Source organism: Manis javanica, chromosome 3 (genome assembly GCF_040802235.1).
Source record: "Manis javanica isolate MJ-LG chromosome 3, MJ_LKY, whole genome shotgun sequence".
Taxonomy (NCBI): Eukaryota; Metazoa; Chordata; class Mammalia; order Pholidota; family Manidae; genus Manis; species Manis javanica.
Window position 1 is genome coordinate 41795446 of NC_133158.1, and position 121407 is coordinate 41916852.

The following is a 121407-nucleotide window of genomic DNA, read 5'->3' on the forward strand; positions in this document are numbered from 1 at the left end:
TGTCTAGACAGGTTAGCTGCTCAGGAAAGGTTGTTAAAAGGGATGCTAGAAACACAGAGTCCAGTATAAGAATGGATGCACCCGAGGTGCCAGGTCTCGCAACAAGTCCACTCGTTGGTTCACCAGGACTATGCCATTCTTTAGGTGTGTGTTAATGAGGTTCTGCTGAGTCAGGGCTGAGGCAGTGTCTTTTGACAGGCTATTCAATGTCTCAGCAGTTGGGATAGAGATGGTCAGGGCTGCTGTTGCTGCTGCGGCGGTGGCACTGAAGCTGAGCGATGGCTGCTGAAACTCCAAAGTCTCTCCGGTACCGGGATGTTTGCATTCGCTCTGGTCACACTGGAGTTTTCCATCCGTGGTGCTCGCGTTGGTAACATTCCCCATAATTCCCTCGTCTCCGCCATGGTTTGTGATGTGATTCCCGCCAGGATCAGGATCAGCGCGGCTCCGTTCTCTGACTTCATGGCTCTCGAGCTTGCGTGTCAGCCGTTCAGGTACCCAGATGGGGTTTTTCTGGTCCTGTGGAAAAACACAAACAGAGCCTCGGGTCCAGATTAGTACTGGATCTGGGCCTTTCCATTTCCCTTCTAATACATCTTTCCATAGGATTTTTGGTAAATCTTTTAGCTGATTCTGCTGTGTATGGCGTTCGGCGGCATTGCGGCCGTTTTTGTCCAATATTAAGAAATTTTTTATGAATAAAATAAGATTCAGTTTGTCTTTTGCAGATCTGAAGTCTTCCCCTATTCCCCCTTTTTGTTTATATAATGCATTCTTGAGGGTGAGGTGTGTGGGTTCCACCATACCCTGTCCTTGAGGGTTGTAGGAGATTCCTGTGGTGTGGGTGATATTCAGTGTTTTTAAGAAGTTGAGGAATGGTTTCGATGTATATGCTGGCCCATTGTCAGTTTTTAATTGTTTGGGTTTTCCCCAGGCTGAGAATGCCTGGAGGCAGTGAGAGATGACATCTCTAGATTTTTCTCCTGTATGGCAAGAGGCAAAAATGATGCCTGAACAGGTGTCTACAGACACATGGACATATTTCATCTTTCCAAATTCTGGGATATGAATGACATCCATTTGCCAAATGTGGTTGGGGAGTAATCCCTTTGGATTAACTCCTTCTGTGACGGGGGGTAGAAGTGTTACACACCATTTGCAACTGACTACTATGGCTCTTGCTTGGTCTCTAGTGATGTGATATTTCAAGTGAAGAGTATTTGCGTTGACATGGAACTGTTTGTGAAATTGAGTAGCTTGTTCTAGAGGGTCAATTATAGTCAAGATGTTAGATTCACGGGTCAGGACGTCTGCTTGCCTGTTTCCCTCGGTAAGGGGTCTTGGGAGTGAGGTGTGAGCTCTTATGTGTCCAATAAAGAAAGGTTCTGATCGATCCCATATTATTTGTTGTAGACTTCTAAGAATGTTGGCAATGGGGGAAGACTGGCTAATACAGCATTCACTATGTATTGGCTATCTGATAAAAGGTTGAAAGGTTCACGTGGGAAGAGTTTGAATGTCTGTACTACGGCCAACAATTCTGTCTGTTGGGCTGAGGTGGTTGGGAATTTGAATGTCCACGATTGGTCCTCAGTGACAACGGTCCCGGTGCCACTCTTCGACCCATCAGTGAATATTACTTTTACCTTGGGTATGGGCTTGCATCTTGTGTTTTTAGGGAAAATAATGGGATTAGATAGGCAGAATTGTAACCAAGGATGTTTTGGGTAATGGTTATCAAAAGAAGCATTGGATATGGTGTAGGCAATGGCCCATGTATCGCAGCATGCAGTAAGGCACTCAATCTGGCTAGCAGTGTAAGGTGTAATGATGATGTCTGGGGGAATCCCGAATGTCCTTATGGCCGTTTTGATTCCCTTGAGAATTAAATCTGCTATGCTTTGAGGATACCAACTTAATGTTTTTCCCGGAGAGTGGGCTAGGTACACCCAAAGTATGGGTCCTTCCTGCCAGAGTACTCCTGTTGGGCTATGATTACTGGGAAGTACTATGAATGTTAGCGGTTTATGATAGTCTATTCTGTCTACTTGGGCAAGTTGCAAGCGGGATTGGACGAGGTCTAAAGCCTCCTTGGCTTGCTTACTGAGAGAGCGTGGAGATGTTAAGTCAGTCACCCTTCAGTGTCTCATATAATGGGTTGAGGTCTTCATCAGTGAGCTTTAGGTATGGTCGTACCCAATTTATGTCTCCAAGCAGTTTTTGAAAGTCATTTAGGGTTTTTAAATGATCTGTTCTTATGGTTATTTTCAATGGTCTAGCAATGGAGTCTTCTAATTTCATTCCTAGGTAATCTTTTGAGCAGGTTTTTTGTATTTTCTCTGGTGCTATCTCTAGGCCCCATTCTTTAAAGTGTGCCTGCAAGAAGCAGAGGGCTTGTTCTACTTCCTTATTCTTTTCATGACATAAGAGAATATCATCCATATAGTGGTAAATAATTACTTCAGGGAACCTTTTTCTGATTACTGACAGGGCCCCGTTCACATACAACTGACACATGGTGGGGCTATTTGCCATGCCCTGTGGCAATACTCTCCACTCATACCGCTCATCTGGGCGATCATGATTGATGGCAGGCACAGTAAAGGCAAATTTTTTACAATCTTCAGGGTGAAGGGGGATGGAAAAAAAGCAATCTTTGATATCTACTACAATCGTTTTCCAATCTTTTGGCAGGGCCATAGGCAGGGGTAGACCTAGTTGTATAGATCCTATGAGCATCATCTGTTTATTTACAACTCTCAGATCATGCAGCAATCTCCATTTTCCTGATTTCTTTTTTATTACAAATATGGGTGTATTCCGTGGGGAGGTAGAGTTTTGAAGGTGCCCTGCGGCAACTTGCTCTTGTATTAATGTGTGGGCTGCTTCCTTCTTTTCTTTGGTAAGGGGCCACTGAGGAACCCACACGGGATCCTCCGATCGCCATTGTATCTTTACTTGTTGTCTTTCCTCAGTGGCCCCGAGGAAAAACCCAGTCCCGGACCTCCAAACTTATTGGGTGTCACCCCTGATAATGGGATTGGTGTCTCTCTCCCAGTAAGGTTTTTTCCAAGGCCTCCGGTCACTGTATAGCCTTGCTTCCTCATAATGGAGTTAGATTGTTCACTGTAAAAAGTCTCTGTTGTTAGTTTGAGGTTCATTTGGGTCAGTATGTCTCTTCCCCAGAGTGACACGGGTATTTTCAGCACATAAGGTTGAATTACTCCCTCATGTCCTTCTAAGTCTTTCCAGGGGAGTGTGGCAGCACTACATAATGGGGCTTGGGCTATACCGAGCCCTCTTAATGTCTGTGCCGCTCGGTTCAAGGGCCAATCTTTCGGCCACTCATCCTCTTTTATTATGCTGCGATCTGCTCCTGTATAATAGTCCTGAGAAGTTCCTATCTCTAATCTTTATGACATGCATAGGCCTGTTTCCTAGTTCTAATGTGAGGCAAGTCAGGGGGGTTCTGGACAATCCAAATCCTGATTGTCCTCTCTTAATGTTTTTGTGGCTATATTGGTCGTGTTTACTGGGAAGCATAAGAATTTGAGCAATGTGGTCTCCAGGGTTGATGGCTGTGATGCCTCTTGGGGAGGAGACCATAATTTTTACTACTCCCTCATAGTCTGGATCTATGACTCCTGGGTGTACTATTAGTCCTGCTTTGGTTGTGGAACTCCGGCCCAATAGGAGTCCCACTGTTTCCTTTTGCAATGGTCCTTTAAAATCTGACTCTACTATTTGAACTCCCATCTCGGGGGTTAGTACGAGTCGGGTGGTGGCACAGATGTCCACTCCTGCACTCCCTGTGGTGGCTCTCCTTGGTTCTTCAATTCTGGGCTGGTTCCCTGATCTGTTAAGTGATGATGAGTCCTGGGGACTTGCTGTATCACCCCATACATTTGGGGGCCCTGAGGTGGGGGGCCCTGCCTCCCGTTTTTTTGATTGCTGTGGGGGTAGTGGGCGTCCTTCTGCATCTACCACTGATCTGCACTCATTTGCCCAATGGTTTCCTTTTTTACATCTGGGACATAATTTTGGCTGTGGCCTGTTGTTGGTTACACTGGGTCCTCCTCCTAATTTTGGGCATTCTCGCTTTAAATGACCCATCTGCTTGCAGTAGAAGCACGCTCCGGGAGGGGCAGTCCTACTGCACGCGTCTCGCAGCCCTTGAGTTATGGCTGCGGCCATTACCTGCCCTTGCACTACGCTATCATTGATGCCCCTGCAGACCTTAATGTATGTATTTAGATCTTTATTTTTCCAGGGTCTGATAGCCTCTCTACACCATTTATTTGCTTGTTCATAGGCCAACTGTTTTACTAGAGGCATTGCTGTCTCAGCATCTCCAAATATGCGGCCTGCAGTTTGCATTAATCTTGCCAAGAAGTCTGCATAGGGCTCATTTGGTCCTTGCAATACTTTAGACAACTGGCCCTGTAAGTCGCCGGAGCCTTGGAGTGTTTTCCAGGCTCTGACTGCTGCTGTAGCTATTTGCTGATACACTGCTGGGGGGAACTTTACTTGATGATGCTGTCCTAAGTATTGTCCTGTGCCCATTAGCATATCTAAGTTCCATTGATTATTTCCCGCGGCGCCGGGCAGTGTCTTGTGAGAATTCTTGCCATGCGGTTTTAAAGGTCAGATATTGGCCTCCAGAGAGGGCCGCTCTAGCTACATTGGCCCAATCGTCGGGTGTTAGATTGAGGGAGGCCACTGATTCTACTAATGATACTGTAAATGCTGCTTGTGGCCCATAGGTGGTAGCAGCCTCCTTTAAGCTTTTAATAAGCTTAAAATCTAATGCCTGATGATATCTCTGTTGAGTGTTTTGATCTTGTATTACTGGGGAGGCTGCATTCCCTTCTATATTTAGCCACTCCCTCCATCTATTTTTGCCTTGGTCATCTTGGTGTCCCCAGGCCCTACAGCAGGGGTAATTCTGGTAAGGGGGTGGTTCTGATCTGAAACTTGGGGAGCAGGGTGGAGCGGTTGGTACTGTCACTTCTACTTTACTGTTCTTGTTGGAGAGGGTGGGGGAAACTAGTCTCTCTTTCCTCTCTTCTTCATCTCAGCTGGGTTAGTGACGGGTACAAGGAGGGATGATTTGTTCTTTGACTGAGTCTAGATTCTAACTCTTCTCCTGACAATTCTTCTTCCTCTTCCTCGTCTGAGGATTTTCCCTGTTCAGATCCTCTCTCTGAAGCCCTCGCAGAGGATCGTTCTTCCCTCACTTCTTCTAGGACCTCCTCTCCTTCCTTTATTGCTTCTCTACAACTAGGTTTATTTTCTTTTAGGCAGTTCTTAACTAGGCCCCATATAGGGAGCGTCCCGGCCGGGAGCGGTTCCCTTTGATCTGCCTTGCGCAGATCATCACCTAGCCTGTCCCACAAGGGGGCAGTGATTTTCCCTTCATCTAAGAACCACTGCGCATGCTTCTCTGCTGTGTGTAGGAAGGCTCTTGCTGTTTTCGTTTTCAATGGGGTTCCATTTGCTCTCAGGAGCGCCCTTAAAGGCTCCTCTGCTCTGAGTCTGGACACTTCAGAGCCCATTTTTTACAGGGAGATTGGTAAATTTTAAATGGGTAAGGGGTATTCTTGTCGCTATCCCGCGATCTTTTATTGCATCCGTCGCTATCCCACGAACTTTTATTGCTTCATCGCTACCTCGCGAACTTTCACCGGCGCCTTCATTCCATACATGACAATACAAAACAGTACAACAAAGAACACTATGACAATCAGACAAGACAGGAACACCCACCACAGCTGCTCACTCTCGCCTTTTCTAACCCTACTTTCGTTTTGCTCGTTGGTCCACTCACCCTCCTCCTCTCCGGCGGCTTCTCTGGCAATCTTTCTGAATGGAGTCCACTGGAACCATTGCAGGGCAAGAAGCTCTACGTCGTCCGCAGTCGCCAGTTCTGCCAGGTGGTTGTGTCTCGCAAAGAAAGCTCTGACTTACACGCGGAGCTTGGAGAGGTTCCTGGGTTTCAGCACCAGATATCGGGTCGCGTCCCACCCAGGGCTCTGGTCGGTGGCGACAGCGATAAAGACACAGACCTGGCTCGTTCTCCAATCTTTATTCTTGAGTCTTCAGTACATGCCAAGCTAATGGTGGGGGAGAGCTCTCTCTTTATTCTTCAGTACATCACTTATATAGGGTAGCTAAGCTTATTGGGTGAGCAATCACGTGTGACCTTTAAGCTGATAGGTAACATGTGCTATACTAACGAAGAGCACGAGCTTAGCACGAGCACGGAACTACTTATATGGTCTGGGATGGGGATTTTCCTACTCGGCAGGACGGATGCGTGGGATGTTCCACTGCCGGATGTGAGCGCCATCTTAGAAGGGCTGGGGTCCGACCTTGGCCACGGTTTGGACCTCCACAGTAAGAAAGGCATCCAACTTCTCAGTCTCTAGCACATGGAGGCTGGGAGACAAGGAAGGGTGCAGGGCCTGGCAACTTCTGGAAGGAGAAGTTCTGGACACAAGGACACTCTCCCTTAACAGCAGGGCAGATGTGACATTTCCACCAAGACAGTGTTCTTGCCCAGGAGAGCTCTGGAAGACGCACTCCTCCAAAATGAGGTAGGAAATGAGTTAGAGAAAACAGGGTCCACCAGGGGAGGTCATAAGAAGCACCCCGAGTATCAGGGGGGCAGGTTCCAGAACAGCAGGGCTGGGCAGCTACGGGCCACAGTGGAAGGACAGAGGGCTCCAGGTGCGATGCTTTGGGGGTGGGGATCAGACTATCAGAGGCTTACAAGGGAGACTCAGCCTGGCAGAGGGGTGGGTGCTGCATTAGTTTAGTCCTAGAAAACAACACCAACAGACCATTTGAAAGCTAAGTAAGAAAGATGTAATGACAGCACATAGAATGACAAAGCTAGGAACAATGAATGCTCAGTTGTAGCATTAAACACCGGGTACTGGTCTACTCCGAAATTACAGAGCAATGCACAGAGGGCCAGGGAATGGAAGTATATTTGCACTAGTGGGAAAGGGCATGCCAGCTCGAGCCTCCTCCTCCAAAGAACATACTAGGTGACATCTGACTTGGGGGAGAAAAGCATAAACATGTTTTGAGACATGGATGGAAATACATGAGACCCAGGAGGGTCAGGGGAAACTGTTCATTGTGAGCCCTCTGGAGCTATCATCTATGCACATCAGCAGGACAGCCACAAGCCGAGGGACACCAGGAGGGCAGGAGGACCCTGCCCCAGAGCCTGCAGCAGGAGCCAAGCCCTGCACTGCGGCTCCAGCCTGGCTGTGGTTTTGCTCAGCAGCTGGGGAAACAAGTACAAGCTCAAAAATGGAGCCATCAGTCTCACCCTCTTGTGCCTCACACTGTCACTCAGCGCAATGTACTTTCAGACACAGGGGAAGGTGTAAAGGGTAACCCTCCCGTCCAAGGCAGCTGGAGCCAGTGTGGCTGTCAGATGGCATCTGAGAAGCCACATGCCTGGGTTTGCTGGTAATGCCCCATGCTGCCTGTATTCCTTTTACAACATGTGTGTCCCTAAATGGTACGTACTGTTGTCTGATTTAGTGCTGTTACCATTTTACAGCCGACTCTTTCCACTCAACACTAGCTTTCTGAGATTTCCTACCCTGGTAGATGTGCCAGCTCACCCATTTCCCCTGCTGTGTCCTGGGCTGGCGACGGCTTTAGACCAGCCCCTCCCCACTCCCACTGAACAATATTTAAGGAAGGTCCAGGGTTTTACTGTGGCAAATGCTGCCACCATGAATATTCTTAAAACATTTCACCTGTATTCACCCAGGACAAATCTCACAACTACCCTATAGGCAGGTGTTATTATCACACAAACCTCTGGGCTTCTATGAGAAAGAGACTCGTTCCCTGTGTGTAAGCTACTGCTCTCTGGATCTCCATCACTCACAGCTGAGCCCGTCCTAAGCCGGGACGCAGACATCTCCGGTTCCCCAGAGGCGGCCCCATGGCTCTTCCCCTATCCTGGTTTGCTAGAGCTGCTGTAAGAGTGCCCCGAACTGGGGTTAAAAAAACATATTCCCTCACTGCTCTGGAGGAAAGAGTCTGAGGTCAAGGTCAGCAGAGGACAGTCTGCCCCAGCCTGGTGGTCACTGGCTTGTAGAAGCATCCCTCATTCACTCCCTCTGTGTCTCCGTGTGCAAATTAATGGATCTCAGTGGGTTAGGGCCACCCGAATTACCTCGTCTTAACTCATTAAATCTGTAACAAACCTATTGCCAAGTAAGGTCACATTCTCAGTTACAGGGTTAGGACTTCAACATAGGAATTCTGAGGGGACAGAACTCAGCCCATTAGCCCCTGCCTGCTCCATGCATGTATTTCTGTTGCCCAACAGCTTCCCAACATTGGGACTTGTTAGACCCCAAAAAGCCGAGGCCCAGAAAGAGCATTGAGCCCCAGACCCAGCTGGATCTGGGTCCTGATTGCCACTTAGTCGGGTTCTTGCCAAGTTGTTCCAGTTTCCATGTCTATAAAATGGAGATAAAATCTACCTCACGGGTATTTACATCAAACCAAATTGGGTCAGGACCCGACACATGACAGGTCTCAACAATTGATACTATTATTATCACTCCCATAGTTCTCCTCCCTGTAGGCATCACCTCACGAAAATTCCAAAAGCTTGTTATTTGAGGACAGATTTTTAAGTCTCAGATTTTATAAACACTATTGAGCCTGAAATCCAATGGTCTATTCCTGAGGCAATGCCTGTTTCCCTCCCACCTGCCATTATGAGAAATGGGATCCCAGGAAACCAGAATGTCTCAAGCCAAATCACTATGGATTAAATTCATTAGAAAGTATGCTTTGAAATGTGATAATTACTGAAAGTAATGATTCTATTTGTGTGGAGCCCCCACCCCTAAACACTATTCCTCTAAACCAAGGGACCCTAAGTGGTAAAGAACTGTTTAGTGGAAACAGTTTTGTGGGTGAAGTTTGGCTTGTGCTGGGTGAAACACAGGTTAAATTTCTTTTTGCAGGACTTCTCCGAGCCTTCAAATGCTAATGAGCATCATGACTATCAGATACAATTTGGTTCTGCTGCAAGTAATAGAAAATCCCTGATAATGATAGTTCCATTCAAGTTAGAGGAGCTTCCCTGTTACTGAATTGCAGTCTAGAGGCCAGGAGGCCAAGGCTAATAGATCAGTTCCATCAGAAGCAGAAAAGACCTTTTTCCATCCTGAACACTTACTTGGCTTCTACCTCGTGATTCCATGTGGCTGGTTGGGCACCAGCGATTACATCTACATTCTAGTGAGCAAGGAGGAGGAAGGGATAGAGTGCACCTTCTGTTCACACTTATGAATTATTCACAGTCCTTGCACTTGGATCACATTGACTGATCTGACTGCCAGCACACATGGTACCTTTGGGTGAATTTGCAAAAGGCAACCCCTCTGCTAGATGCCACTTGAGGGCATACAGCTTGGCAGTACCTTTGTGCAAATTGAGAAAATGGTGAATTAGCTCAATGCTGCCCTTCCTCTAGGTGGACCCGTGCACTGGAGACCCTCCTGGTGACTCAGGCTCACCCTCTCTGCTCCACACCTCACTCTGGGCAAGCTGGCATGGTTAGTGCAGATGACTGCCCTGCCCACTGGCTGACCTCAAGGGCATGGCCACACCAGCTTCAAGGGAAGTTGGACAGCAGAGCTCTATTCAGGCAGCCACGGCCCAGCTTAAAATGCAGATGGGGCATTAGTCCTAAGAAAGAAGAGGAAAGTCAACACTGGGTGTTGGTTTCAGTCTCTGATATACCCCCACCCCTTCTCAAGGGTGCTCTTTTTAATGGAACCCCCACAAGCTAGAGATGGCTTGGGACACTAGTGAGGCAATGGAGTTCCCTGAGTCCAAACCCATGCTCATCCCATGAGGCTGGTGGGGCCCCTTCCTCCCGAGCTGGGAGCATGGGCTTCGGTCACGCATGGTGGTGCCCAGCAAGTGGGCTCTTCCTAGGCTGTGGATCACCTCACCCTGACTCACATCCTGGAGGGAGACAAACCCACCTCCCAACCTGTAAGCCAGAAAGCACCATTTACTCCCAGCATCCCTTGCAGCTAGGGTATAGGCACCTGACAACTTGGACTGGACGAGCCTCTCAGGATCAGGGCCTAGGCCACAGGAGGGGGGCACGGAGCCCCTTGCAGGGTTGGGGCTGGCGTGTGGAGGGCAGAGCTGCCACCTACCAGTGCCAGCAGCAGTGTGACTCCCCCTTATTCCTGGTCTGACCATTGGAGGCTGGCCTGCCGGGCAGTTCCCTTTCTGCTGAATGAGCCACAGGCTGTGTCTCATGCAGCAAAGCCCTGAGCAGGGATACTTTCCTCCACCATCACCAAGGGGGCCATGTTTTAAATCCCTTCCCAAATTCTCCATCACAGATGAGTGCACACTGTATTCCAGAAGGAACCTGCCCCTCCTGAAGCTAGAGCCACTGGAGAAGGCCCCGCTGTCCTCAGGGGCAGCCTGAGAAGTGCTGGAAAGACTCCTGCCCCCAAATAGCTCTTCCCAGATTTTGTTGCCTTGGCTTAAGGTTGACAACACTTCACTTCTTAGGCTGCCTTCATGAGTACTCAAAAGATATGCAGCCTAAAAGCAAAATTCCTTTTTTATCTATTAAATTGGCGAGAATTTAGAAGAAAATTCCAAGTAGTGGGGAGTGCTGGGCATTCACCAACTCCTGGACAGGCCTATGCCAGCTCCTGATGGGGAGAACAGGTATGACATCTCGGGAGAGCAGCTTGACAGCACAGAGCCTTTAAAAGCTCATCTGTTCATTCTTTCATTTAACAGATATTTACATATTGCCCACAATGGACCAGGCACCATTCCAGACCCTGGAATTACAAATGCTTCAATACCAGAGTTTCCCTGATGGTGGGAGGGGTTAGATAAGAATTAAATGAGAAGGGGATTGAAGGGTATTATGTTTAGTACACATGGTGTGGGGGGATCACAGGGAAAACAGTGCAGCACAGAGAAGGGACATAGTGGATCTGTGGCAACTTGCTGCACTGATGGACAGTGACTGCATTGGGGTCTGTGTGGGGTCTTTATAATATGGATAAATGTAGTAACCACATTGTTTTTTCATATGAAAACCTTCATAAGCGTGTATATCAATAATACCTTAATAAAAATTTTTTTAAATTAAATGAGGTGAAAGGTGATCAGTGCTACCCCAAAAAAAAGCAAGAAGCCAGGACATGAATGGATAAAAAGTAAGGTACAGGCAGCCTCAAAAAGGAAGGGCCTCTGAAGATTAACTGCTGGCACAGATGCACCTTGGACACATGAACTGAGTGAAATAAGCCAGACGTGCTGTGACTGCACGCCTGAGGTCCCCCGAGTCATCAGATTCACAGAGACAGCAGGAAGGAGGGGGCCAGGGCTGAGAATTCATGTTTAATGGGGACAGATTTCAGTTGGGAAGACAAAGGTCTGGAGATGGTTGCACAATGAATGTACTTGATGCCATGGAACTGTACACTTAGAAGTGGTTAAGAAGGTACCTTTTGTCATGTGTGTTCTACCACAACTTACAGCAAAAACAGGCAGGAAAGGGGTTGGAGGATTTCCCAACAGACAGTGGAGCTGGCGCTCACCAAGGTGACACTAGGGCCTGGACAGGTGTGCTGGGCTGCCCAGCTGATGGCAGGGAGGGGACCAAGAGGCCAGAATGAGCAGGGGTCACATCCAGAGCTGAGCCACGGGGCAGCCCCTCAGCAGAGGTGGCCCGCGTTTCCAGTGTGGTGCTGGCTCCCGTGTAGCACTTGTGCCTGGCTCTAGAAGGCCCGGCCAGAGCAGCGTCCCCACCAGGCAGGCTTTGGTTGTTCAAGTCGGCCCTTCGGTTTGGGGGGTGAGCGCCAGGGATGGCAGTTCCCACCCAGAGGCAGACACACGTGTGCTATCGCTCTGGACATGCCAAGCCCATGGTTTCCAAAAGCTGTGGCAACCACCTCCTAAGGTTCTTACAGAAAAGGCCAAAAATCCCAAAACTGAGCTTTCCAGGCCTGCAGGAATCATCATAGCACCACTGCCAGTTTCTCCTTAACTGTTTACTAGAATGATTGGAGCAGAGCAGGGGAGCGAGGGAGGCCTGGCCTTCAGGGAGACTGGGCAGGGTAAGAGGGACCATCCAGCACCCAGGCTCCAGGGAGAGTCTGCCAGCATGAGGAGGACAGTTGGGTGCCAAGGCTGGTCTGCTACACAGAACGGTCCCCACTGAGGTCCCTGGGAGCTGGCCTTAAAGCTGGAGGCTTGCTCTGACTGCCTGGTGGTCACCCAGGCTCCTGGGGCAGGGTGCACCACGTGCTCTGCCACCAGAGAGGCTTACCCAGTGTCCGGAATTCTGCCTGTTGACTGATGAATACCAGCCCTGACGGGCAAGGTGGGTGGGCAGTGTGTGTTCAGACTGATTTCCTCAGAATTTAAGTTTTCCAAATTTTTTAAAACTGAGAATTACGTTGGAATTTCCATAATGTCTAACAATAACAAATAGGTCAGCTATTTTAAACTTAATTTAGCAGATGAGATAGAAAATTGCATTTTTAAAACACTTATTTAAAGATTCACATCTTTAAAGAAAGGTTGAGATGGATGAACCGTGTGTGAACACAGAAGGAAAATGAAAGCACTTGGCTGAGGCCTGAGAGGATGTGCAGACGCAGCAGCGGAGATGAGCTGGCAGCACAGCACGGGAAGAGCAATCGGAAATTAAAGAGGAGAGTGCTGCAGGGCCATCCAATCCCACCTCCCGGCACCTGCAGCCCGCAGTCCGCAAGACACAGCAGGCCCAGTGTGCAGGTCCACCAGGGCCTGACAGTGGCCTCTGCAGGAACATGATGCAACCAGGTGAATGAGTGCACCTCTGTCTCCACTTTATTTGTCTCCTGTGCTGCCTTAACCTTTGGGCCAAAAGAACGGAAAAGGGCTTCCACTCAGCCTGCAGCCCTGCACGTAGGCTGTTAATCATCAAAAGGAATTCTGCTTACCACTTAAGATTCTGCAAATAGCCCTTTACCCAAATGTGCCTCCTCCAGGAGACAGGGAGATATGCATGAAAATAATGATTGCCCCTTTCTTGAACATATCTCCCCGGGCAAGGAAAACAACAGCAAAAATGAACAAGTGGGACTATATTAAGCTGAAAAGCTTCTGTACAGCAAAAGAAACCATCGATAGAACAAAAAGGATCCCTACAGTATGGGAGAATATATTAGAAAATGACAGATCCGATAAAGGCTTGATGTCCAGAATATATAAAGAGCTCACACACCTCAACAAACAAAAGACAAATAACCCAATTAAAAAATGGGCAGAGGAACTGAACAGTTCTCCAAAAAAGAAATACAGATGGCCAACAGACACATGAAAAGATGCTCCACATCGCTAATTATCAGAGAAATGCAAACTAAAACTACAATGAGGTATCACCTCATACCAGTAAGGATGGCTGCCATCCAAAAGACAAACAACAACAAATGTTGGCGAGGCTGTGGAGAAAGGGGAACCCTCCTACACTGCTGGTGGGAATGTAAATTAGTTCAACCATTGTGGAAAGCAGTATGGAGGTACATCAAAATGCTCAAAACAGACTTACCATTTGACCCAGGAATTCCACTCCTAGGAATTTACCCTAAGAATGCAGCAATCAAGTTTGAGAAAGACAGATGCACCCCTATGTTTATCGCAGCACTATTTACAATAGCCAAGAATTGGAAGCAACCTAAATGTCCATCGATACATGAATGGATAAAGAGGATGTAGTACATATATACAATGGAATACTACTCAGCCATAAGAAGAGGGCAAATCCTACCATTGGCAGTAACATGGATGGAGCTGTAGGGTATTATGCTCAGTGAAATAAGCCAAGCAGAGAAAGAGAAATACCAAATGATTTCACTCATCTGTGGAGTATAAGAACAAAGGAAAAACTGAAGGAACAAAGCAGCAGTGGAATCACAGAACCCAAGAATGGACTAATAGGTACCAAAGGGAAAGGAACTGGGGAGGATGGGTGGGCAGGGAGGGATGGTGGGGGAAGAAGAAGGAGGGTATTAAAATTAGCATGCATGGTGGGGGTGGGAGAAAGGGGAGGGCTGTACAACACAGAGAAGACAAGTAGTGATTCTACAACATTTTGCTATGATGGACAGTGACTGTGAAGGGGTTTATAGGGGGGACCTGGTATAGGGGAGAGCCTAGTAAACATAATATTCGTCATATAAGTGTAGATTAATGATAAAAAAGAAAGAAAGAAAGGGGGATTACTCCCTGATAGGATAAAACTAACTGTAAATCAACGATTAATGCATGCTTTAAATATCCTTAATTTTGACCACTTAAAGGGTGTCAGATGATCGGCTATGGAGGTACATTTTTCTGATAATATTCCTTTCTCTTAAAAAAAAAAAAAAGCAGTTCCTGTGTGGTGACCTCCAATGAGTTCTACACAATGGTATAAAGGGCATACAAAAGTGTAGGCAAAGGCCCGGAAGATGACTGGTTAGCCAGAGACGGGTAAGATTCCTCAAGGGAGGAACAACCTAAGACATGCACAGTCGCAGGGGAGCCATCAGGTGAGAAATTGGGGATCAACAGAGGTGAGGCTTAGAACCTCACCCCCCCTGTTTTGACAGAAATCTTCTGCATCCGTGGATGTTTTATTGCCCTTGTCTAGCTTGGATTAATACTTAGTCCATAGGCACACACCTGATCATCTGATCGTCTACATTTGCCCTCTTACAGCACTAAACCATGTTTTCTACCTTTATCTTGCATCTACCTACCACTTCAGCATTTTATTAAAAATAAAAATAATAATAATAATAAAGGGAGAAATGTGGGATCAACATGTAAATCAAGTACAAAAATCAAACGAATATTCATATTTGACCTGATTGTTTATAGGTCATAATGCGTGATCAAAACCGAAAGTTTGTGATGAATGCCCTTGTACTGTTCACCATGTAAGAATTTATTCACTATGTAAGAATTCGTTCACCATGTAAGAACTTGTTCGTTATGCTTCAGAAGATTGGAGACTGATGAGAATTAGGCTTGAGATGGATTAATGATTGTACATTGAGCACTGACCCCCCTATACTGAATTTTATTGTTGTTAACAACCATTTGATCAATAAATATGAGAGATGCCCTCTCAAAAAAAAAAAAAAAGTGTAGGCAAAGGGTCTGTTTGTGTTTATACAGAGGATCAAAGCCTAATTTGGCTACCCAGAAAATGAACTAAGATACGATATGAAAAAGAACTTCCAACATCAGCACTCTCTGGAAGACTCATACCAGAAGATGATCATCAAAAAACCCCAACAAAGATCCACACGCTGCTACAGCTGTAGATGCACTCATCCCACCGGTTCCTGGACTTGCCATGGGAATGAAGAAGGAGATATCTAAGCTGGCCTGTGCATACAATAAAACAACAAATTTGACTGGATCTATACTGTGGGAACTCAACCAAGAATTAGGAGAAGTGCAAATTGTAGCGCTCCAAAATCTTACAACTACAGACTATTTACTGTTAAAAGAACATATGGGATGTGAACAGTCCCTAGGAATGGGTTGTTTTAATTTGTCTGATTTCTCTCAGACTGTTCAAGTTCAGTTGGACAATACCCACCATATCATAGATAAGTTTTCACAAATGCCTAAGGTGCCTAACTGGTTTTCTTGGCTTCACTGGAGATGGCTGGTAATTATAGGTCTGCTTTGGTTATATAACTGTACTCCTATTATGTTAATGTGTGTGCACAATTTAATTAGTAGTTTAAAACCTATCCATGCTGAAGTTACTCTACAAGAAGATATGTCAAAGAAATAATCAATCTTCCCATGTTTTCTTCCGCCTTCTACTTCTATAGCTTTTCTTCTTCCTTCCTAATTATAACCCTTAAATAGAATTTGTGCCTCATATCGAATTTACCGAGTATCATAATTCTTCCAAGTGGTAAAGATACCTCAAGACAAATGCTGGGCACAGAAGCCACAGGGCATAAATATGCAAAGAAGTAAAAAGCTAACCTTTTCAAACAATAAGGCTTCTCTCTCACTTAACCAACTTTACATTTCCCTGTATGGCCCCGGAAGATGACTGGTTAGCCAGAGACGGGTTAGATTCCTCAAGGGAGGAACAACCTAAGACATGCACAGTCGCAGGGGAGCCATCAGGTGAGAAATTGGGGATCAACAGAGGTGAGGCTTAGAACCTCACCCCCCCTGTTTTGACAGAAATCTTCTGCATCCGTGGATGTTTTATTGCCCTTGTCTAGCTTGGATTAACACTTAGTCTACAGGCACACACCTGCTCATCTACATTTGCTCTCTTACAACATTAAACTATGTTTTCTATTATCTTCCATCTACCTACCACTTCAGTGTTTTATTAAAAATAATAATAATAAAGAGAGAAATGGGGTACCCACATATAAATCAAGTATAAAAATCAAACGAATATTCATATTTGAACTGATTGTTTATAGTTCATAATGCATGATCAAAACCGAAAGTTTCTGTGATGACTGCCCTTGTACTGTTCACCATGTAACTTATTCACTATGTAAGAATTTGTTCTCCATGTAAGAACTTGTTTGTTATGCTTCAGAAGATTGGAGACTGACGAAAATTAGGCTTGGGGTGGATTAATGATTGTGCATTGAGCATTGACCCCCCCCTATACAGAGTTTTATTGTTGTTAACAACCATTTGATCAATAAATATGAGAGATGCTCTCTCAAAAAACAAACAAAAAAAAGTACAGACTTCCAATTGTAAAATAAATAAGTAACTGGGATGTAATGTGTAGCATAAGGAATATAGTCAAAATATTGTAACAACTTTGTATGGTGATAGCTGGTAGCTAGAATTATCATGTATATAAATGTTGAATCACTGTGTTGTACACCTGAAACTAATGTAATACTGTGTCAACTACCCTTCAATAAAAAAAAAGAAAAAGAAAAAAGAAAATAATGATTGCCCTGCCAACGAGTTCTAGGAGCATTGTGACCAGACACCTAGGTCAGGCTAGAATCAACTAACCAAGGACATGGAGTTTCTCAGCTCTCCTGGGACCCTCACTGCTGCCCAAATGTCTGCAGCCGTCAGTCACCCCCTAACCTGTCCCACTTCCCCAGCAAAAAAGGAGCTTGAAATTAACCCTGAGTGAAATTTAGGGACTTTAGGATGACTCTAACATCATCTTGGTCTGCTGACTTTCCAAATAAAGTCACTTTTCTGGCCCTGACAACTTGTCTCTTGACTTACTGGCATGTCATACGGCGAGTGGCACCATGCTGGACTCCTTAAGAGGCCCCGCCACTAGGGGCCTTGGAGTTTTACTTGGACCCAGACACACTTCTGCTCACGTCCTGCTGGGATCTTGCCCAAGCCTGAGACAGGAGGAAACCCAGGGTGGTGGGCACCGCTGAGAGGCTTAGCATCCACCCCTTCCTCCTGCCCATGAGCTGGGCCTCCTTGCTATCTCCCCAACAGCCACAGCACATGGTGTGGGCAGGTACTGCCTCCCCACAGCCTGGAGATGGGCCTTGGTTGACTGAAGCCAGGTGGCATGTGCATTCCCTGGCCAAATGACACTGGGCCTCCACCAGGAAAGGAACAGCAGCCAGGGCCACACGGGAGCCCTCCTGGGGATGAAGCCAGCGCTCTAGGCTGGGTAGAGTGGTGTTGCTCATGTTTGTGCTATTAAAAAAGTTTGCTGGGCAAATGTCCAGTGAGAACATGTGTAACCTACTAAAGATGGACTGCTTCAAAGACATAGCCACACAGTCATGCTAAGGATGCAGATGCTGCTAATTACAAATGGGTCCATCATTTAAATCAGGCCCTAAAGACTTCATTTTAAGGACTCCTGGTTTGCAACTGATTCGTTTCTTAAGCATGTTAAAAACAGAAGTAGCCTATCACTGTATTTTTATGTTGTCTTCTCATTAACTCTATCTGGCTTCTGTGGTTTAGTTCAAAATAATCGGGTTCTTCGTCCCTGGTGCTGGGTGGACGCCCTATCACAGCAGCGCCAGGCTGGCCTGTGTGGGAACCAGCCTTCAGACTGGGAGCACCTTGGGTGCAGGTGGGGTCTTGCTGCAGCCCCAGCAGGGCACTTGGTCCATGGTGGGTTCTCGATGAACTGGGCTGAGCTGTAACTCAGGAATTAGAGTTAGAACACAGAGCTGCCTTCAGCTGCCCAGCTCAAGATGGTCCTGCAGGGCCACGCAAGCTTTTCAAGCTATACCAAGCATGTGTCTCTGGCAAGATGGGCCTATGTGTGCCCCATGCCCTTCTGCGCCCCCTTCAAATGCTTCTTCTTGGGCCTAACATCAAAAGGGGGACATGGTTGGTGACTGCAGAATCAGCACCAACATCAAGGGGGCTGGCTGGGTGTCTTCTCATGGGTCCACAGGTGGATCCCAAAGAGGCCAGTGCCTGGCACGATGGAAGAAAATAGGCCCACAGGAAGGCACGCCAGAGCATCGCAGAGCACGGTTGCGGAGACCTGCTCTGGTCGCCCTGGCTGTTTGCACATCACCCCCCGCAGTGGTGTAAGGCAACGACAACCAACACTTACTTGCTCCGCATTTTGAGCGCACTCAGGCTCAGGGGCAACTTGTCTTTGCTCCTCTGCACATCACTGGGGCAGCTGGAAGCGTCTGGAAGCCTGCTCGCTCTTGTTCGCTGGGACCCAACGGTCAGCATCCCGAGAGGAAGGGCCAGTGGAAGCTGTCCACCTTTGGCCTTAAATTATGCCACCCCGCCCTGCAGCCACTGCATCCTGCTCTTATTCTGATGGCAACGCAGTAGCAAAACTTCCCCCAGTTGCAAAAGAAGGGGACTGCTCAGTGGACAAGCCCGAGAGGAGCACATGAGACTGGAGACACTGCTGTGGCCACTGTGGAAAACAGAGCTGCCACAAGACCCCAGCGCTCAGAGGGCGAACATTCTGCCCAGCGCCAGGAACGGAAGGGCTTTAGAAGCACAATGGCATGATGGAGGCAATGAAGCAACTCCTCAAATTCTGGATAAGAGTTATTTCCAAACCCTATTTTTTGTTCAGCTTTTGGACTTCTGGTGCAGAGAGCCTGTGATGTGTTCCGCCCCGATTTGGACACACCACTTAACTTTTGCCTGGCTTGACCTCCCTCCCAGGAGCCCACCCTGGGACTGGGCCTTCAGACACACAGATGCGTCCTTGAGAGCCAGTGCCTGTGCACTTCTCACTCACCTGAGTGTGAGGAGGCAGAGATCTGGTGCTTCTTTCCTCCTCAACCAAAACCTACCTTAAGATAATCATTTTGTGGCCCCACATCTTTTTCAGGTGCAGAAAGTCACAAGAACACTATATGCACCCTGATGAGAAAAAGTGTATGATCTGCAAAATCTTAACTCTTCTTGGGCTCAGAGAGCTAGGGTGGTAAGGCCACCAGGTGACTGGATTCTCAAGAGGGACAAGCCCCTCTGGGGCAGAGAGGACATGGCCTGGTCCCCCTCCGGCAGAGCACGGGAGAAGAAGACAGGCTAGACATGATGGGTTCAACCTCCTGGGAACCAGGGTTCACTCACACGAGTGTAGGGAGCAGGCCAGGGACTGGAGAGATGCCCGGGGGGTGCGCAGACATTCCTACCCACTGCCCCCAACCCATGCCTCATGTGAAGCAAAAGGCTTAATCCACCAAGGAAGTAACAAACCCAACCCCCAGACTACTTCTGGGGGAGGCACAGAAAACCTTTCACACCCAGGACCCTGCCATGACCCCAGGCACACTCCTGCCCAAGACTGTACCCAGATGTAAGGCAGCTTAGCAGCAGAGGGCAGGATCACTGAGAACTACAACTGAGGCTGGACCAGCTGAACAGCCAGCCTCCACCTCAAGCCTCACTGGGTCTTATGCAAGAGCAAACAGACCCCTGTGCAGCCCAGGTGTGCAGAGCTTGTTGTAAGATGGAGTTGGGGCAGAAACACCGAGGAAAACGAGAAGGAAAACCCTCTGGCTGGAGGCATCTGACAGTAATTAAAGCCATGACAAACCTAAAGCCAGCACATTGGCTCAACAGACTGACTCAGCCCCACACCAAAGCCTGCCAGAGGGGTGTCCCCATTTCTGGGCATCAGGACTATCTATCCTGTTCTGTACTGTTCTACAAAAAATTATCCAGCTCAATCACAACTTATGAGACACACAACAAAGAAAAAACAACCCACTGTTAAGAGATAAAGCAGACATCAGAACTAGATCCAAGAATGCCCACCTGCCCTGTCATCTAGCTGGCAGCATCCAGCTGCTGCATGGTCTCCTGAGCAGCACGCGGCCACACGCACTCCTCCATTCCCTGGCATGGACACCCAGGGTGCTCCTGCAGCTCTGATACCTCAAACAATGCTATGTGAAATTCCCTGTAGTGATCAGAATTCCCTGGATGAGACTGTAGGGCTGGAGTGTGGACTCCACTCCCTGAAGTACTATTACAAAGACTCACTGTGGCTGTCCACAGCACCAGCTTCCCATTCCCACACAGCCACTGGTGGCACCCAGCTTCCCATTTCTGCTAAGCTCAGTGCCAGCCTTAGCCTCCATCACTGTAGTACTTCTTGGGCTTGTAACTTGGGTTTTCTTTCCAATGAACTGCCTGCCTATTAATGTCCTCTGTCATTTTTTTCTTGATTTCCCATCTTTTTCTTGTTGATTAGAGGAATTCAGGAATTCCTCTAATCCTAAGTATTATCTCCTTGTCAGCTGTAGATGTTGAAAGAAAGAGAAGACAATACTTTTCTCAGATTGTCAGCTGTTAATAGTCCATGGTGTTCTTCACTGAACTGAAGTCCCTCCTTTGGATTTTGCCAAATGCACCAATGTTTTGTCCTATCATTTATGTCCCTGGGGTCATACAAGGTCTTCTTCACCATAAGGTAACAAAAACAAGCTCCCACATTATCTTCTTCTGCCTTCAGTGTTGTTGGCCCCCACCCCCAGCATCCCTGACGTCTACTCGTGCCTTTTCCGTGCCTCTCTGACATGTGCCTATCAAAGCCAACAATCACCTCCTGGGGGCCAGTCTGGTGGTCCGCACACACTCAGCTCCTCCTCCTCTGACAGACACTCCTCACCGGCTCCTCCGGCCCCGCCACCCGAGCACTTCCCAGCCCCACTGGCTGGCCCTCTATGACCGAGCTCTGGTTCACCGTAAAGGGTCTCACACCTTACATTTGACTTGGATCATTTTGTTAATATTGGAGAAAACGGAGTTAACAAAGCAAAACACTTAAATATATACCTCATTTTTTTCTACAAGCTATTTTCTAAAAATGTCTAAGCACCTACAGCTTACCATTAACATCATTAAAATGCTCCTTTTCAAACATGCTGGGATAAAAGAACTCCTGTTTAAAGCCACTACTGGCTTTTGAAGGCTTAAGTCTTGGATTCATTTAAATAATGGTATTTTTTTTAAATGGAGACATCCGTGCAAGACAATGCCTTCAAAATACTATTTGTAGGTAAAATTCTTACTGAATTATTCAGTTAAGCAGCACTAACTAGCCTTTTGAAGGCTAGCAAGGGTACAGCTGGAGAAGACTTGCTGAGATGAGTCGGTTCTGCACCCCTCTCTGAGAGGCTGGCCCTGGGCTGGAGGGTGGGGCTTAGTGTGATCAGCAGTTTTCAGAGAGCTAGCCCTGGGACTGTAAGCCCACCTCCTAGACCAGCATTTGTTTCCTTGTTCTGTGTGCTTAGACACCATAGCTCTTGAGTTTGCAAATTTTAGTTTAAAAATGGTATGGAGATCTTAGGTCTTAGCAAAAATAAAGAGGATCTAATTGTAAAAGGGCAAAAATAATTTATGCTAATAACTTCTTAGAGTGTATATAGCACAGCACATGGGCTCGACATAGGATACATTACTTAGGACATCTGGTAACACAAAAAAATGCAAAACGCCATTAATCCAAACATATTTCTTATTTTCAGGATTTGCTAGATTACTTATTTACTTGTCCCTAGGTAGATGGATATTTATTTTATTAGTCATAAATATTATTTTTGAGCTGGAACAAACCTTATAAACCAACTTCTTCCTTTTACAAAGGAAGCCTTTGAAGCCTAAAGTAGTCAAGGGCTGACCAAGTCTGGTTAATTTTCATGTTTTAGTTAAAAAGCAGCTTGTGGTGACATGAGCTTCAGAAAATAAAAGATCCATAAATCATGTTTCTACTTTTAAAGTTTTTGCTTTGATAAATAAATTGCTTCACAAGTGTCTACCCTCTCACCTCTGACCTGAAACATTATACTTTATTGCTGTCATTCCTAATCTCCAGCAAGTTTCACAATTTTAGATGCACTCTTTAAAAATATTGATGTCTGCTGACTAACTTCAGCTTCAAAACATAAGTAGTTTGGGGAAGTTAAAACACACTTGATCACAAAGTAAAAAACTCTGAGAAACTGTTTAATGCACCTCACCTCTTCAGTATGTTCAGGCACTGCCTTCGCATATAACTCTACAGCACGGACTATGAAAGGCAATACTTCACTAATGAATCATTTTCTTCTCATTACTATCAAAATAATAGATTTATGATAAACTAGAAAATAAGAAACAAACAAAAAGTTTCCAGTTTTTTCCTGGAAAACTAACTGGCATAGTTAACTTACGTTCTTGAGAATGAAGTACACCCGAGTGTCCCAATGCACTGCAATGCTGATTTTTAAAATGCACAGGTGTCACTATGACCCCAAGTGTCACCAGCCAAACCTGTCAACAATCTGGATGTTTTATTTAAAAAGCAGTTTGTGGTGACATGAGCTCTAGAAAATAAAAGATCCATAAAGTATGTTTCTATTTTTAATGTTCTTGCTTTGATAAATCAATTGCTTCACAAAGATCCCTTTTAAAGACAACAATCCAAGAAAACATATTATTACAGTATTCACATTTTAAAGATTGTCAGTTCATAGGCAAACCATAACTAAACAGAGGAAGATTGCTGAGTGATTTCTGTCACTAACTGCCAGAGGCGGGCCTTTCACACCTTTCAGGTTATGTTTGAATTTATCTTCAGAAAAAAGTGCTCCAAAGCCTTTTCACATAGGTAAAAGTCAGACCTCCTGAGAGGTCACACAGAAACGACTCCTGGAGCTCTTAGGTATAAGGTGGGTGTTGGCAACATTGCTCTGTGGTCTGCGAGCAAGGGGTGCCACCACCCACTTTACATACTGGATGAAGACCTATTTCACTATCTGGGATCAAAAAACTGAAGGTGGAGCTAGTCTATCAGCTGGAGCTTGTCTGGGGCAGGGCAAAGCCAGTCCAGCTATCTGCTCAACAGCTGAGTAGTAGGGAAAACAACATGCTTAATTTGGGTCTCTGAACACATTCAAAGCATCCTTCATAAGGAAAGAGTTTAACAAGAGCAAAGTCAGGACTGAATCTGCTCACTGAAAAGGAAAGCTCCATGGGCCATGTGTTCACAGATTCTCTTGAAGGTCCCAGGGCTGGGAAACAGGTGTTTATAGGGCATAAACCGACAGCAGACATGCTGGGCAGCGTGAGATGAGCGAGCTCAGCTCGCCTTGTCAGGGTGTTTAAAAGCACCTTCGTTATTTACGGGAAGAGGCTGAAGGAGCCTCAGGTTATGTCATAAGAGCCCCTCTCTGGATTTTATCCTAGACCACTGAAGGTAGTAAGAATCTAGGGCTTAGAAAACTGTCTTCAGCTGGAGGGAGTGTACCCCTGACACAGGCACGGAGGCTGAATCTCAGGCTGGCATGGATGGGGGCACCCACTGACATGGCCTGTGCTGCCCTCAACTGCAAATCTCCTGTGCTAGTGAACATGACTTTCCGTGGGGGAGGAGACGGTGACCCGGATGCAAGTCCACACTCCGAATGTTTCCACTGGCCTAAAGAGCAGATGGCTGAAAGGGACAGGGGCACAGGCAGGAGAGAAGGAAGAGGCTGGCTGCTTTCCACAGGTCCGGGTTTAACAAGTCCAACAGTCAGAACTGAATAAAGTAATCTTTTAGAATTGTGTGGACTTGACTTAAAATATTAAAAACTGTTTATAAATAAGGAATGCAGTAGCTGCATAAAAATATTACTCTCTCCCCAAAAGAACTGATAGTCAAGTTTTACTTTTAAAACTCCTGAAACACTTTAAAGAATTTCTCTGTATTTCTTGACTATTGTAACTTATCTAGGAAGTACTTTCCTATGATTGACTTTAAGTACTACATTTTTTGGGGAAAAGTCAGTTCCAGAAAAAAATCTGTATGAGCTCAAAATATCCCTCAATGTAACCTTCGTCCAAAACCAACTACTATCACTGAATCTCAAGAACAGATGGTCTTCCTGACCATACAATTATCCTTTAGAAACATGCTGAACGTTGGGCATCCTAATTAGGATCATATAAAGCTTCTATGGAATAGGTGGCCTGTTTTCTCTCTGAAGAAGAGCTCCACTGCCAAGAAAACAAATCAAAACCAAAGTAAACCCCAGTCTGCTCTTTTGGTTTGTCTTATCACCAGGAAACAGAAGTCCTAAAATTATCCCAGATCTCATATGATCAAGTCAGAGGGGAGGGCTCCGGGATTTCCAAAGCAGCAAAGTGTAAGGAACAACCCCGAGGCTGGGGCCAGGCGGAAGTGCGCGAGCCAGAGGCAGGCAGCTGCCGGCCCTCCTGCCTCACTGCAGGCCCCCTTTGTCAGTCAACACCTGCTCATTGCATAACCACGCTCAGCGCTCAGCGGCTCTGAGCTAGAGGACAGAGGACATTTTATATCAATTTATAATAAACATTCTGTGCATGACATATGACTGATATATTCTAAAACAATACACAGCTAACATGGTATAGTAACCATTTAACTGCAGTCAAATTTAAGTTAGACTGAAATGTGTACGGTTAGAGCTTTTAACTGACTACTGGCAACCATTTCACTTACTTATCTAAGTCCTAGTTAGCAAATACCTTTAGGTATATGTTTACATCAAGTGTAAATCGCAATCTGAGCACTTTTACATATTCTAAAATTTGAAGATATCAAAATTTCATTAAATAGTTGTGACTTTTATAGTAGTAAATGTAAATTATTATCCTGGGATAGCAGAGAACCATGGAATGCTAGCTAACTTCGGGCAGGTTCATTAAATTTGGTCAATTCAGAATATTCCAAATTGAAATAGTAAGCATGTATTGTTTCTCCTCTAGAAATTTTATCCCCAATATAGTCATAATCCAATTCATAACGAATTTATAAAAATAGCTTTTTATCCAATAATTCCAGCAAGGTAAAAATAGGAGTTTCTTTTCTGTATAGCACATAAAACAGGCTCACTAAATGTGAGAGAGAGAAGCACACTGTAATTGCCGTACACCCACCACCACGCCATGCTTGGCACACCATGTGCCATTGTCCACCTCGCACTGGTGGGGTTAAGGTGCAGAAGCTTCTTCCAAATCTTCATGGGCTGCACAATAAGTCAGCCCACTGAGACCTGCCTGAACCACAGAACTAAATTAAAACCGCACAATTTTTTAGAAACGGCAGCACTATTCCTTAATCAAATTAGGGGCTCATGGGGGTGTTTATCATTCATCATATTTTTAGCGTTAAACCTTTAAAGAATTTCCTTAAAAACCACACGCACGTGCACATACACACACACACGCGCACACACACACACACACACACACACACACTTGGAAGAGGCTGCTGCGCAAAGGCGCCCTTGAAGCTTACTGTGAAATACAAAAGTGCACTCCTCTATATCTACATATAAAACAAACAGAAATAAAACTGTGTAAAACGTTTGCTGTGCAAACTGTACAAAGTCAGGCCAGCTGGACCCTGGGTCCTGGCGAGCTCGAGCCCCTACTGCAGGGAATCACTGTTCTCCAGGACCAGCCCGCTGATGTGGGTGGGGGCGAGCGCAGCCCCACCGTCCCCCGTGCTGTCCACAGACTCATCCTCGCTCTGCTCCGCCATCATGACCTGCTGCACTGCGAGGGTGGCCCCGTCTGAGGACAGAGACTGCAGGCTGTCCACATTCATGCTCACAGGTGTGGTGATGGTCACAACAGCTCCTGCAACAGAACGTGAGTTGTCACTATTAAAATTAGTGTTCACAGAGGAAAACATTTTATCACTCAGCTGGATGCTGTTTGCTTCTCTGACCTCCGCATATGTTTCTGCAATGCTCAGTGGGGATGAAGGAAACTGTTCAGAGCCAGCCTCAGACCTTGCGTAGCTAATAAGCTCTCAGTTGACAGAAGGTCAGGACTACAGAGAACATAGATGCCCAGGGTGGAAAGTGAGTGCAGTAGGACAGCAAAACAGACCAAAGAACAGGGAGAAACACTAGGAGATGAATATAAACGGGGAAACAAAAAAGGAGGCCAGAGCAAGGAAGACCAGCATGAAAGGGGGAAAAGTCTGGAGACATGCTACTCCCTGTCTTGCAGCATAAGAATCGAGAGGGAGACCGGTGAGCCCCCGTGAGCAGTGCGGTGCCCCGGTTCTCTTACAGACCATACAGGGGTTCTCCCGCGCTCATCTGTGAAAACCTCCAGGTGTATTAACAAGTGAGGAAAGCAAGAGGAGACAGCATTCCACACATTAGTACTTGGGGAAAATACTAAAGAGATTCATCCACGCATTCCTATCTGAAGAGTGTCACAGCGTATATGCCCTGGGAACACACACAGGGACTGTTACACGAATGGCCTGGAGGGGATCAGAGGCCAGGATAGAGGAAAATCCACTTCCACTGCTGGTCTTGTTTGAACTGCTTCCCCAGCAGATAGGCATTGCTTTTTGGAGGGGAGGGCAAGGAGGGAGAGAGAAAGCAATACCTTTCTAACTAATTCTTGGATTAAAAGAGAAAACAAAAACTAAAAAATATAAATTATTTAAATATGAATATAAGACCATATATCATATCAAAACTCAAATGATTAAGCCAAAACTTTAAGTGCACCTACCACAACTCAAGAGAGTTTAAAGTGGAAACAAAATGGGTATGATTTGCAGCCCACTGTGAGGGCGGTCCCAACCGCAGGGTTGCACAGCAGCGGCACTCAGCCAGGGTCAGCACACAGAGCAGGACATGGGCACGGTGGGGGAGACTATGGACCCTCACACAGCCAGACTGGAGACCCCCAAAAGGCTCTGGGGATCACCCAAGGCCCTGCCTCAATGATGGGGGATGATCAGCCCAGGGCTGAGTGCTGTGGAACCTCCCAACAAGAACCAGTCCCAGAAGCAAGGCCTGAGAGGATCGGGCCATCCCAGGTAACCTCGCTGCTCAGGCAGAGCACAGAGGACTCGCAGCACTGCAGGAACAGCAGCCCCGACGGGCAGAGTCCACCTGCTCAAAGCTGAGCAGGCCAGCCAACAGGCAGGAAAATAGTCCACAGTGAGGTCCAACCAACCCGAAAGCGAGAGACGTTAGAATTGGCAGAGAAGGATAGCAGCACATCCTCTGTGACTGTATTCTGTGTGTTCAAAACTTAAGGAAACCCAAAAAGGATATAAAAAGTTCACATATAACTTCTAGAGATGAAAACTACAATGTCTAACATGAAAAACACACTGGGTGGGATTAGCAGCAGATTAAACATTTCAGAAGAAAAAACTCATGAAGCTGAAGGATAAAAATAGAAGCTACTAGGAATGAAACCCAGAAAAAGAACAGTCCAACATGCTGAAAAGAGCACCAGTAACTGCAGCTTTTCAGGACTTCTTAACTTGTGAGCAGCTCGTGTCCCTGAGGGACCAGTGGGAGGGAGGGAAAGGCAGCCACCAGAAAATACATTTGAAGCAGTGACGGCCCCAGACGTTCTCACACGTGACCATGACCACAGCCTGCTGAGCAAACACAGTGAGGAGAATGAGGGAGGGAGGCGGCGGTGACACCCTCCCAGGTGTGTGCACAGAGTGACCTGAAGCTCGGAAAACCCACGGAAACAGAAGGATGCCCTTCAACACATTACCCTGGTAGCCTGTGGCCGTGGGGACCGAGGAGGGAGAAACGCCAGGGGGTGGGAACACCACAGTCCCACCCTTGGCACCCAAGGCTGAGAGGAAAGAAAAACAAAAACAGAAAAACCAGGGTGGACTGTATGGCCAGCATGGGCCTCTGAGACATGGCAACGGTTCACATATGTGGTGCACATGCGGATTCCCATGTCTCCAGAGCTGGCGCTCTGTAACATGCGTCTGCAGCTCCTGACAAGTGTGCCCCAGGAAGCGGTCAGGGTAATGCCTTCCGCACATTTTAGGTGCAAAAAAAGACAACTGAGCACACCTTGCCTGTGGCCTAAAATTCACAGGGAACAAGGGTCACTGTACCCCACATCTCACCACCCCGCCCACCATCCTGCCACTAACCCACGGCCGCTCGTACCTTCCGACATGGTGAGCTCACTTGGTGCTGGTGGGGCAGCTCCGGATGCAATGGAGTCGGGCCAAAATCTCTGAACTGGCCTGTTCTGGGCAGTTTTTTTCTTTGTTTTTGGAGTTTCTGAACAACTAGAATCCAACATCGGTTGAAGAATCCGTCTTCTGGCATTGATGAACCTAAACATTGATGTCAACAAAGGGAAAACTTTCATCAAAATGGCCTTAAAGACCTCCTAAAGTGCAACAAGGGCGCCTTCCGAGCTGGCCACTTTACCGACCAGCCATGCCAGCAGCCAACAGTAACTCCTGCTCTGGTATAATATGCCAGTGTAATGACGGGCACGTGATCTAAATGTCCAGAAGAATGGTGTATGTGGTTTTAAAATGGTTCCTTTGAATAAAGACCATCCCTCTCATGTCACTTTTTCTCACTGCACCTGATTTTTTCCACATTTTTGAGTCTGATGTTCACTATGACCCTGAGTATTCCATCAGTGACATGATTTGAAATCCCTTCCTCTAAGGGAGAGAAAGGCCAGGGCAGCAGACCCACACGCCCCACAGTCTCACTGTGTCCCAGACCTGCTGCAGCCAGGCCAAGGGGACAGCGCCGTGGGACTGCAGTGTGAGCTGCCGATCAGAGCATGGGTCTGAGGGACGAGTTTCATCTTTCAGAAGACTATTATTACCAGTGATGAGCTATTTCTTAGAATGACCAAGTCCTAAGTCACCAATGGCCTAGCCAAACAGCCAAGACAATGATAAAGTCCCCAAATGGCTCAGTGACAAAACCCCACACGACTTCTGCTGCCTGGAGACCAAGTACTCACTTCGGTGACTTGAGCCCACATCCAAAGAGAGCAGCAAAATCGCAGCAGTCGGCAAGTGAGGCAGGACACAGTTTCACATAAATAAACCAGTAGTGATTTTGAAATATGTGAGAGAAAGGACTGCTGTCTTCAGTCTCCACGCCTCCCAGAACCCAAGTGGTTGCCTTCAACTGAGGAAGAGCAGGGGAGCCCAGGTCCACTCCTCCTGGGGTCTCAGAGTACCCAGAGAATGCCCTGATGTGCATGCCCTCGGGGCCTGTCAGTCTACACCGCTAAGCCACGTGCCTATCACGTGACCTGCAAAGGGAGAAAAACAAAAGACCCCGCACACAACATCAACCACACCATGAGCTGTTCAGACCCACACGTTACTCCTGACCCATACACAGACGGCTTTCCACCAGCCTACGCAACTACTTCTGTCTCCTTCCTCAGTAGTATGAGTGACAAGGCGGTTAACCACCTGCTAGAGTCACACGTGCTGATCTATTAAAGAGTGGACCTTAGTGGACAGCCAAGTAGCTGCCTACGGGGGCAGCCGAAATAAAAGCACTGCATTACTCAGATTCTCTCTGGTTCTGCAGTATGTGACAGCTTCTTTCTCTTAATGCCCAAATATGCGAAAAGACAGAACCAGAGCAGGACCAGCCTTAAGGTTGCTCAGCTTTAAAACCCTAAGATTCAAAAACACCTACCTAAAATTGCATTAGGACACACTTTAATAACTTAAATGAGTAGATCAGTGCCACAGAGCTTCCCTCAGAGTAAATCCTCGGTCCCTGCAGCGTAAGCGTGCCCTGCACTGGAAGAAATCAGAGTAGCTACAACACACCCCAGCCCAGCAACACCTTGGAAGGGAGGCCCACTGCTACTTTTCAACATCTGACCCTTGGTCCTGCTTCCTCAAAGCTGCCATGAGGCAGGGACGCAGGTTAGCAACAGATGTACTCAGTCACACTCCAAGATGTAATTTCCATAAATCTAAAAGGAAAGAAAGTCACAAAAAGTAGAAGCAGCTACAAATAGTTAAAATTTTAGAATGTTAGAATTCAGAAAAGTCATGTTATTAAACTGTTACTAATTTTAAAAATTAATAGTTGATGTCAAACCTTCTACGTAAGACAATTCTGTTAAGTCGACAGTAAGTAGCAGGTTAGGGAAGGCAAGGAAATCAATGAAAGAGGAGAGTGAGGTGGTGCCTTAGGGGCAGCAGAAGACTCAGAACGTCTAGGAGGCGACCCTAACACGCATCCCCCCAGTCAGCCAGCCAGCCAGTCGCTGTCGTGACTACACCAAAACAGGATAGTAACTGAGGACATGTTAAGACATTACAAACCTCATAGTGACATATACTTGAAGCTTAAATTCTTGTTAACACTTTCCTTTAAAGATTTAACAGGAAATAATCCAAATACTATGGTCTATCATTGCTACCCAAATAAAAAATGAAGCCCCACATGCAAGATGACAGGAATATTTGACATGATGCCAAGGCACAGCTCCTGCATATGCACGGCATGAACTGCAAGATTTTGTCATTATTGGAACTTACCTGACCTTCAGGTTTACATTTTAACAATTAAAATAAAATGATACAATGTTTAGAAGTGGTGGGGTATGTGTTTTATTATCTTTCGTGCATACCAAATTTATTAAGCTGAAATCATTTCCTACCTCTAATAAATAAATATGAGATAAATGACTAATAAAGTCTAAGCGTAGCCCGGGTGGTCAGGGTCCAAGTGCCCACAGCTACATGTGACACGGTCACCAGAACAGGGTGCTCACTGATAAAGCAAGCATCCCGGGTGCTCCCCTCTCAGTCTCTCCAAGCCTTGCTGCCTCCCCAAAGGGAAGAGTGAGGGCTGCTTCCCCAAGTTACAGCTAGACAAAGTGACGCAAGGTTTCAAAAGGAGGGGAAGCTGCGGGGGGCCACCGAGTGGGAGCCACAGAGTTGGGGTACCTCATCTAGGCCACTGACTGCCCAGAGAGGCCCATCCACAAAAACATCACATTTCTGAATGAATGTGGGGCTTGGGAATAGCGACACAAAGAGAAACACGCTTCTGAGTGGGCAGGCAGAATGAGGCAAAGCGTCCACAGTGAGGCCCCTGAAGCTTCAGGTGCAAAGTGGGTGCCGATTTATCCCGAAATCTGCCACCAGTCCCAGAGCTCTCAGAGCAGGACTGCTAGTTCAAAGGCCCCTGCGTTCCCAGCCAAATTTACCACTTCCTAGTGCCGGCACCTCCCAAGCCCCCGTCATGCTGACAGGCAGACGCCCTTACCAGTTGTTGACCTGGAGTAGTGTCAGGTTTGTCTGGGCAGCAATCTGTTTTTTCTCATCTTCTGTGGGGTAGGGATGCTAAAAATAAAATGAAGGGTTACCATGAACCACAGTTTTTAAAAAGGAACTCAATTATTATCTAGGTAAAATAGAAGCATACAAATAATCAACAGTAAAAGCTGGTGTCAATAGTGCTTTTATTTAAAACCTAACTACAGTCTTACAACTTTTTGTAGAAATTCCCAAAACAGAATGAAGTTTCTTCCTAGCCACACAAGAACACACTGGTACTGCAGCAGCTTGGTAAAGCACAAGCTCAGGTGTGGTTAGACACAGTCTGAAGGTTCAAAAGTGAAATGGTGACCCAGCTGCCAGGAGTAGCTGCCCATCGAGGGGCCCACTCCTTGCCAGGCGCTGCGCTAAGCACCTGATACAACCTACAGCCTTTGTATCAACTTTACTGTGGCACAACTTATTAACCAGAACCTACACCCACTTAAAGTGGACAAATGTTGCTTTCTGACCCATGAAATCTCTGCCTCCACCAGACAGCAATGCTGTCACCGCACATCCTACAGTGATTCACTGACCCCCACCATCACCTCCTGACATAGCTTCCCCTTCATTCTACAGATGAAACACCTGACAGGACAGTCTGCACACTTTCCCACCCTGCAGTTGGCCAAAGAGGAAGCAGGAAAAAGGGCTGGGCGGGGCCAGCTGCTCCAGGTATGTCTCAGGTGAGGATGCATTTTCTCCCAGGTATCCCAGGAACACTCCACCCTAGGAGGCCCTGATGTCAGCAAGGCTTTTTAGAAGCAGACCCCTGCTGGGCTAACGTGTGTTGCCAGTAAAGAACCAAATCCAGGGCTGGGGAAAGAAGTGTCGGTCATACTACTCTTTTTTTAAATGTAGGAACAAAACATTTCACTTTAGAAAGCAGAATGAACCCAGAAGTATCAAAATTCAGAGAGACACCAAAGGAAAATACTTTCTGTGTACAGTAAATCATTTCTCTAAGACTGACTACTGTCCACATGCAGAAACCCTATTAAGACATTTACTCTATGACCTATTTGCACCAAAGTCCCTTATTTGGACTGACAGGGACCCCGAGAGCCAGTGGACAGCCGGTTAGGCAGGAGGAGGGCCTCCAGGTGAGCACACACACCCCCCCCCGTGGGAAGGCCACTGTGCCTCACAGTGCAGACGCAGACCACAGTCCTCTTGGGGCTTTATGTGTCCCCACAGACTGCGACAGTGGCTCGATCTGTTTCCGTAGATGAGCGTTATGGCCCCGAGTTAGAGGTCATGTAACACACTGTGCTTGCCCTTTGAAGGGCTTGTAAAATGAAAGGGGGCAGAAACGTCAGGACACAGATCAGAAACAGACAGTAGTAAATGCTGCCCTGGAGTGTGAGAAGGACAGGGAAAGGGAAGTATTCTAAAGAGATGAAGGCAAGAAGAGGGAGAAACCGCTTTCTAGGAAAAACAGTGGCATTTTAACTGCATCTATGAGGGTTTATTGTTTTAGCAATAATTTGAACATTAAAGGAACTTACAAGGAAAACTATCCAAGTCTACCACTTGCCTGCTTGTATTCCAGTAATGGCATTACAGACGCATTTATGGGCTGTGACATCACGAGGTGTTCAGAGAGAAGTGTGCCTCCTTCACTACTACCGCTTCCCCGGAGCCCCTTGCGCATCTGGCCCTCCCCCACCATGCTGCCCAGCTCCACCACCACTCCAGCAAACCAACAGGGACGCCCACGCTCCAACTCATTTCTATTAGCACAGCGAACACCACTACCACTTTGCCCACAAAACCTTCCATCTTCTTGTGACTCTTCTTCAGACAAACCTGTAGACATGGTGGCACTGCCCAAAGGTAACCCGCTCTCCGTGGGGACCGTGTGCACTGCTGGTGGGAATGGCTTGGTGGTGGCCAGAGCACCCGAGCAGAGAGGAGAGGCGCTGGGCCCCAGCACTCAAGGAGAGGCAGCCTGGGCTCCCTCAGGGTCTCCCCCCAGGAGAGGGGGGTCCCAACCCCTCCCTGACCACTCCACGACATCTCGTGCTGGTTCAAATCCAAAGCTGGTCGCTGCCTGGGACCCCTGCCCCTCAGGTTAGGGGCCCGACACCAGTTAGTGAAAAGGGTGGCTGCTCACAGAGACAAGGGCTAAAGCCCAGAGGGACCATCGGGGGTAGGATGGAGACAGGTGCCACGGAACAAGTACAGGCCTCAGGCCCCGGCAGCGGTGCCTAGGGAAGGTGGACCCAGAGGAAGGACACGAGGAGCCTAGCACCTGGCCGACACCCTGCTGACAGCCTTGGCACACCAGGATGGGGATGAGGACAGGCTAGTGAGAAGCGAGAGAAATGGAGGGATGTAACCAGACAGGCCCAGCTCAGCTGGGCTCTCAGGAAGAGGCAGGTGGCCATGTGCAGTCTGGGGACAAACAACATGGGGTGGAAGCATCTAGCCAAAACACTGGTTCATGGGACTACCAGGCAGCTTCCTGCAGGACCTCCTGACCTGTCGCTCCTGACTACAGAGGCAGCCATGGCATCTGCACCCAAACACCCCTGAGGGGTCCATTCCCTGCCGTGTCCCACCATGCACTCCTCTGAGGCGTCCCACTCATTCCTTACCCAGACTTCCAGACCAGGTTGTCACGCTCTCCCCCGAGTTCCAGGCGGGAAGACTCAGTGGCCAAGCATGGTGGAAAGCAAATCTTTACCACTGAGTGTATCAGGAAGTCTGTGCTTCCTAAGACAGGATGTACTCATGGAGAGGAAACAGGTGCCCAGACACAGGCCGAGTCAGCGCTGCCTACCAGCCACGCTCTAGATCAAGTTCAGCGAGTCCATCTGTGGACCCCTCTGCCCATCTGGGTGACCACATCTCCATCTTTGACCTTGTCATGTCTTCCTTATGCTCCAATATATAAAAAACATTGCTGTTTTCTGATGTTTTGCCCAAATGCATCCTTTCTCCTCCCTCTTCTCTAATTTACCACCCAATTCGGGCAGTTTCTCACATGCCTGTGTGCGAAGAACAGGAGCTGAATTTATTCCCTTCCACCTGTGGCAACCCTCATTCTATGCTAAGTTTCTTGAAGCAAGTCCTCCACTTGCTGGTGACCTCCTTCTGTTCCATCTCCACCCACCGTAGGACAGTCAACGAAATGCTGATCCTTAAAACCAGGCCTACTAGCCCACATAGTAAGTTTTTTCTAGAAAATAAGCCAGAAAGAGAGTCTTGCTAACTGTGAAATTGCTTTTGTTCTTACCCCTATGTGCTGAAAGAGCCAAGATCTCATCACATTGGTAGCGTGCTTCGGCAGAACACCCCTTTTATTCTTAGATGAGCCATCATCTTGATGCAAGATGCTTAGATCTTGGTTTAACTGTAACTGAAGCTTTTAAACAATTGAAAAATAATGTTAGAAAACATAGAAAATTACAACATATCCAAGTAACTTACAACTTCAGATGGAGAAATGACCAAGGATCTTATGGATAAATGACTTATCTGCAGTAAGGACATGCACCCTGGACCCTGTATGGGGCTGTCTGAGGATACAGCTTCCTCTGCATTGTAATTGCTTACACAGCCTCAGCTATGCAGGGACTCCTTGACCGTGGGATAGATGCTGAGAGGGCCTCTGAGCCCTCCACTCGGCAGAGTCCCACAGTCCTCTCAGTCACTACCTGCTCTCACCTTGCTTCCTCTAGAAATGGACACAGTAGCATCCCGTTTCCTAGCCTGAAAGGGACTTCAAGAAACCAATGAGACATGGAAGCTGCTTACACCACCCAGAGGAGGCCATGTCAGCTTAACAGAGGGGCGAGAAATGGAAATAAAGTATAGATGAGGAATCACAAAGCAAGGGGTAAGGGGACCACCTCTGGCCCAGATGCCACTAAAGACACTGCCTCCCTCATCCTGAGAAAAGCACTGACACATTCTGTCCACTCCATTTCAGAAGGAAAGGACACACATCAAAACACTTCCTCACACAAACATGAGAAAAGATTGCTACTTAAGGGGCTGTGCATCAGGCTTTGGCGCTATGTCTAGGCACGCGTCTGGCTCCCCACTGCCTGCAGAGACAGTGTCATCTGGACCCACCACCCCGACTGGGAAGGTGACAAGTACTGCCGGCCAGGGCCTCAGCCTAGATGATGCTCTGTGATTAATGCTCTAATTCAGAGCGTACATATGGCTCTGACCTCACAGGTAGTAGAACGTCCGCCTCTATGGTCGATTTCAGGTGAATGATTATAAACATCATTTAAAGGATTTGGAAGTTTATTTTGAAGAGGTTTTTACTATATTATTTGTATCCCCTCTGGATTGACATCATTTTGGATATATTTTTAAAAACAGAACTTATGACTTAGTGGCCATGAAGAGCAGCACTAACTGTATCTAGAATTTCTTAAAACTCAGGATTACCACTAAAGGCATAGTTGTTTTGGAATGTGTTTGTTTGCTAAAGGACTGAAAACAAATGGTGTGAAGTACCACCTGTGTGCTCACCCTTGTGTATACAGGAAAATGAGTAAAAAATGAACTTTTAAAACTAGTCCCAAAGCACCAGGGCCAAAACTTAGCTTGTCTTATTTGTCTCAATTTAATACATGACATTATTCATAAAATTGGACATGTGTTTCAGCATTGCTCTTTTGTGAAGATTTAAAGCAAATGTGGGCTCATAAAGAGGCAAAGTGACATAAAGTGGCTGCACAACTTGATTTCACGCATGTGCCGAGGGGCCTAAGGAGGGCCAGCTGAGCCAAGTGAGGACCAGCTAACCCAGTTGCCCTCAGGAGCTCCAGGAGAGCCTGGCACTGGACAGGCAGGGCACATGAAGCCCAGGAAACCAGCTGAAAGTCCACTTGAGAAGCAGCGAGACCCATGGCCCCTGCCGTCATTCTCTGCAGATGCCCCCTGCCTGCCCTGCCAGAAGTCGGGTGCAGAGGGAGTGGGGGACAGGGGCGGAGGGAGGGGTCAGGAAGTCGGCCACAGAGGGTGCTCCGCCCACTAGGCCCTGCAGCCCCACGTGCCCCAGGCGCCAGCGTCCTTTTTTGAAGAAACTGAAGGAAGAAGCACAAATGGAGAATCTGGAGGCCCACCCACAGAAGAGCCAGCTTGCTCCTGCCCAGCACTCGAAAGCACCAGTTTTCTAGTGGCTCATGTTTTCATTAAAAGGACCTAGTGTCCCCAAACACCTGACACCCTACATCACAGAAAGGAGACTCTAAAGTGAATAAACTTTTCAATGCAGAGGGAACAGCGAGAGTGCAGAAACTAAAGAAGACTTCAGTCAGCCATGAACCAAAACCAGGATGCTACTTTAAGAAAAAAGGGCACAGACGAGAGCAAAGAAGAATCTGAGAAATAAAAACTATGCTGAAAATTTAAAACTTGTTCGATGTGTTGGAAGAGAAAAGGCAATCTGTCAGAGAGAAGACAATGGGAACACAACTACAAAAGTAACAAAAACCGAGACTCCACTCAGGAGGTCTACTGTTCAGTCAGTAAGACTTCTAGAAAGAGAGGCAGGTGGGCAGGGCGGGGGTGGGTGGGGTTGTCTGTCACTGAGAGCGTTCAGGAAAATGTCCTGACTCAAGGATAAGCCCTTCGGAGCCAGGGCCACCTCCCAGTGGCAGCACTGCTCCCACAGCACCCTGGTGCCTCCCTGAGGGCATGTCCCCACCTGGGACTGTCCAGGCGGCACATGCCAGCAAGTAGGAAGCCAAATTAAAGTCATTTTTAGGTTTGCAGAGTCTCAACAAAATGTTCTTCCCATGCAGAATTCCAGAAGCTTTCCAAGGGAGAGTACAGCCATGCAAGTGGAAGAGTGGGATCCAGGAGAAGGGAATCCTCAAGGTGGTATCAAAGGGAAGTTCCATAACACGCCCCATGCCCTATGCCCAGCCTAGATAGAGGACAGCCCTGGAGGCCACACAGCATGCTTGTTATCTAAGAGGATGTGAGGACTCAGCCATCAATGCCATGGAACCATAGCCAAGGAGGGAAAATACAAGATATTAACTTGGGTGGAAAGAACCATTTGAACCAGATGGTAGTACACACAGCTCGGCAGAAGCCAGGATCACATGGTCATGACGACAGCAGCACGGAGAACGACACGACCTCGCTGCGATGAAATGAGCGGAGACGGGACAGACACAGTGAGCGGGTGGGGAGGCCCTCACCTGGCAAAAGGCCAGGCCTACATGTTTGGAGGGTGAACTGAGAGAGAGGGCTGTTGTTCAGAGACATGGAACAGCAGAAGCGACAGCTAAGACATCTGAGAGCAGCTGCGTGTGGGGACCGGGGTGGCAACTGCTGTACTTGTGACAAGCCGTTTGCATGCTGGGCACCCCATGTGGTGACACAAGCAACTTAATAAAAAGGCAAGACTAAGGAGTAAAACAGAGGCAAAAAAACTTTGTTACAGGCCAGACAACAGTAAAACCCTATGATATACAAATAACAGTTGTACAAAGACAACTCCACGGGAAAGGGAAGGAGGCAGTGGGAGAAGAGACCAGTGGAATCTCCCACCCTGCAGAATCCTCATTTTCTTAAAAATCTTTAGGGTAGTTTGCACTTGAAGTACAATTTATGGCTTTCCGGCAGAGATGTCCAAGGAAGAGCACGCAAATCCTGCCCACGCCCAACCAGCACTAGGTCACAAAGCGCGCCATGGTGGGGACTCTGCCCTGGGGAGCACGGCAACGCCATGCAGAGCCACTGTGGCTGCTCATGGCCCAGCCAGACACCGGGCGGGGATCTGCCCCATGGGGCAGGCGCAAGCGTCCGAGGGCTCAGCCATCACTGCCACCACACTGCCACTGCAGCCGGGACTCGCCCACGCGTGCCCCCTCATGTGAATGACGCTGACCACCAGCGCTGACAACACGAACCATGACAGACCATCAACCTCCCTGACAAAACCAACCCTGACAGGTTCCGACACAAAAACAGACGGTCACTGCTGAGTTCCTCCAAGATCTGAAGCATAGCAAGACCCAAACCTTGGCCAAAAAAGAAGAAAAAAAGAGCCCAAAGCAAGCCAAATATCTATGACAGAATCATATACACAGTCAACCCTCAAACAATGCCGGGGATGTGCTGGCCCCCATCTTGCAGTTGAAAATCCACATATAACTTTTGACTCCCCCAAAATTTAACTACTAAATGACCAACTGTAGCCTTACTGATGACATAAACAGTTAATTAACACATGTTTTATATGTTGTATGGGTCATATACTATACTCTCACAATAAAATAAACTATAGAAAAAAGATATTAAGAAAGTCCTAAGGAAGAGAAAATACACTTACTTTACTGTATTTATTGGAAAAAATCTGCATGTAAGTGGTCCCATGAAGTTCAAAGCCATGTTGTTCAAAGCTCAGCTATATAATGTCAATATTTTATTCAAAGAACACTCCCCACCTGTAATCAGATCTCTTCACTCTCCTGCTAGAAACCCTGAGCAGCTTATCTCTCTGGCTCCAAGCCCTGCTACACTGGAGCCATAAACAACAGGGGCCATGATCAGCTCGAGGCAGGCTGCAGGCCACTGAGCACCAGAGCAGAAGTGCCCACAGGCAGCAAGCAAGGGAGTGTGTTCACCTGCCACAGGGAGCGAGGGAGAGTCACATGCATGTCCACGTGAGAAAGGGTTCTACTGAAATAATCCAAACTCCACATGTTTGCTACTTCAATCATTAATCTTTGTCTGTAAGAACATCCAGGTCAGGAGAAAACTTCCCACTATAAGGCATTTGACTTCAAAATGTCTTCCTCTGAAAGCAGTTCACTTTGATACTAGGAAACACTCTGCAAACCAGAAGCTGCTCTGTGTTTCAGCCGTCCACAGTGGGAAACTCCAAGGAGAGGGCTGGGTGGGAGATGAAGGAACAGTGCTGGTGGCAGCCAGCTCTTCCCCTGCCCATTGCTGAGCTTGGGAAGTCACTTCACATCCTGGGAAGTCCCACATGTGCCCAGATGACCTCTGAGGGGCCCCAAACCTCTGGCCCTGCCAGCTTGACTTTGTCCATGAAGTCAAACACAGCAATACCTGGAGAGGGTTGCTGGTCTGTGCCAGCCCAGCCCTCTCAAATATGCTATCTGATTTAGGGAAAAAAACACTGACATCCCCAAGGCTGGGCCTCAAAGTTGTTAATAAGGATGTAGAAAATATCTGTGCAGGCCAAAGACAGAACTAACATAAAGAATGAATCAATGTTCTTTAAGTAAGAACTGGTAACAGGAACATTTTCCGATTTAAACCTAGCTAAATGTAAAAAAAAAAAGTGTATGTGTGTGCATAAGTGTCTTTACACATGTATGTGTGTACAGTGTATTTGTGTGTGGTATACATGTGTGTATGTATCTCCAGAAATTTTAGGGGTCTGGCAGACCATCTCATTTTACCATAAAGGAACAGAGAGGGCAAGATATCCCAAGGTCACAGCATGTCAGAGCATGCTGGTCATGAAGCTGCCTCCTGTGCTTTGGGAGCTGTGTTCCCCAGGAGGTGGTGGGCCAAGGGGAGGAGAGCAGCCTCCTTAGAACAGGGTCCCCACTGGGCAACGTGGAGAGAGGAAAGGGGACACCTCTCTTAGGCTTATCAGGGTGTGGGAGGATGTTAACCAAGGGCCTGGACACCCATGCCAGGCACAGCAGGTGCACAGCAGCAAGAGCAGACAGGACCCAGCCAGCCTAACACTGCCACAGGAGGTATCGGGGGCCTCAGCATGGCCTGGAACACCAGCTTGGTGGTTCTGCTGTGAATCTCCACAGGCCCCAGCAAGAGGGCATCTACACAGCCTCAAGTCTCCCAAGGTGAAGACAGCCATACAACCCAGCATTAGCATGGCCCACAGGATTGCTTAAGGGATAGTGGATGACTCCCCCTGCCTCCTCTTCTCTTCTGAACTTTGCAATTTTGTCACCATGAGAGAGAGGAAGGGTGACAAGGAAACAAAACACTAACACTGAGACTGGGGATTCCACAGGAAAGTGAGGCTGAGACAAATGATCTCCAGCAGAGGGAGCACTCCGGCCTAGTTCTACCTGTGCACTCACAGCTGTGCAACATGCCCCCCAAAGCCCTTCTAAAGGAATGGCACACACACCTGGGAGTTCTGGATCCTGATCGTCCCAGGAGACAACGCCTGCGTCACCACTTGGCCCTGGGGAGTAACGACGGTGACAGGCTGATAAACTGTGCCACCTCAGAAAGGAAGCAGAGAAATTAAATTACTTTTAAGTTTCAACATTGAAAACATGCTTCTTAGTATACTTACGGAAGGAACAAAATCTCTAGTTTGATGAGCTTTTTAAGTCACTTCAAATGCTCAGCTATACTTTGCTAGCTGACTTCTCACTATAAATTATTTTAAGAACCCACCGGACAAGCAGCACATGCGTGTCCCTTACAAAGGCTGCTCAGGACTCGGCCTGCTTGGGCAGGTTCTGTAGTTCCCTTCCCTTTGCTTGCCTCTGTTTCTACTTGCCCCCACAATTAGCATATGTTAAAAGATTTTACCAAAGTCATAAATAACAAATATTTTTATTACAGCTGGCTTTTTAAATCAAATATGCCTTCATCTTCCTGTGGAGGTCTCCCTTTGTGCTATTATGTAGAGGTTTTACTGTTAATTCCTTCCCTCCTTACATGCCACATCCCATTTTCATGATGGTTTTATATTTGCAATGTTCTAGATGCACCAGGGAGCTCTAGAATCTGTCCCCTTCCTGTAATGGTTTTGTTATACAAGTTAATACTAACACTACGACTGTGTTTTTATCTGCTCATTGTCAATTAGTGACACAAGTTAAGGTTTTCCAGATGCTGCAGAGAGCACAAGTAAACATGCTGTTATTTGAAAATTACAATTTGTTTTTGCTATATGTTTTCAACTGCTATATAAAAGCTATCAATATTTTTTAGTAGGGAAACAATTTGCATAAAATGTTACTAAGAATTAACAAGAAACAGGTATTCAAAAAGCTCTAGATTTTGCACTCCTATATAGAGAACTGGCATTAATTAAAAACTATATTTATGCACCTCTTCATTCTATTATAAAGAGTTTTTATACCTGCCACCGTTGCCATGGTTACATTCCCCTGCTGCAGCGCGGAAGCAGGCACCACGATGCCTTGAGGGCTGAGGGTACCTGTGATCGCACTTTGAATTTGCTGTCAGTCAGAAACACACAGTGAGGGGTTATTAGGAAACAGAAAACCCATGTTTAAAACTTCAAACAAATAACAAAATTGTGTCACTAATAACAATGCTTGAGGCAAAGAGCACAATCAGATGACCAGCACTCATTATATCTGCAAACCAAGAAATGTAAAACTGACTCAGTATTAAATATGATGATCAATACTGGGATATTAGTTTCAATTTGGCTTCCAGAAGATTATCTTCCATTTCGTCACCACATTACACATACCTTGAAGCCTAGGAGATATGACTAGGAAGACCAAAGTACCTAATCTCATCACACACCTTTCCCATTCTATTTGGCTTGACTCTTGGGTTCTCCAAGAACCAAAGCCTCCTTGACAGGACGAGCATATTCAAAGGATTGTACCCCAGGGTCAGAGGATTCTGAGTGGTGCTGGGGGAGTCACCCCTGGCTCTCCCACAGCTCCGTACCCACCCTTATCACAGGACAGAGCACATTCAAGACCCCCAGTGTTCCCGTTTGTGGAGTGCTGTGCCTGGGCCTGCCCTGCAGCAAGCTCCGTGCAAATGTCTGCGAATACCATGTTGGAGATTCACTCATCTGAAACTGGATCCAAATGAGCTAACTTATGCATTTACTGTGACGGCTGGACTGGTGGCTGCAAGGGAAGGGATCCCCAGACCTGGGCTCTAGCACAGGGTCTGGCACACAGCAGGCACCCAGATATTTTAGCAGTTATATAGCATAAGTGGATATCATCCAAAGACAATTACACTGTGGACTACCACCAACCTGAATGTATTCAGCCTTGGTAGGTACATATAGACTTGGTCAGAATAAAAGCTAAGTGATCCAAATTAGCAATCCAAGATCTAGAAAAAGAGGAACAAAATGAAACCAAAGCAAGTAGGAGGAAAGAAATAATAAAATCAATGCAGAAACCAATGAAATTGAAAACAGAAAAGCAAAAGAGAAAAATCAATGAAAATAGAGCTGGGATTTTTTGTATTGAAAAGATCAATATAATGACAAACCTCTATTAAGACTGACAGAAAAAAGAAGACAAATTACCAATATCAACAATGAAACAGGGGAGATCACTACAGACCCTGCAGATCAAAAGATGAAAAATGAGTGCTGTTAACACTCAATATGCATACATTTGACATCTTAGACAAAACCCAACATGAAGCAAATAATCTGAACAGCCCTATTATTCAGGAAACTGAATTCATAATTAAAAACTTCTAAAATAGAACTCTCCAGATCCAGGGAGTATCACTGGAGAATTTTATCAAATATTTAAAGAAGGACCAATGCTACATAATCTCTTCCAGAAAATAGGAGAGGGAATTCTCTCCAATTTGCTTTATGAAACTTGTATTATATCCTGATTCCAAACCTTGACAAAGACTATACCAAAAAGGTGACTACAGGTCAATATCCTTCTATGTTTAAAAATGCTAATAAATATTAGCAAACAGAATTCATGTATCTATATATAAAAAAGTATGTGTCATGACCAAATGGAGTTTACTCCAGGAATGCAAGGCTTGTTCAATACTTGGAAAATCAAGTAATGTAACTTACATATTAACAGCAAAAGAAGAAAAATCATGCAATATTAGTCCATTTGGATAAAGCATTTGACAAAATTCAATATAATAAAAACTCTCCGAAAAAATAGAAATTGAGAAGAATTTCCTCAACTTGATAAAGAGCATCTAGAAAAAACTTACCAATAGGATGGTGGGTGGGGAGGGAGAAGAGGATTAAGGGGCACTATAATTTGCAATTACAATACAGGTAGGTCACAGGAAAGGCAGTACAGCCCGGAGAAGACAGGTAATGACTCTATAGCATCTTACTATGCTGATAGTGACTACAAGAGAGGGGGTTAGGACTTGATAATATTGGTGAATGTTGAAACCACAATGTTATGTGAAACCATCATGAGATTATATATAAATGATACTCTAATAAAAAAAAGACATGAAGAAAAAAGAAAAAAACCTACCAATAAATTATAATTAATAGTGAAAGTCTGAATGCTTTCCCCTAAATCAAAGATTGAGAACTAGGCAAAGATGACTGATCTCACCAATCCTATTCAAGATAATACTGGCCATTCTAGCCAATGCAATAAGGTAAGAAAAAACATACAGATCATAGTGGAGGAAACAGAAATGTCCCTATTTGCAGATGACATGACTGAATAAATAGAAAATCCTAAGGAATCTATGAAAAGGACCTCCTAGAACTCATAAGTGAGTTCAGCAAGATCACAGGATACAAGATACATATACAAAAATCAACTGTGTTTTGAACCCAAGAATGGACTAACAGTTACCAAAGGGAAAAGGACTGGGGAGGAGGGGTGGGAAGGGAGGGACAAGGGGGGGGAAAGGGGCATTATGATTAGCAGACATGATGTAGGGGGGGGCACAGGGAGGACTGTACAACGCAGAGAAGTAGTGATTCTATAGCATCTTACTACGCTGATGGACAGTGACTGTAATGGGGTATGTGGTGGGGACTTGATGATGGGGGGAGTCTAGTAACCATATTGTTGCTCATGTAACTGTAGATTAATGATATCAAAATTTTTAAAAATCAAATGTATTTCATACAGCACAGAAAACACAAGTAATGACTCTACAGCATCTTACCACAGTGACAGACAGTGACTGCAATGTGGGGTGAGGACTTGATAACATGGGTGAATGCTGAAACCACAATTTTGTTCATGTGAAACTTCATAAGATTGTATATCAATGGTACTGTAATTTAAAAAATCAACTGTATTTCTACATACTAACATGAACACTGAAGGTAAAAAATATAATACCATTTACAATTGCTCAAAAAATGTAATACTTTAAAATACTCTAAAAGCAGGAGTGTAGGACTTATATATCTACAACTATGAAACACTGATGAAAGAAATCACGGAACCATAAATAAATGGGGAGACATACCATGTTTGTGGACTACAAGAGTCAACATAATAAAGATGTGAATTGTCCCCAAAGTAATATGCAGGTTTAATGCAATTCCTATCAAAATCTCAGCAACAATTTATAGCCAAGATTATTCTAAAATGTATATGGAAAGGCAAATGAACTAGAAGAGCTAAAATAATTTTGAAAAAGAATAAACTGGAAGGAACAATTTCCCAATTTTGAGATTTAAATATAGCTACAGGAATCAAGACTACATGGTATACACACAGAGATCAATGAAACAGAAGAGAATACAGAAACAGACCCTACAAACATGCCCAACTGACTTTTGACAATGGTTCAAATGCAATTCAATGGAGGAAGGACAGCCTTTTCAATAAAGAGTGCTATAGCAAATGGACATCCAGAAGCAAAAAAATGAACTTCAGCCTAAGCCCTCACACTTTGTACAAAAGTTAACTCAAAACTTATGGATTTAAGTGAAAAATATTAAAACTTTCAGAAAAAAAAATACGAGAAAATCTTTGGGATTTCAGGCTAAGCAGAGTTCTTATACTTGACACCAAAAGTATAACTCACAAAAGGAAAAATTAATAAATGGGAGTCTACCAAAATTTAAAATGTTTTCTCTGTGAAAGACCCTGTTAAGAGAATGAAAAGATAAGCTATTGACTTGGAGAAAAATTTGAAAACCATATACCTAAGTGAGGAGTAATATCTAGAATACTCTCAAAAGCCAGTAGTGAAAAAAGAAATCCAACTAGAAAATGGGCAAAAGATACGAACAGACATTCCACCAAAGAGGATATACAGATGTCAAATAAATGCGTGAAAAGATGGTCAGTATCATTAGCCATCAGGGAAATATCCTTGCACACCATAAGAATGGCTAGAGAATATAATGGTGCTTCAACTTGGATCAACCTTGAGGCCATTATGCTGAGTGAAATAAGCCAAATACAAAGGGACAAACACAGCTTGATTCCCCTTCCATAAGGTAGCTAGTCACATTCACTGAGACAGAAATAGGTGGTGGGTCCAGGTGCTAGGGAAGGGAGAATGAGGAGTTAGTGTTTAATGGGTACAACGTTTCAGTTTGGGAAGAGAATGTTCTGGAGATGGATGGTGAGGATGGTTGTACAACAATGGAACGTGCTTACTGCTACTGAACTGTACACTTAAAAATGTAAGATGGTAAATTTTAGGATATGTATACTTTAACCACAATTTGTAAAAATTACTTAATAAGTAAATAATGCATTTTGAAAAAGAAAGAAATGAATGGTACTCCATCCCCCAGAAATACGGGGTCCAGGTTCTAGGACACAGATTGTGAGGCCTCATTAGATTCACTACATGAAGCCCAGTGGATTCTCTCCAGCCTGAGGGAATTCATCTGCAGTCTAGGCCAGGCTCAGAGACCTGGAAGACCCTTTGAGCAGAAAAGCCCTGCAATTCTGAAGGGGCTGGTGGTCTCAGGAATCAGCACATTTCACCTTTTTAGACATCACAGTAACTGGGAAGTAGAGCGGGACCCAACATAAATACCTGGGACTGGGCAGGGGAGTATGGGCTTCCGGGTTCTCCACTCAGGAGAGTTTCACTGTTCATTTTCGTTTTTAGACAAGCAATATATCGACTGCAGAAATCTTTGCAGAGTTCATTAACCTTTTCCAGTTCAAGAAGATGAATACGCAGAACCTGGATTGCTTTTACCATCTAGAAGCAGAGAAAATGAAGACTTTCAAACAAGAGGAAGACATCATTGTTAAGTTGGTAAATAAGTTCTAATTATCACCACATAACCATTCTTAATTATTAGCCTAAACTGCATAGCCATGGCCATCTGTACTGTCAATAACACAAGGGGAATAACATCAGAAATTATGCAAAACAACACATCATTCCAGGGCCACTGACCTGTAGCTTGGTATTTTGGGGAAAGACAGTCCAGCGCCCACCCCAGTGGGTCATGGGAGCGGAGGACAGCAGAGCCTCAACCTAGCACCAGCACCGACTCGCCACATGTGGGGCCCATCACTCACACTCGCTTTGCTCTAGTTCCTTCATCTATAAATGGAGATGAATCTACACCCACCTGATAAGTGGCTTTAATTTTGATAAAGTTCAATTTACCAGTTCTGCCTTTTACAGATTGTGGAGGTGACATACAGTCTAAGAACTCTTTGCTTAGCCTTCATTAGCCCTAGAGCTTAAAGACTTTATTTTATTATTTTTCTGAAAGTTTCAGTTTAGTATTAAGTCAGTAGATTTTGGAGGAATTTGTCCCACAGTAGTACTAAACTAACAGTAAAACTGCTACCATAAGCACCATTCGCATGTGGATCCGCAACCCAAAACTCAGCTCCTTCCCCAGAGGAATGGGTGAAATGAGCCCGCTGATTAATCAGTCCACCAAACATCAAGCTCAGCGAGGCCCCATGCTAAACACCAGTCAGGAGAGCCGGGGGCCATGCCAGCCTGGGGCCACTCTGGCTACACCTGCTCCCCACTTGCCAATGGCTATATGACAGAGATCCAAAGGCAGAGAGAGCTTCTGGTACTCATCCCCAAAGGCAGGCACTGTTAGTCTCATTTCAAAGCTGAGGAAACAGACTCAGAAACAGACAACTCGCCTATAAAATCTATTAGGCTGTAAGGATTGAATATATAATGGGAAATTTTTTTTAAATCACAACAAAGGGTGGAAAAAGACAAATATCAAATGATTTCACTCATCTGTGGAGCATAAAAACAAAAACTGAAGGAACAAAATGGCAGCAGACTCACAGAACCCAAGAATGGACTAACAGTTACCAAAGGGAAAGGGACTGGGGAGGATGGGTGGGAAGGGAGGGACAAGGGGGGAAAAGGGGCATTACGATTAGCACACATAATGTAGGGTGGGGGTATGGAGAGGGCTGTGCAACACAGAGAAGACAAGTAGTGAATCTACAGCATCTTACGCTGATGGACAGTGACTGTAATGGGGTATGTGGGGTCACTTGGTGAAGGGGGGAGCCTAGTAAAATGTTTCTCACGTAATTGTAGATTAATGATACCAAAATAAAAAATAAAATAAAATAAAGTAAAATAAAGAAAAATAAAGTTAAAAAAATAAAATAAAGAAAATATAAAATAAACAAATAAATAAATAATAAAATAATAAAATTAAAACAAAACAAAACAAAACCAAATAAAATAAAATAAAATAAAATAAATCACAACAAAGGCCTGGGCAATTTATTTAGGAAAAGAGTTTCCTAAGACCCTTTTCTGCTGGTAAGAGCTCAGACTGAGATTTTGGTCCGGGAGCTGACAGGCTGTAGAGGAAATCCGGACACAGACTTCCAGTGCCCACCAGTCCTAGAAGGCACTGGGTGCAGCAGGGACCAGCAAAGAATTCTCCATTTCCCTCAGGAAGCAGAGAACGCTGAATCTTGGAGCACTGGACTTTTGTCAAGCCTGTCCCTGCTCTGGGTTCGTGAGCCTCACCAAGTCGTCACAGAGCTTTGTCAGCCACCACAGACTAGGGCCAGCCCCAGACAGAGGGGTCTTGGAGAACAAGGTCACCTGTCCATGATCAGGGAAAAGATAAGAACAGAAGCTGGAAACAGACAAGCTGCCTGAGAAGAAAGGCAGGTAAGCACACAAACCCTGAGGAGCCTTTGCAAAAATTAATTAGGAGAGAACTGAATCCCCAGTCTGTGGAGGACACAGGTTCAAATCATCTTATTTGATTATAAGAGGAAAGGGTAACACTGGAGGCCAAGACCTGGGACATTCATCACATAAGAAAAGTTATTTCATGAATCATACAATCCTCCCCTTTAGCAGAATGACAAACCGTCTAGAATTCTGATTAGAAGTTTAAAATTAATTGAACAGATTTTAAATTTGGAAGAAATGAAAAATTTAAAAAAAAACATGTATTTTACTTACTAAATTGTCAGTTTCTGGATCTTCACAAAAGAAGGGTTTTCCTTCCTTCTCTTGCTTCCTTACAAAATTTTCAATATCCACATCAAAACTGGCAGAAGTTGTACCTTCTGAGCCCTGTGTAGACTGTTCACATTTTTCAAATAACAAAGCTAATAATGGAAATAGTGGATGCCTGGGGGGAAAAATTTTAAAATGTATGTTCTACATTTTCATGAGAATGTTTTAGTATGTATGTAAGTATTTTTTATATAACAGTTTTGTTGAGATGTATTAATTCACATACTATTCAATTAACCCATTTAACACCTACAACCCAATGGTTTTTAGTATATTCACAGAGTGGTGCGACCATCACCATGGTCAATTTTAGAACATTTTCATTATCCCCAAAAGAAACCTGTAGCCATTAACTATCACTCTCCATTTTCTCCCAAACTCCAGCCCCAGGCCACCACTGATTTACTTTCTGTCTCTATAACTTTGCCAGTCCTAGAGAGTTCATTTAAGTGGAGTTATACAATAAGACTGTTAGTGACAGGCTTCTTTCAAAGGCTCATCAGTGTTGTAACATATATCAGTACTTCATTCCTTTTCATCATCAAATAATATACCATTGTAGGGACAGACTAGTTTTACAGTTTTAAGATTTGCATTTAGATCTATACTGTTTTTAGTACATTTACATAAAATGTGAGAATAGATTGAGGATCTTCTTCTACATACAGATGTCCAATTGTTCCAACACCATTTGCTGGAAAGTCTACTTTTTCTCTACTAAACTTTTTTTGTGCACCTTTGTCAAAGATCAAATTGTAGTTGTGTAGAGCTCTTTCTGGACTCTCCATAGTGACACTGATCTATGTGTCTACCTTTTCACCACTATCACATCTCAATTACTGTGACACAATAGTAAATCTTAAAATAAGGTAGACAGATTCCTCCAACTGTATTCTTTTACAAAACTGTTTTACCTGATCTAGTTCTTTTGATCTCCATGTAAAATTTAGAATTAACATGTCTATCTGTACAAAAATATCCTAAGACTGTAATTGCAATTGCATTAACCTACAGATCAATTTTACAACAAATGACATGTTTACTATGCTGAGTCTTTAATCCATGAACATGGTATGTCCTACATTTATTTAAGTTTTCTTTGATTGCTTGCATCAGTGTTTTATAGTTTTTAGCACAAAGGTTTTGTACATGCTTTGTTAGATTCATACTTAAATGGTTTTGGAGCTCTGTAAATGACATTGTCCTTTTAATTTCAGTTTCCAATATACATTACTGGTGTGGAAATAAGACTGATTTCTGCATGTTGCCCTGGTATAACCTGTGAACTCATTAAACTCACTTTGGAAGTATTTTGGTAGGCTCTTTGAGATTTTCTACACAGACAACCATGTCATTTTACTTAAGAGTCAATTTTATTTCTTCCATTCTAACCCAGTATGCCTTTTCTTTCTTTGTCTTGCCTTAATGCATGAGCTAGGACTTCCATTACAGTGCTGAACAGGAGTCAGAGTGGGCGTCCGGGCTTTTCCTTTGTCTTGGGGGAAAACAGTCTCTCATTATAGATGATGTGAGTTCTAGGTTTTGTAGTTGCCCTTCATCAAGTTAAGAAGGTCCTGCTTATTAACACTTTACTGACCGTTTTTAACCACAATTGGCTGTTGACTTTTGTGAAATGCCTTTCTGCATACTTTATATGGTCACATTGTAGATATCATTTGTTGATCTTTGCAGAGTGAACAAGTCTTGCATTCCTGGGATCAACTCCACTTGGTCACTATATTTTCCTCTTTTTGTATGTTCCTGGACTTGATTTAATATTTTATTAATGACTTTTACATCTAACTGCATGAGACATACTGTCTGTACTTTTCTTTTTTGTGTGCTGTCTTTGCTGACCTTAGTATCACTGTTGCTCAATTCATAAATAGGTTGGGAAGGATTCCTCTTCTGTTTTCTGGAAGAGATTGTGTAGACTTGCCATTTTTAATTCTACATATTTTTGGTGGAATTCTCCAGTAAAACCATCTGAGCCTCAAGATTTATTTTTGCAAAAGAATGAGTAACGGTAGATTTATATACCAAAACTTTTAAAAGGCAGAGGGAATAATATCTTAATTTGAGGAAAATTTCACCCCCCTTGTTACCACATCACCCTTACTCCTCTTCCTAGGTAACAGCTCTAGCTTTCCATTGAGCAAGATTTTCTACTCCCATTAATTCCTCATGAAACCCACACACTTCACGTCACATCACTACCTATAAATGGCCTGCTTGTCCGCATCCATCGGTGTCTGGGACCCCACAGGGGGAGGGCTCACTCCTTCCACATCAGGGTCAGAGCAGATGGCGTCTTGCTCTGTTTTTAACTCTGTTACTACTTGCATCTGTGAAAGTAAGAGGATAGTTTTTGTCATTAAACACAAAACAAACTGCTACTAAGTATTCAATTCTCAAACAGGAAAGCAATGGGAACAGCGTATTGCCAGACAGCTATATGACTGGCAATAATATGTAAAGAACACTACCAAAAAAACTCTCTAGAATTTAATGTTTTTAAAATGGTTAAAACAAAGGTCAAATTTCCAAACCACTTAAAACCAGAGAGGGCCAATACCTGTGATATGCTTATGATTTTCAAAATCATAATGACTATACACTGCTGAAGGGAATTAGTAATATGCAATCCTACTCGTCTGTGTCTTCCTGATATGTATCCTCACACTAAAAAACATTACAATAAGAGAAAGATAAACAAATACTCAAAGCTCTTCTTTAAGTGTCACAAAAACAACTCAAACCCAATATGCTCCATATGGTGACAGGACTGACATTCTCTCCTATATACCCTTAAACTTCAGAAGTACATAAGTTATAAACATTTTAAGGTCACTGTATTCAGAAAGCAAAGACCAGCTGTGTTTAAAGAAATAGTATTAAATGTGAGAGGAAGCCTTAAAGATATTATTATTTAAATTACTTTAAACTAGCTATTTTGTTTGTAACTTAGGTAAAAGTACTTAAATCCTTAGAGAATTCAGTTTCCCCCCACCCCAAAAAAAAAACCAAATTGCTACAGCAAACTTGTGATGATGCAACAGCAGACTGACAGGCTGCCCACTGGCTGCTGCCTCTGCCCCTCAGGGAAGCGCCTGTTAGGGTCTGGGGATGGGGTTAGGGGAGGGGGCCGAGAGAGAGCCTGCCTTCCACCCTGAAACCCACCCCAGGGCTGCAGGCCAGGGAGCAGTCCTGCAGGTCCAGGCTCCGGCCCTGTTTCTGGGTCTCAGTCCAGAGTGCGCAAGGACACTTTCATTATGCTGCCTTTAGATGGTACACTGGGTTTGGGAAACTGTTTTTCTCTAACAACAACAAAATAAAACCCACTAAAGTCAATAACTAAAGCCCAATCAAACACAATCTTTCTGGAGGGAAATCTGACAGTATTATAAATTAAGTCTTAAAAGATTTATTTCAGGTCTCTTTTTTAATGACTGACAAAAAATAGAAACCTAAATGTTCACCTCAGAGGAATGGCTAAGTAAATTTGGTGTACCTATACTACAGAATAGTAAATGCTTAACATGTTAACAAAGAATTTTCCATATCATGGGAAAATGCTTAGCTATAAGGCACTTTCTCCCCTCTGCTCAGTACTGCACTGGACACACAGCTTTGTTAGGCAGAAAGACAGACATGAGTGGGGTGGAGAGACAATAAAGCCAGTAAAACCCACTAAAAGGGACTCAAAGAGTTAACCCAATAAAACCAGAGCCAGAAAGGACTCATGGAGTTAATTAGTTTAAATTTGAAAGGCCAGGGGTAATTTGGGATGTCTGGATATTCCCCAGATGAAAAACAACTCCCCAGATTAAGAAAAACAGAGTGCAGCCCATGTCTTCACTGTACCAATTAGATCAGATGTCCATGGCCAAAGACTGTCAATCAAGGACTTCTTTGCCCTACACCCATGAGGTACAGCAATGAAATGGGATGAGGGTCATGCCATTGTAAAATCTACTTAGCCTGCAAAAAAGGCACAGTTTATTCTTTCACTTAATCCAGAGGCTGTTCTTCCTCTTCTTCCAACCCCTTATCAATTAAATAACTTTGTAACTAGGACAGGAGACAGACTTCCCAAGTTTAAATGAACCTGTGTGGATAAAGAATGTCAGGATCCGCATCAACACTGTCACCTAAATAACCCTACACTTAAGACAAACTTCAAGAGAATTATGAATCACCTGTATGCATCATGCCTTATGCTGACCCCTCCCCAAAAGGCCCTATAGAAACCCCAAACCCCAAACCCTTAAGGGCACCTCCTCTCTGAGGTTGCCCCCACCCCTTTCTTCGAGTGTGTACTTGCCTTAAAAAGCCTTCTCACTGCTCAACTTACTGCGTTGTCTCTGCGCTCTTCCAGGGGTGTCTTTGTCACTGTGCTATTTCATTCTATTTTCCAGACTTTGAGCACAAGTCTTCATTGTCTGTTCTACCTAGGTAAGTAGGGAGGGGCTACTGAGAGCTCTGATTTGGGCTGGCAAATTCCTGTCACCTGGGTGACCCAGACAGGACTGCAGCTGTACAACCATGTTTTTTAGAAGCCCACCTGTTTAACTTTAGGCAGGCCTGCTGTTACTCTGTACAGAGTGAAATAACATTTACTTTGCCTTCTTGATTTTGTTTTCACTCTGACTTCCCTACATCTTCCAACTGAATTCCTTCCCCATGGTTTCATCAGGACAGAGGGGAGACAGACACAATATGAGAACATGTCAGGAGAACAAAGATGAGAGGAGGATGGGAGGCAGGCAGCAAATGGGTAGGAGGCAGGCTGCAGTGGTGACGGGGACAGGAGAGGCAGTCCTGCAGGAAAGGGTGATTTAAGCAGAGCCCTGCAGGACAGGAGGAAAAAGGGGAAGGAAGAGCTAGCCCCAGAGGCACAGAGCAGAGACGCCAGCCAGCAGATGTGAGTGCAAAGAGGGGCTGCAGGGGCAATGCAGAGCCCTCAGGGCAGGGCTCAGCAGCGGAGGGGACACATCATTAGATTTGTATTTTGGAAAAAAAAAATCACTTAAATATCAAAGGCCTTCCAGGTGAAGAGAACAGCTAAAACAATTCCCTACTTCAATTTCTCTAGAAGCAAAAAACACTTGGAAATTTTTTAAATGCCAGCAAAAACAAACAAGATCTCTGTAACAGGAACCAACCAAGAATGGCACAAAACTGACCATCAAGCAGGGAGTGGGGAGGGAGCTGACTCAGGCCTATCTGCCCACAGGAACTTTACCCATGGCTGTGGCCTCACATGGGTGGTAGACTCACTACAGCCTTTCTAGGGAGAGAAGAGAGGCAGTGGGCACTAATTGGGGTTCCTGACTAGGGCCGGCAGGAAGCAAAGGCAGAATTGTGTACCTTCGATGGAAGTGAGCTCCAGAGCTCTGGACTGAAGGGGAGACTCAGAGCACCTGGCCCTCAGGGCCCTAAGAGACGATGCACGGGCCTCAGCCAAGCTTCTCCTGCATCCCCTTCTCCCCAGTTGTTCAGGGCATAGAACACAGGGCATCCAGGCTTTGACTGTGGCTTCAAGGAAAAATACCCAGGCTCACGGACAGTGGAAGGGCAGTCAGGAAGCCACCACGTTATATCATGAGAGCTGTCTAGGCTTAGTGATGGAGCATGGCAGGCAAAAGGTGTAGACAGCACAGCAAGTGTGCCACACACGTCATCAGGACTGCTCACCACTCCTACCTGAGGATGCAAAGCCACAGGGTTCCCACTCAGAATGGCAGCTGGTTGACATGGGAATATGTGATTTTATCAACAACATCCAGCTTTTCTTTAAAGGCAACTTACTAACACTGACATTAAAAGGTAAATTCTCAAGAAACTATGACTAGGGAGTCAAAATTACTGGTAATCTTGGCATCAAAAAGGAAATCACTCAATAATTCTATGGCTCATCTTTCTGAGCACAGATGTATAATATATGCACAGTACACTTCAAATGAAACCACACGGAAATTGGCCTGTAAATACACAAAGCACCGTCTGGTTCTAGTGCCGGGGTGAGTCCTGGCACTAGAGTGCAGAACAAAGCTCAAGCTCTCACTTGCTGGCCATCTTGATAGCTGTCTATGCTCAGTGTCTGTGTAGCCATCATGGTTAATGACTTTTATCATAAAACATCAAATCATCTTGAGTCAAAAGCAAATGGTGTCTGGGGAAACAAAAGCGGAAAAGCATCATCAGTAACCACAGAGCATTTTCGGCCCCTTATCCCACAGCACCTGTGCCACTGTTTTAATTACGTATTTTGGCATGGAGAGAGAGCCCACCCTCATACCACTGTAAGCCAAACCCTGCCCAGCATCACCCCTTCCGTGGGGACACTGGTACCTGCACCAAGCCCTGACTGAGAGCACGTTTTCCAGCCATCTGCATTTATTGATGTACTCACCCAACATATATCCAGCACAGCAGCAAGCATACAGGCAAGGCCCTGTTGTCCTGGGTCCAACAAGACCGTGAACAAGAGGGAAGCCAGGCAGCACATGAGGAGACCCAGGGCAGGGAGAGTGGCAGGGTAGCCCTGGCTGTGCTGTGGGGGCAGGACTCTGAGGAGGTGCATAGCACTGGACCTAAGGCCTGTGCCAGCAGGGAGGCTAGCTCTGAGACAGGACAGATGAAGTCATGCCCCAGCTAGTGAGCTTCTGTAAGTAACACACAGACCCACACAAGGCCAGGTGGGTCCACTCAAGCATATGGTGCAGAACTGAAGTGCAATGTCCCTGTGTAGCTCAGCATTGGACCTCCTGGGACTGCACTGAGAAGGTCACGAGGTCAAGGACTGTGGTTCCACTTGTTCTGCATCAACAGGACCACCAAAGGTCATCAGGGGTCATGATGCTCTCAGCACCGTGCCCAGCGGAAGAAGCCAGTCCAAGCCTGTGGAGTGGGGAGGAGAGGGCAGTTGGCCTGGCCCAGGTAGAGGGAGGCACCAGGCCCCTTAGCAGCAGCAGTGGCTTCCGAGGCCTGGGACAGGGCGACTCTCCTGTGGCAACACTCTACCAGAGAAATCCAAGTAACCGGACCAAGGCCACAGAGCTGGCCAGAGGCAGAGATGGGACCCACCCTCAATAACAATGTTCCAGGCCATTACCAGGGACAAGGGCCTCTTGCCTGCCCAAGGAGCTGCCATAAGGGGTGAGGTAACAATGACCTCGTGTAAAGCCGCAGAGCAAAGGAGGTTCCCTTCTGTCCCTCAGCAAATGCTCATTACGTCTCAAGTGCTGTCCAGCACTGGCAGAGCATGGGCTCCAGGGGGAACAGATAAAAACTGGTCACCATGTACACAGGTGGGGGACAGACACAACCAGTCACCATGCACACAGGTGAAGAGTGAGGGAACCGGGCAGGGACAGAGAGATGGGGGGAGACCAGTGAAGGTGCCTGACAAGAAGGGGGAGCCGCCTGTGACATCCTGAGGCAGGTGGATGGGCAGGGCCGTGTATCTGAGGGACGGCAGTGGCTGAACAGGGGATGGAGGGAAGGGAAGTGAGCAGGAGACACACTAGGTCCCACAGACTCTCAGGGGTCACAGTGAAGACCTGGGTGCTCTTGGGGGAACGGGAAGCCACAGGAAGGCCTGAGCCCAAGGATGCCATGAGTGGAGGCTCAGGTGGGCCCTCAGACTGTGAGCACAAGACCAGCACCGTGCCCAGCGGAAGAAGCCAGTCCAAGCCTGTGGAGTGGGGAGGAGAGGGCAGTTGGCCTGGCCCAGGTAGAGGGAGGCACCAGGCCCCTTAGCATGGTCATGCCCCAGCTAGTGAGCTTCTGTAAGTAACACACAGACCCACACAAGGCCAGGTGGGTCCACTCAAGCATATGGTGCAGAACTGAAGTGCAATGTCCCTGTGTAGCTCAGCATTGGACCTCCTGGGACTGCACTGAGAAGGTCACGAGGTCAAGGACTGTGGTTCCACTTGTTCTGCATCAACAGGACCACCAAAGGTCATCAGGGGTCATGACCAGGGAGCACAAGAAGGCAGGCAGGGGCCATGTGGAAGTGGGAAGCCAGGGCCCAGGGATATGCAGGTAGCCTGGGTGGGGTGTGGGAGCATGGTTGGAGGGGGCCTGGGTTCCCACCTGAGCAACAGGCAGAGCAGAGCCACATGTCCCAAAACAGGGCAGATGGTGAGGAGCAGGTCTTGTGGCCTGCGAGGAGAAAGCACAAGTCAGGGCATTTTAGGTTTGAGATGCTTCTCAGACGTTCAAAGGAAATTCTGAACAAAGGACTGCAAGCCAGAAATACAAACTCAGTAATCATCCAGCTAAGGTTAGCATGTGCAGAGAAGGTTAGCATCTGGGTCCCCAAGACAGGCCCAAGTTCCAACTCCCAGGCCCTGAAAATGGTACCTTATTCAGAAATAGGGTCTTTATACCTGTGATTGTGTGAAGGATCTTGAGTTGAGATTATCCTGGACTTAGGGGAGGCCCTCAATATAACGACTGGTGTCTTTTAAGATGGGGAGGGGGCTGGGCTGGAGACACCCAGAGGGGAAGGCCACATGAAGAGCAGGAAGGACCTCCCATGGAGCCTTTGGAGGGTGCATGACCCAGCCAAAACCAGGACTTCAGGTTCTGGCAACCAAAACTGCAAGAGAACATGTTTCTGCTCTTTCATCCACCCAGGTAGTGGGGCTTTGTTACAGCAGCCCAGGACACCCAGACAGCAGGCAAAACCACAAGAGTGGGAGAGGCCACCCAGCAAGACAGAGGAGGTGGGCCACAGAGAGTTGGGGTCAGGAGGTCTGGAGGACCTGCACAGCATGAGGAACAGCAGCCAGCGGGACAAGAGAAGAGAAAGTGGGGCCACAGATGCTGCAGAGGAGGTGGGCCCAGGAGGGAGTCAGCCACATTACTGCAGGGGGGCACGTGGCCACCATGACCTGCAGGGCATCTGTGCAGTGGGGAGTGGGACTGGAGAGAAGGGAGGACTCAGAAACCCCACTGCTAGGAAGTGACCTCGTGCAGTCATCACAGAGCTGCCCTCTCTGCCCCGGCACCCCTATCTTGAGCACCAATCACCCCCTAATGGTCTCGGCCTTGATCAAACCACCCTCCCTGTGCACCCAAAGCTGCCTTCATCCTGGCACTGTAGCCCACGCCTTGATCACATGGGAGCTCATGGGGCCCTCCAGTCTTACCTCCCACCCTCCATTCTCCACCTTTTGAAAATGCAAATCTGGTCAAACCACCTTGCAGACAAGCTCCCTGCCAGCCTTCCCCACTCCAAGTCATGTCACCATGTCAGGGGGGTTGTGTTCCACCCAGCCTGGTACTCCCCAGATGGCAGTTTTACCCAAACTCTGGCCTCTGGGTGCACAACCAGCCCTGAATGCACGACATCACCCACACCACCTTCCTCAGTCTTCCAGGGGCTCGCCCCCACCCAGGTGTGTGCCTCTTCTCATGTGCATCCCATCCTCAGCCCTGAGAGGCATCTCGATGACTTGTTTCCACTATGTGTTCCTAAGGGCCAGGAGCCCCATCCTGCTGCATCCCCAACAACCAGCATAGTATCTGATCACAACATGAAGGCATGAGTGTACGGGAAAGGCTCCTAAGCTTGCCTGCAGCTCACCTTCGACATCTGCATTCCGGACACATGATTCACACCAGCGTTGCTTGCTCCGACACCCGCAGCTTGTTGCACTCTGGCCATTTCAAATTTCTATCATTTATTTTTGTGGCTGTTGCAATGAAGGCTCCAGAGGCCAGCACTGTGTCTGGGCCAACCCCTGCCTGCAGAAAGCAGGGCAGTCCTGGCTCCCAGTGCCCATCCAACAGTCACTGGAGAGCAGGAGAGGCTTTTCAAGGTGACCCAAGTCCTTAGTCTCTTCACCAATCAATCAATCAATCAATCAGTGGTGAAAGGCATGTTCTCTCAGGGACCATGGTGGGGACAGCAGGGAAGGGCCTGAGCAGGGAAAAGTACATCTGTTTGGGGGCATCTTCCACACATGCCTGTCAGATAGCCCCACACGAAGGCAGCAAGGAGGCATGAGCCCCACCTCACAGGAGGCAACCACGGCGGGAGGCTCCCCAGGAAACGATGGGGAGCTCAGGGTCACAAGGAGACTCAGAGCTGTACAACGAGAGATGGAGGTTTCTCTCCATCAGATGTCAGAAAGTCTGACAGAAAAGAAATATTCAATGAAATCGTCATTCAAAAGACAGCTAAAGAAAAAGACGACTCTCCCTTCTGTGGACAAGGTCCCTCCCTGACAAGCCACGAGCTTCCTCTGTTAACTTTGATGGAACCCTCTGGGATACGGCCCCACACTACCTCTGCCTCTACAGAGGACAGTTCTACGTCAGTCACGCCAGCCCAGAATTAGCACTGTCAGAAGGAGGCTGCCGCTCCTCCAGTGCCGCTTTGGAACTCGCACTGGCCATTTTAAGTAGTGAGGCTATATTCCAAACAGCGCTGTAACTCACTCACACGTGTGGCAAACGCCCTGGAGAAGTCCAGAGGAAGCAGACAGAGCCCCAGCAGGGGAGAGGACTTGCCCGGCCCTGGGTGGGCATGGGCTGGGCCGCCTATGTGCTCTGGGGCGGTGCTGCGGGGGCACAGTTCCCCTGGAGGCCAGCCCTGGAAGCTCGGGCCGCGGCCACACCCGGGGAGCGCCCGTCCCGACTCAAAGCTCGTGCGGTGCTGTGACCGGGATGGCGAACCCTCTGCTGGACCACGAGGACACTGCCTGCGACTGGGAGAGAGCTTCCAGAGGCAGCCACAGGCCTCTTTCCACACAATCCGCTATGACTTTCAGCCAGCATCTTTAGAACACTTCTTGTGAAGGAGAACTTCAGGTTGGCAAAGGAGATGAAGTCACAATTACACTGCCACATATTCCGGGGCCCACACCACCAATGACTGTGTTCAAGGGGAGTAAGCGGCCTTACCAGAAAGACTGTGATTATTAATCATGACATTGGTGAATACGTGCTGGGAAAAGTCAGTAGCAGCATTCAGGTCAAGAAAACAAGAGCTGAGGGAAGCAGCAAAATCCAAGCCCGCGGGAACAGCAGCCAGCTCGTCCTCCACAGCCGTCCCAGCTGCCACTGCCTCCTCCACTGGTGACATTTAGAGCTCCAATGAAGCCTCCAACTGGACCCAAACCTTCATCCAAAAAAGACAACCCCTCTCCTGAACTGCAGCTCGATGACATTAAAAGAGAGCTGAGGGCTGAAGTCGACATCATAGAGCAGATGAGCAGCAGTAACAGCAGCTCCTCAGACTCCGAGAGCTCCTTGGGAAGGCGTGACGACAGCTCCAGCCGATGGGGCGAGGACGGGGCCCTGCGTCTCCCCTGCAGCCTTCATACCAGCAGCCCGGCAGCAGCTGGCCAGAGGAGCAAGTACCCATGAACACCCTCAGAAATGACTTGCAGATGAGTGAGTTTGGCAGTGACAGTGACGACTAGCACCGGAACTTCCAGAATCAACTTCTGGGTGCACAAATACACTGAAAAATTGGGCTCCTTTAGCATTGAGTCCATCGCCGAGAGGAAATGTGAATCAGTGACTGCAGTAGGAGTTTGAGGCTCTCAAACTCCCAGATATTCAAGTCTTTAACTTAGTGCTGATGGGTGATTTTTCTCATGTAATTTTTTAATGATCCCATGTTTCAAAGTATAAGTAGATTTATAGAAGAACTAACAGAATTACATTTCTATTTAAGTAACATTGTTAATGAAAAACAGGCAAATATGCCATGGTTGAGGTTACTCAAAAGCCGTATCTTCACCAGGCCAGTGATCCAGTTTTAAACCGCAGCAGTCACCAGTTTAGCCAAGTGATATGCACCAGTGAAATAAAACACAGTCTTTGAGGGGTTGTGGAGAGGGGGGAACCTCAAACTGCAGCACAGAAGTATGATAAACCCATTTCAGCTGTTGACACAAAGTGGAAAGGAAATATTGTTGGGCCCAGCCTGACACTGACAAGCCTATGCAGAAACGGACTTCAAGATGGAGTCCTAGAGTGTCAGCTGGGCAGGACAGTGGAGCTCTGCTAGTTCAACCCCTGTGTTTATAGATAAGGAAGAGAAGCACACAGCTGCTTTATGACCAGTTTCCTGCTTCCCAGTCCAGGCTTTTCCCACTGTTCCCTCCTTTGAATCTCAATTGTTGGATCAGGACTTACACATGGACTTAACAGCTGTACATTGCAGCTTTTGTTGGAATCCAAAAGAAAATGTGTACTTTGAGGATTTTCTCAAGATAGTGGCATGAATAAGGCGGCAGAAATCTCCTCCCAAAACCATATATATTTTGGAAAATACAGCAAATACAATTATTCCTAAAAGAGAGACCAGAAGATACAGTACAACAGCCAGGCCACATCTACATCTGTGAGAACTCAGCATCTCACAAAAAGGGTAAGATACAAAGCGGCAACCCAGCAGGACCCAAGCACTCTCCGCACCCCAGCTCACAGGCGGAAGGAAAAGAATCAGAGTGGGGAGGAAGTGGAAGCACAGGACTGCTAAGTAACCAGCCCTAGTAATCTGCACTGAAAGCACAGACACACATTGCATGGTGTACTGAATATTAGAGAAACGGAAAAGTAAAATCTGATACTGAGACTGAGACTGCAAACAGGAATCAGCCAGCTGCCCTGGGACAAAATAAAAGCAGGCGCTTTAAAAGTCTGAAAGGCACAAGGGTTTAAAAGGTGGACAAAATCTTCCCGGCACACTCAGCCCAGCAGGCTGGGAATTTTAAGGAACTTCAGGCGCCCTAACCCCTGGGTGGCAACACAGCTCGGAAGCCCCTCACGGCAATAAGCAGCCTGCCGTTACCCGCCACCGGCACCACAAGCAAACCAGCTGATCCTCCATTGCTGTGGACCAGCCGGGAAGAAGCACTGCCCACAGCAACCACACAGAGTCTTCTCCCAGCACACAGCTAACCAAGCCAGACCCAGAGGATGCCCCCTGCGCGCAGCTGCCTGGCACAGGGAGAGGAAGCCGGCACAAAGTCCGGAAGACATGAAGGGGCACCATTATAGCAGAAGAACATACACCATGCCTGCAAAACCCAGCAGTGCGCTAGGCTATCCCGAAGGCCGCCACACCCATGGCAGCTTAGGGGATTAACCCAGAGAATGCTCCCTGTATGCGGTTAACGGGCACAGTCAGTGGAGAAGGGCAAGGCGACCAGCAAGCAGGAAGGGACTTTGTTTGCCCAGCTGACACATGTGCCACTCACCAGCAATCACTTTTATTGCCATGAAAAGGCAGAAGAACCTGGTCCAGTCCAAAATCACTCAAACACCAGAGAGAGGGCCTAGTGAGACCAATATAACCAATCTTACTGAAAAATAATTCAAAATAAAAAGTCATAACCATGCTGATGTATCAGCAGAGGAATATTTAAGAACTAAGGGATGAATTCCAGAGGGAGATAACAGAATTGAAACAAACAATGGAAGGATGTAAGAGCAGACTGTATGAGGTGCAAGAGACTGTTAATGGAATACAAATCAGAGAACAGGAATACAGAGAAGCTGAGGCAGAGAGATATAAAAGGATCTCCAGGAATGAAAGAATATTAAGAGAATTGTGTGACCAATCCAAACAGAACAATATTCACATTATAGGAGTACCAGAAGAAGAAGAGAGAGAAAAAGGGATAGAAAGTGTCTTTAAAGAAATAATTGATGAAAACGTCCCCAAGCTGGGGAAGGAAACAGTCTCTCAGACTATGGAAGTCCACAGATTTCCCAACACAAGGGACCCACGGAGGACAACACCAAGACAGATAATAATTAAAATGGCAAAGATCAAAGACAAGGACAGGGTATTAAAAGGAGTCAGAGAGAGAAAAAAAGATCACCTACAAAGGAAAACCCATCAGGCTATCATCACACTTCTCAACAGAAACCTTACAGGCCAGAAGAGAATGGCATGATATATTTAATTCAATGAAACAGAAGGGCCTTGAACTAAGAATACTGTATCCACCAAGATTATCGTTTAAATTTGAAGGAGGGATTAAACTATTTCCAGACAAGAAAAAGTTGAGGGAATTTACCTCCCACAAACAACCTCTACAGTATATTTTAAAGGGACTACTCTAGATGGAAGTACTCCTAAGGCTAAATAGATGTCACCAGAGAAAATAAAATCACAGCAAAGAAAGCAGACCAACCAAATACTAACTAAAGGCAAAAAATAAAATCACCTATCCACAAAAGCAGTCAAGGGAAACATAAAAGAGTACAGAATAAAACACCTAACATATAAAGAGTGGAGGAGGAAGAAAAAGAAGGGAGAGAAATAAAGAAGCATCACACTGTTTCTAATAGCATAATAAGTGAGTTAAAGTCAGACAGTTAGAGAGTAAAGAAGATTCCCTTGAACCTTTGGTAACTATGAATCCAAAGCCTGCAATGGCAATAAGTACACACCTATCGATAATCACCCTAAACATAAAAGGACTGAATGCACCAATCAAAAGACAAAGAGTAATAGAATGGATAAAAAAGCAAGACCCATCTATATGCTGCTTACAAGAGACTCACCTCAAACCCAAAGACACACACAGAGTAAAAGTGAAGGGATGGAAAGATATTTCATGCAAACAATAGGGAGAAAAAAGCAGGTGTTGCAGTACTTGTATCAGACAAAACAGACTTCAAAACAAAGAAAGTAACAAGAGATAAAGAAGGACATCACATAATGATAAAGGGGGCAGTCCAACATGAGGATATAACCATTATAAATATCTACACAGCCAACACAGTAGCACCAACATATGTGAAACAAATAGTAACAGAATTAAAGAAGGAAATAGAATGCAATGCATTCATTGTAGGACACTTCAACACACCACTCTCTCCAAAGGACAGATCAACCTGACAGAAAATAAGTAAGGATACAGACGCATTGAACAACACACTACAACACATGGGCCTAACAGACATCTACAGAACTCTACACCCAAAAGTAGCAGGATATGCATTCTTCTCAAGTGCACAAGGAACATTTTCCAGAATAGACCACATACTAGGCCACAGAAAGAGCCTCAGTAAATACAAAAAGACTGAAGTTCTACCAACAAACTTCTCAGACCAAAAAGGTATAGAACTAGAAATAAACTGCACAAAGAAAACAAAAAGGCTCACAAACACATGGAGGCTTAACAACGTGCTCCTAAATAATCAATGGATCAATGACCAAATTAAAACAGAGATCAAGCAATATATGGAGACAAATGACAACAACAGGGGAAAGCCCCAACTTCTGTGGGATGCAGCAAAGGCAGTTCTATTAGGAAAGTATATAGCAATCCAGGCCTATTTAAAGAAGGAAGAACAATCTCAAATGCATAGTCCAAAGTCACAATAATTGAAACTGGAAAAAGAACAAATGAGGCCCAAAGTCAACAAAATAAAGATTCTTTATTCTGATCTTTCATAATAAAGATCAGAGAAGAATAAATAAAATTGAGAAGAATAAAACAATAGAAAAAAATCAATGAAACCAAGAGCTGGTTCCTTGAGAAAATAAACAATTAGATAAACCTCTAGCCAGACTTACTGAGAGAAAAAGAGAATCTACACACATCAACGGAATCAGAAATGAGAAAGTAAAAATCACAATGGACACTACAAAAATACAAACAATTATTAGAGAATACTATGAAAATCAATATGCTAACAAACTGGATGGATAACCTAGAAGAAATGGACAACTTTCTAGAAAAATACAACCTTCCATGACTGACCAAGGAAGAAAACAGAAAATCTAAACAGACCAATTACCAGCAACAAAATTGAATCAGTAATCAAAAACCTACCCAAGAACAAAATCTCTGGTCCAGATGGATTCACCGCTGAATTTTATCAGACACATAGAGAACATCTAATACCCATTCTACTTAAAGTTTTCCAAGAAATAGAAGAGGAGGGAATAGTTCCAAACTCATTCTATGAAGCCAGCATCACGCTAATACCAAAACCAGGCAAAGACACCACAAAAAAAGAAAATTACAGACCAATATCCCGGATGAACATAGATGCAAAAATACTCAGCAACATATTAGCAAACCAAATTAAAAAATACATCAAGAGGATCACACACCATGATCAAGTAGGATTTATCTCAGGGATGCAAGGATGGTACAACATTCGAAAATCCATCAACATCATCCACATCAACAAAAAGAAGGATAAAAACTACATGATCATCTCCATAGATGCTGAAAAACCATTTGACAAAATTCAACATCCATTCATGATAAAAACTCTCAACAAAATGGGTATAGAGGGCAAGTCCCTCAACATAATAATGGCTACATATGACAAACCCACAGCCAACATCATATTTAACAGCAAGAAGCTGAAAGCTTTTCACCTAAGATTGGGAACAAGACAGGATGCCCACTCTCCCAACTTTTATTCCACATAGTACTGGAGGTCCTAGCCATGGCAATCAGACAAAACAAAGAAATACAAGGCATCCAGATTGGTAAGGAAGACATCAAACTGTCATTATTTGTAGATGACATGATATTGTACATAAAAAACCCTAAAGACTCCACTCCAAAACTATAAGAACTAATATCTGAATTCAGCAAAGTTGCAGGATACAAAATTAACACACACAAATCTGTTGCACTCCTATATACTAATGATGAGCTAGCAGAAAGAGAAATTAGGAAAACAATTGCATTCACAATTGCATCAAAAAGAATAAAATTCCTAGGAATAAACCTAACCAAGGAAGTGAAACACCTATACCCTGAAAACTACACTCTTATGAGAAATTAAAGAGGACACTAACAAATGGAAACTCATTCCATGGTCTTGGGTAGGAAGAATTAATATTGTCAAAATGGCCATCCTGCCTAAAGCAATCTAAAGATTCAATGCAATCCCTATCAAAATACCAACAGCATTCTTGAATGAACTGGAACAAATAGTTCTAAAATTCATATGGAAGCACAAAAGACCCCAAATAGCCAAAGCAATCCTGAGAAGGAAGAATAAAGCAGGGAGGATCTCAATTCCCAACTTCAAGTTCTACTACAAAGCCACAGTAATCAAGACAATTTGGTACTGGCACAAGAACAGACCCACAGACCAGTGGAACAGAATAGAGTCCAGATATTAACCCAAACATATATAATCAATTTATATATGATAAAGGAACCATAGATATACAATGGGGAAATGACAGTCTCTTCAACAGCTGGTGTTGGCAAAACTGGACAGCTACATGTAAGAGAATGAAACTGGATCATTGTCTAACCCCATACACAAAAGTAAACTCGAAATGGATCAAAGACCTAAATGTAAGTCATGAAACCATAAAACTCTTAGAAAAAAACATAGGCAAAAATGTCTTGGACATGAACATGAGCAACTTCTTCATGAACACATCTCCCCGGGCAAGGGAAACAAATGCAAAAATTAACACGTGGGACTATATCAAGCTGAACAGCTTCTGTACAGCAAACGACACCATCAGTAGAACAAAAAGGCATCCTACAGTATGGAAGAATATATTCATAAATGACAAATCCAATAAAGGGTTGACATCCAAATTATATAAAGAGTTCACACACCTCAAAAAACAAAAAGCAAACAATCCAATTAAAAAATGGGTAGAGGATCTGAACAGACAGTTCTCGAAAGAAGAAATTCAGATAGTCAACAGGCACATGTAAAGATGCTCCACATTGCTAATCATCAGAGAAATGCAAATTAAAACCACAATGAGATACCACCTCACACCAGTCAGGATGGCCAACATCCAAAAGACAAACAACAACAAATGTTGGTGAGGTTGTGGAGAAAGGGAACCCTCCTACACTGCTGGTGGGAATATAAATTAGTTCAACCATTGTGGAAAGCAGTATGGAGGTTCCTCATAAAACTCAAAATAGAAATACCACTTTACCCAGGAATTCCACTCCTAAGAATTTACCCTAAGAATGCAGCAGCCCAGTTTGAAAAAGACATATGCACTCCTATGTTTATCGCAGCACTATTTACAATAGCCAAGAAATGGAAGCAACCTAAGTGTCCATTGGTAGATGAATGGATAAAGAAGATGTGGTACATATACACAGTGGAATATTATTCAGCCATAAGAAGAAAACAAATCCTACTATTTGCTACAACATGGATGGAGCTAGAGGGTATTATGCTCAGTGAAATAAGCCAGGCAGAGAAAGACAAGTACCAAATGATTTCACTCATCTGTGGAGTATAAGAAAAAAAAACTGAAGAAACAAAACAGTGGCAGACTCACAGAACCCACGAATGGACTAACAGTTACCAAAGGGAAAGGGACTGGGGAGGATGGATGGGGAGGGAGGGATAAGGGGGAAAAGGAGGCATCACGATTAGCACACATAATGTGGTGGGGGAACACTGGTAAGGCTGTACAACACAGAGAAGACAAGAAGTGATTTTATGACATCTTACTACACTGATGGACAGTGACTGTAATGGGGTACATGGTGGGGACTTGATAATGGAGTGAGTCTAGTAACCATAATTTTGCTAATTATACATTAATAATCCCAAATTTTTAAAAGATTAAAGAAAATCTGTACTTCTAGATTACGTTCAGTCCAGACCATGCCCCTGAGCAAGCAGATGACACCAGCAGCCACATGTGACTCAGGTAACTTGGAGTGCTTCGTTCCACATAGATCCATACGACATGTTCTTCACTCAGTGGATTTTAGTAGGGGAAGGTAGGAAAGGAAGGAGAGGTCTAATAAAGAAACCTTTCTGAAAAAATGAACCAGCAGCAGGTTTCCAAAAACCAGAATCTAGATAGGAGTTCTGCAATATGAAATAAGCACATTCTTTGATAAGGTAGTTTTGTTCATTCTTTTGTACCACTGTGCCTAATTCCCACACTGATTTGTATTTTTACAAACAACTAGAAGAAAGTCACAAAGCCTTCTGCAGTATACAGTTTCTAAATGAATCTGCTGTAGGAAATTGGTCATTAGTGAATGTTCCATATTGAGTGAATGTGTGGTAAATCATTCCATAATTAGTATGGAGTAGCCCATTCCTGTAATTTGAATGAACATGTCCTGAGAATTGCCGTCTGCTTTGTTCACTGGGCATCAAGAACATTAAGAATGATTTTCCCTTCTTGGGTCCATCCACTCGGATGGCTTCTCCCTCCCCAGCTGGGAGATGGACGCAGTCTGGACCCAGAAATGAATTAGATGATCCATGGTGGGGGCTTTGGCTAGAGTATTATGTCTTATAGAGCCATGTGTTTCATCCCCACACTGACCCCAGTGAGCTGGAGACATGGACTGGGAGCTGTCCAGCAGCATGCTCCCCTCACTCTGCCAGGTGTAGGGAATGGTACACACACTGCAGTGGGTTCCAGCCATCATGAGGTTTCCGTAGATTTAATGGCAGGTAGGGACTTCATTGAAATGAGTTGATCATTGCTTTATAATTCCTTGGTAGTGACAGCAGGGAAGGTTACGGTCATGATTGGGAAACTTGAATTGTTAATGGATGAGGGATTTATTTCAGCTGTTCTTGCTCAAGCTGGGGCAGATTCCAGAAACTTGAACTAAAAATATCTATTTAAACCTCTCTCTCCTTTTTTTTCTCCCCAAGTCTTGGTTTACATAGACAGAACTGTGGCTTTGTGCATGTTTGTTTGCATAGGACATGTTTGCATGTAGCGCTGGGTTTGGCTTCAGGCCCTCCCCGTGTTCATCCTACCCAGCACTGCGTGGTGGTCCTCTAGCACAGCTCCCGTTTGGTACTGTGCACAAAGCCTCAGGAGTTTGCCCCATGGCCGCCTAGCTTTACCCACTGCAGTAAGGAATCTTCTCTTCTTGGTGATCAAGAATTTGGCCTCACAGAGTACTTGCCCTCAGCACCCCTGACCAGCCAGACCGGACTGTTCTTCCCGCCCCTGCACTGTCTTAGTCTCTGCACCCCACACCCCTGCCAAGTCCCATCCTTGAGGTGCCATCTTCATGGACTCCTCCTCTCTTCGTTTCAGCCCAATGGAGTGCTCTGTGCACACACTGACCTTCCTCTTGACTGAGGTCTGGTTGGTGTGAACCCCTGGAAAGCAAAGACTGTTATTCTTATCTCTATTTCCTGGGGTGTTCCCAGGAATAGATCAGATGTTCAGGCCTGCAGGGACCGAAACAGAGAAAACAGCCAGTAGAGTAGGGAGGGCAGACAGAAAACATTCCAGACATTTGAAGACTGCTGAAAACTTTCCCTGCTCATATTCATGATTTCAAAATCTCTTAAGTGAATCGTTAAAATTGCCTATTCTTTTCTCTGTACAGTGTCTACCATACTGCAGGTCACTAGGCAAGGTGTAAAGACTTAAGCCAGAAGCATCTAAGGAGTCATGGCAGGCCAGAGTGAAGATGTGGTTTGGAAAAGTAATATAAACTAGAGGTTTGTAATGATGCCACTCATTAACTATTTTTTTCTGTAGCAGAACCATTGTTTTCTATGTGTGTGCCTCAAGGGTAGGAAAACTTGAAAATTCCAAGATCCTTAATTCCATATTTGAGAGGGTAGTTAAGTATGGTGTGTATATAGTTGTGTGTGTGTATGTGTGATGTATTTATTACATTATTTTGAAAGAGTAATAGTCTATTATGTAGACATATGTTAGGTACAGCCAAACTGAATGTTTCCATTTGGCAAAGGAGGTAGAGTTTCTAAAACTCAGGCTTTAACTAGTAGGTTGGACGACAAGACCAACTGAAGAGTTATGAAATGTGTTTTTGTTGCTTCTGTTTTTTTTCTTTGGGTTGTCTTATTCTTTAATGATTTTTAAGATCTTATGCCTAAAAGTTTCTTTTGCTTAATTATGAAGTAGACGTGCATGTTTACATTTATGTAAAATATTTGCTGTGTAAAGTTTTTTTTTGGTTCTCTTAAAAGATTATAATTTAAGTAAAAAAAGGAAGGTCAGCAATAGAAAAAAAAAAAGACAGAGCCCCAGAGAGGTGAGCCACCTATTCTCCATGGTAGCAGTTCTCCATAATGACAATCCAGGCCTTCAGCATTGGGGTTTTCTAAGCAAAGTTGGCTAGAGGAGGACGGGGAAGTGAGGATCAGTGCCCTGCTCCGGAGGGACATACCCTCCCCTTGCATTTATGTTCTAGAGCAGGGTTGCTAGACACCTGCCCCTCCTCCCCAGAGAGCCCGCCCATGTCCCAGACAGGAGGACAGTGAACCACACCCCTGTGTGAGCTCCAAGCTCCATCTCTCAGGTAAACTCCACCGCATGTGCAGGTGAACGTCTGGCCATCATCTCATCGCCCGCATGGGACCCAGGTATGGGAAATGGCACTGATCCAGAGGTCTCACAGTCTCTGGGTCCATCTACTGTTCTACCACAGGTGTGATCTTCAGCTGCAAAAGCAAAGAGGTGAAAGACGAGGTGGCACTGCTTTCACTCAGCATCACCCCCAGCACATAAAGAGCACATTGAGCCCAACTCTGAATCAGTCTTCCTTACAGGGCCAGGAAGAGGTTCTCCACCTCACCTAGGCACAAAGCCACAGATACAAGACGAGGCATTCTGGCAAGAACACCTACCGAGAAAGCCCTGCAACAATCCAGTGACTTTTAAATTTAAGAAGTATACTTACTTTTATTTTAGTTAAAGGTTAAATATGCAGTTTTTTAACCTTGGGAGAGCTGTTCCAGTTTGAGAAGATACATGAACATACTGTGGATAAATACAGGGAGCAAGAGCAAGGAGAGGGAGTGGCTGGAGGGCATCCTGAGCTGGTGGAGTGGAAACGGAGTTGTTGGTGTGAGTTTTTGTGTTCAAATACACAGATGTATAGAAATAGACACATATATACAAGTACACACACACATATATACAAGTACACACATACACGGGCAACATGTGCACACTTTCCTGATTCTATCCACTCCGAGGGCCTACAAGCAATGACACCCTGTGCACTTGGCACTTATTCTTAGTTGATAAATATTCTCCAATTAAAAGAATCAGGGCTCCTTAGAGAATGACTGAGTTGATTCCAGGCTGGGTCAGGGAAACTACAAGATGAGCCTGAAACTTGTGCTCAAAAAGTTATGGGGATTACCACATGACCCAGCTATTGCACTGCTGGGAATTCATCCAAAGAAAACAAAATCACTAATTCAGAAGATATATGCACCCTAACGTTTATTGCAGCATTATTTACAATAGCCAAAATATGGAAGCAACCCAAATACCCACAACAGAAGAATGGATAAAGGAGATTGGTACATACAGACAATGGAATATTACTCAGCCATAAACAAGAAGGAAATCCTGCTATTTGTGACAACATGGATGGACCTAGAGGACACTGTGCCAAGTAAAGTAAGTCAGAGAAAGATGAATACCACATGGTTTCACTTACACGTGGAATCTGAAAAACAAATGAACATAAAAAACAGAAATAGACTCAAACAGAATGGACAGTTATAAAATAATTCAGTCATGGGGATAGAAGTGCAGCATAGTAAACATAGCTCATAATATTGTAACATCTTTGTATGCAGTCTTAAGAGGAAAGTATATAGCAATCCAGGCATATATAAAGAAGGAAGAACAAACCCAAATGAATAGTCTAACGTCACAGTTATCAAAATTGGAAAAAGAAGAACAAATGAGGCCTAAAGTCAGCAGAAGAAGGGACATAATAAAGATCAGAGAATAAATAAACAAAACTGAGAAGAATAAAACAATAGAAAAAAATAAATGAAACCAAAAGCTGGTTCTTTGAGAAAATAAACAAAATAGAATAAGCCTCTAGCCAGGCTTATTAAGAGAAAAAGAGAATCAACACACATCAACAGAATCAGAAATGAGAAAGGAAACATCACAACAGACCCAACAGAAATAAAAAGAATTATTAGAAACTACTATGAAAACCTATATGCTAACAAGCTGGAAAACCTAGAAGAAATGGACAACTTCCTAGAAAAATACAACCTTCCAAGACTGACCAAGGAAGAAACACAAAATCTAAACAAACCAATTACCAGCAAAGAAATTGAAGTGGTAATCAAAAAAACTACCCAAAAAAAAAACCCCTGGGCCAGATGGATTTACCTTGGAATTTTATCAGACATGCAGAGAAGACATAATACCCATTCTCCTTAAAGTGTTCCAAAAAATAGAAGAGGAGGGAATACTCCCAAACTCATTCTGTGAAGCCAACATCACCCTAATACCAAAACTAGGCAAAAACCCCACCAAAAAAGAAAATTACAGACCAATATCCCTGATGAACGTAGATGCAAAAATACTCAATAAAATATTAGCAAATCGAATTCAAAAATATATCAAAAGGATCATACACCATGACCAAGTGGGATTCATCCCAGGGATGCAAGGATGGTACAACATTCGAAAATCCATCAACATCATCCACCACATAAACAAAAAGAAAGACAAAAACCACATGATCATCTCCATAGATGCTGAAAAAGCATTCGACAAAATTCAACATCCATTCATGATAAAAACTCTCAGCAAAATGGGTATAGAAGGCAAGTACCTCAACATAATTAAGGCCATATACGATCAACCCACAGCCAACATCATACTGAACAGCGAGAAGCTGAAAGCTTTTCCTCTGAGATCGGGAACAAGACAGGGATGCCCACTCTCCCCACTGTTATTTAACATAGTACTAGAGGTCCTAGCCACAGCAATCAGACAAAACAAAGAAATACAAGGAATCCAGATTGGTAAAGAAGACGTTAAACTGTCACTATTTGCTGATGACATGATATTGTACATAAAAAACCCTAAAGACTCCACTCTAAAACTACTAGAACTGATATTGGAATACAGCAAAGTTGCAGGATACAAAATTAACAAACAGAAATCTGTAGCTTTCCTATACACTAACAATGAACCAATAGAAAGAGAAATCAGGAAAACAATTCCATTCACCATTGCATCAAAAAAAATAAAATACCTAGGAATAAACCTAACCAAAGAAGTGAAAGACCTATACCCTGAAAACTACAAGTCACTCTTAAGAGAAATTAAAGGGGACACTAACAAATGGAAACTCATCCCATGCTCATGGTTAGGAAGAATTAATATCGTCAAAATGGCCATCCTGCCCAAAGGAATATACAGATTTGATGCAATCCCTCTCAAATTACCAGCAACATTCTTCAATGAGCTGGAGCAAATAATTCAAAAATTCATATGGAAACACCAAAGACCCCGAATAGCCAAAGCAATCCTGAAAAAGAAGAATAAAGTAGGGGGGAGCTCACTCCCCAACTTCAAGCTCTACTACAAAGCCATAGTAATCAAGACAATTTGGTACTGGCACAAGAACAGAGCCACAGACCAGTGGAACAGATTAGAGACTCCAGACATCAACCCAAACATATATGGTCAATTAATATTTGATAAAGGAGCCATGGACATACAATGGCGAAATGACAGTCTCTTTAACAGATGGTGCTGGCAAAACTGGACAGCTACATGTAGAAGAATGAAACTGGGCCATTGTCTAACCCCATGCACAAAAGTAAATTCAAAATGGATCAAAGACCTGAATGTAAGTCATGAAACCATAAAACTCTTAGAAAAAAACATAGGCAAAAACCTTTTAGACATAAACATGAGTGACCTCTTCTTGAACATATCTCCCCAGGCAAGGAAAGCAACAGCAAAAATGAACAAGTGGGACTATATTAAGCTGAAAAGCTTCTGTACAGCAAAAGACACCATCAATAGAACAAAAAGGAACCCTACAGTATGGGAGAATATATTTGTAAATGACAGATCCGATTAAGGCTTGACATCCAAAATATATAAAGAGCTCACATGCCTCAACAAACAAAAAACAAATAATTCAATTAAAAAATGGGCAGAGGAACTGAACAGACAGTTCTCCAAAACAGAAATACAGATGGCCAGCAGACACATGAAAAGATGTTCCACATTGCTAATTATCAGAGAAATGCAAATTAAAACTACAATGAGATATCACCTCACATCAGTAAGGATGGCTGCCATCCAAAAGACAAACAACAACAAATGTTGGCGAGGCTGGGGAAAGGGGAACCCTCCTACACTGCTGGTGGGAATGTAAATTAGTTCAACCACTGTGGAAAGCAGTATGGAGGTTCATCAAAATGCTCAAAACAGACTTACCATTTGACCCAGGAATTCCACTCCTAGGAATTTACCCTAAGAATGCAGCAATCAAGTTTGAGAAAGATAGATGCACCCCTATGTTTATCGCAGCACTATTTACAATAGCCAAGAATTGGAAGCAACCTAAATGTCCATCGGTAGATGAATGGATAAAGAAGATGTGGTACATATACACAATGGAATACTACTCAGCCATAAGAAGAGGGAAAATCCTACCATCTGCAGCAACATGGACGGAGCTGGAGGGTATTATGCTCAGTGAAATAAGCCAAGCGGAGAAAGAGAAATACCAAATGATTTCACTCATCTGTGGAGTATAAGAACAAAGGAAAAACTGAAGGAACAAAACAGCAGTGGAATTACAGAACCCAAAAATGGACTAACAGGTACCGAAGGGAAAGGGACTGGGGAGGATGGGTGGGTAGGGAGGGATAAGGGGGGGAAGAAGTAAGGGGGTATTGAGATTAGCATGCATGGCGGGGAGAAAGGGGAGGGCTGTACAACACAGAGAAGACAAGTAGTGATTCTACAACATTTTGCTATGCTGATGGACAGTGACTGTAAAGTGGTTTATAGGGGAGACCTGGTATAGGGGAGAGCCTAGTAAACATAATATTCTTCATGTAAGTGTAGATTAAAGATTAAAAAAAAAAGAAAGAAAAGGGGGATTACTCCTTGATAGGATAAAACTAACTGTAAATTAACGATTAACACATGCTTTAAATATCCTTAATTTTGATCACTTAAAGGGTGTCAGATGATTGGCTATGGAGGTACACCTCTCTGATAATATTCCTTTCTCTTAAAAAAAAAAAAAGCAGTTCCTGTGTGGTGACCTCCAATGAGTTCTACACAATGGTATAAAGGGCATATCAAAGTGTGGGCAAAGGGTCTGTTTGTGTTTATACAGAAGATCAAAGCCTAATTTGGCTACCCAGAAAATGAACTAAGATACGATATGAAGAAGAACTTCCAACATCAGCACTCTCTGGAAAACTCATACCAGAAGATGATCATCAAAAAACCTCCACAAAGATCCAGGCGATGCTACAGTTGTAGCTGCACCCATCCCACCGTTTCCTGGACTTGCCATTGGAATAAAGAAGGAGATATCTAAGCTGGCCTGTGCATACAGTAAAACAACAAATTTGACTGGATCTATACTGTTGGAACTCAACCAAGAATTAGGAGAAGTGCAAGTTGTAGCGGTCCAAAATCTTACTACTAGAGACTATCTACGTTTAAAAGAACATATGGGATGTGAACAGTTCCTAGGAATGGGTTGTTTTAATTTGTCTGATTTCTCTGATTGTTCAAGTACAGTTGGACAATATCCATCATATCATAGACAAATTTTCACAAATGCCTAGGGTGCCTAACTGGTTTTCTTGGCTTCACTGGAGATGGCTGGTAATTATAGATCTGCTTTGGTTATGTAACTGTATTCCTATTATGTTAATGTGTGTGTGCAATTTAGTTAGTAGTTTAAAACCTATACATGCTTAAGTTACTCTACAAGAAGATATGTCAAAGAAATAATCAATCCTCACATGTTTTGTTCCATCTGCTACCTCTATAGCTTTTCTTCTTCCTCCCTAATTACAACCCTTAAATAGAATTCATACCTCATATCAAATTTACCGAGTATCATAGGGCATAAATCTGCAAAGAAGAAAAAAGCTAACCTTTTCAAACAATATGGCTTCTCTCTCACTTACCAACTTTACATCTCCCTGTATGGCCCTGGAAGATGACTGGTTAGCCAGAGACGGGTAAGATTCCTCAAGGGAGGAACAACCTAAGACAGGCACAGTCGCAGGGGAGCCATCAGGTGAGAAATTGGGGATCAACAGTGGTGAAGCTTAGAACCTCACCCCCCATTTTGAGAGAAGTCTTCTGCATCCGTGGATGTTTTAATGCCCTTGTCTAGCTCGGATTAACACATAGTCTACAGGCACACACCTGATCATCTACAATTGCTCTCTTACAACACTAAACTATGTTTTCTACCTTTATCTTGCATCTAACTACCACTTCAGCATTTTATTAAAAATAAAAATAATAATAATAATAAAGGGAGAAATGTGGGATCCACATATAAATCAAGTATAAAAATCAAAGGAATATTCATATTTGACCTGATTGTTCATAGTTCATAATGCGTGATCAAAACTGAAAGTTTCTGTGATGACTGCCCTTGTACTGTTCACCATGTAAGAACTTATTCACTATGTAAGAATTTGTTCACCATGTAAGAACTTGTTCGTTATGCTTCAGAAGATTGAAGACTGATGAGAATTAGGCTTGAGATGGATTAATGATTGTGCATTGAGCATTGACTCTCCTAAACAGAATTTTATTGTTGTTAACAACCTTTTGATCAATAAATATGAGATGCCCTCTCAACAAAAAATAAAATAAAATAATAAATAAATAATAAAATAAATTTAAAAAAATTAGACATTAAGCTCACCAGGGCTTGAAGAAAAAGTACAAAAATGCACAAAGCTTTGCAATTTTGATACTTTAATAAAAATTTATCTGAACTTGATCATTCCTGCATAGTGCTGGTGAAGCTGGGCTTTGGTGCTCTCCGAACACACTGCATGAGGGTCAACCATGCGTTCTCCTGGTTAACCATGGCCCACTAACTCTCGTGGTGTGGGCTGGGTAAAGCAGAAGCACTCATAAGAGAAACTCGAGAGATCTAGAAGAACACTGTGTCATAACTCAGCATCAGAGTCTGTTCAAACATCCATGGGAATGCAGAGAAGCACAGAATTTGTTCTCAGAGGTTCAGTCTCCATTTGGGGGCTTACTGAGGGTAGGCAAGGGGAAATGAGAGGAGAAATGTCCTCTAATATGTGAAGATCTCCAGGAGGCACTTTTAAAACACATTCCCAAATTCTCTGACACGATTCCTGGGGAGATGTGGGGGTCTTTGCCCTCCTTTTAAATTTAGCCTGACCTTAGTGACTCATCTAAAACCATCAGAAGGTATAAATGATGGTGTATGATCAGCAGTGGGGCACAGAGGCGAGACAGCTTCCACCTTGTTTGCTGGGACACTCACTTTTGTAGCCCTGAGCCCTCATGTAAGATGTCTGACTAATCAGAAGGCCCCACCCTTGCTGTGAGGAACCCCCGCATCCCAGGCCATAAGGAAGCCCAGGTCACATGGAAGTTCACACAGAGATGCTCTGGTCAACAGCCCCATCTCTTGTCATGTCCCAACTGACAGACAGCATCAATTACCAGATTGAAGAAAATCCCTCCAAAAGACTAAATCACTTACCCATCAAGCCACCCCAAGCTTCCACATCTGCCTACCTGAGGACCCAAACATTGCAGAGCAGAGACAGGCCTTTCCAAATTCCTGGCCGACAGATCCATGCACATAATCAAATGGTTGTTTTATCCCATTAACATGGTAATTCAGGTCACCCTAGCAGTAACCAGAACTCTAGCAGATACTTTTCACACTGTCCTCATATTAGTGATGAGAAAACAGAGTTACAAAGAGTTTTAAATACCTTTGTAGGGTCAGTCTATCTGGCTCTGAAGCCCTGTCACTTCTACACATTATCTCTGAAAATACAATAACTTTGTTCCTGAGATAACTGCAGAGCTCACAAGGAAATCAGGACAGTATTTGACAATCTGTACAACTTTGATGCCTACAAATGTTAATTTCACCAATTCAATCTATGAATTATGATGTCATTCAAAATGGGAAACACTGTTTAAGAAATGGAAGAAAGCAATCCATCAGATAAACATGAATGACTTTCAATAATGGCAAAGATGTAATGTTCACTGCTGCACACACATGGAAGTCTGCTCTGCAAAATTGATGAGAGTCTAAAGAAAAGGACAGCCTAACACTTATGTGTAGAAGTGGCATCTCCCAATAAAGGTCAAGGTTTGGAAGTTGGGCATCTCCAAAATACCCTAACACAAATTGCTGGAAAGGAAAAGGACTCCTCCTTCAAGCCCCATCAACACATATAAGAAACATCTGATATTGCCAACATATACTAATAGTATACAAAGAACTCTTGATACTACATATGAGCCGGTAAGGTTAAAAAGCTGAGACCCCCAATTGTAACCATGAAAACTGTTTTTCAGAATTTCACTTTGGAGAAGACTCATCTAGCTTTCATTCAACAACTAAGTTCACAGAAACAATCAGCTCACTGAAGAGGGCGTGAAGCACCCCATCATGTTTCCACTTACTGACCTCACAACGCTTCCAGACCTTTCTGCCATGGCCACTCTTCCCAACCCCCACACTGCAACCCCAGTGATAGAGTTTCTTAAGGCTTCTTCATGGGTTTGAACATCTTTAAAATAAGTTTACATATATATATATATATATATATATATATATATATATATATATATATATATATATGTACTTCTTTTTATGTTTCAAGTTATCCCATCTTTAGTCACTGTTAGCCCCTTTAGTTACCTCCCAGAGCCTTTAACACACCCTAGTAATTCTTGATGGCTTTCATGCTTTCGGGTAAAATCAGATACTCCAGGCTCATCCTGTTCATTTTCTGCACCACACTTGGACTTTGCCATTCATCCAAGTGGCTGATTCTTTTCAGTTGGGAAATGATAGAGACCATAATAAAGGTGCTATGTGTACTCACTACTACTAGTTGATGACTGTTTCTATTTTAATGGGCACAGATAGAAAATATCAAACACAAGTTAAGACTGAAATCTCTAACCTAAATTTGGATCACAGGGTCTTACTTAACTGCTTTGATTTCATGTTTGTTTATCCTTTCTCTTAGCCTCAAAATCTTGTTTCCAAACAGCAGTAACATAGTGACTTGCTTATCATTATGTGTGTGTGTATAGACATAGATAGAGTTTGATATCTATAATTTCAAAATAACAATACAAATATTATTACTAACCATATGGGTACTAAAAATTATTTAAGATTTCTTTGTAGTTACTTTGTCTTTAGAATTTATCCCACTAGATTGGATGTACAATCCTATTTGTTTTGAAGTCACTTAATTCTGTGTAGTTAAACCACCAACTAAATTCCTAGTTAGGTTCTTTTGATTCATTTTGCTTTTAATTTTTAGGTACTACTCCCACCCACCACCCACCCCCATTTTTAACTTTACTTAAAAACTACATAAAATATCCATATAAACCATCCTTACATAAGGGTTACAATTCTGTCTCCTCTCTCCCCAATAATGAACCCCGTTTAACTAGTCTGGGGCTTAACCTTCCTTTTCTATCATAAGTCAGTATTTCTATGCCTCTCTTAGATAAAAGTCCACACTCTACTCATAGTTCTGAGCCTTTTTTACGCTCACTGTATCCTAAAGATGCCCCATAGCACATTATCAATCACCTCCACTGTTCAAAGCTGCAGAGTACTCTACTATGTAGACTTCACATAGTTTATGTAACCAGTCCCCTAATGTGGATGTGTGTATGTTTCCAAGTCTTTAAAGGGATCTCCTGGAAAACCGTATCTGATCATGACACACCCATTTAAAACCCTTCAAAGGATTCCCACTGCCTCCAAGATACAGATCATAATTCTTATCACAGCCAACAACTGTCTGGCATGATTGGGCCCTTGCCCATCCTCTCCCTGCCCTCTCCCACCCTGTTGGCCGTCCTCTGCACCACAGTCACTCCAGGTCCTTCCAGCTTCTAGGGAGCTCAATGACACCCACTTCCATTCCAAAGCCTCTGACCACTGCACCCCTATCTAAAATGGTCCTCCTCTTCCCCTTCTCCATTCCCCTGGACAGTTCACAGCAGTCATTCCCATCTTAGGACAGCTGTCCCTGACCTCCGACCCACATCTCAGGACAACACATGCTTCCTTTTACAGCCCTTACTACAGTTGTAATTTTAATTTGGACAGGCCTTTGGTGAACTTGTTGCCTTTACTACTTCCGATTGGCAGGAACCTGGTTTTTCACCCTTGTACTCTCCACCACCATCACAACGTACAGAGCAGGTGCTCACTAATTTTTTGTTTAGCAAACGGTTGCTACAATTGATACAACACAAAATTATCTGTTCCATGAAGGTTTTATTTAACTTACTCATCAGTGCTTAGTGCCTTTCTGAAGTGATAAATCTTTGATTATCTTCCCATCTAAAGTTTATAGTCTGTACAGGTTTTCTACTCCAAGGTCAGTTCTGGTCATTTTGTCTTCTTCATAAACCATTCATAGCTCTTCAAACTTACTGCCATCACACTGTAAATCTTCACACCTGTAGTTACATCTGTTGTGAATATTGTTTCTTCTTAATCAGATTTGAAAAAACCAAAAACAGACTTCCCTTTTATTAGATAACTTTAGTTTCCTGGTTTCTTGAGTTAAAACTGAATTCATTTGTTTTTCTTGTTTTCTAATACATGCATTTAAGGTTATTTACTTTCTCCTGAGAACTGTTTTTGCCTTATCCCATGGGTTACAGTATGTAGCCCTCTGTCACTCATTTATCCAGTCTGAGCAGTTTTTGTCTCCTGTATAACCCAAGAGATAAAAAGAAGGGGGTCGTTAACATTCAGGTGGCTTTTTTTAGCAATCCGTTCACCCTTATGTTCTAACTAGGTTGCACTGTGGTCTGAGAATCTGGCCTATAGGATTTATTTTTTAAAACGGGACTTTTCTTTGTGGACTAACATGTGGCCAGTTTTTGTTAAATGTTCCTTGCAATTAAAGAGAATCTGTGTTTTATGTTTGTTAGGCACAAGCTTCTGTGTATATCCATTAACCACATTATTGAAATCCTTTGTATCAGTGTCACCTAGAGACTATTTCGGCCCGCAGGGGGCATTTAGCAATGTCTGGAAACATTTCTGGTTATCACAATGAGGGAGACGGGTAGCTACTTCATCTGGTGAGTAGAGGCCAGGGATGCTGCTAAATACCCCATGCACAAGCTGGCCCTGCCACAAAGAACGGTCTGGCCCCAATGTCAGCAGGCCAGGTTGAGAACTCTCACCCCACACTCTTTACTCTTTCTTGGTCTACTTGGTTTGCTGCCTTGCTAAGAGTCACATTAGAGTCCCACTGTGTGGAACGGTCAACTTCTATTTCAATCAATATTTTACATATTTCTACACGTTACGTTAATGATCATTATACCTTTGAATAGCATGATATATTCCTCTAGTGCTTTTCACCTTGAGTTTAGTTTTATCTGACATTAATATTGCTAAACCTTTTTGTCAAAACTGATTGTTTTCCAACACTTCCTTTCCCTTCTTGTGTTAGTTTTAGATGTATAACATTTAGCTAGATTTAATTTTTCCACCAAATCTGGAGTTTTTATCACCTGGGAGATTTAAGTTTTAAGTTAATTGAGGGTTCCAATATAACTGGGCTTGTTAATGCCATCTTACATTGTTTGTGTTCTTCAATACACCCCGCAGGCCTCCTTGTTCTCTTCTTTCTTAACTCCCTTCTATTGAAATGATGCAGTCCCTCTTGCTGCATTTTCCCTCTGGTGCCTAGGGAGTCACAGACCCTGCCTTCAGTCTTCCAGGGCTTACTCTCACACAACCTAAAGTCAACGCCAATGCCTCTATCCCAATCTGTTTCCAAATCACCTTCATTCTGTCAATGAGATGTAAACTTTGCACTATACCTCCACACTTGAATCTGTGCTCTGGTGGCAGACATATGTCTTTACAGATAGGCTCAGTGCTGGCAGTGAGTGCACAACTTGGGACAATAAACACGTCTAACAGCATTTTAGGATCTTCGTTAAACCTTGAAAATGAATTTCAGGACATCCAGAGGTTCAACTTTATTATCTGTGAGTTTCACTTAACTATAATGTTTGATTCACATTTAATGCCATGTAATCTGTGTAATACCATATATATATATATATATATATATATATATATATATATATATATATATATATATATATGTATACACACACACATACACACCTATTTAATAGTCTACATGCTCATAAATACAGTACTATGATGGCTCCTTTTAACAGGGGACCATATCAAACTCAGCAAAGCATCTTACAGCAACTATTTTTGAGCATCTCATTATCCTGACTAGCCTAGACAAGATTTCAGATTTTAGTAACACTCTATCCTGAATATTGCTAAAGAGAAAATATTTAAATGTTTTGTTTGCACTATATCGTCACTTTCAATATTACTTATTACATGAGGAAATTACTAGAAAAACATTATTTTAAGCTATGAAGGCATAAATATTGGGATTATTCCATAATATGTATTCCACTCCATGCAAACAAAGTCAATAATTGGATTCTCCACTTGGAACATAATTTACATACTTTTTTAAACAGGAAAAGTAACACAAAAAGATGGAGAGATCTTTCAAGTTTAAAGCATTTACATGTTATATTCTTAAAATAGACTAGAATGACATTAAAATTAAAACAGAGAAACAAGCACTGAATAAACAGTAGGTGAAGTACATCCTCAAGCAAGTTGGCTAAATGTTACCCTGACAGTCAAACTGTGCAAACAAGGTCCAACTGCACAAAAGGATGCAAGAAGAAGTGAGGATTATTCAGTCTCCTTTTTTGTTCTTTTTAGAAGAAAGACTCAAAGAGATGGGAAGATCAGAAGAAAAAAAAATTGTGGGGAGACGGATTCGAAAAAGAGAAAAAGCAGTACTGATAAGCCCCGTGGGCCACCCTTTCCCGGTCCCTCCTGCGGGCACTGACCAGCACCCAGCACCACCCTTCTGCCCATGGCCTTCTGCCCATCAGCCCACCCACACCATCCATGCTCCTGAGCATGGCAACGAGGGAGTTTGGTCTGCAGGAGAGGCCTCTGACCAAGGAGCCCTCCTTGCTTTCCCAGTGCCTCTGGGGTCTCAGAACAAGTGCTGATGGGCGAGGCGGTGGCACCCATGAGAAATAATTTGACCCTATATACGGACTTCATCAGCAAAGCAGGGTTTCCTACCACCCAGTTCCCACCAAAAGAGAAAACCCACACAGCCATGAGGGCATGGAACTCGTCACTAAACCAAAGACTTCCACAGTTAGCTTTTAGCATTTATGATTCTAATTACAATTTAAGAGCTATTTATGTAGACTCTATTTTTACATAGATAGATGTCATTACATACCAGTCTCAGGAATGGTACAGTCCACTAAGGGAAAGCAGCCTACTTTTTTTCCCTTTTATTATTCATCTTTTCCCAACAGTTAGGATACTTGATCCATTTAGACCCAGACTAACTTTGATTTGTCTCAGTTGAGAACGTAGAAGCAGGCAGCAAACTTTTTCTGTGAAGGGTCAGATAGTAAATATTTTAGGCTTTGTGGGCCACATACTGTCTCTATTACATACTCATCTTTTTCCTCTTTACAACCCTTTAAAATATATAATGTATGGTTCTAGGGCCAAACAAAAACAGGCCACAGAGGAACTTGACCCATAGGTCTATAGTTTGCCAAAAGGAGAGCTGTCCAAAGAGACATGCTATACTTCCTAGGCAGAAAGACATGAGCAGGGCAGAAAGAGAGTAAAGCTCACTAAAAAGGACTCAAAGAGTTAACCAGATAAAACTAGAGAGCCAGAAAGGGCTCGCAGAGTTAATTAGTTGAAGTTTCAAGGGCCAGGAGCAACTTGCAATGTCCAGACATTCCCCAGATGAAAAACAATTCCCCAAATGAGAAACTTCAGAGCAGAGACACTCCCCATATAAAGAAAAACATCAAAGCACATGCACAGCAAACATCAGAGCACAGACCACGTCTTCATTTCACCAACTGGATCAGGCCTCCGTGGCCAAAGAATGTCAATCAAGGACGTCTCTGCCCCGCCAAAAAAACCATAAAAGCCTCATAGGCAACTGAAGCCTTTCTAACCTTAGGCAGGCCCACTCTGTTATTCTGTGAGAGGGCAAAACTTAACTTTGCTTTCCTGACTCGGGTTTCACATCTCACTCTTACTTCCCTGCATTGTCGTGGAACCGAACTCCTTCCTAACATACTTATAAAATATAACTTATTTCATTAAGCTCATCTCAAGTTTGCTAACCCAGATGTGGTGACATCCAAGTCCTACATTTCTCCTTTAATCTACCAACTGCCTGATCAGTATGAGTAACTGCAACGTTTGCAAGATGCCATACCTAGCAAAGGGCTTACTTTCCTGTCAGGGCATCTTCCCAGCTGAATACTGCTTTACCTGATGAGTATGATCAATCCCACTAACAGAGAAATGCAAGACATTCTAGGGTTATCTCAGTTTTAGTGTCTGTAGGAGATAGTTACAAAGCCACAGAAGGCCTAGAGACAACAGTCCAGAGACTTCTGCAAGCTATATATCTAGATTGGGGGGTAGGCGGGCATGCAACTAATCTTTCCCCAAAACATTTGATGATCCGTTTCCAAACTAAACTTGTTTATTAACAGATCTAAGAAAGCTGTCAAGGAATCCAAGAAAATTCAAAATTCTTTATTCAAAAAGAGAGAAACCTCTTCCCAGATGCCTCTGGGACATTAGCTGGACATCACTACAGTTCAATGAGCTTCCATTTTGTGTGGAGGCAATTTTAAATGACTGCAGCTTAGAAACACAAGCCATCTATCTGCTGTCTTCTATGCTGACTTCACACACACACACACACACCCTCCAAGGGTAGCATTCAGTCATTAACTCATTCTAAAGAGAAAACATTTGTCGAGAAATCACTTTATTTTTCAAACAAGGTTTGAGGAGGTACCACTTAAGTTTAATATTCAAATAAAACCACAGATATTACATCCTGTTAAAATCTGTCCAAAAAAAGTAATTCCAAGCCTAAGGTCCACACTTGTCCACTTCAGAAACAGCAAAATTCTAACAACAAAGATATTTTAATGGTTTTAGAATTCTGAGCTGCATGGTCATTACAGTTGATAGAATTTAAATTCATATTACAGCTTTGTTTTTAAGATCATGACACTCAAACTTTCATGATGTACTTGTTATTAAAGGTCAGTGAGTATGGTTTATGAAAAACAAGAACCCCAACAGGTCCCTTGCACATGGACCACCTTCCTTCTTAAGGCATTGTCTGTGCACTCGGGGACAGAGCTCTGGGGCAATGGGCCCGCCAGCACTGTCCCTCCTACCCATATCCCTTATATTCTGCCAAGCCTGAAGCTCAGTGGGCCAGAGGATGATAAGGTAAATATAGGAAATACCAAATTCTAAATGCTCAAAAGGCTCTGCAACATCAGGCCTGGCCACAAGAGAATACTGAAAAACAGAATCACAATGTGTGAGGGGATTCTTAAATTTTTTAAATGATAAATATGATTATGTAAATACATGAAAACATACATTAATAGTGCTGATTAAAAACACAAAATAACTTAACTGATTAATATGCAAAAATATACGCATATCTCATTAAATTTGGATTCCACACATTTTAGGAAATGCTGTTCTAGATCAGTTCTCAACCACGGGTGAATTTGTCTCTCAAGGGGCATTTGGCATTATTTGAAGACATTTTTGATTGTCATACTGGGGGTAGGGGGTTCCCACTGGCATCAACAGGGTAGAGACCAGGAATGCTGCTAAAAGCTTACAATGCACAGGACAGCCTCCACAACACAGGAATGTCCTGCCCCAGATGTCAACAGAACTATGGTTGTGAACATACCCCAGAAGATCACAGGAGTATTTACACTTATGCTGCAATGAACTCTGCTGAAATAAATGTGTTTTTTAAAAAGCATGCATAAATATATAACTGAATTTAGAAAAATATAAACTAAATTCCTAATTTTTTTGCCAAAAAATACAAACCTTGATCTAGTGTCTCAGGCAACATATACTGAGAGCTTGCTCAGCTCTCATTAAGACATCATTTTTGCAAATGTCTGATCAGACTCTTCTGAACCTGCAATCACAGTACCTCCCAGTCCAGTCCTTCTGAGTCCCCCACTGTGCAGATGGCATGAGCTCACCCTCCCTGGGGACATGGTGGGGTACCAGGCTGCTTCTAGACCATGGGCCAGAGTCTCAGAGGTGGGCTGAAGGGAAAGCACTTTCACCAACTCTCTAGGGTTTGCACTGGAAAACAGGAAGATGAGGCGGGTAGAGCTGGGGTCAAGCTGTGGGGAAGAGAGGAACTGAACTGACAGTGGAGAGAACAGCAGACAGTGGAGAGAACAGTCTAACTGAATGGGGAGGCCAAGATGCCAGGTGGGCAGCTGGATCCTGCCAGAGCCCAAATGGAAGCACCATTGATCCCACCAGGTTCTTATTTTCCTTATTCCTGTGATTCTAAACCCTGGGCTTGAAGTCAGGCATCCTGAGACATAACTAAAGCCTACCCATCCTGTAGCCATCAGTCACAGGGACAAACAGTAAAAGCTGCACTTCCTGCAAACATGCCCTACAGCCTCGCTCGCATACAGCTTCACCAGCTAGAGGCTGCACCAAACAACTCACACTTTTCAAGTGATGGGTTCACCCTAAGCAGAAATAATCTTGCCTGACAGGAACACCAACAATCCAGTCTAGCAGCTTACCCTAAGGGGAGGGAAGGCAGGGCTTGACGGCTGGACCTGTCAAGATGACTACATTCTATCATTTAAAGGACTCAAAACAATGAAATGAGTCCAGAATTTTTACTCCCACACCCTCAGTTTCACAACATGGTAGATTAGTAGTTTTCAAGATTTTGTAAAAGCTTAGAACCTCCCCCCAAAAAATCATAGAATTACGAAGCTGCTATCTCCTCTCCAGGTCCCTCCAGATGTGTCCAAAGAACCACAGCGCTGCTGAGCCACAGGAGTTCAAAACCAACTTATCAGACAGCACACCTGCTGTGGTATCCTAAAGGTTTGAGTAACTTTCCAGAAACAGTAACTACACTGGCGGGACTGACACACTGAAACATGGGCAGCACTGCCCAAGGGCACTCTGGTGGGCAGGACAACATGGTGGGTGCGGCCTCACTGGACAGCCTTTGCAGCCAGGCGGCCTTTCCACTAAATGCTTCCCAGCCCTTCATGTTTATTCTAATTTCATTAAGAACTTTTCTACATTTCCACCTTGTATATCTTCTTCAACAGTTTTTACTAGAATGGTGACTTAACCAGTTGTGAGTTGACAAAACTGGTGTTCAGTCTCCCAGGTGGCTGTTGCTAGGATGACCCCACAATAACACCAGCCCACTAAGCTTGAGTTCCCTCATCTGCACTGTTTTTATTTCCCCATCAGTACCTTTGCCATCAGTACAACCATTAGATGAAGTAAAAAAGGGCACATACATATTCCTACTAATGGATGGGCTGAGAGTAGACAGACTTCTAGTGCAGATTCTTGGTCTCTGTGAACCCAAATGAGAAAAAGTATCACATCTTTACTTGCAATCACTTCCAGCTGAAATTTAGCACTCATTCAATTATGAAGGCAGACATTAAATTCTGAGTTTCAGCAGTCCCTCTTTTTCACCAATAGAAACCCCAGAGATTTTTACAAAGCACTAGAGTTTCTAAAGAAATCTCAAAACTGTCAGTTATGTTTATCACTACTCCAAAAGGAATCCCTAGTGCTGCGTAAAATCTGTTACTGAGCTAATAAAGGGGCATGTACACAACTTGATCACTAACTTGGTTCAATATTTTTCTAATTGTATTTCAATATAATGGGTTCTCTTCCTGGTCCTATCTTATCTAAATGGCCTCTTTGAATCTAGAGGCAGGCTGAGCACATAAAGGTCCCAGGGGCATATGCTTTATTATCCTGGCAGTTTCAGAGTTTGCTTCCAAACAGTTTCAAATAGTTCAAAAATTGGCAACAAAAGTGAAAATTATAACTAGAATATTACTTTCATATCCAGTACCTATTTCTATCATTCATATGCAGTACTTCTGAAGTTACAACACACTGACACAGAAATGTAAATACATGTAAACTAAAGGACAGGAATCCAATACATGGCAGTTGTACACAGTATCATTAACCAAGCAACCTGCTGACACTTAAATCATAAGCAAAGAACTGTAATTTTCAAGTAATAGTCACTGAACATATTTCATCTATTCTAATTCCTACTTTCAAATCTCTCAAGTAGGAAGCATCCTTCCACCGCGGTGGTAAGAAAACACTGGCACATAACATGGTAATGGGTTTTACACGATGGCAGGCTGTAGAGTCAATGAAATACTGTAACTAGATGACCCACGCTCTGCAAGTTAAGGAAAAAGTGATGAGAGGCACGCTGGAGTCTGTGCCATCTTCCAAACTAATGCGACCACAACTACATTCCAGTGTGCCACCAAGAGCTGCACTGCCGCACACGTCTACATTTCACCTCAATGCTTCCTTATAATATATAGAATATGCCATATACAGTGCTTAATTTATTGGAGTATGATGTGCTATATAAATTAATAAAATACTAAGTATACCAAAGTCATAAAGTTACATCTAGCTAAAGCTAAGGTTTTGTTCACCCTCAAGTGGAAGGTACTCACTTCCTAAAGAAAAGCCAGCAGCTAATCTTTCCTTCTAAGTCACCGCCTCCTCACACGCCACCCTGGGGGGCTGCCTCTGCGATCGCCCCACGTGGGCAGCTGCTCCGCACGGGGACACCCCCGCCACACGCCCCCTGCCCAGCGACCGACCCGCCCTCACTGCGCGTGCTTGTAAACTAGGCGTCCAGCGCGCGGAGGGAACCTAACTTGTTAATTTCAGTACCACGAACGCCCCTGGGCATTCCAAGAGCCACAGGGATGACAGAAAGCAGACTCAACTTTTCCTAATTCTCCCTAAGTGACTCACGATTCCTAAGGAATGCGAAACCCAGCGAGCGGCCCGACCTGCCCAGCGCTCGCAGTCATCGGGCTTATTATAGGCGCTGGAGTGGTGACCGGTCCCCAGGCCGGGCACCAGGGCCTCGGCCGGCCGACACACTCTGGCCCCGCCCAAGTTCGCCCGGGAACCCGCAACCCTTAAGACGCCCGCGGCCCTGCAGGGCCGGCGGCGCCCCTCACACGCCACACGGGCCTCTCCTCCCGACCTCACGCGGCGGTCCCGGCCCGACTCCCCTCACGAACTGCATGGGGTTCTCACGGCCGGCGTACCCACTCCTGGGCCGCCTCCCCTCAGGACCCGCACGAGGCCCTCCCGGCCCGGGTCCCCTCACGACCCGCACAGGGACCCCCGGCCCGCGCTCCCTTCGTGGCCCGCGCACACTCTCACGACCTAACCAGGCCCTCCCGGCCCGGCTCCGCTCACCACCCGCACCGGCCCCTAACGCCCAGCAGGACCCCTCACTGCCCTCACCAGGCCGCCATCTTCCCACCCCACCCCCCGCAGCCCCGCCCCGCGCGCCCCCGTTCTGCCCCGCCCCGCCCGAGCTGGGTCGCGCGCCGCGCTCCGAGAGGGACGCTTAGAAGTGCGCGCCTCGCAGCGGGCCCCACACGACCGTGGCAGCGGCAGTCGCGGCGCCGCCTTCCAGAAATTTCCACGTCCCTAAACCCACACTGAAAACAGGCTGGGCGCGCACCCGCGTCGACCCCGTGGATTGCGCCCCTCCCGCGGCCTCAGCTCCCCTCCCCCACACTCGCCCCCTCCCCGCCCCCTGCCCTGGGCGGCAGGTCCGGCGCGGCCCTCCCAGGCCGCTGCGGCCCGCGGGGACCCGAGCGGCGGCAGCAGGGCGTCGGCCGCGGCGCCAGCGGGCCAGCGTGATTGATAGGGACGGGGCGGCGGAGCGGCGGCGGCGGCGGAGCGGTTGAGTGACAGCTTACCTGGGTGCCAATCTTCATCACACTGACAAGCGGCTGCAGCAATCGGGACCCGCAGTGCCGCGCCCGCGTCCAACCGTCACGCCGACGCTAGGCCACGCGACACAGCCTCGCTCAATGGGAGGAGGGCGACGCCAACGCGCGCCGCATCAATATTCAGGAAGGGGGCGGGGGCTGCGGAGCCCGGGCCCCGCCCCGCCCCTGCGCCACACCGCGCGGGGCGGGGCCTGGACTCCGGGGGCGGAGAGCGAGGCGGGGGCGGGCGGCCCGGGCCCCGCCCCAGTCGGCCGCTCCCGGGCGCGAGAAACTGCCCGCCCCGCCCTCGGGTCGAAATTCCCGCCTCTAGACCGTGCAGCAGGGGGCGTGGCCTAGGCGCGCTCCACGCCTTCTCCGCTGGCTCCGTGAAGCCGGCGAGATAGTGGAGTAGCCGCGGGTGGGCGGAACCATCGCCGTGGTCCGGCGGGGAGGGCGGGCTGTACCATCCGCGGGGGCGCCGCCAGCCCTCTCGGGCTACCTTCCGAGGCCGGGACGCGTCGGCGCCGCGCCACATTCTCTACCCGCATGGCGCCGCCGCCTTCCCGGGGCACAGGCAGCCGTTCAGCGGGTGCAAACGTGCGCCGGGCCCGGCGGGAATGCCCCGGTCCCGCCTGATCCCGGGCACTGCCCGCCGGGCGAGGGCTCCAGCCACCGCCGCAGGCTCGCCCCTGTTCCCGCCTCTGCCTTCAGCACACCTGTCGCCAGGTGACCCTCACAGGGCCTCTCTGCAGGTGAAGTGGCCCCTTACGCGTACACGGAGTGTGGTCTGTTTCAGATTGTTGCTGCCTGCGCCTCGCTTTCCAAGACATTCAGGGAAGGCAGCGCTTTCCTAGCAGTAGGCCCTGGGTTCGTCCACTGGCCATTCATTTCTGCAGAGACATTTCCACCGAGTGGGATCGCTGTATAGAGTACATACGTGGTTGCCCCAGGAAGACGCGGGTGCCGGACAGGGTGCCCGGGGCAGGTCCAGTCATGAACAGCCCAAAATTATACCCCAAATTATTATTTCAAAATAATTTAATGTCACTTTGGGGATTACTCCTAGTACTTCATTCCTTGCTAGCTTTGATGAAATGCGCTACTATGACATGAGTTCCTCTATGGAGAGAATCAAGTGGTGAGAAACTGAAGGTGAGCTCCAGCCAACAGCCAGCAAGCCATTCAGTTAGTTTTCTCTGCATTTTGTTGGCGGTTGTCTGTGCTGTGCAGAAGTTTGATGTAGTTTCACTTGTTTATTTTTGCTTTTGTTGCCTTTCCTTCTGGAGTCAAATCCAAAAATTCACCATCAAACTACAATATGGTGTCCTGAACTGGATACTGGAACAGAAAAAAGGACGGTAGTGGAAAAACTGGAGAAAGCCAATAGAGTCTTCAGTTTAGCTAATGGTATTGTATTGATGTTAATTTCTGAGTTTTGGTAAATGTACCATGGTTGTATAAGATGTAATACTGAAGGAAGACAGATGAAGGGTATATGGGAACACTCTACTCTCTTTGCAACTCATCTATAAATCTAAAATTATTTCAAAATAAAAAGTTAAAAAATAAAAGGAAAAGAAAAAGATCAGTCGTAGCTTACTGCCTATGTTTTCTTCTAAGAGTTTTATGGTTTCAGGTCTTACATTCAAATCTTTAATCCATTGTGAGTTATTTTTTGTGTTTCATATAAGACAGTGGTCTAGTTTCATTCTTTTGCACCTGTCTGTCCAGTTTTTCCAACATTAGTCACTGAAGAAACCATTCCACATTGTATAGTCTCACCTTTGTTGTGAAATGATCACATATGTGTGGGTTTATTTCTGGGGTATTCTGTTCCATTGATCCATGTGTATGTAGGTCTTTATGTTAATGCCATACCATTTTGATTACTATAGCTTTATAATACAGTTTGAAATCAGGAACATGGTACTTCTGGATTTGTTCTTCAAGATTGCTTTGGCTCTTCAGGATCTTTTCTGCTTTCATACAAATTTTAGGATTGTGCTATTTCTATGAAAAACGTCATTAGAATTTTGATAGAGATTGCATGGAACCTATATATTGCTTTGGGTAGTAGGGACATCTTAACAATATCAATTCTTCCAACCTGAGAGCATAGAATCTTTCCATTTCTTTGTGTCTTCTCCAATTTCTTTCATCAATGTTTTGGAGTTTTCAGTGTGGATTTCCTTCCTTTTTAAGGCTGAACAGTATTCCGTTGCCTGGATATACTACATTTTGCTTATCCATTCATACATTGATAGACACTTGGGTTACTTTCACCCCTTGACTATTGTTAATAATGCTGCTATGAAAATGGATGTATGAATATCTGTTTGAGTCGTTGCTTTCAGTTATTTTGGGTATACACAGAAGTGGGATTGCTAGGTCATATTATAATTCTATTTTTAATTTTTTGAGGTACTGCCAGACTGTTTTCCACAGCGGTGTACCGTTTTACATTGCCACAAGCATTGCATGAGGGTTCCAATTTCTCCACATCCTCGTCAACACTTGTAATTTTGTTTTTGATAATACCCATTCTATCTGGTATGAGATAATATGAATGATATTTTTTAAGACCCTTGGTCCCAAATTTCTTCAGCTATCTCTCTTTCCCTTCCTACCTTCTGAAATAAGAGGTTAAATTTATGAAATAAGCAATTTCCTAACTATGAGGAATTGAGAACTTTAGACTTAAGTTCCCCACAGTGATTGGAATGAGCCTTCTAAGCCACCCTGTGCTCTCCCAACCAGAGAATGCTGTCATGCTTCACACCTAGTTTGGGTTCGTGAAAGCATATGGTATTAGAAATTAAAACCAATAAATTGTTTTAAAATATTTTTATTACAATAAGAAACCTATTCCATGTTATTCTGATAACACAAATAACATATTATATGAAAAATAATTTTTAAAAAATTATTACCAAGAAGAGTGTCACTGTTTCACATTTTTGCAAATCTCTTTAATGTCTAGCTTAGTAGAAGATACCTGGATTCTCATATCTGCTTCTGCATCAGTCTCTTGTGATATATTGCTTTTCTTAGTGTGTGTGGAAAAAACTGGCTTTGCAAAGATGTGTAGTGAGAAGATGGAGGAATATTTATACAGATACTACGCCACCCAAACCAACCATGTAGGTGTTTCTTAAAGGTCCATAGCAATGTGGACTCTGACACACCATCAGCGAACTTTTCATGCTATTGGACTGAGAGCTATTGGTCTCTCTGGTGCTTTGAATGGATATGTTAACCACACATTGTATAACATGGCCATTTGGTCATTCGGAAAAATATTAATGCTAAAAGTTTTGTAAGTATCCCAAATATTGATGTACTTCACTAGATAATATTTAAAAAATCACAGCTATTAGTATTACCATTAGAAAAATTTCTAAATATTGGGACATCATCAAGTTCACAGTGACAGATACAAGTTTTCCAGAATTCTAATTTTCACTCAGTTCAAATTTTACCATTAATGGCAATACTGTTCATTAGCTCCCTTGAAGTGACAAGATTGGTTTGTTCCTTTTTCAGAAAACAGCTGCCAAACACACAACTCTGAATAACTGAATGTTTGTCACTCGTCAAGTAAAAATTATGTTCCATGAAAAAGACAGCAGCCACATCAGCTCAGTCACACAAGTGCTCTTCTTCCAGGCAACCACCATGCTTGGGTCCGAGCAGCAGGACTGTATGTGTACTTCCCATTTCCTTGCACAGAATATTAAAATGCTGTACATTCAATGGTCAGGACTTAATAAAATCAATATATTCATAAATTCTGCTTTGTCGAGGACATTCTTCATGGAACTGTCCCTTTTTTATGGCAAGTGCATGGCAAACGGCACAGTGACAGGCAGTAGAATCTGGTACCATTGCCTTGATCTGTGCAAAAGAGACCACGCTTTACCCACCAGTGCTTTTCTGCCCTCACTGCAAATGTCACTGTGGGAAAGGTCAGCAGCACCTTTGTATTATTGTAGACATTGCCTTGACCATACAGGCTCCCCGAGTGGGTCTTGAGGGGGTACTCAGGACCCATGCATGGACCACATTTTGAGTCATTGGTTCGATTAATTGGTTAGACTTGCTAGTTAGAACAAAAGAATGATGTTCTTTGAATCAATTTCTAATTATTTATTCAGCAAGATCTCTTTTCAGAGTTTTCATCCGCTCCCTTACTTCTCACTTGCTTACTAATTTGTAATTGAGCCCCCACCAAGTGTAAGGTCCTGTGCTGCGTGTTACATGGTAAGTTCAGCTTTGCCCCTCTTCTGATTGGAGTTCAGCTTTACACATTCCTCCAGGGCTCTCACATACCCCACGCCAGGAACTTGACAAATAGTGTAATATAGTGTATGCTCCAGTAATTCCCAAATTACTCAATTCTGTGACCTGATAAAAGCCAATCATCAAAGAGATCACTTCTTGATGAAGTCAACCAACAGTCAAAACATGACACCCAACAGCAGACAGAGCGGCAGGACAGGGCATACCAGCAGGTGGATCAAAGACTTTAAAAGGATTTAAGCATTTCTCTCCTGAGGAACTAAACCTCAAATCGATAACAGAAAGATAATTGGAAAATCCCCAAGTATTTGGAAACTATATAACATGCTTGTGGTGAAATACATATAAGTTTGCAAGCCTGCAGGTCAGTGACCTCCAGCTCACTCCCATCGTGGTGTTGCCGTGGTGCGTTCACCCACAGGGCTGTGGGTAAAATTGCAATTTCCAGACTCTCGCCTGGCCTTAGTTCATCTCCATATCAACAGGTGTTTCCAAGGGGTGGAGAGAAGTAGCCATCTCCATATCGATGGGTAATCATGAGGGTGAGCAAGGGCTTATCAGGACTGGAGAGGGTGGGGGGCAGATTCACTCACTTCTGCCACAGCAGGAGATAGACGCGGGACGACGGTTTGTAAGCAATAAACGAGTTTTAAACTTCATTTCTCCTAATGACTGATTTTGGTTTCAAAGGTAGTTTGCCCCGGGATTTCCCCTCCCCAGAGTTACAGAGCTGTTTCGTCTTAAAAAGCTGGGGCTCTGTGCCCGTTAACAGGCACGCCCCCGGCCCCGCCAGCCCCTGGGGGCCGCAACTCGTCCTCTGTCTGACCCCTCCCTCACCATGTGAGTGGAATCGATCAGGGTTCGTCCTTCAGTGACTGGCTTATTTTTGTGACATGGTTTCCTCGGGGCTCATCCATGTCACAGCACAGGCCAGAATTTCCTCCCCTTTGAAGGCTGAGTAATATTCTATTGCGTGTTTTAAAGAGAGAATTTCATGACCAGGTCAATGAACAGTCAGTGGACCACCGTGAGCAAGCCCGCAATGAAGGTGACCACGCCGCACGACGAAAGGCAGCCTGGGGATCGGGACAGGCAGTGGCCTGGGCCCGAGCCAGGTGTGCGCAGAGGGAGGCTGTTGACGCGTCGGGCCAGGTGGAAGGAAGTGCAAGGAGCAGGACCTGAGAAATGTCCCGCGTGTGTCCACCCTGGGCGGAGCTGCGCCGAGCCCGGTGGTGTTTCACAGCCTTGGGACTTGGGATTTGTGCTGGTTAGTGCCGTGCGGCAGCCTCACTGGGCCGGTGAGTCTTTCCATACACCACAATAACGTGCACAACAGGGTAACTCCTTTTGGTTCCAGGACCCGATTCCTATGCCTGTGTGTGTGTGTGGAGGGGGGTCTTCCCATATATACACCACCAGCCAATTCTCGAACACCAGCAGGTGTCCCAGAACGCAACTCAATTCTGACACTATCTGCCCGGAGACAGCACCAGATTCCCCAGGTTAAGGGCTCTGTCCTACAACGCTGCCCTCCACCCCTGACTCCAGACGGTGGTCAAAAGCCCAGGCAGGTCCCTGTGCTTCTGACTTACCAGCTACAGACTGGAGGTTCCCACAACGTCCCCCTTAGGTTCAATTAATTTGCTAGAGCAGCTCACAGAACTCAGGAAAAACACTCAATGTTGACTAGTTTAATAAAGGATACAAGTGAACAGTCAGATGAAGAGACATATAGGGCAAGGTCCCAAACAGAGGAGCTTCTATCCTCACGGAGATTGCGGCCCGGCTCAGTGGCACGTGGAGGTGGTCAGGTTCCCCAAGCATTGAAGCCGTGTGTGACAGAGAAGCAGATCCAAGAGAGTGACGGGCTCTTCTCCGGGGCTTCTGTGAGGGCTTCAGTTCATATCATCATAGACTGAATTACTAGCCCTTGGCTGACCCAGCCTCCAGCTCCTGCCCTTGCATGGGGTTGAAAAGCCTCTCATTAACATGACTAGACACCCATTTCACCTTTAAGGCTCTGCAGTGTTCGCAGGAACTGTGGATGAAGACCAAATACACCTGGGAAATACGTGTTATGTTTGGTCATCTGAATGACCAAGTGTTTCTTGTGACTCATTATAATATCATAGTCTACCCCCTGTCTTCCAACACGGATTCCTTGCAGTAAACAATCCTGCCTGTCACAGCATTTAATCTGGTATGGCATTTATAGGACAGATAGAACAATGATACCAGTGCAAACAGGCCTCAATTTGGAGAAGCCAGTGGGATGGGAATAAACTTAGAGACAAATCATTTGCCTTATAAGGTCATCACAACCATTTTTATATTGATCCAGTTTGTCAACATATCTATGGCCAGAGTTTCTCCCAGGGCAATGTAACTCTGCTTTACAGGTTTTCATTCAACCTCGACAGGTTCCAAAAGGCAGAGGTGGTCTTTGAGAACACAGTCTCACACTTCTTGGCATCTGGTGTGCTTTTACTAAGAGATAATATTATCTTGCTCAAGCCTCTCTCAAGGCATTAATAAAACATTGGACTTGCCTTGCTGCATAATCCACTTACTCATCCTTTTACCCTCAGCTATAATTTCTCCTCTCCATCTGTCATTTATATTTACCCAGACTTTAAGGGACATCAGGTTCAGCTACTGTGCCGGTCCCAATTGCTGGCAGCAATAGTAGCCTAGCAGTGCCTCCCCCACAGTCCCCTTCCACTCATGTAAGGTATGGTTACCCAGGTACAGAGCCAGCAGGTGTTCTGGCCACTAGGGAGCATGGCTGTGCTCTGTCAGGCCCAACCTGGCCACATGTGGTGAAGGTACAACCCACCCCATCAGGCCCTTGGAATTCTGAGATAAAGATTTAAGAGCAACAACAAATCTTGGCGAGGATTTGGAGAAAGGGGAACCCTTCTACACTGCTGGTGGGAATGTAAATTAGTTCAACCATTGTGGAAAGCAGTATGGAGGTTCCTCAAAAAACTAAAAGTAGAAATAGCATTTGACCGAGGAATTCCACTCCTAGGAATTTACCCTAAGAATGCAGCAGCCCAGTTTGAGAAAGACATATGCACCCCTATGTTTATTGCAGCACTATTTACAATAGCTAAGAAATGGAAGCAACCTAAGTGTCCATCAGTAGATGAATGGATAAAGAACATGTGGTACATATACACAATGGAATATTATTCAGCCATAAGAAGAAAACAAATCCTACCATTTGCAACAGCATGGATGGAGCTAGAGGGTATTATGCTCAGTGAAACAAGCCAGGTGGAGAATGGCAAGTACCAAATGATTTCACTCTTATGTGGAGTATAAGAACAAAGAAAAAACTAAAGGAACAAAACAGCAGCAGAATCACAGAACCCAAGAATGGACTAACAGTTACCAAAGGGAAAGGGACTGGAGAAGATGGGTGGGAAGGGAGGGATAAGGGGGAAAAAGGGGCATTATGATTAGCAGACATAATGTAGGGGTGGGCACGGGGAAGGCTGTACAACACAGAGAAGACAAGTAGTGATTCTATAGCATCTTACTACACTGATGGACAGTGACTGTAATGGGGTGTGTGGTGGGGACTTGATGATGGGGGGAGTCTAATAACCATAATGTTGCTCATATAATTATAGATTAATACCAAAATAAAATTTTTAAAAAAAGATTTACAGGTAGGGTTACAGTTTCTTGCTTGGTAAACTTTCCTGCCTCTGGCACCCACAGTTGCAGCCCTGGTCCTTGGGACCACTGCATCTGGTAGAGAAAAAGCCAGTTGTGGTGATGTGGGAGGAACTGTTGGTTGCACCAGCATCCTCCCCCACTCCCTTTCCCTAGATCCCCCAGAAAAGTGGAGGTATCTACCCTCCCTTAGTTCCCTGCACGCTGACTGAGCACACACTCCTGAAGGTGTGTAAGCCAGCCCATCATGCCTTTATCTCCCCCCCATTTTAGAGAGCAGATGTTTCAGCTGCCCGTTCCAATTTTCTATTAAACGCTTGCTCTAAAGATGATATGCGATGGTCATCCACCTGATGGGATGTCTCCTGGCCCACTGTTGGCTAGAAGTGTGTCCCTTGGTCTGAAGACATGTAACTTGCTGGTCCAAATTGGTAGAGTATCATTTGTTCCAATCCTTTAATGTTATTTTGGGCATTTGCATCTACCACCTGGTGTGCAAAGCCCAGTCCAGAGTAAGTGTTTATTCCAGTTAGGATCCATTTACAGCCCACAGAGGCTACTGGCATTGGTCCCATGGAATCCAGTTGCCAGCCATGTGCAGGGCCTTCCCCAAGGGAATTTTCCTGCAACCAGCTGTAGTCTTTGTCTCTCTTATTGACAGACGGAACAGTTCTTGTTGGCATTCTGTGCCTCACGGGATGCAAGAGGAGTATGTCTAGATTCAGCCCATCTCTGCATTGCTGCAGCTCCCCATGTCCCCTCGTTTCAAGGACCCAGGTGGCTGCCTCAAGGGGATGCACCCACAGGTCCACTTGGTGATTCCAATCACCTTCTGATCCGGGAAGGGGGTTCTTCTGATGGACATCGTAATGTCCTACTTTATAGCACACCTTAAATTCCCCAAGTGATTTGATAGGGCTGTGTCCCATACAGGCATTCCTTTAATAGTCCAATTTTCCATTGCCCATCTACCTGACCACACAGCCAGGCCATTGGCTACAGCCCATGAGTCAGGAAAAATCCAAACATACAGGCCTTTATCATTGTTTGATTCTTCCATCACTGCCAGGAACACAGCATGCAGGTCAGCCCACGGAGCTGATTTGTTCTTACCTTCCTCAACCACAGGCTTGCCATCTGCTGGTCTTAGCGCAGCAGCTTTCTGAACAGGATGCTGTGTATTCACCTTAGAACTGCCATCTGTAAACCAAGCAGCTCTTTGCTGTTCGGCTGAGAGCTGTTCCCAGGGCACAGCCCATGCAGCAATTGGTTCCTCCAGCTCATCAGGAGTTCCAGCATCGGTCCTAGAGGAAAACAGGCTACCTGCTCATGGACACACTGCGGGCCTCCATGCATTTCCCTGGCAGCCTGCTCCTGTCTGAACCATTTCCGTTTTATTATGGAACTCTTCTCGGCACTGCTGTCCCTATTAGGGTGTTTCTCTGACATCACCCAGGACATTTTGGTATCTCAGGTTTCAAGATTATTTTATGTCCTTTAGTTATTGAGACAATCTCAGTTAATGCCCAATAGCATGCTGGTAATTGTCTCTCAAATGGTGTGTACTTGGCAGTGGCATCTGGAAATTTTCTGGTCCAAAATCCTAATTCCCCCTAAGTGACTCACACTCCTGGAAGTTAGTCATGGGGCGTTTGCCACAAGCTCCAGTCTGCCTGGGCACAGGTGGAAGACTCTCCCCAAATCATGTCTGAGTGGGGGGTCATAGGGCCCGAAGGTGCTGAGAGCTCCACTGCCTTTTGTAATTCAGACAGGGCCTGCTTTTGCTCAGGTCCCCACTCAAGTTTGGCTTTCTTCTGTGTAGTTCTATAGATGGGAGCTAGCAATATTCCCAGGTGTGGGATATGTGTCCTCCAAAATCCAAATAAACCAACCAAACACTGGGCTAATTTGGTTCTGGGGTGGGTAGTGACAGCAGTTTATTCTTAGTCACTTGTGGGATATCCCGGGTGGCTCCTGCCCACGTTATTCCTAAGAATCTCACTGCTGGAGCAGGACCTTGGGCTTTTGCCAGATTTATTAACCAGCCCTGGTTGGTCATCTGGGTCACTTGTCATGTTCAAATCAGTCCCAGCCTGCTCTTATTTCTGATGGTATCATAATGTCATCAGTATAGTGTATTATTACACGCAAGACCTGCATCAAGTCCTGACAAGTTGTGACAGTAAGCCAGTAAGTTCAGAGAACTCCATGGCAGCCCAGTCAATGTAAACTGGGATCCTTCCCAAGTGAAGGCAAACTGGGGGTGGCTCTTTTCAGAGGCTGAGATGGAGAAGAAAGCATTTGCAAGGTCAGTCACTGAGTGCCAGCCTCCTTCAGCCTGCTGTATTTTCTGTGTGATTAGACCATGTCTGGAACTGCTGAGACTATGGTTGGTATGACTTTATTTAAACCTCGACAGTCTACCGTTCATCTCCATGAGCCATACGCCTTTTGCACAGGCCACACAGGACTCTGAATCCGTGGGCATCAGCCCTCCAGCTTTTAGCATGTCACTAGTTAGAGTGGTGACCTCTTTTCGTCCACCAGGTATGGCATATTGCTTCACCTTCACCACCCGTGCGGGCCCAGGCAGTTCTAGCGGTGTCCCTTTAGCATGCCCAATTAATACTGGCCTGAGGAGAGGCTTATGTGCCTTCTGTTTTACAGTATTAGGTAGGGGAAGCAGTCTGCAGTCAGACATAATATCCATCCCAGTAATACATTCAGGTACAGGAGATGCATCCACCTCATACAAAATCTGCTCAAAAACCCCAATTTTCAACTAAACTTTCACTTAATTCTATCAACCATTGCATCTCCACATCCTCCCCATCTGACCTCAGCCCCTGATGAGACCTCACCAGCAGGCTTTGGAGTCAGTGCATTGGGCTCTTGCATCAAGAAGGCCCAGGAAAGTTCTTCCCCTCCCGTGGCCATGTTACCCAGACAGGTGCAAATGGCCTCAGGTCCCCAGCTGGGGCTGGGGCCAGAAGACCCTGGCCCTTTTGTCAGTCTTTAACTGGATTAACCTCCCTGACCACGGCCCCAGGGGGTTCCTGGTCAGGTTTCTCAATGTAATCTTGAACTTCAGACTTTTTAAATTCTTCCAAACTCAGGTAAATAGTGCAGACTTGTTTGGGCCTCTGCAATGTTGGGGAAATTACAGGGGGTTCCATTGGTTGGGCCCCTGTAATGGTGGGGGAACACTAAGAGGTCCCATCAGCCCACCCAATGCCCGGTGGTGCTGCATCAATACCTTTGTTTCAACCCCATCAATGTCTGCTTTAATCATCCCATTTTTCAATAACCATCTGAAGACTTCCACTCTGTTAGGCTGAGACCCTTGATTCTCCCTTGTCCCTCCCCATTTGCTTAACTACTTTAATGCTCTTGGTTATCAGTAAGACCCTTGTGCAGAAGCTGAGGTAACAAATCTGATAAGACTTCTCAGAGCTGTAGCTCTATTTTGTAGCAGTTAATCTGCAAGGGTTGGGTGAGTATCTCGATCATCATAAAGCTGATCCCATATGTCTTGTGAATGAAGCATACAATCTGCTCATCTGGGGTGTTCTATTTGACATTTACAGGGGGAGCTGAGCAGTCCCCCTTCCCAGGACAAACAGACCTTACAGTGGCTTTTGTCCAGCCCACCAGGCTGGCTGTTCCCTCAGGAATAACCTCTTGTGTGTCTGGATCACGTACAGTCATCTGTGATTGTGCAACAGTGAGCTGTGGCTCCTGCATCAGCCCCAACGTGCTCTTCCACCCAGAAGCACTCAAAACCAAGACACAGCTCCCAAACTGGTTACTCTCACAATCCACTTTAGTCAGGGTTCTTCAGGAAGCTGGTGGCACCGATCTACAAAAGGAGCCCATTCCTTCCCACTGTATCCCCTGGTCTTGCCAGGCAGCTGGGTCTGAGAGGTCTGTCCCTGTGCACCAGGTGAAACCTCAGCCTGGACGGGGGAGGGTCCTTGACTCAGAACAAGAAACAATTCTCCAGCAGGTCGGAAGAGTGTAAGTAAGGAAGGGATTCATTAGGGTGAGAGTGGTAAGGAGTGGCGGCGGCCTTGCAGGCGGCTGAGGGCAGGAGAGTGCAGAGGGCGGGAGTGGGAGCTTGCTGACCTTCTAGGCACAGAGAAGTCTCCCTCCCCATCTCCTAAAGCCAGGGTCACCTAGGCGATGGCAACCCGCAGGCCCATGGCTGAGCTTTCAGCAGCTCCCCACCCTCACTTATCAGAAATAAAGTGCAGACGAAGTGGAGACTTGGAAATAAAATGAAATAGCAAAGACACAGAAATGCTTACAAAGACAATATGCAGTTGAGCCATGAGAAAGCTTTATTTAAAGTTACAACACACAGAGAGAAAAAGTGCATCCCCAGAGAGGAGGTATGCCTCAGGGTTTAGGGTTCCCTCTTTCAAGGATTTTTTCAGGAATGTGACAAAGGGCCAGGGGTGTGTCAAGTGGTCAGGATGCTTATCTCCAGGGAGAGACACCACGCCTCCTCTCCTCTATTATCAGTCTTCCAGCGAACTCTGCAAAATAAACTTAACAGGAGAACTTTATTGATTCAGTTCCTCCCAGGATAGTGACTTCCCTCTGGGAACAAAACAAGATTGCCTGCCCTGCCGCTAAGGTGGGCTGAGTTATTGTCTGTTTTGCTAAAGAACAGAGGAATCTTACTTCCTAACTTCCTGGTCTTTGAAATGCAATTTTAGGCTTAAGATGGAACCCCTCTTGGTCTTACTATACTGCCTGTATCTTAGCTTTTTTGGAAAACTAATCATGAGCTTGTCTCAGGTCCCTGCCCTCTATCAATTTCAGTCATTTCCTGTTTCTCACCTCCCCTGCATTAACCATCTTGTTGGTGACCAAAGGCCTCAGAGGTACCTCCTGTTGTTCTGACATAATTTTCCCTTTCTAGGCAGCTTTGAGGCTAATGGTCAAAGCTCAGATTGACCCAAACCCAAGCTCGGTTCAGTATAAAGCCCTGACCCAGAGCTTTCTTTTATTTTCGATTTGGCTCTTACAGATAACAAGCACCAGGGAATGGTATGCTCAGCCTGCTTATTAGTTTGCATTTTCTGGCATATGCAAAGAGCCAACTCCTTAGGAGTTGGGTCCACTGCCTTTTCTAAATTGCGCTGGTAACTCACCTGTAGTAAGCGATTGCAACACAGCTGCCATTTCATATACCACATGTGACTGGGCAGCCATCCGGACATCAAAGGCATCACTCCTTTCTTTTCAAAAACCACATATTTCTGTGGGCCTGGGCCATTCTAGCAAGCCCCACTGCACTGGCACTGTAGCTCTGGACGGAGAGGGTGCCCAGCTCTGGGCAGGTTCACTATGGATTCACTGAGACCGAGTAACAACAGCAGAGCATTGTGGGAAACAATGAGACAGGGACCCTGGGTGTAGTCAGAGTAGGGTGAGGGCTTCCAGAAAAAGCAAGGCAAGGTAATTAGTCAGAACAGTGTAACTGCATGCAAGGAAACCCCCCACCAAAACTCTGTCAAACATTAAGCTCTAGAGTCATTCTTCAGTGAGGTCAGTTAATATTCCCCAGATAAAGGAAAGTAGCCCATACTTTTTTATTATGCTAATCATTTATAATCATGTGTAAGATTCACTTTAGCATGCTAAAAGGCCCAGGCCTATGTGCTATTTTTCCTCCTTCAAACCTGATGAGGTGATTTGCAATCTGGGTAATTAATAATGGCAAGCAAGCCCAGCCATAAACAACATAGTAAAAGGCAGGAAGGATTCCACCTCAAAGATAAGATTACATTTTAATACCCAGGAAATTAAGATTCTTAACTTACTCTTTAGCAAACAGACAATAGCTCAGCCCATCTTGGGGGCTGGACAGGAGGCCTTGCTTGATATGCTCCCAGACCAAGACGCCCCAGGGAGAAATCAGAACAGTAAATTTCTTGGGTTAATTTAAAATATCCAGGGACCATTTAACAAATTCACACCGCTAAACCCTTTATCATGTTCCCAAAAATCCTAAATTGCCTATAAAACCCCTAGACAATGCACAGCTAAGGGCTCTCTTGTTACCTCCTGGTGTGATCCAGGAGCTCTGTCCTCTCACTTTATCTTTAAATAAAAACCTTTCCCTGGCTCTCCTACCTTAAGTGTTTGCTCAGTTCATTCCTTGACTCCACAAGAACCCCACCCCCACCCCGCATCAACAAGGGGCTCATACCAAGCTTTATTCTCATGGTAGTAGGTCAAGTGCTAGATTCCCATCCTCCTTTATCCCTGCTCCTGGTTCTCCGCTCCTCTCTCTCCTGCCCTCCTGTTCACTAGGCTCTGCTCTCTTGCTTCCTTTGCCCTTAGCACTGAGCGACCTCTTCTTACAGCAATACTTGGAGCAATGGCGTATTGCCAATGGGTATACAAGTAGGTGCCTGTGCAGTGGGTTGAGTATTACCTCATTGTGTTGGGGGGTTGAGTTTATTTTCCTCAGTTCTTGTCCCTGATGCAACAAAGAATTGAAGGGCAGAGACACAGAAGTGAAGCAGAGTGAAAGTTTTATTTGAAGTTACACACTTGAAGAGAGAGAAAGTGTGGGCATCCTTAGAGAGGAGGCACCCTGAAAGGTTGGGCATTCGCTCTTTTTCAGGATTTTTCAGGAACGTGACAAAGGGCTAGGGGGTATAGACTTGTCAAGTGGTCTCAAGATGCTTGTCTCAGGTGAGAGACACCATGTCTTCTCTCTTCTTTTATCAGTCCTCCAGGTAATTCTGCAAAATTAGCTTAACACAAGAAATTTACTGATCCGGTTCCTCCCCAGGATAGTGGCTTCCCTCTGGGAACATATCAATCAAGACCACCGGCCCTGCCCCCAAGGTGGGCTGAATTATTGCCTGTTTGCTAAGGAATATGTTAGGAATCTTACTTCCTAACTTCCTGGTTTTTAAAATGGAATCTTAGCTTTAAGATGGAATCTTCCATGTTCTTATTATATTGTTTATATCTGGGCTTTTTTGGAAAATTAGTTTTGATGCTTGTCTCCTGCCCTAGTTACAAAATTACTTGATTAGGGGCTGGAGGAGGAGGAAATAAAACAGCATATAGGTTAAATTAAAGAATAAGTTGGGCCTTTTAGCAGGCTAAAGTAAATCTTACAATGGCATGATCTGCTTGACACAGTGAAGACATGCGCTGCACTCAGGCACTTTTCTTTATCTGGGGAATATCCAGATATTCCAGTTACTCCTGGCCTTTGGAGCTTCAACTGATTAACTCATTAACTCTGTGAGCCCTTTCTGACTCTCTAGTTTTATCTGGTTAACTCTTTGAGTCCCTTTTAGTGGGCTTTACTGGCCTTGTTCTCTCTCCACCCTGCTCATATCTATTTTTCTGCCTAACAATCGCACACATACTATGGGTATCAGGTGAGAATCCTCACCTCAGAACTTCCATTTTCCCTACAGACACCAAATGTGTTTTTTTCCTACTCAGCAGTAATAGTACAACTCCTTTCAGATTCTAATGCGTGTGTGTGTGTGTGTGTGTGTGTGTGTGTGAGGGGGTAGGTCTTCCCACTCACACACACCAACCAATTCTCAAACACCAGCAGGGTGTCGGAGAACTCAATTCTGATACCATCTGCCCACAGACAGCCCCAGATTCCCAGGTTAAGGGCTCCATCCTACAAGACTGCCCTCCACCCCTGACTCCAGATGCCGGTCACAAGCCCCAGGCAGTTCCCTGTGCTTCTGACCAACCAGCTACAGACTGGAGGGTCCCACAATCTCCCCTTTAGGTTCAGTTAATTTGCTAGAGCAGCTCACAGAGCTCAGGAAAACACTCAGTTTACCAGTTTAATAAGGGACACCACAAAGGATACAAGTTAACAGCCAGATGAAGAGAGACACAGGGCAGGGTCCCAAATAAAGAACATTCTGTCCTCGTGGCGCTTGGGGCTCAGCTCAGTGGCCCGTGGGAGCTTTCTGGTTCCCTAAGCATGGAAGCTCTCTCCATCAAGAGAAACAGGCTCAAAAGAGAGAGAAATGCTCTTCCCATAGGTTTGTGTGAGGGCTTCATTGAATAGTCATGACTGACTAAATCATTGGCTATTGTGTTGCTGGGCAGCTGCATTTGGGGAAGTCTCTCCCTGCACACTAGATGAAATGTCAACCTGGACAGGGGAGGATTCTTGACTCTGATTGAGAGAATTCTTGAGCAGGTCAGATGAGTGTAGGTAAGGAAGGGATTCATTAAAACAAGAGTAGCAGGGAATGGCAGCTGCCTTGCAGGCAGCAGAGAACAAAGAAGGACAGAGGGAGGAAAAGGAAGCCTATCGAACTCCTGCTTGGCATTGGGAAAAGCCCTCACCAGCTCCTAAAGCCAGGGTCACCTGGTGTCCAGTGTCCACTTGATCTGCACAGCGTGGGAACTAAGCCCCTACCACCCCCGGATCTGGGAAGCCGTGGAGCACGGATGGAGTGAGTTTATGTTCTGAGAGCTCCCATTTCCCTACTAACCTGAAATAAAACAGGGAGAGATAAAAGGATTGTGTTAAGACTAGAAAGCTGAATGAAATAGCAAAATGACAAAGACATTTACCACTGGAGGTGCAAGTTAGAGAGTTCTTGTCTTTACCATGGAGAAGAGTTCAGAAATAAGTGCAATACAACACAAGATAAGACTTATGCAACAAAAAAGTTAATTTGATAAGAGTATACACTGAGACAGGGGTGCAGGTGACCTGAGAGAGGAGGCACGCTTAAGAGTGTAGGGTTTGGGGAGGGCCTTTTGTGTAGGGGTCAGCATAAGGCGTGATGTACACAGGTGATTCATAATTCCTTTGAAGTTTTGTCTTAAAAATAGGGTTATTTAGGTGACAGTGTTGATCTGGAACTTGGCATTTTATCCATATAGGTTCATTTACACTTGGGAGGTCTGTCTCCTGTCCTGGTTACAAAGTCACTTAATCGATTAAGCCACTGGAAGAAGAGGAAGCACAGCCTACAGATTAAGTTAAAGAATAAGGTGGGCCTTTTTCCCGGCTAGTTCGATTTTACAATAGCATGATCCGTATCCCTGTTCTGTCACAACTGGCTGATTCAACCTCCAGCCCTGGCTTTTGAGGCGGGGTCCAAAAGGCTCTCATTAACATGACTAGATACCCATTTCAACTTTATGGCTCTGAAGCATGTTCAGGAACTGTGGAAACATATATTTGGTCATCTGAATGACCAAATATGCATTTCTTATAACTCCCGGTACCGTAGCCAGGGTGCCCAGAGTGTGGGTGAACACCCGTCTTGATGCTGTGAAGGTGCTTTTTAGATGTGATTAACATCTAAATCAATATACATTGAGTAGAGCAGATTGCCTGCATACTGTGGGTGGGCCTCATCCAATCAGTTGAAGGCCACAAGAGAAAACACGGAGGTCCCTGAGGAGGAGGGATTTCTACTAGCAGACAGCCTTTGGACTCAGACTCAAGCTACAATATTGAGTCTTACCAGAATTTCCAATCTGCTGGCCTGCCCTGCAGATTTCAGGGTGTCTGAATGCCACAGCAGCAGGGGCCAATTCCTTGAAATAAATCTATCTCAAATCTCCACTTATTGACTCTGTTTCTCTGGAGAGCCCTAACACAGTGCCCCTTTCCTTTTCTATTTAGGCTCCTGTAATGATGCACTGAGGCCATCAGGACAGCAGGCATGCTTCATTTATTTACTGTACCATTTCCTCCTGCCTTACTGTGGACCTCCAAGGCCACCATGGGATGACCCCGGAAGGCATCCAGGTTGGCCACTCACTCATGGCTATGCCCAGAGGGAGTGTGCAGCTGAGGACCAGCCTCAGAAAGCTGCTGTCAAATCTGGTCATCTTGCTACCTGTCTGCCACAACTTTCAGTGTCCTGGGAAGGTTGCCCTTCTACCTGGGCAAGCCCTCAGGCACCGGGCACTCCCACCTGGTGGGGCTGTGGCCACCCACCGTGCTGAGGAGTGGGGGTACAGAGGGGAAGGGACAGCCTGCTATGGGCCCCTCTCCTGCCTCCTTGCCCACTGCCCAGGCTGGTTGGGCCTTTGCAGGGCCCTGAATCTGCTGTGGCACGTCTAGAGAGGCTGAAGAGGGATGCCTCTCAACGGGGAGGTGGGGGCAGAGCTGCACCCAGCCTTCCTGCACCAGGGTGGTGCAAAGTCAGCACCAAAAGGGGTTCTAGCTGAAAACATTTTCTTTTTTCCTCTTGCCCCTCATTCTCGGCTGTTTTCTTCATCTTGCAGAAATTAATGTTTACCATCTACTGAGATATCAGAGAACAGAGTCGCTATTTCTGCAACACATTTTTAATGAGAGAAAAAACAAGGCGCACTAGCACCCTTTCCTTGGTGGCTGCGTTTGGTCTCCATGTTCAGGTATTCTGGCCACATGGCACGGTATTCTCATTTTGCTACTTTCACGTATATTATGTATCCACAAATAAATGCATTTTTCTTATATGCAGATATTAGTCACCATCTGCAGAAAGATTAAATAATAGACTCATTATCAGAAAACAGAATGTGCTCATAGTATTCTAGAGCTGGAAGGAATCTTTCTGGCTCTTTTTATGGAGAGAAAAGTGTCTGGAAACTTCAAGGCTCACTGCAGCCCCACAGGGCCATGAGGACAAGGTCCAGGGCCTCCTCCAGGCTGACGCTCTTCATGCTTAACTGGGAGTCCCCTTTACTACTTGCTGTATGAAGAAGGGACACAGCTCTTGCCTAATAAGATCTTTAGAAGGTTTGCTTAACGACAAGATGGAATGATTTTAGTCTTTTAAAAAATATTTCTTGCTTATTCAAAGATTCCCCTGTAAGCCATATCTACCCCCATTTTATTATTCCATGACCAGAAGGCATGCTAACAAAGAGAGCTTCCACTTATGTCTTGTTATAATCATCAGCGATCCTGAATCACCACCGGCTTCTGTGTACTTGTGTTTGTTCTATGTTTTAAAAGAAAATTAAGAAGGTACAAAATAATTTGGGGAACAATTTTTTTACTTTCAGCAAGCTCCATATTGCCTTTCTTCATGGTTATCATTTCTTGGAGTTACAGATTCCTATCACCAAGCATGGACGCAAGTTCATGCTCCCCCGAGCAGCTGGTGCCGTGGTTTATGGGGACTAGCATATACCCAGATCTTTGAGGGATGTTAGTGACATAATGATGGGGCATTCCTTTCTTTTCTGAGTTTTTTACACCAGATAATTATCTTCATACCTTTATAAAGAGCTCAGAGGTTCGTAAAAAGCCAACGTCTGTTGATTGTCTGCAATGTGCACACCTTTACACACATATCTTAATGCACTATCATTCTGTATATCTCAGACTGTACTTTTCACAACATAAACTTGGGGTTGTGATGGGCAGTTTCCTAAATGCATTGGCTTGTCTCACTGGTTCACTAATTCCCCAAACTCAGTAAATGAACATATGTCAATGGGAGTCAGGTTGGTGGAAATTAACCAGCTTCTGTGGCAGCTTGTTTTTATTCAGTGTGCTCATCTGCCTCTGGGAACCAGTGATTTAGAAATAAAAATTTACTATTTATCATTTATGAGACTGGAAATGTTACACATATGGAACTTCAGAAATAAATGGTCTGCTATTGGGCAACATATTTTTGATATATTGCAAATTTATGTCCTCCATCACCAGTGTGCCCAGATGGGCTTCCAGTTTGTCATACTGAGATTAAATCCTCCGTGTAAGCACCTGGCACTTTGCAAGTTTTATCTGCATCTTTCATTGCCATTGTTCCCCTGGGTCCTAATCTATTTTCTGTCTCCTTGTCAACAATACCTCGAAGGGTGATGAAATAATTCCAGGGCCATGAATTCATAACTCAGTCATGTGCTTATGTGGCATGCTTCCCAAAGCCCCAAAGGTGATCTAATGCCAGTGCTGTCCATTCCAGCATTTGTGCATTGTAGACAGAGGTAGGTGGTATTGTAACTCTTTTTATTTTTTATTTTGGAAATTTTCACAGACACAGAGGCAGAGGAGGAATATAATGAAGCTCTATGTACATTTCATCCAGGTGGAAAGTTATTAACATTTTGCCTATCTTATTTCTCCTATTTCCCATTCCCCCCATCCTCCCACCCCATAAATAGTTTAGAACAAATCCCAGACATCCTGTTATTTCACTGTGGTAGGATCAAGTGATTTTTGATTCCATTTAGTGAGAAAATAGAGGCACTGAAAAGTGAAGAACCGCACTCCAAATAATACACCAGGTCTGTGGGGCAGGTAGGTACCAGAAGCTGACTCCCTGCCATCTCTGAGGCCTGGCCCTGTCCCACCTGCTTGAGTCGCTGGACATCAGTTACACATGCAGGTTGTGGCGCTGGCGACTGTGGATGTTTCCTGAGCTCCCAGGAAACAGTGGCCATTCAAAGCCTCCGCTTCCCCGGGTGCCTCAGATAAGACTCCTTTCTCAAGGCTCCCAGGCTCATTCCCACAGCGTCACGCTGGAGCAGCTGGCTCCTGAAGGCGGGGGTCGGTGTCGGCCCCCAGATGCTGGGCATTAGCAGGTGAGGGCGCCCGGCAGGAATGAGCTCTTAGACTTGCAGTCTGTCCTCCAGCTTGGGTTCATGGGCTACTGTGGTTGACAAAGCAGACTTTGTAAATAGAAACAAATATAAGTAAATCAATGATAAAACTTTTGAAGTCCATACATTTCTTTCCCAAAGCGACTGGAAAGCAGCCTCTACATGCCCTGGGAAATCTTCTTTTTCTCACCCCCCATCCCCCATTGAGCCTTTTATTGGTGTTTTATTGTCACCCCTACTGACAGTGAAGGATTTCCTCCCTGAGAATATCTGAAGAGCTGTAGTCACTGCCAGAAACCTTTGGCAACATTCCTCTCTGCGTCAGAGCTTCATGCCATTAGCAAGGGAGGAACAGCTGCAGGGCTGCACATCTGTGAGTCATTTGAAAATTTTATGAATAATAAAAGCTATCCATTACACAGACTTATACATTATATATTAACCTAATACCTCTGCAATTACACTACAAACAGTCTCCTTTGGTTGTGCACATTTTTTTCTCATGATGCTCTGACTCCAATAATGATCCAAATCTCTAAGACACTGATGATCAAGTGACTCTACAAAATATATCTTACTCTCTACCTTGTCAAATCTTTAAGAACAATAATAATAAAAATCAGATTCACCAAAAGGAAAGTCCCAGAATGCCAAAGCATTGGAAAGATAATTACGTTTTTAGATTAAATTACCAGAAGAATGGAGGAAAAAAATACAGAGAACATCAAAAGGTGCTGAAAAATAAACCTTAAAATTAGTTCAGGCACCACAAGCCCTCTAAGCTGTCCCCTGGGTGTAGATGGCCTTAGTTTACAGCTGTGTGTCAGGCCATACCATCCTGATACTTTAAAGGACACAATGGCACCATGAAGAGAGGAAGGGTGGAAACAGAAAACTATGAGAAAGAAAAGAAACTATTTTAAGTACCATTCTGGACTCGGCAAGGTCTTGCCCTACAGATGAATCCTGCTGAGAGTAGCGTGTACATGTTCAACCGCACCCTAAACACATCTCTCCCTCTGTCCTGTGTTGGCACCTCAGATAGACATCCAGACTCCAGTGCCCAGGTCAGTCTCTGGGATTGCCTTTCTCCCCTCTCTCCCCAAAAACTCTGTGGTCTAAAAAGTTCTTTCTCTGAGAGCAGCTTTCGGTGTGTCTGTCGGAGGGAGAGGAAATCCCAGGTCAAAATACCTCTAAAAATGGAAATCAGTTAAAGGGAGAAATAAAGTTTAAAATCCATTTATTGCAAACTGCAGTCTGGGCCTTTCTCTCTTTCTGCTCCAGCAGAAGCAAAACTGGCCCTCCCCTCACCTCTCGGGTACAGACACGCCCTCCGTTGCCCAGGTAATTACCCATTGATATGGAGATGAACTTCTCTCCACCCAAGGAATGATGCAAATGCACTATAGCCATACTGTTTTCCACCTCTGAATGCCTGTTGATATGCAAATATACTAAAGCCAGGTGAGATATTCTGGAAATTTTACTATGTTACCCACATGGTGACATAAGCTTTGCCTATTGCCCTGCAATAAACCTACATTTTCACTTAGTACCAGAACAACCTTTTTTTTTTCTGACTCCTCCCTTGTCCCAGCAGCAGTGACATGCCATATGTTCCTAAGAAGATGGTGATTTACTTTGGCTTCCCCTGGCTGGCCCAGAGCTGAGGATGACATATTTTAAGTCCAATGCTTAAAATGAAAACCTTGGCAAGGCTTCTGATGAACTAAAAACATCAAGATAAGACTTGTGATCTTGGCTCTGAATAGTTTGGATTTTGTAAGATTTCAAAGCTGGTGCTTAGAAAGGTAAGTCCAGGGAAAGGAAATCCTGGGGCAAAATATCTCTAAAAACCAAAATCAGTCAAAGGGAGAAATAAAGTTTAAAAACCTGTTTATTGCTCACAAACTGCCTCCCCTGCTCCGGAAGGAAGCAAAGCCCCTCCCCTTAACCTCTCAACTTCAGACACCCCTTCAGTTGCCCAGGTAATTACCCATTGACATGATGATGAACTTCTCTCCACCCCTGAGGATATGCAAATACACTAAAGCCAAGAGAGATACTCTGGAAATGTTACTATTTTACCCACAGAAGAAAGGAAGAAAAGAAGGCTAGCAGTGCTAACGTGGGGAGGTTGGTTTGCTCCTGGGCAGGGCTGGTGTCCTAGGACACAGCCTGGCTCTGGACCTGTTTTAGATGTTAGACCTGCAAGGCTGTCCCTGGCTATGTCCTGTCCCCTGATTTGTCCCATGGCTGCATCCCTTCCAGGCCATGGATTCAGCATGTGGGGACAGGGGAAAAGACATTCTCAGCCCCTCTTGTCAAGAGGGATTGCTCCCTACCCAGCACCCTGCAGTCCGCATTCAGGGCCACACATGTCCATCCTTCACCCGTTTCCCTTTTCATTCCCAGGGTTACTTTGGTTAATACCTGATTTCTAAGTGTTGAACTGTTAGGCAGGAAAATAGATATGAGTGGGGTGGTGAAGGGTCCCCACCAGTAAGATGGCGAACTTCCGGCTTCTTTTCGGGGTCCTCGGTTCCCGCCGGCGCCACCTGAAGCCCAATCACCTCTCACCCCCCTCCCAATCCCAGCACCTAGCCAACAGCCACCAGCCCCGTAGAAGTAACACCACAATCACCCTATGCCCCATCCTATATATCCCAGCACCTTTCCCTAATAAAGCGGAACTCTCCGGTAAATTGCTGTTGTGTGTCGCTCCTTTCCTTTCATTGGTGCCGAAACCCGGGAGACGGGACACCCCAACTGGGCCCCGTCTTCCCCCAACACCAGCAGCAGCTTGCCCTCGTCCTCTTTTTCCGGCGCTGGCTCATCACACTCACCACTCCTCTCTGGCCTTTAGGTAAGTCCCCCCCCCCCCCCCCCCCCGGGGTGGGCCACTCTTCCCTGAGCTATTGCAGTGCCATTGACCGTGATCGTCCGGCAAGGCCCTGACGCTCGGGGACGAAGAGGGAACGCTCCCCGCCTCAGGCCTTCACGGCTGCGGCGGACCCTCAGGCCCCTCCCCCGACAGCCATAAATCCCTGCCTCAGGCCCTCACGGCTGCAGCGGACCCTCAGGCCCCTCCTCCAAAAGCCATAAACCCCCACCTCAGGCCTTCACAGCTGCAGCAGACTCTCAGCCCCCCCCCCCAACAGCCATAAATGAGGTGACTCCTTTGCGGATGAGAACGCTCCTTTTCCCGCTCCCTCCTCCTTCTGTTCCGTCCACCGAAACCTGTTCGGCCCGCCGAAAACGCCTAGCGCTAGGTACCTCGTGACTCCGGCACTCTGCCTTCTTAGGGAAGTTTGGGTGACGACCCACACTTCCCAAGAAATTCCGACTCGTATACGAGTTTCCGCAGACCACCAAGGATCATCGGGGACGCCCTTTGTCTCCTTGTGGTCTGCCTCCAGTCCGAGGATCCCCGTTCGTTTTCCCCTGTTTGTCTCCTTCTCTGTCCTTTAGCCATTTTGTCTCCTTGTGGTCTGCCTCCAGTCTGAGGATCTCCGTTCGTCTTCCCCTGTTTGTCTCCTTCTCTGTCCTTTAGCCATGGGAGCCTCCTCATCCCTCCCTGAAAGTTCACCTCTTGAATGCCTGCTTAAGCATCTGGCTACCCTCTCCCTGACGCCTGATATAAAACCAAAACTTCTCCGTAAATATTGCTCCCAAGATTGGCCGACATACCCCCTAGACAATAACAACCAATGGCCCGCAGGGGGAACTCTTGATCCTAACATCACTCGCAATCTCTTTAACTACTGCCAGCACCTGAAAAAATGGAAGGAGATTCCCTATATCGAAGCTTTTCGCCTCCTAGCTCAAAATCCCAGCCTCTGCACCACCTGCTCCCCGCCCCAAGTTCTCCTAGCCTGCAAGCCGTCTCCCTCCCCTCCACACACTCCCAGTCCCTCTTCAATTACCTTTGACCCGGCCGACGAGCCTCCGCCATACAGACTTCCCCCTTCAGCCCCTCCCCCTCCTACAACCCCTCCACCCTCCGCCGCCACTGCCGCCTCTTTCCCCATGGCAGAAGCCTCCCGTCCTCTCCCTTCCCCTTCTTCTCCTACAACAGCACCCCCCCCTTCCTCTACCGCCGCCACCGCTGCCGCTTCCCCCGCAGCAGAAGCTTCCCATCCTCTCCCTTCCCCTTCTTCTCCTACAACAGCCCCTCCCCCTTCCTCTATCGCCGCCGCCGCCTCCACCCCCGCAGAAGCCTCCCATCCTCTCCCTTCCCCCTCCTCCACCATCTCCTCCTGCACCTCACCACCTCCTCCTCTGTCCCCCTCACCTTCCCCCCTCCCGCAAATCAAGCCTGAGCCTTTCAGCCCCCCTCTAACTAAGTTCCAAGAGCCTCGTCCATCTTTGCCCCCTCAGATTCGGTCCCGAGAGCCTCCCAAAATTATCGCGGCTTTGCCCCCATTACCTGTTTCCCCTGCACAGACTGAGCCAGAACCCTTCAGTCCCCCTCAGACTCGGTCCCGAGGGCCTCCCAAAATTATCGCCCCGCTCCGGGAAGTAGCAGGATCCGAAGGCATCTTGCGTGTTCACGTCCCCTTCTCCTTAGGAGATTTAGCCCAACTAGAGAAACGCCTAGGTTCCTTTTCCACTGATCCCACGACCTACATCAGGGAGTTTCAATGGACCCTCCAGTCTTACAGCCTCACGCATCATGACATCTTCATGCTCCTGGCCAATACTCTCCTCCCTGAGGAGCGTAGACGAGCTTGGGACTTCGCCCAAATGCATGCTACCGAAACCCACAGGACTGACCCCACCTGTCCCCCTGGTCCCACTGCTGTCCCCGAACAAGACCCACACTGGGATTATAACACCGCTGTGGGTCTCCACTCTCGAGATATTTTTGCCTCCTGCTTAATAGCAGGTCTAAAAAAGGCAGCTCGTAAAGTAGTCAATTTTCAAAAGCTCCAAGACATAATTCAAAAGAGAGATGAAACCCCCTCCGAGTTCTTAGATAGACTCACTCAAGCCCTATTACAGTATACCAGCCTGGACCCAGAAACACCTGAAGGAAGACAGGTCCTTATGACATACTTCCTAGCTCAAAGCTACCCCGACATTAAAGCTAAACTCAAAAAGTTAGAACAGGGCCCCGCTACCCCACAGACTGAGATCCTAACAGTGGCCTTTAAAGTCTTCCATAACCGGGAGGAGGAGAAAGAACGCCGTAAACAAAAAGCTGATCAGGCCAATTTCTAGATGTTGGCCCAGCTGATAAAACCACAACCTGGGCGCCCCTCTACAGACAAGCCCCCCCAAGGAGCTTGTTTCAAGTGCGGAAAAGAGGGACATTGGTCAAGGGCGTGCCCCTCCCCCAGATCTCCTACCACCCCATGCCCCAGATGCCACAAAAAGGGCCACTGGGGGTCTGATTGCCCAACCACCCGAAGGGGAGGCTGGACAAACAACCCCCATCCTAAGCCCACCGTAGTGGGGCTGGCAGAAGAAGATTGACGGGGCCCGGGGGCTTCTCGCCCGACCATTTCCATCACCAAACAGGAGCCCAGGGTTACTTTAACAGTAGACGGTCGCCCCATCTCCTTCCTCCTAGATACAGGAGCCACCTTCTCAGTCTTGCGAGAATACCGGGGCCCTACCACGCCAGCCATTACTCCTATAGTCGGGGTAGGAGGTAAACAGATTTTCCCATTAAAAACCCCCCCCCTTTTATGCACAATCCTAGACAGTCCCATACCTTTCTCCCACTCCTTCCTAGTTATGCCCCAGTGTCCCATCCCCTTACTAGGACGGGACATCCTTTCCCTCCTCCACGTTTCCATAACTATATCCAATCCCACAGCCCCCAGTACTCCCTTTCTGATGGCCCTCATAGCCGACAGCCCCCCTCTACCCAATGAAAGCTCCAGTTCTGCCCTTATACACCCTGTAAATCCCAAAGTTTGGGACATTACAAGCCCCTCCATGGCCCTATGTCCCCCTGCCTCTATCAAATTACGTGACCCCTCTCAGTATATCTGTCAGGCCCAATACCCCCTAACCACTTCAGCCCTCATAGGCCTCCAACCCATCATTCAAGATCTCTTAAACAAAAACTACCTCAGACCCACTCACTCCCCATTTAATACCCCCATATTAGCTGTTAAAAAAAACAACGGATCTTTCCGCCTTGTCCAAGACCTTCGCCTCATCAACATAGCCGTTGTCCCTATCCATCCCTTAGTTCCAAATCCATACACCCTTTTATCGCAGATCCCTGCTTCTGCATCCCACTTCTCAGTCCTAGATCTCAAGGACGCATTTTTTTCTATTTCCCTAGACCCCTCCTCCCAAGATTTTTTTGCCTTCACCTGGACGGACCCATACACCAGACATTCTGTTCAGCTTACTTGGACAGTTTTACCACAAGGCTTCCGAGATAGTCCCCATATTTTTGGACAAGTCCTAGCTCAAGACCTCAAACAGTTTCACCATGATCACCCCAAGTCCACTTTATTACAATATGTAGATGATCTTCTGCTCTGCAGTCCCTCGTGGGAACAGTCTCAACTTGACACTGCGTCTCTACTTAACCTTCTAGCTTCCAGAGGTTACCGAGTATCCCCTGCCAAAGCTCAAATCTCTTCCCCTTCTGTCACTTACCTTGGATTCCTTCTGTCTCAGCAAAGAAAGTCCATTACCTTAGACAGAAAATGACTCCTCTCTGACCTGCCCGTTCCCAAAACCAAGACAGAAATCCTTTCCTTTCTAGGCTTGGCTGGGTATTTTAGAGCGTGGATCCCTAACTTCTCCCTGTTGGCAAGACCCCTATACGACCTCAGCAAGGGCCCCCCTGAAGAACCATTATCATCCTCACCCCGACACTCCTTCATTAAGCTCCGTCAAGCCCTTGTAAAAGCTCCAGCTCTCCATCTCCCTGATTTGTCAAAACCCTTCTCATTATACATTCATGAGAGGTCCAGTCAAGCTCTAGGAGTCCTAGGCCAATATTATGGCCCATCCTTTGCCCCAGTAGCTTATCTCTCCAAGCAATTAGACCCCACAGTTCGGGGATGGGCCCCCTGCCTACGGGCATTAGCCGCTGGACAGCTCTTGCAGAAAGAAGCTCATAAACTAACATTCGGAGCGCCACTTACCATTCTGTCCCCACATCACCTAAAAGATCTCTTAACCTACAAAAGTTTACAGACTCTCCCCCCCTCCAGACTCCTCACCTTACTGTCCTCTTTCCTCCAAAATCCAAACATTTCTTTCCTCCCCTGCCCGCCCCTAAATCCGGCCACTCTTCTTCCTCTGCCCTACTCTCCTCATACTCCCTCGCATGATTGCCTAGAAGCCCTTCACAACTTCCTTCCGTGCCACTCCACGATCTCCGAAGGAGCCCTCTCACACTCCGACCTCATCTGGTTTACTGATGGGTCCTCCTTTAAACATGAGGGCATCCACTACTCAGGATATGCAGTAGTCTCCCTCGAAGATGTCATTGAAGCACGAGCCCTACCCCCTGGTACAACCAATCAGCAGGCTGAACTCATTGCAGCCACCAGAGCTTGCACTCTGGCCCGGGACACGTATCTCACATTGTACACTGACTCCAAGTACGTATTCCACATTCTCTTGTCCCACGCGGCAGTATGGAAAGAACGAGGCCTCCTCACCACAAAAGGGAATTCCATAACTAATTCAGCCTTAATTACTAAACTTTTAGAGGCTTCACAACTCCCACACCGACTAGGCATAGTCCACTGCAAATCACATCAAAAAGATGACTCCCCCATTGCAAGAGGTAACAACAAGGCCGACAGAGTAGCCCGGTCAGTTGCCCTATCAGAAAACGCGCCAGGCAACAATCCGTCTGCCCTTGCAGTTTTAGCCTTATCACAAGATGCCCTCTGCTCTCAGGACAAAGAGTCTCTCTTCCGCCTCTTACATGACCTGTTCCACCCCAGCCCCCAATCCTTAATCCATTTTTTACAATCTTTTTTTCCTCTCTCTCCTGAAGACAAAACCCTACTTAACCAAATAACCTGCAAGTGCACCATCTGCCAACGCACTAACCCTAATACCCCCCTCAAAGCCCGACCCTTCCCGGCTCATCAAGCAAGGGGTAATGTCCCCGCTGCAGATTGGCAAATAGACTTCAGTAACATGCCCCCTGTACGACGTACCAGATACCTACTCGTGCTAGTAGATACATTTTCAGGATGGGTTGAAGCTTTCCCCACCACTAACAAACGAGCATCCGTAGTTGCCTCTATCCTCCTCACCCAGATCTTTCCTAGGTTTGGGATGCCCACTTCCCTCCAATCAGATAACGGCCCTGAGTTCACTGCCCAAATTATCCAGAACCTCTCCAAGTCGCTCTCGCTCCCCTGGCATTTACATTGTCCTTATCGACCACAAGCTTCAGGAAAAGTAGAAAGAGCCAATAGGACTCTAAAAGACATCCTGACCAAACTATCTCTAGAACTACACCTTGACTGGGTTCGCTTACTTCCCTTAGCTCTACTCCGCATTCGAGCCCTCCCAAAAAAACCTTCCTTCTTGTCACCCTTTGAGATCATGTACGGCCGCCCGATTCTACCCCCGGGGCTCCCTTCCCACAAAGGACCAATTCCTCCCAATATAGCCCTTCCACTACTCTCTCTCCTCCGCACTGAATTGTGGAAATATCAAGATTGGCTCCTTCCTGATCCATCCGCCTCCCAAAATCCTCCTGTCTTACAGCCCGGCCAACTAGTGTTTTATAAGCCACCAGAGGATCAGCCCTCTCTCACCCCGAAATGGGAAGGTCCACACCCAGTTATTCTCTGCACCCCCTCGGCTGCCAAGCTCTCACTGCCTGATAACTCTGTCACCCCTTGGATTCATATCTCCAGGTTGAAACCAAATACCCAAGACTCACCTTCTCTGGACACCCAAGACCCATCAGTCACAATCCAGAGTCCTTCGGACACAGCCCAAGATGCTGTCTACTCTACCACGCCTCATCCCTCTGATCCCTTGAAGCTCCGCATCTCCCGTGCACCCTCTTTGCCATCCATACCTGAATCATGACTTTTTCCTCCTTTACTGCTCTCTCGCTTTTTTCCCTCATTCCTATTGTCTTCCCTGCCGCCCCATCCTCCTTTGTATGGCGATTCAAAGTCAAGCAGACTTACACACAGCATCAAACAAAAGTTACTGCCCTCATTGCCACATCAGACTGCCCTCTGAAAGGCTGCTCTGAGCCTTTGTACCTCCACTTTCCTCCCTCCACTGAAGTATTCATTTACAGCTACCTTTATTCTCCCTACCTCTGCTTCCTCTATGACCAAAGACAAGCCTATTGCAGGTGATGGCCAGACACCTACGGGGGATGCCCCTACTGGTCTTGCACCATTCACTACATGGGTGACTTCCAGTACCCACAGTATTACTCCTCCAACCGTTTCATGAAATATCCCAACGGCTCATTCTCCTTATCAATCCCAGATCCCTGGGACTCTCGATGGGCTGCTGGAGTAACAGCCTCAGTTTACTACAAGGGGTCCTCGACCCCCCACGGTACCCTTCATATCTCTCGAGAGTATGTTCCCTCTCGCTCCCAGATCTCTCAAGTTGCATCAGATATCAGACATTCCGAAAAGGTCATTATCCAAACTCTTGACGGCGCCTCTTCATCTTATTCCTCCTACTCTTGGTTACAGCTCATTCAAGACAGCACCATCTTTCTCAACCACACCCTCAACACCGCCAATTGTTTCTTGTGCGCATCACTACAGCGCCCACTGCTGGCCGCCGTGCCCCTTAATATTTCCAACTACTCCTTCCATGCAGAAGGACAACCCCTCCGTCCCCTGGCAGACATACCCCTATGGGAGCCAGAATACCCAGATAATCTCACCATCCACCACTGTGTAGGCCCAACTCCACCCCCCTCCAGTGCACTTCACTGCCTCTCTATCTACACCCCTACCTCCGGCTCCAAGACTTTTACACAACCGGGACACTTCTTTTGGTGTAATGGCAGCCTTTTCAACTCACTGCCTCTCAACTCCGATACACCCTGCATTCTCGTCACCCTAATCCCACAGCTTACACTTTACAGCATGGCAGAATTCCTTGAGCTCCAACCTCCCTTGCACTCGCGCACAAAAAGGGCTGCTTTCCTTCCCATCATGGTCGGTATCTCTTTAATCACCTCAGCCATTGGGGTGGGGTTTTCAGGAGGAGCCTTGGGTCACTCTCTATGGGCAGTTAGAGATCTCGACGCCAAACTTGAGGGAGCCCTGGCATCCACTGCCGATTCTCTAGCCTCTCTCCAAAGACAAGTCACTTCGCTAGCTAAAGTCACCCTTCAAAACCGGCGGGCCCTAGATCTGCTTACAGCCGAGAAGGGTGGCACCTGCGTCTTCCTCCAGGAAGAGTGCTGCTATTACATCAACGAATCCGGCATTGTAGAAACTGACATCACCAAACTCACTGACCTTGCCTCCAGCCTCCACTCTGCTTCCAATTCCAACCCATTCTCGTCAATACTAACAAACCCCCTCCTCACCTGGCTCTGGCCCATTGCAGGCCCCATAATAGTCATTCTTCTTGTCTGTCTCTTCTTACCCTGTATAATAAAGTTCATCAAATCCCAAGTCGGGAAAATCTCTAATCAAGCTTTCAACCAGCTTTTACTCAGGAACTACCAGCTTCTGGCCACGGAAGACCCCTCACCCTCACGTGACCTCCTCACCACATGCTGAGATGGACCCCTCTCTCCGCTGGAAACTGTTCCTGGAAACAATGGCCGCAGACGCCTGGCTCCTGACACCCATATCCTCTTGGCACCATTGGAATCAACAGGTCCTCAACCTATGGTTACAGGGAACCTTCATTGATTTCCAACCTGAAGAAGTCCACATCTACTCATCCTTACTGTGGGGAGTCCTGTCAACCCTTTCCTCCCAATCCTCAAACCCTCACTCCCTTCTCCGCCCCTGTTCAGCAGGAAGCAGTCAGAAAGAAAGCAACGCCCACAAACCCATAGAGGAGAAAGGGGGGAATGAAGGGTCCCCACCAGTAAGATGGCGAACTTCCGGCTTCTTTTCGGGGTCCTCGGTTCCCGCCGGCGCCACCT

General features: G+C 45.5%; 1 protein-coding gene and 1 pseudogene across 11 annotated transcripts; one reads left to right on the plus strand and one right to left on the minus strand.

Moving 5' to 3' along the window:
- Window positions 1-22892: 22892 nt before the first annotated feature.
- Window positions 22893-89883, minus strand: PKNOX1 (PBX/knotted 1 homeobox 1). Of its 11 annotated transcripts, none has more exons than XM_037014752.2 (13): window positions 89742-89859; window positions 56879-56947; window positions 55463-55678; window positions 54843-54950; window positions 50993-51120; window positions 48719-48890; window positions 46325-46495; window positions 41718-41817; window positions 40749-40846; window positions 34875-35003; window positions 31581-31657; window positions 28470-28642; window positions 22893-26148 (listed from the first exon to the last, which is right to left on the minus strand). In XM_037014752.2, the coding sequence occupies exons 4-13, from the start codon at window positions 54891-54893 to the stop codon at window positions 25937-25939; spliced, it is 1311 nt and encodes a 436-aa protein (XP_036870647.1). In that variant the 5' UTR covers window positions 54894-54950; window positions 55463-55678; window positions 56879-56947; window positions 89742-89859; the 3' UTR covers window positions 22893-25936. The 11 variants fall into 11 exon arrangements, with proteins under 11 accessions (XP_036870647.1, XP_073087382.1, XP_036870648.1 ...); XM_073231281.1 differs by lacking the exon at window positions 89742-89859 and adding an exon at window positions 58377-59210; XM_037014753.2 differs by lacking the exon at window positions 55463-55678.
- On the plus strand, window positions 55634-60313 carry LOC108392419 (ELL-associated factor 1 pseudogene; annotated as a pseudogene).
- Window positions 89884-121407: the final 31524 nt, after the last annotated feature.

Coding starts and splice junctions, on each gene's coding strand:
- PKNOX1 (XM_037014751.2), bottom strand. CDS start 54,893: ATGATGGCTACACAGACACTGAGCATAGACAGCTATCAAGATGGCCAG. Junction 40,847..41,717: donor AACCATGGCAACGGTGGCAG/GTATAAAAACTC, acceptor TTCCTTTCTGAG/GTGGCACAGTTTATCAGCCT. Junction 35,004..40,748: donor TCAGGATCCAGAACTCCCAG/GTGTGTGTGCCA, acceptor ATTGTTTAAAAG/CTTCAGTTACAGTTAAACCA.